General features: G+C 42.6%; 2 protein-coding genes across 2 annotated transcripts; one reads left to right on the top strand and one right to left on the bottom strand.

Annotated features, from left to right (window-relative positions):
- The first annotated feature begins 42707 nt into the window (after positions 1-42707).
- cat (catalase) lies at positions 42708-84194 on the top strand. The gene is made up of 13 exons (XM_078415090.1): positions 42708-42891; positions 45722-45893; positions 52220-52330; positions 53954-54084; positions 56373-56477; positions 57646-57771; positions 64262-64453; positions 65391-65543; positions 72681-72819; positions 75854-75981; positions 78774-78881; positions 80450-80536; positions 83216-84194. The coding sequence occupies exons 1-13, from the start codon at positions 42826-42828 to the stop codon at positions 83282-83284; spliced, it is 1587 nt and encodes a 528-aa protein (XP_078271216.1). The 5' UTR covers positions 42708-42825; the 3' UTR covers positions 83285-84194.
- Positions 84195-91651: 7457 nt separating this feature from the next.
- f2 (coagulation factor II (thrombin)) lies at positions 91652-141802 on the bottom strand. Its single transcript, XM_078415089.1, has 14 exons — positions 141646-141802; positions 135310-135470; positions 126969-126993; positions 125541-125600; positions 121593-121698; positions 115247-115383; positions 112693-112986; positions 108904-109035; positions 107170-107293; positions 105015-105182; positions 98028-98201; positions 95962-96140; positions 94362-94432; positions 91652-91958 (listed from the first exon to the last, which is right to left on the bottom strand). The coding sequence occupies exons 1-14, from the start codon at positions 141719-141721 to the stop codon at positions 91809-91811; spliced, it is 1857 nt and encodes a 618-aa protein (XP_078271215.1). The 5' UTR covers positions 141722-141802; the 3' UTR covers positions 91652-91808.
- Positions 141803-144179: the final 2377 nt, after the last annotated feature.

Genomic DNA, 144179 nt, shown 5'->3' with positions numbered 1-144179 from the left:
AGGGCCCTGTGCCTGGCACAGGTCCTGAGAACTCCCAGAGAGCAGCAGGAAGAAGAGCAAAGAAGAAATCACAGTCCAGGCTGAGAAAGGGCAGAGAATAAATATATTACAGGAAAGGGTATTAACAGATTGTGAATGAAGGTAAAACCAAGAACTGCAGAGATTATGATGAAGCCTAATGTTGAAATAAGTCACCTTAACCACTTTGCTCCTTATATATTTTTCCTCACTGGTTAGAGAGGAATATTGCTGATGACAACATTCCTAAGCGTGTCACCTGCAGGTTTTCTGCAAGGGTTTGCATGGCCCCTTACGCTCGACATAAACTTGAGAATTGAGCATCGTAATGAACAGTGCAGCCCAGTGTCTTCCACATCATCAACTGGGGACTTCAACCAGGAACTTTCGGTGAAACTACTATCAACACATCACCTTCAACACCAGAGGATCCAGCACACTTGATCACTATTATACCACAATTAGAAATACCTACCGCTCCATCCCTTGCCTGCACTTTTTTAAATCTGATGACCTGACTCTTTCTCCCGCAAACAGACAGACACTGTTGAGAGTGACATCAGTGAAGAGGACTATGGTCAGGGGAGGCAAATAAATGGTTACAGGACTGCTTCAAATCTGTGGATTGGGCCATGTTCAAGGATTTGTAAGTAGACCTAAATGAGTATGCCACAGTCACCATGGACCATTAAGAAATGTGTAGATGAGTGTGTACAGTGCATTCAGAAAGTATTCAGACCCCTTCAATTTTTCCACATTTTGCTACGTTACAGCCTTATTTTAAAATGGATTATATTCATTTTTTTAATCATCAATCGACGCACAATACCCCATAATAAAAAAGTGAAAACAGGCGTTTTAAATTTTTTGCAAAGTAATTAAAAAGAAATAACTGAAATATCACATTTACATAAGTATTCAGATCCCTTACTCAGTACTTTGTTGAGGCACCTTTGGCAGCGATTACAGCCTCAAGTCTTCTTGGGTATTACGCCACAAGTTTGGCACACCTGTATTTGGGTCATTTCTCCCATTCTTCTCTGCAGATCCTCTCAAGTTCTGTCAGGTTGGATGGGGAGTGTCGATGCACAGCGTCGAGACCTGTCTGGTCTCTCCAGAGATGTTTGATCGGGTTCAAGTCCGGACTCTGGCTGGACCACTCAAGAACATTCACATACTTGTCACAAAGCCACTCCTGCGTTGTCTTGGCTGTGTGCTTAGGGTCGTTGTCCTGTTGGAAGGTGAACCTCCGCCCCAGTCTGAGGTCCAGAACGCTCTGGAGCAGGTTTTCATCAAGGATCTCTCTGTTCTTTGCTCCATTCATCTTTCCTTCAATCCTGACTAGCCTCCCAGTTCCTGCCGCTGAAAAACATCCCCACAGCATGATGCTGCCACCACCATGCTTCACCGTAGGTATGGTATTGGTCAGGTGATGAGCAGTGCCGCTTGGCATTCAGACCAAAGAGTTCAATCTTGGTTTCATCAGACCAGAGAATCTTGTGTCTCATGGTCTGCGAGTCCTTTAGGTGCCTTTTGGCTAACTCCAAGCGGGCTGTCATGCGCCTTTTACTGAGGAGTGCTTCTGTCTGGCCTCTCTACCATAAAGGCCTGATTGGTGGAGTGCTGCAGATATACTTGTCCTTCTGGAAGGTTCTCCCATCTTCACAGAAGAACTCTGGAGCTCTGTCAGAGTGACCATCGGTTTCTTGGTCACTCCCTGACCAAGGCCCTTCTCCCCGATTGTTCAGTTTGGTCGGGCGGCCAGCTCTATGAAGAGTCCTGGTGGTTCTAAAGTTCTTCCATTTAAGAATGACGGAGGCCACTGTGCTCTTCGGGACCTGCAATGCTGCAGAAATTATTTTATACCCTTCCCCAGATCTGTGTCTCGACACAATCCTATCTCGGAGGTCTACGGACAATTCCTTCGTCTTCATGGCTTGGTATTTGCTCTGACATGCACTGTCAACAGTGTGCCTTTCCAAATCATGTACAATCAATTTAATTTACCACTGGTGGACTCCGATCAAGTTGGAGAAACATCTCAAGGATAATCAATGGAAACAGGATGAACATAAGCTCAATTTTGAGTGTCATAGCAAAGGGTCTGAATACTTATGTAAATGTGATATTTTAGTTATTTCTTTTTAATTTGCAAAAATTTCTAAACACCTGTTTTTGCTTTTTTATTATGGGGTATTGTGTGTAGATTGATGATTAAAAATAATAATTTAATCCATTTTAAAATAAGGCTGTAACATTGCAAAATGTGGAAAAAGTGAAGGAGTCTGAATACTTTCTGAATGCACTGTATACTCAAAGATATTCAAAGTCTTCAAACAGAGGCCCCAGGTGAACCAGAAGATTTGTGATCTGGGGAGGGGTTCATCTATGGAATTTAGGACTGGCCACCCAGAGTCATACTGGAACAGCAGATATGACCTCCTGAAGGCCACAGCAAGTAAGCTGGAGTCACGCACTGTTGTTTGACGGCTGTGACAGGGCTTGCAAACTCAGCTTGTACAAGGCAAAAACAAATAACATATGGGTCAGCTATGCATCACTTCCCAATGGCTTTCATGCATGCCTTGGAAGGGAGAACAATGACACAGCTTCACAAGCCAACAGAGCCCCCCAAGTCCCCGTCACCTCAATCTTTGAGGTTGACAACAGAGCATCCTTCAAGAGGCTGAAAGCATACAAAGTATTTTCTATGATAGGGGGATTTAAGAGTTTTCTCGATAGGCACATGGATACGCAGGGAATGGAGGGATGTGGATCAAGTGTAGACAGTGGAGATTAGTTTAACTCCGCCCCATATTCACCACAGACATTGTGGGCTGAGGGACCCATTCCTGACCTTGACTGTTATATGTTCTATGTTCATCCAACCGCAGCAAGTCAACAGAAGATACTATCTCATTAATTGCTCAACAGTGGAGAGATTTATCAGCTTCAAATTCCTGCCCATTAACTCCTCTGGTAACCTGTCTTGGGCCCTGCACATAAATGTCACCACAAAGGTGTGCCATCGATTCTACTTTCCCAGAAGCATAAGGAGATTTGTCATATACCCGAATACTCACTCAATAAGAAAAGTCTACAGATGCACCATAGGGAGTATCTTGACTGGTTGCATTATGACTTGGTACGTCAAATCCAATGGTCAGAAATGCAAGCGGAGGCAAAGAATGGTGGACTCAGCCCAGTATATAACTGCACAACCCTGGTGATCGATGATCAGCTTGGATTTGGTGGGCTGAAGGGCCTGTTTCCATGCTGTATCTTTCAATCAACTAAGCAAACCTTAATCCTGCCTTGGCTGAAGAATACCATGGACCACCTCTTACACTCCCCAAAGACTTTTCTAGTTGAGTTTTGCATTGATCTCTTGTTTCTTTCTCCAGTCGTTTTCTTTGTCGTTGAATTTATGTGTAATTTATGTATAATGAATGTTTTTGTGTGTTGTCTGGATTTCTGTGCCGATGATGATTTTCATTGTAGCTGTGCCTCACCACACTTGTGTACTTCACAATAAACTCGCCGATATTTATCTCATGCAAGTTCAGTATTATGGTTCACTGGTCTCCCAAGGAGCCTCTGGGAATATACTCTCTGCCTCATGACTCACTCATGTAGCCATGTTTAAACACTCTTGGGGAGCAAGAAGAATCCAGTTGGTGCTGGTGCATGTGCCTTTAAAGGCTGGTTGATGTGGTCTCAGCGACAAAGTTGTGAGAATTTCCAATTGGGGCTTTTGAGTGTTATTCACTCTGTCTGAAACAGCATAGATTGCACCAAAACAGTGTTGTTTGTTAAACGGATCTGTGGAAGCTTTACAGAGCTTTTCAAGGCAGCACCAGAACAGGCAACAACACTTTAAAGCCCAAACTGCTGCATACGTTTTTCTAGTGCTTATCAAATTTAATAGAAATTTTAGAGAGGTGACTGACGAGATAAATATAGAGAATGCAGAAGATGCAATGTTTAGGATTTTCAATAAGGATCGTCTCAAGAGACTTGTTGGAAACGTTCAGATGCAGATGTCTCTTTTTCAGAAGATTGTATATTACACTTGTGCATCATCACATGGCGATTAGAGAAAGATGCTTCATTCAGCAACAGGCTCTGCGTTACACCGGGTGGCACGGTAGCGCAGCGGTAGAGTTGCTGCTTTACAGCGAATGCAGCGCCGGAGACTCAGGTTCGATCCTGACTACGGGTGCTGCACTGTAAGGAGTTTGTACGTTCTCCCCGTGACCTGCGTGGGTTTTCTCCGAGATCTTCGGTTTCCTCCCACACTCCAAAGACGTACAGGTATGTAGGTTAATTGGCTGGGTAAATGTAAAAATTGTCCCTAGTGGGTGTAGGATAGTGTTAATGTACGGGGATCACTGGGCGGCACGGACTTGGAGGGCCGAAAAGGCCTGTTTCCGGCTGTATGTATATGATATGATATGATATGATATGATACACCCATGGATGACGGATAGAAAATTGGTTGACAGACAGAAAGCAAAGAGTGGGGATAAATGGGTCCCTTTCAGAATGGCAGGCAGTGACTAGTGGGGTACCGCAAGGCTCGGTGCTGGGACCGCAGCTATTTACAATATACATCAATGACTTGGATGAAGGGATTAAAAGTACCATTAGCAAATTTGCAGATGATACAAAGCTGGGTGGTAGTGTGAACTGTGAGGAAGATGCTATGAGGTTACAGGGAGACTTGGACAGGTTGTGTGCATGGGCGGATGCATGGCAGATGAAGTTTAATGTGGATAAGTGTGAGGTTATCCACTTGGGTGGTAAGAATAGGAAGGCAGATTATTATCTGAATGAAGTCAAGTTAGGAAGGGGGGACGTACAACGAGATCTGGGTGTCCTAGTGCATCAGTCACTGAAAGGAAGCATGCAAGTTCAGCAGGCAGTGAAGAAAGCCAATGGAATGTTGGCCTTCATAACAAGAGGAGTTGAGTATAGGAGCAAAGAGGTCCTTCTGCAGTTGTACAGGGCCCTAGTGAGACCGCACCTGGAGTACTGTGTGCAGTTTTGGTCTGAGGAAGGATATTCTTGCTATTGAGGGCGTGCAGCGTAGGTTTACTAGGTTAATTCCCGGAATGGCGGGACTGTCATATGTTGAAAGAATGGAGCGACTAGGCTTGTATACACTGGAATTTAGAAGGATGAGAGGGGATCTTATTTAAACATATAAGATTATTAAGGGATTGGACACGCTAGAGGCAGGAAACATGTTCCCAATGGTGGGGGAGTCCAGAACCAGGAGCCACAGTTTAAGAATAAGGGGTAGGCCATTTAGAACGGAGATGAGGAAAAACTTTTTCATTCAGAGAGTTGTAAATCTGTGGAATTCTCTGCCTCAGAAGGCAGTGGAGGCCAGTTCTCTGAATGTATTCAAGAGAGAGCTAGATAGAGCTCTTAAGGATAGCGGAGTCAGGGGGTATGGGGAGAAGGCAGGGACGGGGTACTGAATGAGAATGATCAGCCATGATCACATTGAATGGTGGTGCTGGCTCGAAGGGCCGAATGGCCTACTCCTGCATCTATTGTCTATTGTCTATTGATTACAAAACAAACACTTGCAGTTGGAAAAAAGATCCCCAGATGTTTTATGCAAAGGCAATGGGTTCCATAAGCATGAATATAGTTACTACCTTGGATGAGTAGAAGATGGGGTGGGGAGGGGAAATACATAAGTGGTAAATATATAATCATGTTATATTTTCCTCATATGCGTAGCTGGAAACATCAGTGAAAGAAGCATATTTAATGTTTTTTTCTTTTCAATTACTGGATCATTCATAGTTGTGGATGTTACTGGGAAGACCATAATTTATTGTCCATTTCTGACTGGAGGTAGTTAACAATCAAGGGGAGGTAGCTAACAATCAAGCAGATTGGTGAATCTAGAATTCACACATAAGCTCGACCATGTCAGGACAGCAGATTATATAGACAATAGACAATAGACAATAGGTGCAGGAGTAGGCCATTCAGCCCTTCGAGCCAGCACCGCCATTCAATGCGATCATGGCTGATCACTCTCAATCAGTACCCCGTTCCTGCCTTCTCCCCATACCCCCTCACTCCGCTATCCTTAAGAGCTCTATCCAGCTCTCTCTTGAAAGCATCCAATGAACTGGCCTCCACTGCCTTCTGAGGCAGAGAATTCCACACCTTCACCACCCTCTGACTGAAAAAGTTCTTCCTCATCTCCGTTCTAAATCGCCTACCCCTTATTCTTAAACTGTGGCCCCTTGTTCTGGACTCCCCCAACATTGGGAATATGTTATCTGCCTCTAATGTGTCCAATCCCCTAATTATCTTATATGTTTCAATAAGATCCCCCCTCATCCTTCTAAATTCCAGTGTATACAAGCCCAATCGCTCCAGCCTTTCAACATACGACAGTCCCGCCATTCCGGGAATTAACCTAGTGAACCTACGCTGCACGCCCTCCATAGCAAGAATATCCTTCCTCAAATTTGGAGACCAAAACTGCACACAGTACTCCAGGTGCGGTCTCACCAGGGCCCGGTACAACTGTAGAAGGACCTCTTTGCTCCTATACTCAACTCCTCTTGTTACGAAGGCCAACATTCCATTGGCTTTCTTCACTGCCTGCTGTACCTGCATGCTTCCTTTCATTGACTGATGCACTAGGACACCCAGATCTCGTTGAACTCCCCCTCCTCCTAACTTGACACCATTCAGATAATAATCTGCCTTTCTATTCTTACTTCCAAAGTGAATAACCTCACACTTATCTACATTAAACTGCATGTGCCATGTATCCGCCCACTCACACAACCTGTCCAAGTCACCCTGCAGCCTTATTGCATCTTCCTCACAATCCACACTACCCCCCAACTTAGTATCATCTGCAAATTTGCTAATGGTACTTTTAATCCCTTCGTCTAAGTCATTAATGTATATCGTAAATAGCTGGGGTCCCAGCACCGAACCTTGCGGTACCCCACTGGTCACTGCCTGCCATTCCGAAAGGGACCCATTTATCCCCACTCTTTGCTTTCTGTCTGTCAACCAATTTTCTATCCATGTCAGTACCCTACCCCCAATACCATGTGCCCTAATTTTGCCCACTAATCTCCTATGTGGGACCTTGTCGAAGGCTTTCTGAAAGTCGAGGTACACCACATCCACTGACTCTCCCTTGTCAATTTTCCTAGTTACATCCTCAAAAAATTCCAGTAGATTTGTCAAGCATGATTTCCCCTTCGTAAATCCATGCTGACTCGGAATGATCCCGTTACTGCTATCCAAATGCTCAGCAATTTCGTCTTTTATAATTGACTCCAGCATCTTCCCCACCACTGACGTCAGACTAACTGGTCTATAATTACCCGTTTTCTCTCTCCCTCCTTTCTTAAAAAGTGGGATAACATTTGCTATCCTCCAATCCACAGGAACTGATCCTGAATCTATAGAACATTGAAAAATGATCTCCAATGCTTCCACTATTTCTAGAGCAACCTCCTTAAGTACTCTGGGATGCAGACCATCAGGCCCTGGGGATTTATCAGCCTTCAGTCCCATCAGTCTACCCAAAACCATTTCCTGCCTAATGTGGATACTTTTACAGCAACCAGTAGTTTTTTGTCACGACTATTCACACTTTTTTCAATTCCAGATTTATTTAATAACCCGAATGTTCATTCTACAGCTGCCATGGTGGGATTTGAACTCATATTTCCAGGACAATGCTCCAAGTCTTTGGATACTATTTCAGTAATTTAATTATCTGCTGCTATAAACCTCATCTATGCCTTTTGTCGATCTGGACTTAGCTGGTTCAATTCTCCCATGCTCCATGGACTTCAGCATTTCCAGAGTATGCTGTCTGCATCTGTATCTACCCATTTCACCAAACTATCACCTTCGTCCTTGTCATGTCTTGATCTGGATCCACCCATCCTCTCCATTTCTCTGATACCTCAAGCAAGGTTTCACTCTTTTGCTGCCAGAAATGTTCACCCATTTTTCTCTGTGAAGAGGTTTAAAATATTCTTCTAGCTCAATGCCACTTGCTATTGCTGTTGCATCTTTCCCAACCCATCACTGTATCGCGCTCCTGAAGTGTGGTAACTATTGTAAGCATGTATAGAGCTACAATGAAAATACATTGTCCCGTATTGCATTGCTATGTCTTTCATCTTGGTTATAGGTTGACCACATCCATTTGAAAACCAGTACAAATTTCTTGTGTTTAAAAAATAGAATATTTATTCCCTTACAGTTAATTGTGGCACAATAGTCAGAGTTGCTGATGCAACGCTCCAATGGCCTGGGTTCAATTCTGACCTTGGGTGCTAGCTTTGTGGAGGTTCCCAGTGACCCCATGTCTTTCCAATGGGCACCACAGTTTCCTCTCACATCTCATAGATGTGCTGGTAGATTAATTGGGCACCCTATAATTACTGTAATGGAGGATAATCAGGGGGAATTGATGGGTATGAGAGAGGAAATAGGTTGCAGAGAAATAAAATGTTGGAAGGAATTGCTCTGAGAGCTGGCATGGACACGATGGACTGTATGGCACAGACTCGATGGATGAAGGAATTATAAAGAATTTTCTGTTTTGCTGAGATCTAGGTGAGGATTTATGTTTTCATATTTTGTTCAAAACATTGACAGTTTTTGAAGCATCACAACCAAGTAAGTAATGAACACAGGAGCTAAATTAGGTCATATAGCATCAGTTTCCTTAAAGTTTAAGCAACCAACATCCCAATTTTAAGCAACCAAATGCCAATTCAAAAGTTAAAAGAGTTTTTTTTTACAGCACCAACACACTACTTGGTAGATTGGACAGCACGATAGGATATAGACAGCACGATATGGTCAAGAAAGCACGTCAACACCTCTACTTCCTCATGACACTATGGAAATTCGGTATGTCCCCAATGACTTACCAATTTCTACAGATGCATCACAGAAAGCATTCTATCCTGATGTATCACTGCTTGGTATGCCAACTGCTCTACCCAAGATTGCAAGAAACTGCAGAGTTGATCAAGCAACCCAGTCCATCAAGCAAATCAGCCTCCCCATCGATTCCATCTGCATTCCACGCTGCCTCTAGGAAAGAAGTCAACATTATGAAGGACTGCTCAGACTCCAGTCATTCCCCTTCTCCCCTTTCCCATCGGGTAGTAGATATAAAAGCTTGAAATCATGTGTCAAGAACTGCTTCTTCCCTGCTGTTATCAAACTCAAGAAATGACTTCTCATATGCTAAGGACCTGTACCCAATTTTACAATCTACCTTGTTGTGGCCATTGCATTATTTTTTAATCTGCACTTTTTCTGTGGCTGTTAACTATATTCTGCATGGTATTTATTTTCTCTGATGTACTCATATATTGTACAATCTGCCAGGATAGTGTGCAATATAAAGTTTTTCACTGCATCTCGGTACATGTGATATTAATAAACTAATGTCAATAGCACACTCACTGGATGTCAGGCTGACAAATCAGCCCTTGGCATTGCCGCTAATAGAATGTGTTAAACACACGCAAGAAGCCTGGGGTTTTACAATTATTTGATGCTTGCAATAAATGGAGGAGATAAAATTAAAAACAGGATCCAATAGAAAATAAGCAGAAGGCTACAAGCAAGCAACTTCTTGCATTGTACAAGGAATAACTTCCATTGGAGACAGGCCAAATATCTATCAAGATGAGGTTAATTGGAGCTCTGAGAATATGAACTGTCACCGGGCCATGTCTGGTGTCCCAGGAATAAAATCTCATTGCATCAATTATTATCATTCTAAGGGCAGACCTCAAGAGCATACGGCATATTTTCCTTATTCCAGATCTTGCAGATCAAGGCTGAAACTATTTGGGACTAATCTGCAGATAGCATTAAGAAGGGGGCTATCGAATCGGGTCATCTGGTCTTTATTTCAGACGACCAAGTGGATCCGTTGGGCCCAAACCATTCCTGCATTGGTGCAGCACCCTCTTCTCCCCCATTCCCCCCTCCCCTCTCCCCCCTCCCCCCTCCCCCCTCCCTCCTCCCCCTCCCTCATCCTCTCCCACCTCCCCCCTCTCCCTCTCCCCCTCCCTCCCTCCCCCCCTCCCCCTAGGGTTGCCTCTCCTGGATTGGTGCAGCACCCTCTTCTTCCCCACTCCCTCCTCCCTCACTACCCCTTCCCTCTCCCCCCCACTCCCCCCTCCCCTTTCTCCCCATCTCCTCCCCCCTCCTCCCCCTCCATTGTCAGAGTGAGGCTAAATGCAAATTGGTGGAACAGCATCTGATATTTCGTTTGGGCAGCTTACAGCCCAGTGGAATGAATATTGATTCCTCTAACATCAGGTCGTCCCGGCATTCCCTCTATCTCTATCCCTCCCCCACCCAAGTCGCACCAGCTTCTAGTTTTCACCCAACAAACAGCCAACAATGGCCTGTTTCTTTTATCATCATTACTTTTTTGCATATCTTTCATTCATTGTTCTTTATCTCCCTACATCATCGTCCATATCTCTCGTTTCCCTTATCCCTAATCAGTCTGAAGAAGGGTCTCGACCCAAAACATCACCCATTCCTTCTCTCCAGAGATGCTGCCTGTTCCCCTGAGTTACTCCAGCTTTTCATGTCTATTCTCAGTGATAGGGTCCCATAATTCAGTAAAACCCCAATAATCTATGTTCCAGTTGTTCAGAAATCCTGTTGAGGCATTTGATGGGATCCTGTGTTTCCCATTATCCTCACCAACTTTGGTTTCTCCCTCTTCCTTTAAACTTATCTGAACCTGTTTCCCTTTAAACCCACTGGGTTCTGTTTCCTACACTCCCTTTAAACCAAGTGGATTCTGTTTTTTCTGCTCCTTTTAAATGACGGTTGTCAGTTTCACATTTTCATTTAAACTCATTGGTTGCACACTAAAATGTATTGTAATACTGTAACGTGTGTAAAAAAAGAAATATAACTGTGTTGGCGCATCAGTAGGTGTAACATCCAACAGTCTGGAAAATTGCGCTTCAGAAAATTGTAATATGGACAGTTTACTAGGAATGCAAATGTCCCTCATTGCAAGAATCACGTGAACAACTCTAGGTTCCACTCTATCAACTCTCGCTATTGTGATATCTTGAGCTCAGACACAGAATAACAAGTTAACTCACTGCTGACTGGAATATGACTGCACAGCTGTACTGTGGTTTATTCAATCATTTACAATCCTCCAACCAAAGGTGGCGCTATTACAACTCCTTCCACTCTAATAAAAAAAAAAAATCCTGGTGGATATTTTGTTTTTGAATATAACCAACGGTATGAAATTATTACAATCTTGTCTGATAGTTTACTTTTATATAACCTGAATAAAATGAGGGCATCATGCATATATGTTGCATATACAATGATATGTGCATTTCAGGAAATAACTTCACAAATTTAACCTAACCACCGGGTTTCTCCTTCTTTCTGGATATCTTCCCTGACCAAAAGTTTCTGACTGTTTAGAACCACTTGGATTCATTTTGAATCGAGTCAAGCCTTCCTTTTGACCTACATTCATAGATTCCAGTCCATCAGTCAATTTTGTTTGACTGTCAACCCCACTTGAACCTCCATTTTCTGGCTGATTCACTCTCACAAACTCCTGGTTCATTTGGTACCTGTACATGAGTGGTAACCCAATTATCTGACTCGTCTAATTGGTCTGATTTCAACCCTGCCTGTGCTTGCATAGGCATGACATGGTCAATGTGTACTTTTCTCACCTTTCCACTTCCAAACACAGACCAAGTATGTCTGTGGTCCGCACTTTTTCACTACTCTTCCAGGTAACCACTTCACCCACTTGTGATGAAGGTTTTTCACCTTTACCTTCTGATTCAACTCAACACTCCTTTCCTTTACTCTACTTCTGTCATGATATGCTTTTTGTTTCTCCTGTTTCTCTTCTACTGTTTGAGCCAAGTTTAGTTTCAACAGTGAAAACCTTGTTCTGGGTCTTCTTTTCAAGACAATTCAGCTGGTGTTTGACCAGTAGTGGTGTGAGGTGTATTTCGGTATATAATCAGAAAGTTAGCCAGTTTGTGAAACAAAGACAACTGTCTTTTCTTTGGATTTGGATCCAGCAGTTGTTTGACTAATGTATGCTTCACAATTTGCACTGTGCGTTCTGCTGCTCCATTAGACGCGGGATGGTATGGAGCTACTCTAATGTGTTTTACAGCATTCCCTTTCATGAATTGTGCAAACTCTTGTGAACAGAATTGTGGTCCGTTATCAGACACAATTTCCTCTGGAAATCCATAGGACGCAAACAACCCTCGCAAAATGTCTATCGTTTTGCTGGATGTCGTTTTTTTCATCGAAAACACCTCAACCCACGGAGTGACTATCAATCACAATGAACAATTGTTGTCCATCTAACTCTGCAAGGTCAATGTGTAATATTTGCCACACTCTAACCGGCCATTTCCATGGCTGTAGCGGTACTGTGGGTGGATTCTTTCCAACTGCTTGACATGTGCTACACTCTTTCACCATTTGTTCTATGTCCTTATCTAGACCAGGCCACCATAGATAGTTTCTAGCTAGACTCTTTGTTAGACACATTCCCAAATGCTGATCATGAAGATCTTCTAGCAATTTTACTCCATATTTTTCAGGTATTACAACTCTCGCTCCCCACATGACACAACCTTGGTCTACTGAGAGTTCGTTCCTACGTACAAAGAATGGTTTCGGTTCTGCCTCTGACTTCGGCAATTTGTTTGGCCATCCATTTGTAATATATTCTTGCACTCTTGACAAAAATCTGTCAGTGCGAGTAGCCTTCCGAATGTCCCTTGATGTGATAGGTAACTCATCTACATGAGAGAAGTAAAACAAGTCCTCTCTGTTTGGGGTAATCTCCGATTCCAAAGGTAATCTATGCATGGCATCAGCATTTCTGTGCTCTGCTGCCTTACGATACTGAATATCATACTGGTATGCAGACAATATCAATGCCCTTTGCATTCTGGCTGCTGCCAGAGTTGGTATGTGTGCTTTTGGATTTAGGATCACTGTCAACGGCTGGTGATCTGTCTCGATTACAAACCTTCTACCATACAAGTATTTGTGAAACCTCCTAACGGCAAAAATCAATGCAAGAGCCTCTCGCTCTATTGGCGCATAATTTCTCTCACTGGCATTGAGTGTTCTAGACGCAAATGCTATTGGCCTTTCCTCTCCATTTTCTAACACATGAGAGATCACAGCACCAACACCGTATGGTGAAGCATCACATGCTAACTTCATCGGCTTATTGACATCGTAATGAACAAGCATTGAACTCTCTGCCAACTGAGCTTTACATGACTTGAAAGCTTGATCACATTTACGTGTCCACTTCTATGGTACATCTTTTCTCATAAGCTCATTCAAGGGATGTAAACAGGTGGACAGATTTGGCACAAACTTGTCATAATAATGCACTAATCCTAAAAAGGATCGGATCTCAGATATGTTTCTGGGAGTGGGCGCATTTTTGATCGCATCAACTTTACCCTTGGTGGGGTGTAGACCATCCTTATCTATCTTATGACCCAAGTACTCTACCGAGTTCTGAAAGAACTCACATTTCTGTGCCTTCACTCTTACACTGTGTGTTTCAAGTCGTTTGAGTACCACTTCCAACCTTTCATCATGTGTCTGCCTGTCAGGGGCTGAGATGAGGATGTCATCCAAGTAACACACCACACCTTCAATTCCCTCTAGAATTTGTGTCATTACCCCTTGGAAAAACCCCTGGGGCTGATGATATATCAAATGGAAGCCTAATGAACGGAAACAATCCCAAATGCGTGTTAATAGTTAGCTTGGATTTAGTTAGTTTGCAAGTAGGTATTTGTGAAGTCCATTTTTGTGAAGACGGCCACCTGTGAGGGTGCTAAACAAATCCTCTGCCGTTGGTAGGGTATCGGGTCTGCTATCTTCAAGTACCTGGTTTACGGTCAACTTGTAATCCCCACAAAGTCTAACACTACCATCAGGTTTAGGTACAACTACAATGGGTGTTGCCCATTCACTACTTTCTACCTTACTGATAATGTTCTCAGCTTCAAGTCTTTTCAGTTCTTTCTCGACCTTGTCCTTAAGAGCATACAGCACAACCCGTGGTTTGCAATGCACTGGTGTCACATCCTGCTTCACGCGTACTTTTGCCTTGTACCCCTTGATTGGCTCTCCCTGGTCGCTAAACACCTTTGGATGTTGCTTGATTACGTCCTCCGGACACTTTAATTCTTCACGAACGAGGATTATCTCGTTCCAGTTGAGCTTCAAGATCTGCAGCCAATTCCGACCTAGCAACGCAGGTTTATCTCCCTTTACAACTACGAGGGGCAACTCCGCCTGTTGTTCCTTATACCTAACTGGTACATGTACGCATCCTAACACTGGAATCTTCTCTCCAGAGTAACCACGTGGCTTGATTCGCTTTGCTTCCAAAGGAATTTAACTTAGCTTCTCCCGATACACAAATTCTGGAATCACGCTCACAGATGTTCCTGTGTCGACTTCCATGCTAACATGAGCTCCATTCAACTGGACTTGCACGGACACATTCTTTGTCTTCCGGTTTACTAGCTCATTGCTGCAGATGGTGTATATATCGAGAAGCTCTTCCTCTGCCTGCAGTTGATCCACAGAATGCAGCTTACTTGTTGTTGAACCTTTTTTCTGCTTAGCCTTTCGACAAGCCTACGCTAGGTGTCCCATCTTGTGACACGAGTAACACTCTGCCTTGAAGAACGGACAAGACTGTGCTAGATGTGAGCCCAAACAGCGATAGCATAACTTTGCAGTCGTCTTGCTACCTTTCCATGGATAACGATTCTCTGACGTCTTTGCCGACTTATTCGTCTTTAGTTTGCTGGACTGCAGCTTGTTCAACTCTTCCGCTGGTTGTCTAGAAGTTGTCCTGACTTCTCTAGAACCCCTTTCTGTCATATCCATTGACAAAGCAGTTTTACAAGCTGTTTCAAAAGCCAGGTCATACACCGTCATCAGCTTACTTCAGATCCGCTCACTTCTCAGTCCACACACGAAACGGTCTCTTAACGCCCGGTCTTGGAAATTTCCAAAATTACAATGAATTGATAACCTCTTGAGTGTCACGATAAAATTACTAATATCCTCCTCTGAAAGTTGGCATCTCGTTCCAAAATGATAGCTTTCAGCTATTTCTAAGGGCTTAGGGTCATAATGTTCTGTTAACCTCTTCAGAATATCCTTCAAAGGCGTGTCCTTTGGTTTAGCTGGAGCTAATAAATTATTTACTGTATCATAAACATCGGGACCCATTTCAGTGAAAAAAATTGCTCTTTTCCTAGTTTGAGTTGCTTCATTCAACCGTCTTGATTCTGTATCAGAAGCTTCTACTTCAGTGATGTTATTTGCAGCAAAAAACATCTCTAAACGTTCGATGTACGCACTGAACGTTTTCCGGCTTTGCTGGAACTCACCCAATCTTCCAATATATCCACTGGGCAACGCCATTTTAGATATATATATATTTTTTTTTAACAGTCTCACAGAATTCAATTTTGTGACCCGATTTCCAGCTTTCCTTGACACCAAAAGTTATACAACCTTCTCTGTGCCTCTGTAGAATTCCTTATCTACACAAAACAAGTAAAGCTGGGGAATCGACGATCCCACTCTCATTGCCAATTTGTGATATCTTGAGCTCAGACACAGAATAACAAGTTAACTCACTGCTGACCGGAACATGACACTGCACAGCTGTACTGTGGTTTATTCTGAAGAAGGGTCTCGACCCGAAACGTCACCCATTCCTGCCTGACCTGCTGAGTTACTCCAGCATTTTGTGAAATAAATACCGTGGTTTATTCAATTATTTACAATCCTCCAACCAAAGGCGGCGCTATTACAGCTATCACACCCTCCAACAATTCCAGCAAATTTATTAAACATGGTTTACCTTTCATAAAGCTATGTTGACTAGATTTAATTACACAGTGCACCCCTGCTTTCCAAAAGGATTGTGTACCCTGTAAACACTCTGCATTGTGATTGTCTGCAATGTGAACCACTGACAAATTGATTAAACTTGTTTCTTTTGTATATTATGTTTAGTTTTTTTTTTCTCACATAAATCCCATAAAAGCAATTTTTATTCCGTATGTCAAATCTTTTGGGTTGTGAATTGTGAATTCCATAACAATGAATTTCCATTACCTGAATTGCCATAACAGATAATTGAGGGCTTGGGGAAAGGAGAAATAACAAATTAAGGCACGTAAGTTTCCCTAAACTGGGTGAATGAAGATCATTCTATTTATTCCTCTCACCCGAGCCTCAAATGTTACTTCAGCTGTGAAGACCGTGTTTATTATTTGAATAACGCATATTGTAAAGTTCAGTTTGGGGTCTTTTTTAGCAAGCAACAGCTGTTCTGGTTGCCATTGGCAACCAGTGCTTTCTATTTTCATGTGATTCACCTCACACTGAAGGATTTACAGTTGAAATCCAACAACCTTTTCCTGGAGTGAATGTTAACAGTTGATTACTGGGAAATACAGTCTATACATGATGATATATTACTCTTTAATTTCTTATGTCATTGTTCATAGACAAGCATTTAATGAATGTGAAGACCAAACTGGATCACAAGGAACCAGCTTTCTCAGAGTTTTTGTTGCCAATGTATACCAATTTCAATCAAGAATTAAGCTTTTGTGTTTTTATCACTATCTCACTACTTGACAGGATAGGCAGCATAATAGGGTGTGGTCGAGATACCACCTAGGTTTAAGGCAGGCCTAAAGACCGGGCCTAGGCGTGGTAAATGACGCCATGTTTTAAATGCACACAGGTAGTCTGGGCTTAGCAGCGGAAGTCTGGGCTTTAGAGGCAGGAATCTCCAAAACCTGGACTATTTAATGGTATTGGTGGCACAATTGGATGCAGAATTGATTGGTGATGGATAGCATATCTTGATCTATGGGAAGGCAGGATCATCTTCCAAAAGCATTGTAAGCGTCTGCGTCACTGGCAGCATGAAAATAATACAGATCCCTGCGGTGTTCAGTAACTTGACTGGAGGTATCAGCCACTGTGACATGGGATCTTTTGTGACATTGAGAATAAAGGGAGTCCATGTTTGATGGAGTTATTACACCCCTATAGGCGATGTCCTGGCATTCCTTACATTAGACTCATTGAGTCGTATAGCATGGAAACAGGTTCTTCAACCTAACTTGCCCACACCAGCCAACTTGTCCCAGCTACACTAATCCCACCTGCCTGCATTTGGCCCATATCCCTCTGAACCTGTCCTATTCGTGTACCTGTCAAATTGTTTCTTAAATGTTGCGATAGTCCCTGCCTCAACTATCTCCTCTGACAGATCATTCCATATGCCCACCATCCTTTGTGTGAAAAAGTTGCCCCTCAGATTCCTATTAAATCTTTTCCCCTTCACCTTAAACTATGTCCTCTGCTCCACAATTCCCCTACTCTGAGCAAGATACTCTGTGCGTCTACCCAATCTATTTCTCTCATAATTTTATACACCTCTATAAGATCACCCCTCATCCTCCTGCACTCCAAGGAATAGAGTCCCAGCCTACTCAACCTCTCCCTATAGCTCAGACCCTCGAGTCCTGGCAACGTCCTCGTAAACCTTCTCTGTACCCTTTCCAGCTTGACAACATCTTTCCCATAACATGGTGCCCAGAATTGAACACAATACCATACAAGCAGGTTCACCAACGTCTGAAGAAGGGTCTCGACCCGAAACGTCACCCATTCCTTCTCTCCCGAGATGCTGCCTGACCTGCTGAGTTACTCCAGCATTTTGTGAATAAATCGATTTGTACCAGCATCTGCAGTTATTTTCTTATATCACCAACATCTTATATAATTGCAACATGACCTCCCAACTTCTATACTCAAAACCCTGACAGATGCTGGCCAATGTGCCAAAAGCCTTTTTGACCATCCTATTTACCTGCAACTCCACGTTCAAGGAACTATGCACCTGTACTCCTTGATCCGTCCACTCTATAACACTCCCCAGAGGCCGACCATTCATTGTGTAGGTCCTGCCCATGTAGACTTCCCAAAATGCAACACCTCACACTTCTCTGTATTAAATTCCATCAACCATTTATCAGCCCACCTGAGCCACCAATCAGAATTCTGCTGCAATTTTTCACAACCATCTTCACTATCTGCAATACCACCCACTTTTGTATCATCTGCATATTTGCTAATCTTGCCACGTACGATTTCATCGAAATCATTAATATAGATGACAAACAATCACGGGCCCAGCACCGAACCCTGAACCTTTCAGAGCAGCCCATCATGTGGAACCTTGTATAGAATGCTTTCCTGAATTCCATGTGTGCAACATCTACAGCTCTGCCCTCATCAACCTTTTTGGTCACAAACTTTAAAATGTGCAAAATCATGCTGATGATCCCGAATCAGCTCTTGTCCATCTAAATGCCTGCATATCCTATCCCTCAGAATACTCTCTAGTAACTTTCTAACTACGGGTATTAAGCTGACTGGCCTATAATTGCAAATCTAACTAATGGTATTCAAGGTTGATAAGTTCCCTGGACCAGATAGCTTGCATTCTAATATCCTAAAAGAGGCGTCTACAGTGATTGTGGATGCAATAGTTAAAACCATCAAAAATCTTCAGATCTAGGGAAGTGCCAGAGGATTAGAAACCCGCTAGTGAAGCAACCCCTTCAAAAGTAGAGATGCATTAAAAGGTAAATATAGCCCAATTAACCTAACCTGTACTGTTGGAAAAAAGTTAGCGATAATTATAGAAAATTCTTAGCGGGCGAGATGGAGAAAATACTGCGAGGATGTTTCCTCTCATGGAAGAGTGCAGGAGCAGAAGAAATGGTCTCCGAATAAAAGGGTGTCCATTTAAGACTGACCAGAGGATGAACGTCTTTGTAACTCTGTGCCATTGAGGGCTGTGGTGGCAGAGTCTTCATGTATGCTTAAGACTGATATATATGGAGGGGCCAAATGGCCTAATCCTCTGGCTGTTTCTTGTGGTCTCGCAGATTGACTATGTGCACCCTAACCCTCGCCTGCTCCATTCTCGTTAAACGAGCCCCAATCCACACCTCCAGCCGATTCTCACCTGATTTCTGTGATAGCAGAAATATCATAATCCCATCAATACTCTCATATGTTCTAAACTCAGAGCAGTTTTGGAGAATCCCCATATCCTCAAACAGAAGAAGGGTAAGCATGTTTGGACCATTGGCCAACGAGAAGCTCCTGAAGAACAGAGTTCTCATGGACAGATAGCTGTCTCGGTACAGATCAGAATCCACAAAGAATCTGCAGGGACTTGATTTATGTGTGCAGACCTTGGACAACCTCCTTGAAATAGAAATTGTCCACCATTGCTTATGCCCTGTGGGTTGAGGCAGGTGCCTGAGGCACAACCTTAATGTCACAATCAACCAACAATCCATCAGTCTGAAGAAGGGTCTCAACCCAAAATGTCACCCATTCCTTCTCTCCAAAGATGCTGCCTGTCCCGCTGAGTTACTCCAGCATTTTGTGTCTACCATCCATCAACCCATGTATATCGGATATGTTCTTTCTCCCCCACACTTTATGGCAGGGTCAGCATTGGAGATAAGAGGAGGGCACAACTCTGATATTTAGTTTAGTTTAGTTGAGAGATACAGCATGGAAACAGGCCCTTCAGCCGACCGGGTCCACGCTGACCAGCGATCCCCGCACATTAACACTGTCCTGCACACACTCGGGACAATTTACACATTTGCAAGCCAATTAACATACAAACCTGTATGTCTTTGAAGTGTGGGAGGAAACCAAATCTGTCGGAGAAAATCCACGCGGTCACAGGGAGAACATACAAACTCCGTGCAGACAGCATCTGTAGTCGGGATCGAACCTGGGTCTCTGGCGCTGCAAGCGCTGTAAGACAGCAACTCGACCACTCTGCCAGATTCCAATGCTCCAGAGAAAACAATCCAACCTCTCCATATAACGTATATTTAATCCAGGCAGCATCCTGGTAAACCTCTTTGCCACCCTCTCCAAAGCCTCCTCATCCTTCCTGTAATGGGACATCCAGAACTGCACACACCACTCCAAATACAGCCTTAAAGCTTTATAACGTTGCATCATGACTTCCTAGCTCTTATACTCAATGCCCCTAGTCCTACTTTGTCTTATCCATAACTATCTTAAATTGCGCTGAATTATGATCACTACCACAAATACTCTCTCCCTTCACCTCCCTAACTTCATTCCAAAACTGAATCAGAATTGCCCCCTCCCCCTTACAATTTTCTCCTTCCCTTTCATTCCATGAAGGTGTTTTCAGGAATTCTGTGCCCTCTATACATTTTACACTAATTATCATCATTATTATTAGGATAATTTAAATCGTTACTTATATTGCCCTTTGTTTTTGCACTTTTCAGAAATTTGCTTGCTATTTGGAGTTTATTGTAGGATTGATTCCCAACAATATAACTGTACTTTCTTGATCTTTAATTTAATTCAATGCTTTATTTGATGAACCTTCCAATATATTTCTCGTGACTGCAATTATTTATTTAACTACTATTGTTTTTTAATTCCCCTCACCATCTCATCTGCAAATTTTCTAACTAGCAAAGTTCAGCATTCGCTCCTGTTTCAGTAACAGTTAAAATATTACACTTCTGCATGCCACCAGACCATCTACTTATTTTGAGGGTATTCCTCGCATTCAGCTTCCTTTTTTTTTGTCTGTTTTCCAACCTTTGTTTGAAACTTCAAATATCTCATGCTGGCCAGACCAGCGAATTGCAGTTTTGTACGCCACACAGTGGTTGCATTGGATAATTGCAGCCTCACAAGCTGCAAGTCAGGGATGTGCTCAAAGCCTCCTTGCAGAACCACATCCCCCACTGACTCCTGGGAATTTCTCTCCCTTGGGATTAATATTACCAACAATTTTCACGGACCAACCACACTTGAAGCTCGGTCCAAAAAGGCACACCAATGCCTCAGTTTCCTCAGGAGACTAAGGAAGTTTGGCATGTTTCCAACAACTCTTATCAACTTCTACAGATGCAATGGATTGTATAATAATTTGGTTGGGAACAGCTCTACCCAAGACCACAAGAGACTGCAGGGTTGTGGAGGTAGCCCAGTCTATCATGCAGATCAGCCTCCCCACCATCAACTCCATGTACACTTCATACTGCCTCAGCAAAGCAGCCAACATAATCAAGGACCTTTTTCACCCTGGTCATTCCCCCTCTCCCCTCTCCCATTGGGCAAAAGAGAAAAAGTTTGGAAGCACATACCGTCAGAGTCAGGAACAGTTTCTTCCCTACTGTTATCAGATTTCTGAACTCTCCACTTATAAATGATGATATAGTCTTATCTTCCAACCAACCTTACTGTAGACTTTGGATTATTTTCTCTGTAACTGTACTGCTACAATGCTGTAAAACTATATTTTGCACTCCGGTATTTTACTCTTTGCACTATCTGTTGTACTTGTATATGACGTGATTGAACTCATGCATAGTATGATTTGATTTGACAGGATAGCATGCAGATAAAAGCTTTTTGCTGTATCTATGAACACTTGACAATCATAGACTAATAACCATCACTACTCCAAGTGGAGAAGGAGAATTTGGGAAGGTATTGAGAACCTTCAGTCCATGCATCAGGAACTCTCAGGAGCTTGTAAAGTTGGCAGAAGGAGTGGACATCTCACAGATTATCCACCCATCCACTCTGTCAATTACAACTTGCCCTAGGTATAGAAAAGTCTGTGTTTTCTGCATTGGCCTCATCAGAACCTCAGAAACCACAAAACTGGAGTGGAAGCAAGTCACTCTTGATCCTGAGTGAGTGCTCAGGAAGAAGAAGAAAACATAATCTGTGAATGCTGCAAATCTGTAATTATTCAAAAAGGTTTCCTTCCTGAAATTCATAACTAGAATTACTCCAGTGAACACTTAAACTGAGGGAACCAAAAAGAAAATCAAGATATCACCATTCTTATACTAAAATAGTCCTAATAATCACATTTATGATCATTATTTTCCAATTCTGATCTCAGACTCCTAAATATACAATGAAGAAAATAAATGTTCAAGGACTGCACAACTTAAATTTCGACCACAGTATTTCAGATCAACATTAAGTTCTATGGTTTCAGAAAAATATACTATTACCCTGTCCTTTAGATCCTGTTTCTTCTTGTTCCTTGACCATCATCTTTGACTTTGCACAATCATCCTTGAAATCTCTCCTGCCTTATATTCTGTGATGCGTAGGAAAGAACTGCAGACACTGGTTTAAATCGGAGGAAGACACAAAATGCTGGAGTAACTCAGCGGGACAGGCAGCATCTCGGGAGAGAAGGAAGGAATCTTATATTCTGTGATTTATTTCACAAAATGATGTAGTAACGCAGCAGGTCAGGCAGTCTGAAGAAGGGTCTCGACCCAAAACATCACCCATTCCTTTCTCTTGAGATGCTGCCTGACCTGTTGAGTTACTCCAGCATTTTGTGAAATAAATACCTTCGATTTGTACCAGCATCTGCAGGTTTTTTTAAATATTCTGTGATACTTGGTTTGTTTGTTTTTACTCCCACCATGCCACCCTCCATACTCTCCAAGTTTTACTGCAATTGTCATTTGCTCTGTTCTGATTCAATATTATTAATCTGAAACATTTGCTCTTTCTCTCTCCACTGATACTGCCTCTTCTGCTTGTTATTTGCTGCATCTTTTAACTAAGGGGAGTAAGAGGCAATTGTGGCTGACAAGGAAAGTTAGGGATGGAATAAAACTAAAAGAAAAGATGTTGACATTGCAAAGAGTAGCGGGAAGCCAGAGGATTGGGCAACTTTCACAGGACAACAGAATGTAGCAAAAAGGGCAAAACGGGCTCAAAAGATGAAGTACAGAGGACAGAGGATCTCGTTAGACAGAAGAACTGAAAGAAATTTGCATTAGGCGAGAAATAGTATTGGGTAGACTGATGGGATTGAAGGCTGATAAATCCCCAGGGCCTGATGGTCTACATCCCAGGGTACTCAAGGAGGTGGCTCTAGAAATCGTGGATGCATTGGTGATCATTTTCCGATGTTTAATAGATTCAGGATCAGTCCCTGTGGATTGGAGGGTAGCTTGGAGAGAGAAAACGGGGAATTATAGACCAGTTAGCCTGACATCGTTGGTGGGGAAGATACTGGAGTCAATTATTAAAGAGGTAATAATGGCGCATTTGGATAGCAGTAAAAGGATTGGTCCAAGTCAGCATGGATTTATGAAGGGGAAATCCTGCTCGACTAATCTTCTGGAATTTTTTAAGGATGTGACAAGTAAAATGGATGAAGGAGAGCCAGTGGATGTAGTGTATCTAGACTTTCAGAAAGCCTTTAATAAGGGTCCACACGGGTGGTTGGTGAGCAAAATTAGAGCACATGGTATTGGGGGTGGGTATTGACATGGATAGAGAATTGGTTAGCAGACAGGAAGCAAAGAGTAGGTATAAACGGATCCTTTTTAGAATGGCAGGCAGTGGCAAGTGGAGTGCCGTAAGGCTCGGTGCTGGGGCCACAGCTATTTACAATATATATTAATGATTTGGATGATGGAATTAGAAGTAACACTGGCAAGTTTGCAGATGACACAAAGCTGGATGGCAGTGTGAACTGCGAAGAGGATGTTAGGAGGTTGCAGGGTGACTTGGACAGGTTGAGTGAGTGGGCAGATGCATTGCTAATGCAGTATAATGTAGATAAATGTAGATAAATGTGAGGTTATCCACTTTGGCGGTAAAATTATTATCTCAATGGTGTCAGGTTAAGTAACGAGACCTGGGTGTCCTTGTACACCAGTCATTGAACGTAAGCGTGCAGGTACAGCAGGCAGTGAAGAAAGCTAATGGCATGTTGGCTTTCATAACGAGAGGATTTGAGTAGAGGAGCAAAGAGCTCCTACTGCAGTTGGAAAGGGCCCTGGTGAGACCACATCTGGATAATTGTATGCCGTTTTGGTCTTCTAATTTGAGGAAGGACGTCCTTGCTATTGAGGCAGTGGGTTCACGAGGTTAATCCCTGGGATGGCGGGACTGTCATATGAGGAAAGATTGGAAAGACTGGGCTTGGATTCACTGGAGTTTAGAAGGATGAGAGGGGATCTTATAGAGACATATAAAACTATAAAAGGACTGGACAAGCTAGATGCAGGAAAAATATTCCCAATGTCGGGGGAGTCCAGAACCAGGGGCCACAGTCTAAGAATAAAGGGGAGGCCATTTAAAACTGAGGTGAGAAGAAACTTTTTCACCCAGAGAGTTGTGAATTTGTGGAATTCTCTGCCACAGAAGGCAGTGGAGGTCAATTCACTGGATGAATTTAAAAGAGTTTGATAGAGCTCGGGGGACTGGTGGGATCAAGGGATATGAGGAGACGGCAGGCAAGGTTACCGATTGTGGATGATCAGTCATGATCACAATGAATGGCGGTGCTGGCTCGAAGGGCCAAATGGCCTCCTCCTGCACCTATTTTCTATGTTTCTATGTTTCTAACCCCATCACACAGTAGCCAGGACGGGTGACTGCAGCGCCACATAGCGGCCAGAACGGGTAACTGCAGAGCCACTACAGGTGACTGCAGCACTGTCTAGTCGCAAGTCTAATGCACTCATTGCAGTGGCATATTAATAGCCAGAAAGATAACTGCATCTCCACACACTGACTAGGCTGCAAATTTACAGCACTACAAAATGATCAGTGACGATAATGGTAAGTGAATGGCAGAGTAGGCTCAGAGAGCTCAATTACCCATTTCTTACTTTGTTACATAGCTTCATTCACTCTAAATATAACTAAATGTCGTTCAGATACAGATATAAGATTCTTAAAGTATCTATTGATAACTACTTTTTTAGACACAAAAGGAAGTCATACAGCTATGACTCCATGTCAGCACTAAATGGAGCAGTCCCACTGGCCAACTTTATTTCTCTTTGACATATTCTCCCTCACATATCTATCAATTCTCATTTGATCCTTTTCACCACACTTTTCCCCCATTCATTGTAATTATAGTTATCAACCCTTTTGCAGTTACCTACACTAACGGGCAATTTACAGTAGCCAATTAATCTACCAGCACAATTTTGGGATGTGCAAGGAAACCAGAGCAACCAACATAAACCTGTGTGGTCATGTGGAAACGGTGTAAATTCCACACAGCGGCATGGGGAGCTATGAGGCAGCAGCCACAGTGGCACACTTTGTGGTACTTCTTGTTGGGCACTCAGCACATAACTAGTTCAGCCCATAGTGTCATCCACATTGGCAGTTTGGTAGAATGTCCCTTTGATATCTAAATTCCCCATTCACCACCAGTCTCAATCCTTTGTCACCAACATGCAGTTCTTCCTCCATCTAATGGCATAAACAATGGTGGAAGAGGTGCATGTTTATACCATCTGAAAGGATATTGAAATGTAAAGCGAAAAGGAACAAATCGGTAGGATGAGTGGGTAAAAGGACAGTCCCTGGAGCACCTGTTCAGCCTACGCTGCCTCAGTAGAGCAGGCAAAATAATAAAAGATCCATCCCACCCCGGCCACCGTCTGTTTGTTCATTTGCCCTCTGGTCGACGTTTCAGGTCGATCAAATCCCGAACAAACAGACTTAAGAACAGTTTTTATCCCAGGGCCATACGAGAACTGAACACTACCTTTGCACTAGGCAACACCGTTAAAAAATCTTGTACTTAATATAATTGTATTTAATTGTATTTATGTATTTATTTGTTTTTGCATTTATTGCATATATGTTTGTACGCACCGTCAGGATTGGCTATTTTTTAATTTCGTTGTACTCGTTGCAATGACAATAAATGAATATTATTATTATTATTATTATTATCTGTGGTGGTTTCTACCTACCATAGCCTCAGCAATGAACGTCAATAACATGGAGTGTGGTTGGAGCATGTAGATATGTCTTTCCCTCTGGGTTTAGTGCAGTCTGCTTCTGGTTGTGCACCATCAGAGTGAATGCCCTATGTTTATTAATCCTCCCCCTTTTTTTGAAATTAATTGTAAAATAATATTGGAAATGTAGTCAGAGCCTCCTCTTAGAGAGTTGTAGAGCGCAGAAACATGGTCTTCGGCCTATCAATTCCATGCCAACCATCAAGAACCCATTAATACTAATCCCATTTTATCATTTCCACATTTCTGACCTCTGGTACCTCTTTCTATCAATATCATTCAATTCTACATTCTTCTTCTTGTTTTATTGCTCAATCGCATTTACCCAATTTCCCTCATTCTCAATCCCACAATTTATCTACCTTACTATAGTCCTCAAAACGTCACGTTTTTCTCCCATATCCATCAATCCTATTCACCAACTTTCTCATCAAATCCCTCGATTCCATGTACCTTGTTACTAGATCCCTTGATTTATTTGCTCACCTTCTCTTCGCATGCCTTAAATCCAAAATATCTTTTTCCCCAAGGACCCATGATCACCACACTTTTCCCCCATTCATTGTAATTATGGTTATCAACCCTCTCACTGTTTCCTTCATTCTATTGACCACCTTATCAACATATGCCTCAATCCCACACCATATTTTTAGTGTATCCTTCAATTTTTTTATATCTCTCAATTACCATCAACCTTGCAACCACCCTTTCACCATAATGCTTAATCCATTTTAACCAATTTCTCACCATACCTCTCAATCATATAAATGCGCCATAATCTGTAATTCCATGTAACCGAACTTTTAACCATAGCTCCTAATCCCATTTATCCACTTTAAAAAAAATATAACTCTCACTCCTCATATCATTGCATTTTGTTTACCCCCCCCCCCCCTTCTCTACATATTTACCATTTCACCTTCAACTCCACATCTGAATTCTCACCATATCCTTCTATCCCATCTACCACTTCTTAACCATATCCTTCAATTTTGTTCTACTTTGCCACCATATCTCTGTCCCACAACCACCTTTTCACCATTCACCACATACCTATTTAGCCACCTCATCCCAGAGCTTTTATGTCCCATAAATATCCTACCATATTACATATATCACCACCCCTCCCCCACCCAAGTCTTTCATTCTCACCTAGCTACAGCTAACAATGACCTGTTTCCTTTATCAATGTTACTTTTTTGCATATCTTTCATTCATTTGTTCTATATTTCTCTACCTCATCGTCTACATCTCATTCCCCTTTCCCGTGACTCTTAGTCTGAAGAAGTTTCTCGACCCAAAACGTCACCCATTCCTTCTCTCCAGAGATGCTGCCTGTCCCGTTGAGTTACTCCAGCATTTTGTGTCTACCATGTTACACATTTGGACATTCTTAGGCTCCATTTGTATTATTAGTAAGATGGGACCAGTGAAGGGATGGGCTCATTTTATATACATCATTCATCTCGTCAAGGAACAGTTAATGATTTACACCCCTGAAGTGAAAAGGAAGGTAGGTTTCTTTATTAACATTGACAATGTGGTCATAAATTTTGAACTGGAGGTTAAGTATTACTACAAAATGACAACAGCCTGAGCGAAACAATCCATGGTTTGTGCTATGGTTATAATTACACCATGTCAGTTGGCATTAGTATTGTCACTGTATTGTCTCCCATGGCTTATCTATTGAATGCTCTTGCTCAAGAAACCATTGGAAACCAGCTATGAGGTTTCACTGGTATGTCCTGTATGAATATGAATCTAATTGATGCCTATTATTTATATTACATGTTATTGAGCAGTATTTTATCAATTTCCCTCAAGATATTCATTAGAAAGTTGTTGTTTTGCTAATTATCCAGGAAAATATTTGATTTAGTGAATATGCTTTTAAAAAGTCTGTGTTTGCTGCATATACATTAGCTTGTAATTGCACGTAATATTCTGTGTGAGCTGGTCAATTCTTGAACAAATGACTATTATTTATTCAATCGTAGACAAAGCACTCCATTTATAAAACAGTAAAATGTCGACCTTTATAAGATGTTAGACAACTAGTACATTTGAGATTTTAGGGATCTGAACCCAAACTTTCGCTATTTTTGCACACTCCAGAATGGACTTTCCTATTTTAGTGTGTACCATGATTATTGGTTTCTTTACATAGCCGTTTTAACCTTTCCTGTCTTTACATTAAGCTATGCATGCATGTGAAGGTTTAAGATATGTTTGAAGATCTGTGGGCAAAGGAATAGCAGATGGAATTTAGTACTGCAAGGTGGTGCATGTTAAACAAGGAAGGATGTAAATGGGAAATGGCAAGGCCCCAGGGAGTATTGTAGGAGAGAGAGAGAGAGAGAGAGAGAGAGAGAGAGAGAAGAGAGAGAGAGAGAGAGAGAGAGAGAGAGAGAGAGAGAGAGAGAGAGAGAGAGAGAGAGAGAGAGAGAGAGAGAGAGAGAGAGAGAGAGAGAGAGAGAGAGAGAGAGAGAGAGAGAGAGAGAGAGAGAGAGAGAGAGAGAGAGAGAGAGAGAGACACACACACATAGGGGTAAAACTACTCAATGGCAACACAGGTAGAAAGGGTGGTGAAGAAGTGTGTGGCACATGTGCTTCATGGATTGGGCAGGAGTTAGTGTGTTATGTGGTATAATATGCTGGTGAGACCATACCTCAAATATTGTGTGCATTTCTAGTTGCCATACTATAGAAAGGATATGATTAACCTGTTCAGTGCCACCCCCGAGTATACTCGGGTCATAGCCGATAATGAAAACAAAACCTTGGCAGTGAACAGGTTAAACTGCAGAGGGTGCAGAAGAGATTCACAAAAATGTTGCCAGGACTAGAAGGCTTGAGATACAAAGTGAGACTGGTTAGACTGGGACTGCTTTCCCTGGAGTTAAGGAGGTTGAGGGGACTAAATCCTGTGGACGTTATAAAATCACGAGGGGCTCAAATAAGATGGATGGTCATAGTCTTTTTCCAATGGTAGGGGAGGCCAGAACCAGACGGTATAAGTTTAAGATGAGAGACGAAAGATTTTAAAGTGATCTGAGGGGCAAGTTGGTACACACAAATGGTCCATTTGTGGGCAAGTGAAGAGGTACTGGTGATCTTGGGCCTATTCTGGCACCCCGGGCTTCTCCTGGTGGCCTAGTCTTGGCCTCGAAGATGAGGCTATGGTGATCTTGCCCCTGCTCAGTCCTGAACCTCGACAAGAGGCCGCTGGGTGTCTCAAGCTATTCCTGGGAGCTCAGGCTTGCCCTGTAATGTCTTCCATTACAAGGTACTGGTGATCTCAGGCTTGGCCTAGCAGCTCAATCATGCCTCAAGATGAGGTGCTGGGGGTCTCAGGCTTGTCCTGGTAGCTAAATCTTGGCTTCGAGTAGGAGCTGGTTATCTTGGGCTTGTCCTGGTAGCTCAGTCTTGCCTCAAGAGGAGGTGCTGGCAGTCTCACGCTTGTCCTGAGACGGAGGGAAGCACAGCAAGTATGGAGCCCACCCACTTTCTCTCTCTTTTTTCTCCTGGCTGGAACTGCCTTGGTTTTAAGGAGTAGGGTGGATGAGGTGCAGGTGAGTTAGCCTAATAACAGCTAAGTGGACGCAGCTGTTGCTTCTACGGCTGTTTCTTCAACTCAGTCCTGAACACTTTCCAGGGTGCCGGTGTTTTCCGGCAGGCAAGCGCTGTCCATGGTGCTGGTCCTCAGCACTTCCTGGCGTGTGAGCAGGGATCGGAGAGGCATTTAGGGAGGAGGTGTTGTCACAATACCTTTGGAGGGTCTCAAGGAAATGCAAGTAAATAGAATTGAGGAATATGGTGTAAGGTTGGCTAAATGAGGGACATGGCAAAAAAAAAGGAAATTAATTGTGAAATATGGTGTGTAAATGGATGGGCAATTGAGGATAACGGATGGGAGGCAGGTAAGCATACTCGATGAAAAAAAACACGTGTGGGAGTAACTTAGTGGGTCAGGCGGCATCTCTGGAGAAAATGGATAGGTGACATTTTGGATTGTGACCTTTCTTCAGACTGATTGTGCTGGGGGTGTTGCTGGAGGTTCCTTGTTGGAAGGGGAGAACATTAGGACCCAGGTGAGTGAGTCCACATGACGCAGTTGGAGCCTTCGGCTTTGAGACCCACCGGCCTGGACATGGGCCTGGAACCCTGCTGAATTAACGGCCCTGGTATACCGGCACCTGGGGGGGGGTGGGGGGTGGAAGGTGAGGATTAGTGGAGTCAGTGGTCCCAGCCCGCAAGAGGCCAAGCGCTCAGTCAGCCAAGGTCTACTGGATGGATAATCGTTTTAATTCCTCTACCCATTCCCATACTGACCTCTGTCTTGGACCTCTACCATTGCCAGAGTGAGACCACATGCAAACTAGAGGAGCAGCATCTCATATTCTGTTTGGATAGCTTACAAACCAATGTTATGAACACAAAATCCTCCAATTTTAGATAACTTCTAAACCCCCCTCCCTCTCTCTTCCACTTCTCTCTCTTTCCCCCCCATCTCCTCTCTGTCCCACCTGGACACATTTAATTCTCCCCTCCCCTTCCAGATACATTCCTTCCTCACAATTAGTAACTCCTCATTCACACCTTGCTCACTTTACCTCTTGTCATTTTACCTCTGGCCTTTATCCAACTATCTGCCTATCTAAACCCCCCACATCTGCTTACACCTATTATTTACCAGGCTACATCCTGCCCCTCCTCCCTTCTAGCTTTCTTCCTCATCCCAGGCTCACCGCAATCAGTCTGAACAAGGATCCCCATCCAAAACACCACCTATCCATGTTCTCCAGAGATGCTGCCTGACCCGCTGAGTTACTCTCACACTTTTGTATCTTTTTTTGTAAACCAGCGTCCACAGCTCTTTGTCTCGAAGTATAATTGATGGAGTGAAATGATGTATGAATAGAATGGGAGAGTTTGTGAAAGATGGGATATGTGATTGGGGGATATAGTAAGAATGTGTAGGAAAGAACTGCAGATGCTGGTTTAAATCGAAGGTAGACACAAAATGCTGGAGTAACTCAGCGGGACAGACAGCATCTCTAGAGAGAAGGAATGGGTGACGTTTCGGGTTGAGACCCCTCTTCAGATATAGTAAGAATATGGGAAAATGGAATTGAGCTATTTGGTGAAGAAGTGAATAAATCAGACTGAGGGAGATTGTGAAAGGGTGCTACAATTGATTAATGGATAGGGTGAGAAAGTGGGTAAATGGAACGGAGTAATATGATGTGATAGTGGTGTGGGATGTGAGAATGTGATGTTGGATGTGGGATTGAGGGAAATGGAGAGTAATTGAGTGAGTAGAATTGAGAAATATGATGAGAAGGATGATAAAGATGTTTGAGGGATTTGATGAAAAAGTAATGTGGGATTTATAGATATGGTGGGAAAAAGGATAAATGGGAATAAGGGTTATGGACAACTGAAACTTCCAAAAATTATTAGAGATCTACTAGTTCATTTTTACAATATTCCTAAAATGTTTTAAAAATGGACAAGCACATTAGGGAATCATAGGAAGCAAGCTCATCTACCTAGCCCACCATGCCAACTAGAATGGCTACCTGAGTTGGACTAATTTACCTGTGTTTGGCCGATATCCCTTTAAACCTTTACGATCCATGCATGTATCTAAATGTCTTTTAAACATTTTAATTATACCTATCTCTACAGCTTCCTCTGGCAGCTCATTCATATATGCAATACCTTTTGTGTGGAAAAAATAGCCCCTTGGGTCTCCTTTAAATCTATATACTCTCACCTTAAATCTATGCCCTCGAGTTGTCTCCCTTGAGCTGAGAAAAAGACTGTGACCATTCACATTATCTATGCTCCTTGTGATTTTATCTATTTCTACAAGGTCATCTCCAACCTCCTATGCTCCAGGGAAAAAAAGGCCCAACCTATTCATTTTTTTTCCAGTTCCGGTTACAACTTGTGAATCTTTCCTGCATCCTTGCCAGCCTAAGGACATCCTTCCTATGGCGGGGTAACCAGAACTGCATACACATGCGATCTCACCATTGACTTGTACAGTTGTAATGAAGTTGTAAAATTTCTTGAAAATTACTTTAAACATGTTGTGACACATTAAAAAAAATAACAGCATGTAATTTAACTCAATTAGTTCATATATTGTGGTTCGAACATGTCGGGCACATTAATTGTTAGTTAGTTTGTTAGATATAGCTCTTAGGGCTAACGGAATCAAGGGATATGAGGAGAAAGCAGGAACGGGGTACTGATTTTGGATGATCAGCAATGATCATATTGAATGGCAGTGCTGGCTGGAAGGGCCGAAAGGCCTTGTGGCACCTTCACGCCCATGTCGGTTTTGCATACAGCCTGTCACCGCTGGCGACTTGCCAGCAGCCTCACGAGAAGATCCAGCCACAAGAGCACAATAACAACTCCAAGGTCAAATGCACTAATTGGCCTTATCTGCACATGGATTATGATTGGGGAGAATGTAGGCAAAAGTGGCTTCTGGAATAAACGAGACACAAGGTGTCTGGCTCGGCTAAGTGACGTTTGTTCTTAGCTTTCTGTCGTGGGATTCCAGTCAATCCTCCAGCCTACTCCTGCACCTATTTTCTATGTTTCTAAGTTAGTCACGAACTTTCACTTTGTTGCTACACTTTGTACAACATCAGTGCTTTGACCATAAATCACTAACAACAAAGGACCGGCATGGTCAGGAGCAATTGAATGTAGAGGGGTGACAGTACTGAAATGGTTGCTGGGCATGTTTGAATACAGTTAATAGTCAACCACACTGTTATGTACATAAGACGAGATCATGTAAGGATAAAGATTTATTTCCTAGATGTACTTCAGTCATAACTGAAACAAAGTTGTCAGCAAAATTTCTGGGATATTATTCCCACTTCACTATAATCAGTTGTATTCTTCATGTATTTACTGTCGAAGCAAGACATTATCATAGTCTGTGACCATTTTGTCATCTACTTCCTGAAATCTTTAATCTACTTTTACAGAGATAAAGAATATTTAGTACAGAAAGAGGCAATTTCCTTTAATCAGGTCTGCAAATGCTCACTTCAACCTTCTCTGTATTTTATCTAACAAGCAGCATTATTCTTTATTTTTCTTTCACAAATGTGCTGACCTAATTTACCCCCAAATGCATCGGTATGATTCACTATAATTGCTTTCTGTGGTAATGAGTAGCAAGATATCATAACTCTCTCGATAAAAAGCTTTCTCCTGAATTTTATCTGATTCCTCGGTGACGTCCTTATAGTGACTACCTTATAATGTTCTTCATCACAAATGGAAGTGCTCTTCTGTCTTAATGCAATTAAAATTATTCATTATTTTGAAGACTTCTAATACACTATGCTTCAGTATTTCCGGTCCTAATCCACTATCCAGCAGCATTTTAATGTCAATTATTTCATGCTAATGTGTGACCTCCACAATTTTGCCATAAAAATGTAAAGTCTTACATTTAACTGTGCTGAAAATTATTGCCTAATTATATGCTCATTTTGTCATTTTACTGATACTTCTCGTAATTTGTACTTGTCAGAATCAACTCCTAATCTCAACAACCACCACCCAACTATCCCAATTTTGGTGAAAATTTGTTGTTTTGTTCATTCCAATTGCTTTTGGAGGTTTTATGCCTATCTTAACTATTTTAATTTTGCATCTGCAGAATATTCTATTTAGTTTTATGATCCATGATAACTCTTACCTTTTCTTCACTTTTCTTTATTTAAATTTGGAATGACTGTGATCGAATCATTTAAATTTTATTTTTCCGATGCCATATCTGCCTCCCTGATAAATATGTAAATAAATATCTATTTAATACCTCTATCACTTTCCCATTGTTTTCTATAAAATTGGGGAGGAAGGAGACTGAGAAGACCAGTGTCTCTGGAGGCTCAGGCTCGGGTGGCAGGAGGGGGATGCTGGGGGATGGGGATTGATGATCACAGGATAATGGTGGAAGCTGTAAAGATTAGGATAGGAAAGGTGTGCGTGCAAAAATCATGGCTAGTCAAGAAGAATTGAGGATTGAGAAGGTCGAAGGATTGAGGCCCAGGATTAAAAAGATTGCCTAAGAAATCAATGAACAAGTTTCGGGGCTACGATTAGGGAAGAGCCTGAATTTGGATAGGTGGTGAGCAGCTGGAGATCAAGTCCTCCATCAGGCATCCTGGTCCAGGGGTCAAAGATTCATATACAGCATGGAAATAGGAATTAGAAAGATTGGAGAAGCCTTAGATCGGTTAACAGTCTGCAGGATCAAATGGACCTTATGTACTTAAGGTGTACACAAGGATAACACGTTATCGAGCATCAGGTTGACATCCTGTAGTGACACGAAATGACCTGGACATGGACTTTCACTCCAAAAAAAAAGATTTTCAATTGCATAATGCTGTAAAAAAGTGTTATGTAAATGAATTTCTATGCAAAAATACCTAATTGGATGATAAATCATGTGGAGATTTTCAAATTAAAAGGCAAAAAGAAATACTACATTGAGAGATGTAAAAGAAGCATAAAAACAGTAACTTTTTTTATTATTTGGTTTATCTAAACTTCCAACATTAATTAAAATCTAAAGATATGAGATTTCATGGTTGTCAATTTTCAAAATCAGAAAGTTTCTGTTTATAACTTTGGTTCTGTTAAAAAGGTAGTTTTTGGCACATATATTAGATTATACAGCAGCGTCTCGCTATTCCATGTCTCACAAAAATATATTTTTATTGCACAACCTTTGGAAGAGGGGGGAATTTTGGACATAATCACACTGTTTTTATTGCGGTGGGGCCATTCCACTCCAAAAACTGATTTCTGATAGGCTGAAAACTGATTGCAAGGTACATACTTATTTGTTCTGCGATAAATAGTGATCTTTGCCCTGGAGGCTAGAAGGACAAATTCTTGCCAATCATGAGGCATTTTGCCAGTTGACTCTGGACAATTACTTTATGAAGAACAAGACCAAGTGGACCCGTTGGGCCCAAACCTCTCCTGCATTGGTGCAGCACCCTCTCCTCCCCCTCCCCTCTCCACCCCTCTTCCCCTTCCCCTCTCCCTTCCTCCTCCCCCCCTCCCTCCTCCCCTCCCTCCCTCCTCCCCCTCCCTCCTCCCCCCTCCCTCCCCCTCCTCTCATCCCCTCCTCTTCCCCTCCCCCGCTCCCTCCTCTTCCCCTCCCCCGCTCCCTCCTCCCCTCCCCTCCCCCCCCTCCCCTCTCCCTCCACCTCCCCCCTCCCTTACCCCCTTCCCTTCCCCCCTTCCCTCCCCCCACTCCATCCCTCTCAACCACCCTTATCCTCCCTCCTCCTCCTCCTTCCACCCCTCCCTCCCTCCCTCTCTAGGAGATAGATATAAACTTTAAAATGTGAATAACTTTAAAAATATAACACCGATTTCAATGAAATTTTTTGCCATTAGCAATAAAGGGATGACGGTGAGTAAAGTGGGCCTAAAATTGTCGCACTATCGTGTACCGTTTTGGCTGTAGTTCAGGAACAAACAAACAAATGAGAGTTTTAGTATATAGATGTATCAGCAAAGGTAAGTGAGAATATAGGCCCAGTCACCTTACCTCACTTCCGAGGAAACGGATATATTACTCACCAGCAAACGGATATATTACACTTCACTTCATCTAAATCATTGATATAGATAGTGAATGCCTAGGGTTCCCAGCACCCATCCTTGTGGCAACTAACTAATCCTCAAATCATACAAACTAAGCGGGGGAGCACAGCAAAGAAAAAGGGGTATGGGGAGTATTACTTAAAATGAGAGAATTCAAACTACCCAAACGGAACATGAGCTGTTGTTCCTCCAGTTTGTGTTTGGCCTCGCACAGGTAATGGAGTTTTGGATAAACAGTTTGTAGCTCCATTTTCTGTCTCCCTCCTTTCTTAAAGTGTTGAATTCCATGCAGAACAATGAACAAGTGACAGAAGGAATGACTAGACACAAAAAGATTGTTTAATTCATAACATGTCTAAGAACAGATATTTACTTGGACATTTTATAATTTAATTATTCCCTTTCTGACTTCTCATTCAGAGTTGTGTCATGATTACTAATCGCCCAACTGGTGGAAATGTAATGTAGAATAAGAACCTCAACTATCAGAAGGGGGGAGAGTGGGGGTGGGGGGGGGGGGAGAGGGGGAGAGTGGGGGTGGGGGGATGGGGCAGTGGGGGTGGGGGGGAACAATGGGGGTCGGGGGAAGGGGGACAGTAGGGGGCAGGAGAGAGTGGGGGTGGGTTGGAGGGGAGAGTGCGGGTGGAGGGAGGGAGGTGGGGGTCAGGAGAGGGGGGAATAGTGGTGGGGAGCGGGGAATGGGGGTGGAGGCAAGGCTGGGGTAGTGGGGGTGGGGGCAGGGGAGGGACAAGTGGGGGTGGGGTAGGGGGGATGGAGTGGGTCAGTCGGGGGAGGAGGGGGGGATAAGGGGGATTGACTGGGAGGGTTGAGGGTGCTATACCAATACAGGAGAGGCTTTGAGTCCAGGGCTCACTCAGTGACGACACCTCTCCCCTTCCCTCTTTCCCCTCTACGAGGAATGGGCCCAACGGGTCCACTTGGTCTAGTTATTATTATTATTATTATTGTCTAAACATTTCCAGCACTTTCTGTTTTCGTTTCAGATTTCCAATATCTGCAGCGTATTATTTTTGTAATTTTATTGAAGCATACATATAGCATTAACATAAAACTACAGGAAAAACAAAACATTTTTTGGATGTAATCCAATGAAAAACAAAATACTTTAAGAGGTTGAACTTGTTAATTCTTCAAGACTGAATCTTTATCTTTATAATACACTGCAAACGATCTCCGCATCATTGGCTGTTTGGGTAACAAAGATTTGCCCAAAATAATTCACAAATCATTACCCAAAAGCTTAGACATCGGATAAAATTTGCTCTCACTGAATTTATGTGGAAAAAGAATTAAATAATATTTCCCCCCACCCCCCACCCGACCTGTATTTCTGTATGCATTTACATATTATGCAGCTTTATGTTTTGGAATTCCTGATATGGACTATTTTTTAGGAAGGTAATTCTCGGTATCACGGAGGTCATCTTTATACGTTAATCAAAATATCACTTCTATCAGTATCTTTACATTAAAATTTAATTAAAACTGTCTAATTCTGGACTCAGACATTTGTGGATATATACAAATCTTTGAAAGAAGTTATTTCTCCTTTTATTTCAGATCAGAATGACCTACCCTTTATTTTGAGATGGGGAACCCCCCAGTTCTAGACTCAACATATAATGCGAAAACACTGTGAAGCCTCCATGTTGGTAATAAAAGTAGAAAAAATCGTGAGGGGATTGAAAAGCTTTGGTATTCAGCAGGAGCTGGGTGTTCTAGCACACTAATCTCAGTAATTTTAGCAGTATGTACAACAAGCAATTAGGAAGGCAAATGGTATTTATTATAGAATTATTTGAGCTCAAGAGTAAAGACGTCTCACTGCAATTATATAGGACGCTGAAGAGAATGCATCTGAAATATTGTACACAGGTCTGATAGCCTGCCTAAGGCAGGATATGCTTCACTAAATGAGGTGCCATAAAGATTCACCAGATTGATTACTGGAATGGGTTGATTCCATAAACGAGAAAGATTAAGCCGATCAAAGTGCTCGAGGAACTCAGTTGGGCAGGCAGCATCAATGGTGGTAAGAACTGGGAGCAGGTGCGGGCCATACAACCCTGCAAGCATGCTCTACCATTCAACAAATTCATAACTGAAGGTCTACTTTAACACTATATCAATGTTATATGACCCTATCCCTATAAATACCTTATATCCAAAATTCTAGAATCTCAGTTTTGAATGAAATCAATGACTGAGCTTTCACAGCCCTCCCAAGTTAGAGAATTTCAATGATTCACAAATCTTTGAAAGAAGATATATCTAATTTTATTTCAGGTTAGAATGGCTGACCCCTTATTTTGAGTTTGTGAACCCCCCATTTCTAGACTCATCAGCCAATGCAATATCCTGCCACATCTATCCTGTTGAGTTCTGTAAGAATTTAGTTTATTTCAAAGAGGTTACTCTTCATTCTCCCATGACTGGAGTTATAGACTACCAAATCTCAATCCACATGGGTATATCACTCCCAATTCTATGTGCTCAAATATTGTTCAACGATCTCCTGTGTGGAAAATCCAAATACTCATCTATTCAACAGGACACATCCTCAAAGAATTCCAATGAATGTTAAATTTGATTTCCTTTTCATAAATCAATACAAAGTCTGCACTCTTGATTTTGGCAGAAGTAGAGATGATCTCATTAATATTTTTTTATGGGGTTTGAAAGTCCAGATAGAAACATAAGTAATTTCAGTCATGTCCTCCATTGACTCCATATATCGATTCTCTTAATATCCCCAAACTTTCTGTCTTTTTTCAAGAGGAAGAAGGTATAGGAACATGAAAACTGTAACATCTGGGTTCAGAGGCAGCTCCTTCCCAATAACCACCAGGCTATTAAATACTACAACCTCCAAAAAAGCTCTGAACTACATGGACTTGAGGGCATACACTACTCGTACAAATGTGGGGAGCTATTCACTGCGAGAAATCCGCCGCTTGGACTTCGTTCCGCAGTTCCCCAGTGACGTCAGGCACATTCAAGGAAAAGCAAATCCGGTTGCCGACGCCCTATCAAGACTGGAGGTGGATGCTCTGAATGCGGCCACACTCATCGATTTTCATGCCATGGCTCGCACGCAGCATACTGATCCTGATCTTGTTCCATTACCACTGGACGTATGCAGCCCTAAAATTGGAAGATGTATCTATCGGTGGCACGAGAGAAACCATCATATGTGACACTTTCACTGGCAAACCAAGGCCATTTGTGCCGAGGACGATGCGTCACTTGTGAAGACCAGTTCACAAGATGGCAAGATGCTATCCCAGTCATCAACATTTCAGCAGAAACAATAGCCCGCGCTTTTGTTGACTGATGGATTTCGGTCCTTGGGGTCCCAAGTACGATCACAATTCGAATCTGCGCTGTTTCAAACATTAATCGACCTCTTGGGTACGAACCGGATTCGAATGACCCTGTATCATCCACAAGCGAATGGCCTGATTGAATGGTTCCATCACCAGATGAAAGCCACTCTGGCAGCCGGAGGAGACACGTCGAACTGGAGTGAACGGTTGCCTCTGGTTCTGCTTGGCATTCGTACAGCGGTGAAAGCAGACCCAGGATGTTCGTCGTCGGAAATGGTTTATGGCACAACTCTGAAGCTGCTCGGCGAATTTGTTGATTCAATCCCCACAGACAGATCCTATGATCCAAGCAGGTATGTTGATCGATTATGGCAAACTATGCAGCTTCTCAGGCCAACATCGACACGGCAAACACCTGCAATGGTCTACCTCCAACGCTGCACACGTATTTTGGTCCAACACAACGCCGTCCACCGACCTCTTCAGCAAGCATACGATGGCCCCTATCAAGTCATCCAATGCCTACCCAAAAGTTTTGTGATTTATCGGAACGGAAAAGCTGACACCGTATCCATCGACCGGTTAAAGCCAACATTCGTCGAGAATCAACTGACTACTTCACCCACCAAACCTACGAAGTCATAAGACCTCAACACTTCCTGCCACAGACCTCCACACTGCAGTACCAAACAAGATCAGGTCATAAAATCAACCCGCCAGACCGGTACGGTGCAGGACAAAGCCAGGCAGTCGCCACCTTGCATGACTCGGTGGCTGAGGGGGAAGCTGTGGCGCCTTCATGCCCACGTTGATTTTGTATACAGTCTGTCACCGCTGGCGACTTGCCAGCAGCCTCACGAGAAGGTCCAGCCACAAGAGCTTAATAACAACTCCAAGGTCAGACGCACAAATTGGCCTTATCTGCGCACGAGTTATGATTGGTGAGAATGTAGGTGAAAGGAGCTTCTGGAATAAGCGAGACACGAGGTGTCTGGCTCGGCTAAGTGTTGTTTGTTCTTTGCTTTCCGTCATGGTATTCAGTTGATCCAATATATATATATGTGTGTGTGTGTGTGTGTGTTTACCAAACTATTTTGTTCTTTATTATCGTTACTTTTTTGCATTTCTTTCATTCATTGTTCTTTATCTCTCCACATCACTGTCTATATCTTTTGTTTCCTTATCCCTAACCAGTCTGAAGGTTCTCGACCCAAAATGCCAGCCATTCCTTCTCTCCAGATGTTGCCTGTCCCGCTGAGTTACTCCAGCTTTTTGTCTATTTTGTTCTTTAGTAGGCAAAACCAACCGTTCGCTATGCCTCTCGCAGTGTAATCGGTTGTGGGGGAACAGTATGCGTGACTAAACCATTAAAATGCAGAATATATCTCATCTCTCAACGCACATTTTGTTATTTTTTATCTTGAAATGTTTTCCCCCTGCTTAATTTCTCTGAATTTATTATTTCTTACTGTTTCTGCCCATTTCCCTCCCATCCTTCCTCCCCAGCCCCCACTTTTGTGCAGTTTCCCTTGTATTACTCAAACACACACTCTGCACAAATTTAACATTATATATATATATGAATGTATGTGTGTGTGTGTTTGTGTGTGAGAGGCAAGAGAGAGATAAATAGATCTCAAAGTTCCTTCTCATGGATCAGAAGCAACTTTGATTTAAAGCAACGCTCTATTTCACTCTTCATCTTATTTTTCACATGATGTACATAAACCATAAAGGCGATTCGACCTTTATGGTTTATGTAAATGCATACATATATACACATATATATGGTTTCCTCCCACACTCCAAAGACGTACAGGTATGTAGGTTAATTGGCTGGGTAAATGTAAAAATTGTCCCTAGTGGGTGTAGGATAGTGTTAATGTACGGGGATCACTGGGCGGCACGGACTTGGAGGGCCGAAAAGGCCTGTTTCCGGCTGTATGTATATGATATGATATGATATATATATATATATATATATATACATATATATATATATATATATATATATATATACATATATATATATATATATATATATATATATATACATATATATATATATATATATATATATATATATATATATATATATACATATATATATATATATATATATATATATATATACATATATATATATATATATATATATACATATATATATCTTAGGCCCCCTCAGTCATGGCTGACCATGGGTGATGCATCCTAGTTGGCTGCTTGCGCCACACCTCGGCTAGAGCAGCGTCGCTTGTGGCTGAAGAGACCCATGCGGGAGTGACAGTCTCTGTATATATATATTTATATATATATACACACACATATATATCTCGTTTCTTTCTCGTGATGTCCTCTAATTATTTGTTTAGCAGTCTCTCTCTCTCTCTCTCTCTCTCTCTCTCTCTCTCTCTCTCTCTCTCTCTCTCTCTCTCTCTCTCTCTCTCTCTCTCTCTCTCTCTCTCTCTCTCTCTCTCTCTCTCTCTCTCTCTCTCTCTCTCTCTCTCTCTCTCTCTCTCTCTCTCTCTCTCTCTCTCTCTCTCTCTCTCTCTCTCTCTCTCTCTCTCTCTCTCTCTCATATAGTTCTCCCTATCATGATCACTGTTCTCTCACTAACATTTCATTAGAGCCTACCCATTCACCTTCACAATCAGTGACATCAAACTTATTTCCAGAAACCCTAATATTGTGAATAAATTAACTATGAACACATGTCAAGATATTTTTTTCATTCTATATTAGTGTAATAAAATGTAATGCATACATACCTACACTGATACAGAGGTGCTAGCTTTAGACATGAATAATGTACATCACTACCATAGTATAGTTTTGAATTTAACAAATAATTGAGGGGGTCGGTGCAATACAGTGCTAACCCTCACTTTTGTGAAAAATGAGTTACATGCATTAACACGATCTTTACCCACTACCCTATAACCTGTAAAAAATTAATATTTAAATTCAACCGATAAGTTGGTCAAATAACATAGGCACCTTCTTGTTTTTTTGTGATTTATCGATTTTTCAAATGTGAATATCTCATAACGACACATTTGTGGGTAAGCAGTATATTGCACCAACCCCCTTCAATTTTACTTCATTCAAAAATGAACTTCATAAACAAGGATAACACTTTTTATTTCTATCATTCATGGTAAGATTTACATAATTTTGTGTGCGAGATATACAGGGTTGCACTGTTTCGCATATCAGCTAACCAAATGAACAGATCAGGTCCTGATTTATGCCAGCTCTTCACCTCCTCCCCCCCCCCCCCCCCCCCTCTCAATCAGTAACATCCAAAGTTTAAAGATCACGAAGCAGCAACTCTTCAAGAAATAGTTATAAATGCCAACTATCAATTTATCCAAGAAGTTGAACAAAAATAATTGTTTGCAAACATTTTATATTCGAAGAAATCGCAGTTATAAACACTGCCCAGTCAGGCACACACAATCTGCCTACTAAAATGGCGCTGTAATTTACCCGTGCCCTACTACGGTTTTCAGAGTCGAGTGGTCTATCTTGGTCCCCTGGTATCTTCCGATTGAACCCCCTCGTCAGCGGCGGTGGGGGGGGGGGGGCGGCCCCAACGGTCGAGGGCGAGAGCCCGGTTTGAGCGGCTCCAATGGGAGTGGCGCGAGCTGGGCAGGAGGGCGGGGCGCGCCGGCGCCAGATGGGGACAAGGCAAGGGCACGACGCGAACTCAGTCAACCGTTGACGGGCGTCGAGGCAAAATGGAGGGACCTCGGGATGAAGCTGGCGAACAGCTGCAGGCTTGGAAGAACTCCCGTGCTGACCTGGTGAGTGTGGCCGGAGCTTCCAAGAAGGAGCCAGCCGGCAGACAGCCGAGAGGTTGCGATGATGGGGACGAGTGGAGGGCGAGGCGAGGGAAGAAAGGGACCGTGCGATTTAAATCACTTTCGCTTCTCGGCTATTCTCACGCGATTTTTTGTTTTGATTCGGATGGTAATCATATTTCTTCAACGTAGTGAGGAAGAGCCGGAGTTGAAGGTGTTTGTTTTCCGGAGTAAACTGAGGAGAACATGAGAAATGGGTTAAGCAGTCGACTATATTGGCCTCTTGAGCTAGCCAACAAAACCCTAGTTAACTTATCTTCCTGCACTGTCCGGCATAGTCCTTCATTCCATTTTAACCCCTAACCCCCCCCCCCCCCCCCAAACATTTTTTTAAAAAAATGTTTGATCCCTTTGGGGGAATTCCAAAAAATCACCAATGCAATTTGCCTCGTTCAGTCCCAAAAAGCCTATCTCTTTAAAAGTGTCTGCGGAAAAACATTCTCCTTGCCCCATTAAGCCATCTAATTGTTTCGTATATTTCAATATAGTCCATCACAAGCTTGTCATTTCCTTCCAGTCAGTCCATCTTCAGGAAGGCTTGATGTATTGTCAAGAATGCCTGGCACCAAGGCTATCCCCTTCTCTTCTATTTTTTTGGGAGCAGATGCAGGAGCTTGAAAGTTTTGACATCCAGACTTGAGAACAGCTGCTTCCACACTGCTACCCATCTGTGGAGGTATTGCTGTGTACTCTAACTCTCACATTTGGTTACACTTTGTTGTGCTTTTTTCCCACTACAATCTTTGCACCATTCTGTTGCTATTGTTGCATCTGTCATTGGCATATCTTCTGTTTACTCTGAGTGTGTGAAAAAAAATGTTTGCTTCATGATATAAATGGCAATAGGCTTATCTGAATAAGGCCATAATTAGAAATGGGGTAATCCAGACCATCAAGCCTATTCTGCCATTCAATAGAACCATGGCTGGCAGTGAATCATTTTAAGTCAATTTTTCTGCCCCTTCTCTATGTTGTGATGCCCTTGTTGATTAGAAATTTATCTAAGCCTTGCATGTACAAAACTATACACTTGTTGCAAGAGTATCAGACATTTAACCCCTGATAGACAAAGTTCCTCCTCTCAGACCATGATCCAGGTATGGTCTCGCCAGGTCAAAGTATTTTAAAGCAACAGATTTGAAATTAAATGACTGGTGATTGCTTCATATGACTGACTTTCAGAATCATTGTCTTAAACTTTGGAAAATGGGCACATTTGGATTTGTGTGAGACATCAAGTGAGGATTTGCTGCAAGTAGTAAATGAATATGTTGTTCATTTTAATCACTTTATTACTAATAATTTGTCATTGGCCCTTAGAATAGTTAATTGACCTGTTTAATGTTCCATCAGTTAGTGCCGTATAGTTGGAGCAAGAGACTTGTTACTTCTCCTTCTTTAGTATTCTGGAGAGATGCAGCATAGAAATGGACCCTTTGCACTAACTCTGCATTAGTCCCATTTTATTTTGTGTGTGTGTGCATGTGGACCAATCATTTGTCATTTCACTAGTTCAAATTTGAGTATCTTTGCTCTCTCGATCAATAAATTTGGTTGGATTTGTATTTGAAGCTTGTGTACAGAAGAGCATAAATATTGGCATTTGATCAGCAGACATTCGTGCTCAAGGTCTGAATGTTAGATATCTTCCAACATGTTGACAAAGTCCAAATTGAAAGGGCACCAGTGAAAGCAATTTAGTATGCAAACCATAAAGATAATTCTAAGTAACAGTGCACACATTTTGAAGTGCAGTTTTAAGTAACACCTTTGGGACTGAGGTGTTTTTAAGAGAAAAAGTTGCTAAAGGCAATATTCAATATTCACCACAGGCTTTTGACCTCTCAATGGATTTGGGCCACAAAGTTATGACACGTCAAGTTTAAGAGCAAAAGTTAAGGGAACGGTTGAGTTGATGTGGAGAAAAAACAACAATTTAGGTTGTAAAGATTAAGTCTTAGTTATATTTTTACAAAGAAGACCTGTTTGGAATTGATAGTGTTGTAAAGTTTTATCCTTTGTACAGACCTACTTCCATTCCTTTCCAGGCTCTTCTGTAGTTAATGTTGGAGCTAGCCTTAAAGAATGAGCCATTATTCGAGCAAGTTAAGATCATAATGGAGAGGGTAATTCTAATATCTTTATGAGCATATTTTGGATCAAATTTAATACATGGAAGGAAGTGAGTTCATTAATTTGAAAACTAACGCAATGCTTTCAAGAGTTGCCAAATAGAACATCCTGTGAATGATAAAGACACAAAAGCTGGGAGCCCTGAGATACATGGGTTACTAAAATGATATGGGTGGTAAAACATTAATGGAAATGCGCCATCGTCTTTGTGAAAGGATGAGAGCACAGGGCAAAAGATGTAACCTACAGAGACTGGTCTCTGAGGAAGATACTATGCATGTGTGCTGAAAGCATTGGGAGATTGAATGTAGTTTAGGAAGGGGAATTAATTACAAAAGATTTGATCAAAAAATTAATTGATCAAAAGATTTTTGAAATTCTGCTTACATTTGGTGGCTGCATATTCCAAGTGCTTGTTTTGCGCCAACTAAGAACCTGAAACTAAAAAGGTAAGGTGATGTAGATTTCCAATTACTTATGGCTGAAGTAAGATGCCAAATGTTCAAAATGTATGTAAATATTGACTCTGCAAGTAGAGATAATGGCCTGAACAGGTATGCTTTTCTCCATTAAACCATTGATGGTTGAATTTCTGGTATGTCATGTTTCTTCAAGATTTGCAACGTTCATTTTTTTCTAGAATATAGATACTTTGACCACTGGAGCAGGCCATCCTATTGGGGACAAGTTAAACATCCTTACTGCAGGACCAAGAGGGCCACAACTTATGCAAGATTCAGTGTTTATTGATGAAATGGCACACTTTGATCGGGAGAGGATCCCTGAGCGTGTTGTACATGCAAAGGGGGCAGGTGAGTTTATACTTGAGGTAAGAATATCTTGTTCATTTGTAAAATAGAACGGTAATTAATAAATGCTATTCCCAACCAAATTCCCCAAAACGTTGTTATTCCCTTGTAAACACATACTGTATGTTTATTGGAGGCTTGAGATCATGAGTGGTGGCATTAACCTGCTTTACATTTGCCTGGAATTTAGTTTGTCAGTTTTTTAATGTGCTAATCTTGGCTGAATCAAAGCACTATTCTGCAAGAGCTCATGCAGTGGATCATATCCATTCACGTTGCACGCTATTACTTTCTCTTAAATATCCTCTTCACCAAGGTGGTTAATTGTCACGGCATCTTAAATGATAGATCTAGAATCATAACATGTCGGTTTATAATCCCTTTTCCCTGAGTATGGTCTTCCAGCTTCATGGCATTGAGGAAAATGACTGACAAGGACAACTACATCTACGAAACTTGGATAACTATCACTGATTATGTAGACATCGACCGCCACACCATCACAATTCTTCAGGAAATGGGGTTTTGTCACTGTCATGGTTGTCGACATGACATAATTCCGTTGTAACTGCATTTTGGCAAAATGAATGTTCATAACAAAAGTATTAGGGGTCGGTGACTAATTGGTCCCATTGCTGAAAAAGCAACTGGTTCCACCTATTGTACATATTGGGAGAAGCTGACTATGGATCATCTCCTGAGATCCCTGCATCACCATACTCCAGAGTTTGACTCTAACTAGGTTCTGAAAGCAAATTACTTTATTACCTATTAAAATGAGAACTATGGTTTTCTTTTTAACCACATTCCTTAGAAAGGTTCAAGTTAAACTATATGCAGAATATTGGGAATAGACCACATCAAAAAAAGTTGGACTGGTGAGGCAATGAAGATTTACACTTTCTGAAGATAGCATTAGAAAGTAAAGCTAAACTAGATGTGTGTTCTATGTCTTTTTGTGTACTTGGTAATGTAGCTGATGTTTATTTGGGTCCCGCTTACTCAATTTAACTTTCCTAAATGGATTTTCAATTTAAAAATAAATAGTTGCCAAATAACTTTCGTTCAGTGGTATATTTGGCTTTGAGTTCCATTTCCACTGTGGCAACTTGTGAAATTAAAATGAGTAAATTAACTGTGGGGCGGCACTGGGAATAGAACTGCAATATATTGATTGCTAAAGCAAGCACATTGTTGTAAAAATATGTGTTGGTTTTTGAAGAGTGTAATCCAGCAATATAATTTAGTTGACGGCAAAACAATCCACTTTTATCATTGCAATTTTTGATGAGCAGTATATATAACTTTGTCAAAGCTGTTAATATCTTGGGGATAGGATTGGGGATGGGTAAAATCAAAGGGAATAATGAATCGAGTTCACATCACCTAGTTTCCATTTGCATTATTTTATCCAATTGAGTTAAAACATTCTAACTAATTCCACCCTGTGATGGTACTCTAATCTATCCATGCGTACAAAGGGAAAACCATTTGTATGTGGACCATAGTATAATTCTGAACCATTTATCTCCCCAAGTATAATGACCATTAGTTGTTGCTCGGAAGTATACAATGAAGTGGTTTTCAGATTTGTAAGATGTCAAATCTGTCCACCCCACTCCTAGCTTGAGGTGTAATCTCCCCCTATTTCCTCCTTCTAATTCTCCTGATCTCAATTCTGCGTCATTTCCCTGATCCTGATTTTTAAATCTCTTAATTTAAATGTTCCAAGCCTATAATTGATATCACTCCTTAAGCTTTCAGATTTCCTAAATGCTAAAACCAGAATTTTCAATTCTCACTGACTATTTGCTAATAATTTGTAGCAATTTTTTTCTAAAAATAAATTTTATTTAAAATAAATATATGCAAAACATAAACTGGTCAAAAAATGCTGACATTCTGTGTATATTTTCGATCGTTTCACACTAAGTAGTGTTCACACCTATATTTTAACGAAACACCCTTGGCTCTTGTGGCTCCCTGGTGTGATATCTCTTCCCTCTTTGAAGGATGCCCCCCCCATTAGACTCTGTTCCTCAATGTTCAGGAGTGGAAGAACCCTAGACTTTGCTCCTTCCCCCACAGAGCCTTGGCATTGGCTACACCAACCTTCAGTGTGACCCTCGGCACATGCTCCTGCAGTCTGGAATGGGCCAGTCAGCAACATACCCTGAAGGACATCTTGGTGTGTTGGGAGACCAAGTTTTGGCAGACCAAAGAGTGTCGTTCACTGAATTGCTGGTCTTCCAGAAGCACTTAATGTCTGTCTTAGAATGTGTATCTGGGAACAGCCTTGCAAATCAGAGTCCTCTGTTACGGAGCTGTCGAGGATGAACCGTGACAAGGACCCTTGCAAAATCTCCAGACCGTCAAAGGAAATCCGCACTCTGAAGAGGTGGATGCCGTCCCAAGGGCAGCGTGCTTACTACCCAAGGGTAGTAAGAATCCGACACAATTACCATATTTTTCCCAGTCATTGTGAAGAAGCTCTGCTTTCACAGACCCAATATTGCTTTATCTTGGCTATCCACTCCAGCAAATTCCAGTATTCCTCGGCACCTCCGAACCTGATCGCCAGCACCTTGAAGTAGCAAGACGTGATGGTGAAGGAAATGGAAGATCAGTCAAGTCAAGTCAATTTTATTTGTATAGCACATTTAAAAACAACCCACGTTGACCAAAGTGCTGTACATCAGTTCAGGTACTAAGAAACGAACATACAATGGCACACAAACATAACAGCATATACATAAACAGTTCACAGCGCCCCCTCAGAGGGCCTCAAATGCTAGGGAGTAGAAATAGGTTTTGAGCTTGGACTTAAAGGAGTCGATGGAGGGGCAGTTCTGATGGGGAGAGGGATGCTGTTCCACAGTCTCGGAGCTGCAACCTCAAAAGCGCGGTCACCCCTGAGCTTAAGCCTAGACCGCGGGATAGTGAGTAGCCCCAAATTGGCCGACCTGAGGGACCTGGAGATAGAGTGGTGGGTTAGAAGATTTTTGATATGGGGGGGGGGGCTTTGTATGTGAATAGGTGGAGCTTGAAGTTGACTCTGTACCGTACTGGGAGCCAGTGGAGAGAGGCCAGAATCGGGGTGATGTGGTCCCTTTTACGGGTACCCGTCAGGAGTCTCGCTGTGGCGTTTTGGACCAAATGCAGGCGGGACAGGGATGATTGGCTGATCCCAGTGTATAGGGAGTTGCAGTAGTCTAGGCGGGAGGAAATGAATGCGTGAATGATTTTTTCAATTTCATCAAATTGGAGGAATGGTTTGATTTTAGCTGTGGTACGAAGCTGGAAGAAGCTAGCTTTTATCACAGCATTGACTTGCTTGTCAGTCGGGCCAGTTGCAGAAGAACTTGGCCTTGCTCTTCCTCTGGCTCCTGATGCCAACTCAAAAGATGATGTTCAATCTATGAACCAACCGTGGATCGGAGCAAAAGAGGGTGATGTCCATATACATGATTTTGAACTGAGTGCCTCGCCTCACTGCCTGGCAATGTCACTGTTCTTAAGCTCTTGTCCTTCCTGATGGATTCAGCAAACGGTTCTATGCAGCACACAAACAAGATGGGAGAGCAGGCAGCCCTGCCTGACTCCAGACCTGATGGGGAAGGTATCTATTTATTATCATTGATTTGGGCTGCGCTACAAATATCAATATAGAATAGTTGGATTCAGTTCCCAGTTCTCCTAAGCCCATTTTAGAGAACATGTCCATCCTGTACATGTGCACTATATGTCAAAGGCCTTCTCCTGGTCCAAGATGACCAGGCAGGTGTCCACACCTCTGTCCTGCATGTAAGCAATGGTATCCCTAAGCAGCACCAGAGCTCATGGAGAATTTCCTACCAGGTATGGTTGGGTGCTTCCCACCTTTAAATTGGGGAGTCAGAGGGTAGTCCAACCTACATAATCCCTCTTTAACTCCTTGATGTTCTCTGGCATCAGCAGTTTGACGAAACTTCCACGCCCCCTGCTGGTCCTCCTGCTGTATGTTACAGGAAGCTCGAAGGCTGCAGTGGTCAGAGAAGAACACCAGCGCAACCTCTGTGTCTGACTGTAACAGCCTTCGATGTGAAGAGGAGGTCAATCTGGGAACGGGCTGAACTGCCTGGTCTCGACCAGGTGAATTGTGGCTGTGCTTGGCCTGCTGAGTTGCTGAAGGCACTGTAGAGCTTTACATCTTTGACCGTCTCCATCAGGAGCCTGGAGGTGATGGCCAGTGTGTCATCAGCACTGCCAGATTGAGGATGCAGTTGATGTCACCAGCTAGAACAACTGGCTGGGATGCTGCCAGCAACAATGAGAGCTGCTGGATGACGGCCAGCCGCGTGCTTTGCAGAGGCAAGGCGTACTTTGATCAGCTGGAGTGGAAAGTTAAGATGCATTACATCCACCACAAAGGGTTGCCCACACCCCCCACCACCTACCTGACTTCAGTGATCGAGCTCCCTCCCTACAGCAGATCCCCAGGCTGGAAGTGCGACGGTAATTGTTCCCCAACTATACCAACAGTCCGTGGGCCACCATTGCAACAAATATTGATAATTGTGGAGGTGTAGCAGTCTACACTCTTGTATAAAAGTAACATCTGCCTTGACATGGCAGGGAACTGCAAGGTGTTGATCAGAATCAGAATTACCTTTATTGTCATCCAAAAAACAAGTCTTTTGGACGCGATTTCGTCACCCACAGTCCAGCAGTAAGAGCAATAAAATAAGCAATTACAAAATCACAACCAACACAAAACAAACAAAAAAAAAGAGTCTCCTCCAGTCCCCATCTCACTGTGATGGAAGGCCAGAATGTAATTTCTCTTCCCCTGCTGTCTTCTCCTGTCTTCATCCATGACTTGGAACATCCATGACTACAGCTTAAAAGTACCATTAGCAAATTTACAGATGATACAAAGCTGGGTGGTAGTGTGAACTGTGAGGAAGATGCTATGAGGTTGCAGGGTGACTTGGACAGGTTGTGTGAGTGGGCAGATGCAGTTTAATGTGGATAAGTGTGAGGTTATCCACTTTGGTGGTAAGAATAGGAAGGCAGAGTATTATCTGAATGGTGTCAAGTTAGGAACGGGACGTACAACGAGATCTGGGTGTCCTTGTGCATCAGTCACTGAAAGGAAGCATGCAGGTACAGCAGGCAGTGAAGAAAGCCAATAGAATGTTGGCCTTCATAACAAGAGGAGTTGAGTATAGGAGCAAAGAGGTCCTTCTGCAGTTGTACAGGGCCCTAGTGAGACCGCACCTGGAATACTGTGTGCAGTTTTGGTCTCCAAATTTGAGGAAGGATATTCTTGCTATTGAGGGCGTGCAGCGTAGGTTTACTAGGTTAATTTCCGGAATGGCGGGACTATCATATGTTGAAAGACTGGAGCGACTAGGCTTGTATACACTGGAATTTAGAAGGATGAGAGGAGATCTTATCGAAACGTATAAGATTATTAAGGGGTTGGACACGTTAGAGGCAGGAAACATGTTCCCAATGTTGGGGGAGTCCAGAACAAGGGGCCACAGTTTAAGAATAAGGGGTAGGCCATTTAGAACTGAGATGAGGAAAAACTTTTTCAGTCAGAGAGTTGTGAATCTGTGGAATTCTCTGCCTCAGAAGGCAGTGGAGGCCAATTCTCTGAATGCATTCAAGAGAGCTAGATAGAGCTCTTAAGGATAGCGGAGTCAGGGGGTATGGGGAGAAGGCAGGAACGGGGTACTGATTGAGAATGATCAGCCATGATCACATTGAATGGTGGTGCTGGCTTGAAGGGCCGTACGGCCTCCTCCTGCACCTATTGTCTATTGTCAGGCTGTTGAAGTTGCCAGTGCTCTTTACACTATGCATGTTTAATGATGCCAGTTTTGCTTCCATTGTACTCTAGGATTTCATAATCCTTTATCCTGAGCCTTTATGCACATGTCTTTGGTGAACTGTAGCACAGTTTCTAGGCTCGGGTACTGGGTGCCATCTTTTTTGGGGAGAGGGGTCTCTCCTAGCAACGTTGGCGATGTTGCTGGGGGGAGATCCCCCCTTGATCTTCTCTCCTCGGGGAGCTTTGTGCCCTCCATCTCCTGGAGTTAGGTTTGCTGCTTCCGCTCTCCTGGAGGTGGAGGGATATGGATTTGTCCCTTTGTAAAGTACTTGTGAATGCATTGTCCATTCCAATGATGATCTTTCTTATCGGTTTTTAATTTGAATGCTACTCATCTTGACTGGATTTGATGAGGAATAATTTAACTTGTGACGCATTCAAAATGCGTCTGATTTTAAAATGTCTCAAACTGGAGATTATTGAACATTGCAAATCTTTTAATTTCTGTCAGGTGCGTTTGGTTTTTTTGAGGTGACCCATGACATTACAAAATACTGCAAGGCCAAAATATTTCAGCACGTGGGAAAAAGAACATCTGCATCCGTCCGCTTCTCGTCTGTTGGTAAGAGTTATTCTTTAGTTCATATGATGTTTTCAACCCCACCTGTAAGACCTGATGATCTGGTGTTGTATCTGTCTGTATGCACTTATTGTAATGGAGTGTGCATATCTGTATGTATGTGAACCTGGTCTCCAGTTGTCTTTGATCATCTTGGAATCGGGCCAAGACCTTGCTCTATCAAGGTTGTTCAGCAGCTGGTGCGCAACAGCCACCCCACGACAAAAGGTGTCTTCCGCTCCTCTGAATTGGAATGGAAGGAATTCATCCTCAACCATGAGTGGCAGCATGAGAGGAAAAAAAAATGTTTAGCTCATCTAGTTACCGTAGGATTATTACAACTATTGCTCAGTGGTTTAAAGACTGCATCCTCTTCTAGGTGTGGTTTAATTTTATCACATTAATATTCTCCCAAAATTTGAGATATTCTGCAAGCACGCAGTGAATCCAATATTTAATGGGTTGGAATCTAGAATCAATCAAAACACTAAAATTGATACAAATAATTGCTCCAAACCTTTCGGATCTTGAGGGTTTGGTAATAATGCTGGAGCCCAACAGATGTCTTATTTTATAAGACATCTTATAAATGACTTTATGACAATATGTCATATTGTTCAGTCACCTATTAAAAGTCACACAAGATTGTAATGATTTGGTTATACTTAATTTATAGTATTTGCCTTTTTGAGTTTCAATTTAAAAAATCAGCGGTTGATGCTTGATTTTTCAATATGTAGGTACAACATAATATTTTGAATGAACTGAATGCCTAAAATGTTTATTTAAATAGTTGCTCACAATCCTAAGGAATGCTCATGAGTAAAGCTCTGCTGACTAAATGTATGCTTATTTTCTACAAAATATTGAGGTGGTTTTCTTTCATTTTAACCTTCTTTGCTGAGGGAGTGAAATTTGATGCTGTAGCACATTGGTAAATGCTGTGCAGTATTAGGAGTTTAGCAATTATCAGGTCTTGCATACTTGCCTAGTCAACAGTTGATGTCTATTTAAATTGTTTTTCCTATTAGCAGAATCAGTTGAGCCACAAGTTTGGGCACTTGGGTAAATCCTATTAGTGTAAGGATAAACACCAGTTTTATCTACACATGTGATTTTTTTCCCCCCTTGCAGCTGGAATTTAATAAATCTAGTTACTTTCCTATTCCAGTTCACACTATATTTCATAAGCTCTACTGGCTTCAAAATATCATTGGCAGAGGTCTTAATTGGGTGTCATTTGTATGAATCTAATCATCTTCAATAACTGGTAATTGTTCCCAATTTTATATGCAAAATAAAACCATGAAGGAACTTTTCAGGTCAGTAGTAACTTTGTTTCTCCGCAGATCCTTCCTGACCTGAGTATTTTCAGCATTTTTGAATGTTCAGCTTCTGCAGTTTTGTTGCTTTTCCACCTTCATCTGATACATGAAGTTCACACATTTTGGGCCATGGTTTCCTTTCCTTTCGATCAGCATTTTATTTTGATGAAACTGGAAATGTAACATAATGATGACGGGTACACATTAGTTGCTTAGTGGGTGGTATTGCTTATCTAGCATATCTGTTGACATGTCACTGCTGCATTTTTTTAAAAACTGAATGAACCAATTTAAATTCTAGGGGGTGAATCCGGTTCTGCGGACACTGTTCGTGACCCTCGTGGATTTGCTTGCAAATTTTACACTGAGGATGGAATTTGGGATATGACTGGTAACAACACGCCTATATTCTTCATCCGGGATCCTTTCTTGGTTAGTAGCAACTGCTGATGAAAGTTAAATATCAAGAATCTTTGACTGTTTGAAAACTAAATTCACCATATTTAGCTTTGCTGTGAAGTTGTCAAGATGTCTAATTTTCCAAGAGTTTTGTGGCTGAATGTTCCATAAACATTTAGTTCTACAGCTACTGTACATGGGTACATCATTCTTGAATTGGGAATGCTACAGGATATGATTCACTTGCCTGAAACAAGGCATTCAACAAGGTTCTGTTTGTTAGGCTCCTCTGGAATGTTTGATCCCATGGGATCCAAGAAGAGATATCTGAATGGATAGAAAATTGGTTTCATGGAAGGAAGCAGAGGGTGATGGTGGAAGGTTGCTTTTTGGACTGGAGGCCTATGATTAATGGTGTGCCTTGGGGTTTGACATTGGGCCCAATACTGTTTGGCATTTATATCAATGATTTGGATGCAAACATACATGGCATGATTAGCAAGTTTGCAGATGACACTAAAGTGGGTGGTATTGTAGATGGTGGAGATGGTTGTCAAACATTGCAGTAAAATCTTGATCTGTTGGATAAATTGTTGATGGAATTTAATAGAGAAACATGAGGCATTAATTTTGGGAAGACCAACTTCGGCAGGACCTACACAGTTAAATGGTAGGGTTCTGGGGAGTGTAGGGTTCTAGGAGTGCAGGTACATAGTCATTTGAAAGTGGTGTCACAGACAGGGTGCTCAAAGACTTTTGGCACATTGGCCGTCATCAGTGTATTGAGTATGGAATTTAGGAGGTCATGTTGCCGTTATGTAAGATATTATTGAGGCCACGTTTAGAGTGTTGTGTTCATTTCTGGGCACTGTTGGAGGAAAGATTTCTTCAAGCTGGAAAAGGTGCAGAGAAGATTTACGAGGATGTTGCCAGGACTCGACAGTCAGAGCTATAGGGAGAAGTTAAGCAGGCTAGTACTCTATTCCTTGGAGTGCAGGAGGATGAGGGGTGATATTATAGAGATGTATAAAATCATGAAAGGAGTAGGCCAAATTTACAAGTATGTGGATGACACCACCATACTGGGCTGGATCTCGTATAATGACAATACTAAGTAGATTAAAGAAAGGGAGTTTAGTGCTATGGTATCAAGGCGGCAATCTTTCCTTCACAGTCAGCAAAGTGCAGGAGCTGGTCATCAACTTCAGGAAATGGGATAGAGTACGCACCACAGTTCCTATCGATGGTAATGAAGTGGGGATAGTTGAGAAATTTACGTTCCTAGGTATAAATATCACCAACAATTTGTCCTGATCCAATCACATTGGCGCTCTTCCAGGAAAGCACACCAACATAAGCGAGCAATATTTTTTATGCCTCCAATGATTCTTAGCAAATTCTATAAGTGCATCATTGATCACATCCCGTAGGCCAACATGTCTGCTTTGTCAAAAATGTGAGAAATTGCGCAGTCCATTACACAACCCGGCCTCTCATTCCACTTCCAAATTGACTCCATCTACATTTCACGCTCCCTTAGGAAAACGGCCAACATAACTGCATTAGTCGCACATTCCTCAGTCCACTTATCTCTTGTTGGGCAGAGATAGAAAAACTTGAAAGTGCGTACCATTGAATTCCACACAGCATCTTCTCCACATTATTGGATTTTAGAATGGACCTTTCATATGCTAGGGATGAATTCCTGATCTTCCAATCTACTTCCTTGTAGCCTTTGTATTACTTTCTCTGTTGCTTTTACAGTATATTCTGCATTGTTTATTTTCTCTTTTGCATCTCCTGATGTATTCATCTGGTACGATTAAGCTGCATAGACAATGTTTTTCAATGTATCTCTGTACGTGTAACAACAATAAACCAATTATCCTCAAGCTTTTGGTATTAACTTTGCATTGAAGCTATGGAAAATTAATGAAAATATAATGTGTGAAGCCCTGAATATTTTGTTGCAAATTAGTTTATTGGAGCGCTCAAAAATATTGACTGCATCTCTAGATTTTTGGTGACATAGTTTCATATTTTTTTAAAGATTACAAAATTATGGCAGCATCCTTTTAGTCCTGTTGCAAAATAATGTAGCTTTTCTTGGGTTAATACTTTAACTATTTCTTAAATCCCAAATAATGGGGCAGGTGGAAGAAATGGGTGAACTTAAAGTATTTTCTGAGAATTTACTTGCTAATTGGCATATTTCATTCAACTACAGACTTCAAAATCTGTAAGAGGGAAGTTGCAGAAATGTGGTAGAATCTTGTATAAATGTGTTTTTTTTAACACTGTATTTCCATCTTCCCTGTCAGTTTCCATCATTCATTCATACCCAGAAGAGGAATCCCCAAACTCATCTCAAGGATGCAGACATGACCTGGGACTTTTTCTCACTTCGTCCAGAGACGCTCCATCAGGTGAGTAACAACATTCTATTTCACAAGTTTTGTGTTTTAATTGTCTGTCATGTGTCCCGAAACGGAATAATGAAATCGTGACTTGCCGCAGCACAACAGATATATAAACATAGTACTTTGTAACCATCATAACAAAAAAGTTCAGTCTATATTGAATAAAAACAAACAATGATAATAAAACAAACAACAACAGTAAGAGTGAGTTGGCTAAGACGTGCTAACATGTAAATTACTGGATAGGCTTGGATAAAACCTTGAACTACGATAATTGATGTTATTGTTTTTTATCCAAAAGATTTATTATCAGTTGAGAGATGTTGCACACATTTTTCTTGTTTAATTATCTCAATAGCCTGTTTTATTTTAGAATTGCACTTTTAGGACAACATTCTCCTGAGGACATGTTACTAATCTCTATTTGATGTAGCAATGACCATTAAGTGATTCATTAAAGTAATTGTTATTTAGAATCTAAAAAGTAAATTCCATCAGTTTATAAATGTTTTGAGCACACGTAAAATTAAATGGAAAACTTAAAAATAAAAGAATCAATATGCTGCAGAATTAGGGATGATGTGATTCACTTCATATCACAACTGATTGTTAGTAATTCAAGGATTAGAAGATTGTAAGGAAATATTTTGAGACACTTTGAGAATGTGCAAAGCTGTAAATGAGGGACCTCTAATAATTTATTTTAAGCTGGCAAGAATGAATTAATAAATAGGAATCTTGTCAAGGGACTTGGAACCAAAATCTTGCGTTCGAAGGAGCAGGATTTGGGTGAAAGTTGAACATTTTGTGCAGAAATGTACAGAATAAAGCTGAGGTTGGATCTGCATTGTAACCCACATTGCAGTTAATTTTAACATATTTCAGATAAAAATGGCACTTAATGGTAGCTAACTGGTGGTTATCAAGTCGTAGTTGTCTTAATCAAATTTCTTGGATTATACTTCAATGTTGTCAAGATAATAATTGGTCTGATTTTATTTGTATTTGTAATAGGTTTAAGTTTAAATTTCCTGTGTTAGTCCTTTGCAATGTCCCCACTGTGCTCTTTGCAGAATCCTTTGTGTATATCAACTTGCTATAGAACTGCTTGCACAATGTACTGTGGCATATTCTGATTACCATTTTTTTAGATCCACATCTTTTATTGTCGTAGCTCACTTTTCTGTACAGTGACCGTGGAATTCCTGATGGACATCGTCATATGAATGGATATGGATCACACACATTCAAGCTGGTCAATGACAAGCAAGAAGCTGTATATTGCAAGTTCCATTTGAAGGTACAATGACATTTGTTATTGACATGTAAATTTAATTTCAAATGAAGAGTGAAAGCCCAATGACTTATTTTCTTAAGTAATCCAATTTAAATCTAAACATCAAACATAATAATGTTTGTAAAATTTTGAATTACATTTCTGTCTATAGAAGGCACAAAATGGGACTGTATTACTAACCTTTACGTCTTAACTCCACAGAACCAGGAATAGTTACAAATCAGTAAATTAGAATTGGAAGCAGGGTTAGAGTCATGGAGTGATAGTGTGGAAACAGGCCCTTCGGCCCAACTTGTCCACACCAGTCAACATGTCCCAGCTACACTCGTCCCACCTGCCTGCGTTCGGTCCATATCCCTCCAAACCTGTCTGATCCATGTACCTATCCAACTTAAATGTTGGGATAGTCCCTGCCTCAACTATCTCCTCTGGCAGCTTGTTCCATACACCCACCACCCAGCTTACTCAACCTCTCCCTATAGTTCAGACACTCTAGCCCTTGCAACGTCCTTGTAACTCTTATCTGTACCCTTTCCAGCTTAACAACATATTTCAATACTCTGACTGATGGCCAATGTGCCAAACGGCTTTTTGACCACCGTATCTACCTCCAACTCCACCTTCAAGGAACCATGCACCTGCACTCCTAGATCCCTCTGCTCTACAACACTCTCCAGAGCCCTACTGTGTAGGTCCTGCCCATGTTAGACTTCCCATAATGTAACATCTCACATTTCTCCATATTAAATTCCGTCAGCCATTCCTTAGTCCACCTGTCCAATCGATCAAAATCCTGCTGCAATTTTTCACAGCCATCTTCACTATCTGCAAAACCACCCACTTTTGTATCATCTGCAAACTTGCTAATCTTGCTGTATATGTTCTCATCCAAATCATTGATATAGATGACAAACAGAAATAGGTCCAGCACTGAACCCTGAGGTACACCACTAGTCACAGGCCTCCAGTCTGAGAAGCAACCTTCCACCATCACCCTCTGCTTCCTTCCATGAAGCCAATATTCTATCCATTCTGCTATCTCTCCTTGGATCCCATGCGATCTAACCTTCCAGAGCAGCTTACTATGTGGAACTTTGTTGAATGCTTTGCTGAAGTCCATATATACAACATCTACAACTCTGCCTTCATTGACCTTTTTGGTCACATCTTCAAAAACCTTTTAAGAAAGGAGGGAGAGAGAAAACGGGAAATTATAGACCAGTTAGTCTGACATCAGTGGTGGGGAAGATGCTGGAGTCAATTATAAAAGACGAAATTGTGGAGCATTTGGATAGCAGTAACAGGATCGTTCCGAGTCAGCATGGATTTACGAAGGGGAAATCATGCTTGACTAATCTTCTGGAATTTTTTGAGGATGTAACTAGAAAGATTGACAGGGGAGATGTGGTGTACCTCGACTTTCAGAAAGCCTTCGACAAGGTCCCACATAGGAGATTAGTGGGCAAAATTAGAGCACATGGTAGGGTACTGACATGGATAGAAAATTGGTTGGCAGACAGAAAGCAAAGAGTGGGGATAAATGGGTCCCTTTCAGAATGGCAGGCAGTGACTAGTGGGGTACCGCAAGGTTCGTTGCTGGGACTGCAGTTATTTACAATATACATTAATGACTTGGATGAAGGGATTAAAAGTACCATTAGCAAATTTGCAGATGATACAAAGCTGGGTGGTAGTGTGAGCTGTGAGGAAGATGCTATGAGGTTGCAGGGTGACTTGGACAGGTTGTGTGAGTGGGCGGATGCAGTTTAATGTGGATAAGTGTGAGGTTATCCACTTTGATGGTAAGAATAAGAAGGCAGATTATTATCTGAATGGTGTTAAGTTAGGAAAAGGGGACATACAACGAGATCTGGGTGTCCTAGTGCATCAGTCACTGAAAGGAAGCATGCAGGTTCAGCAGGCAGTGAAGAAAGCCAATGGAATGTTGGCCTTCATAACAAGAGGAGTTGAGTATAGGAGCAAAGAGGTCCTTCTGCAGTTGTATAGGGCCCTAGTGAGACCACACCTGGAGTACTGTGTGCAGTTTTGATCTCCAAATTTGAGGAAGGATATTCTTGCTATTGAGGGCGTGCAGCGTAGGTTCACTAGGTTAATTCCCGGAATGGCGGGACTGTCATATGTTGAAAGACTGGTGCGGCTTGGCTTGTATACACTGGAATTTAGAAGGATGAGAGGGGATCTTATCGAAACATATAAGATTATTAAGGGGTTGGACACGTTAGAGGCAGGAAACATGTTCCAAATGTTGGGGGAGTCCAGAACCAGGGGCCACAGTTTAAGAATATGGGGTCGGCCATTTAGAATGGAGATGAGGAAAAACTCTTTCAGTCAGAGAGTTGTAAATCTGTGGAATTCACTGCCTCAGAAGGCAGTGGAGGCCAAGAGAGAGCTAGATAGAGCTCTTAAGGATAGTGGAGTCAGGGGGTATGGGGAGAAGGCAGGAACGGGGTACTGATTGAGAATGATCAGCCATGATCACATTGAATGGTGGTGCTGGCTCGAAGGGCCGAATGGCCTACGCCTGCACCTATTGTCTATTGTCTAATCAGATTTGTGAGACACGTACAAACCTATGCTGACTATCCCTAATTAGCCTTTGTCTGTCTAAATGCCTATATATCCTATCCCTCAGAATAATCTAGTAACTTTCCAACTACAGATGTTAAGATCGCTGGCCTGTAGTTCCCAGCATTTTCCCTGCAGCCCTTCTTGAATAGAGGCCCAACATTTGTCACCTTTCCAGCACCTCTCCTGTTTTTAAAGACTACTAAATTTCAACCAGGGCTCCTGTAATTTCCTCTCTGGTTACCCACAATGTCCTTGGATATATCTGATCGGGCCCTGGTCAGATTTTATAGCCCATGTTCTGCTGGCAATTGTGTATCTTCCATTAATACATGACAAAACTGGATTTCTGCAGAGTAGTTTAACATGCAAACCCTGAATGCATTGTTAGTAATTTTAGTGGTCCTTCACCGTTGTCAATAAGGGAAATCAATAACTTGACAAATTTCAGAATTGTTCTCTTTTAAAAATGAGTTTTGAATCTCAAGTCTTCCTATTTGCACTTTTGTAACATCAGCTGACTCTGCCACTGCCTTGACTTGTCTGCTAATGAAACTCGTGTTTTGCTTTTGTTACCCATACCTCTCTGATCCAGTGTACTCCTGGCCTCTACTGAATATACCTATATTGTATGATTGCACAGCTGCAAATGGTAGATCTAGTAAAGTAAAGGATAATTTGGTGGCCAAAAGCTCATGTATCAGAGTAATGGAGGGATGAAGAATTTTATTTAAATATTTTTGTTTTACGGAGAAAGGTTGGTGAAATAATAAGCTGCATTGCAAACTAGAGTCAGAATTTAAAAATGTGTTGCTTGACCTAGAGCCAGCATGGGCAAGAGGACAGCAGTAAACACTTTGTACATATTAAGGCATTAGGTATATGCCATCACCTCCTACAAGGCAAAACCAGGAGGCAGCTCGAGCGACAGCGAAGCATCACTCCCCAACGAGCTTAATGCGTTCTACGCACGCTTTGATAGGGAGAACACTGATGTGCCTTCCCAAACCCCATACGCCCTGATGGTGTCACAGTCACAGAGGCCGATGTCAGAAGAACCTTCAATGGGGTGAACACTCGGAAAGAGCCTGGACCTGATGGTATACCCAGTTGAGTTCTCAAAGCCTGTACAGACCAACTGTCTGGCATTGTTGCAGACATATTCAGCCTCTCACTACTGAGGCCTGAGGTTCCCACCTGCTTTAAGAGGGCATCAATAATACCAAGAAGAGTAAAGTGACGTGCCTCATCGACTATCGACCAATGGCAATAACGTCTATGGTAACGAAGTGCTTTGAGAGGTTGGTTATGGTGAATATCAACTCCTACCTCGATAAGAACCTTGACCCACTATAGTTTGCCTACCGTCACAACAGAGGATGCAATCTTACTGGCTCTCCACTCCGCACTGGACCACTTGGACAATAAAAACACTTGCATCAGGCTGTTTATAGATTACAGCTCGGCTTTCAATACCATCGTCCCCTCCAAGCTGGTTACTATCATCCCCTCAATTTCCGGGGTTACGTCCGTGTGGTTTTGGAGAGAGACTACGTGCTGTTCACGGGCACCCTGGTGGATTTTCGGGACCGCTGGGCACTGCAGGGGGGTTGAATGCATCCTTGATGAGTAGTGTAAGATAGCTGTATAATGGTTTATTGTTTGTCTTGTGTTATGTTGGTGGGTTCTGTTTTGATTTTATTGTACTGTATATATTTTAATATTTGAATAAATATTTTTGATTAATAAAAATAAAGCTGGTTACCATCCCCTCCATTTCCGGGGTTCGTGCCCGGGTGGTTTTGGAGAGGGACTATGCGCTGCCACAGGCACCCTGGAGGATTTCCGGGACCGCTGGGCACCGTGGGGGGTTAAATGCATCCTTGACAAGAATTGTAACATAGTTGTATAGTAGTTTATTTAGTATTTTTGTTTGTCTTGTATTATGATGGTGAGTTCTTTTTGTTTTATTGTAAATATTAATTTTAATAATTAAATACATTTTTTGAGTTATAAAAAAAAGCTGGTTACCAAGCTCACGGAACTGGGTCTCTGCGCATCTCTCTGCAATTGGATCCTCGACTTCCTCATCCACAGTCTGTTCGAAATGGCAGAAATACTTAATCAACAGTCAGTACGGGAGCACCTCGAGGCTGCGTGCTCAGCCCCCTGCTCTACTCATGACTGTGTAGCCGGACATAGTGCAAACTCCATCAAGTTCGCTGACAACACCACCGTTGTTGGACGAATTACAGATGGTGATGAGTCAGATTATAGAAGCGAGATCGACCGATTGACCAAATGGTGCCAGCACAACAACCTGGCTCTCAATATCAGTAAAACCAATGAACTGATTGTGGGCTTTGGCAGAGGAAGGATGAGGACCTGTTTATATCAAGATGGTGGAGAGAGTCAAAGACTTAATTCCTGGGCGTGCATATTTCAGAGGACCTTTCCTGGACCAAGCACACTGATGCAATTCTAAATCAAGCACATCAACGCCTCTACTTCCTGAGAAAATTAAGGAGATTCAGTATGTCAAAGAGGATTCCCTTGAACTTCTGTAGGTTGTACAGTAGAGAGCATATTGACTGGTTGCATCATGCCTTGGTTTGGCAACTTGAACGTCCAGGAACGGAAAAGACTGCAAACATTTGTGAACACTGCCCAGTCCATCACCGGCTCTGACCTCCCCACCATCAAAGGGATTTATCGGAGTTGCTGCCTCAAAAAGGAAGCCAGCATCATCAGAGACCCACACCATCCTGGACATACTCATTTTACCTCTGCCATCGGGAATAAGGTACAGGAGCCTGAAAACTGTAACGTCCAGGTTCAGGAACAGCTTCTTCCCTACAGCCATCAGGCTATTAAACACTACAACCTCAAATAAGCTCTGAACTACGATAGACTTTATTATTATTATTGCACTGCTATTGTTTGTTTTTTGAGTGTGTGTGAATAAATAATATATATATATGTGTGTATATAGTAAATGTGTGTGTGTGTGTGTACTTGTGAGTATGTGTGTATATAATACTGAACTTTTTTCTTGTTTATCATATTGTTTACAGTACTATGTTTACATATTTGTTATGCTGTAGCAAGTAAGAATTTAATTGTTCTATCTGGGACATATGACAATAAAACACTCTTGACTTGTTTGTTGGGGTTGAGAATTAAGTTATTTGACTGCTTGGACTTGGAATTAATAAATTCCAACTTTAATACTATTTCCACCTTGCCAGCAAAGGCAAGCAGATGGAAGAAAACACTGTACACATGAAGGCAGAATGTTAGTTGACTTCAAAAGGTATTTTCGGTGCAGAGGCCAGAAGTGCATTGACACAGTCAAGTATGGGTAACAGGTGCATGTTTAATTGCAGATATAGTTTAAGATTGAGATGGAGTGGTGCTGCCACTCGATATTCTCCTTTCTGAAATAGCTGTTTAATTAGTTTGAGAAACCTTTGATAGTGGAATCCGAACTATGGCACTAAATGACTGAGCACATCTGGACAGGTTTATTGGCACAAAGGGCATGAAGGAGCCAAGTTAGCCATGGAGCCCTGATCTTTGTGAAGTACTAGCACAGGACCTCCATTGTTTGTGTCCAGCAAATCAAAGTTTGGCATGTGACTTTGCTGTAGCACTGAGTTCCTGAATAATTAAGCTGGTAGGTGGAGGTATGGTGTACCTGCATGTAGAGAACTGTTCATGATGTCATGTTGATTTTGGACAACTGCAGTTCCTAAATGGGGATGTCAAAGCAGCATAAAACACATTTTTTTTCATTCCGTTTTGAGCCAGGCACTTGCTACTTTGAATCAAATAAATGTTTTGAGGTTTCAAAATCCAGTGCAAATAACGCAGTTATTTGAATTCATTCATTTGTTTTTTTCCACAGACAAATCAAGGCATCAAAAATCTTTCTGTGGAAGCAGCTGGTTGTCTGGCTTCTGATGATCCCGACTATTCTATTCGAGACCTTTACAATGCCATAGCTACTGGGAATCCCCCATCATGGTCCATGTATATCCAAGTCATGAGCTTTCAAGAAGCAAGAGTGCATCGGTGGAATCCCTTTGATGTGACAAAGGTCAGTCTTGGATTTTGCAGATAGTATCTTCCCTATAATTTCATGTTGTTTAGCACTTCATGTGCAGCACCATATCAAAGGTCTTCTGAAAACCCAAGTAAACAACATCTACTGACTCTCCACTTGTCCAACCTGCTATTTACTTCCTCAAAGAATTCCACAGATTTGTCAGACAAGATCTCCCCTTCACAAACCTTGCTGACTTCAGCTAATCTTATCAAGTTTCTAAATATTCTGAAACCTCATCCTTAATGAGCTCTTAAAATCTTACCAACCACTGAATTTTGGGGCGGCACGGTAGCGCAGCGGTAGAGTTGCTGCTTTACAGCGAATGCAGCGCCGGAGACTCAGGTTCGATCCTGACTACAGGTGCTGCACTGTAAGGAGTTTGTACGTTCTCCCCGTGACCTGCGTGGGTTTTCTCCGAGATCTTCGGTTTCCTCCCACACTCCAAAGACGTACAGGTATGTAGGTTAATTGGCTGGGTAAATGTAAAAATTGTCCCTAGTGGGTGTAGGATAGTGTTAATGTACGGGGATCGCTGGGCGGCACGGACTTGGTGGGCCGAAAAAGGCCTGTTTCCGGCTGTATATATATGATGATATGATATGATGAAATCAGGCTGACTTATCCGCCTTCAGACTATCTGACTTCCCGATATTGACATATGTGTGGAATCTGAATGTGACTGAACAGTTTAGTAAATTAACAAAATGTCCTTGATGTAGCTTTTTGATCTTTGGCGAATCGATAGGACACTTTTGCTTCAAAAGTATGGCAAATGTTTAAGTTGGAGCACAATGCTTTTGCTCAATCACACAGGAGCCTAATGGAAGGTTTGGAAGACGATTGAAGGCTTACTTTAGAAGAAATGGTCCTGCACTGGAATTACTGTTCAGTTTTCTTTCTATTAAATGTATCTTCTGATTTGTTGCAGACTTGGCCTCACAAGGAGTTCCCACTAATCCCTGTGGGGCAGCTTGTCCTCAACAAGAACCCTGTCAACTATTTTGCAGATGTGGAACAAATAGCCTTTGATCCCAGTAACATGCCCCCAGGCATTGAACCTAGTCCTGACAAGATGCTTCAGGTATGCTGAAAAATCTCTCTCTGGTTCTTGTTGCCCCACTACTTGAAGGAAGTGGAGACTTTAGAGAGAGTGCAGAACAGATTTACAAGGGCACAGTCTTGATTAGAAGATATCAGCTCTAGGGATAGAATGAACAAACTTGGATTGTTTTCTTTGGAGCATCAGAAGTGAAGGGGAGACCTGATAGAAGTTGATAAAAAGGAAATCATACATATATGGTAGGCAGTTGGTACTTTTTTTCCATGGGGTGGAAATTTCAAAGACATAGCGGTAGAGTTGCTGCCTTACAGTGAATGCAGCGCCAGAGACCCAGGTTCGATCCCGACTACGGGTTCTGTCTGTACGGAGTTTGTACATTTTCCCTGTGACCTGCGTGGGTTTTCTGAGATCTTTGGTTTCGTCCCACACTCAAGACGTACAGGTTTGTAGGTTAATTGGCTTGGTAAATGTAAAAATTGTCCCTAGTGGGTGTAGGATTGTGTTAACGTGCAGGGATCGCTGGTCGGCACAGACCCGGTGGACTGAAGGGGCTGTTTCTACGCTGTATCTCTAAACTAAACTAAAGGGAATAGCTTTAAGGTAAGAGGAGCAAAGATTAAAAGAGTTGTGTGGCGCCATTTTTTTTGGTGATGGGCACCTGGAATGTGCTGCCAGGATACGACTTGGAAACAGGTAAAATACTGATGTTTGAGGCTTTTGTGTAGATGCAAAAGTAGGGAAGGATACAGAGCATGTGCAGGCAAAAGGGATTAATTTAAGTAGGCATTATGTTCAGCACAGACATCGTGGGCCTGTGGACATGTTCTTTTGTAAGATCGCTGCAACGGTGAAACTTTATTTACCCTCAACTAATCCTGGATTGGAGAAAACCTGAGTCCCAAAAGCCAGGTCACTGGAAAAGCTGGTGAGAATACCCAAGACTTGGCTTTCAATCATTTTGTTGCCTTAGTACATGTGTACAGTTCAGCTGTTGATGCACTGTTGATTAACTGTAGACCTCAACCTAAATTGTAAGCTTGCCATCATGACAACTAGTGAAATGGAATTCAATGTATAGAAACATTGTCTACAGAAAAGGGTTTCTGAACCTGAGGAACGTGAACCCTATACTGTTTGGTCTACACCTCACTAGTATCCTATCCTGCGGTTGATGTTTAACGATCAGGAAATATCTAGGAGTGGGAAATTAATGCTCTTCGAGATTTCAGATCCCTTTAAATTGGCCAGTGCTGCATCGATATTTTGCACAATATAGTGAAGATTTTGTATTTTACTTGCTCTCTACCATATGCACACTTGCAGTGGATATCAAAACGTCTGGACGAAAGGACTTATTTCAGTGGCCTGCTTTCTAGATAGCATGGTGGGTGAATGTTACACCTTGTGAAGTACTATTGGACAAATGGGAATTTGGCATTGATTTGGATGAGGGAAACTATTTAGCCCAACTTGGCTCACTGATCCTAATTAAAATGTTTGTTTTTAATCCTTTGATATTAATACCTTTTCATTTTTCAGAACACCTTTGTGAATTCCAGTTGCTTGCATGTTAAGTATTCTTGTGACTGACTGGCAACTTGTTTTTTAAACCAGATCTTTATATTGTCACTTGGCCTTGTTGAATCTTTGACTGAAAAGCTACTTAGGCCTCCTAGATTTAGGTTTTGGGTTTCTGCAAAAACAGCATTTAAACAATAATAGAACAAGTGTAATGTGGGAAACGCAGATAATTATTCATAGTTACATTTTGCTGTTCCAAAGTTAATTTTCAAACATTCTGCTCACTTGTGTTCTTAGTTTTGTTTTTTCTAGTGGAGATGAAGTCTCAGAACTATGGGGGAAATGACCTGAATTGAAAGTTGCTGAAATATAAAAGTCTTGTGAACCAGTGATTTAAAAATAAAAGTACTATTTATTAGATGAATTTTGATTTTTTGAGGGGAATCTTGGGACTTCCCTGATACAGGTAATTGACTGGGCAAGTTTCATTAGAAAGATTTAGAACTTCATTCCTCTGACAGCCCTCTCAAACAACTATTCTGAGCTTAAAATTTTCAAACTTAAGGTACAATTGTCATTCAGCTTTATTTTCTAAAACAACTTTCAAAGTTAGGGTTGGTGGTGAGAATGAAAGCTGATTTTGGGGCTCCTCCTTAATTCTATCTCCTGTATTGTTTATCGCTGACCCAATACTTTTAGATTACTGGCTGTATCCTTATCCTTGTTTGCTTCATCTTTTTAGTAAGTTCAAAACCGTCCTTTTAGGAGATGTCAATACTAGGCACCACCCAGAGCAATTCATCAGACGCTTAATTTTAGTATTATTGCCACAACCCTTCCACGAGACGTCTTGAAATAGTTCTGAATAAAATGAAATCATCAATACACTTGGTGTAATGCTTTTAATCAAAAATTGGTGGTTTGTTTTTAAATGGTCAGTGATTCCATTTTTCATCCCAGTCCACCCCTGTTCCAGAGCCAGCTGTGAAATCTAAGATTAGAAGCAACAAAAGTGTGGAACATTTTCCCATGCTTTGTAGTTAGGTAGTGTTTCTCCATTGACTTGCTGGCCAGACATCACACATTGAGGATGCTTGCTTCTAAAAATGCATTGTATCTTTCAGATATCAGAATTGCTTTTTTGACCGTTTAAACTGCAAACCACAAAATAACAGTATTTGTGGCATAGTTCCAGGTTCATTGTCTTTTGCCAAACAAAGTTAGAGATTGTAGAGTTGCGTTGCCCTAACAGCTGCGGCTTGCCTGCAGTCCGTTTGTCTTTTGTTGTTTTTTGTCTTAATTGTAGTGTTTAGATGTGATGTGGTGTTTTTTGTGGTTGTGTGTTATGTGGGGGGGGGGGGGGGGAGAAATGTAAAATTGTTTCTTCCGAACGGAGACCCGACCTTTGTTTTCTGCGTCGTGTCTCCATTCCCGCTGCAGCCTACCATAGGCCAAACACCTGGAGCTGGCGGCCTCCAGCTGGGACCACCTGGGCTCTGGTTCGCAGAGCCGCATACTTACCATCTGCGGAGCTGGCTGCCTTCGGAGGCTGTGGTGGCGCTGCGGGAGATGCTGCGACTCGTCTCCGGAGTGTTCTTCGGCCGTGGGCCGCATGGATATCGGAAACTCGCAGGCCCTGCCTGGGTGGGGGCCGACATCGGGAGCTCCAGCAGCGGCAGAGTCTTCGCCCGCCCCGAATCACGGGGCTTGGGTCGGCCCGCCGCGGACCTTTCACCGTCCGCGCGGAGGCCGCGGGATTTTCTCTGCCATCCGGGGGCTTCAATGTCGGGAGCCCCGACCACACTGGGACTTTTTTATGAAGTAGTTTCTGTATATTTATTATTTCAGGCCTATCCTTGTATGTTAGCAGTGAAACAGTTCAAGTCGCACAGGAAGCAGATTGTGTTAATAAACATAGCACAAAAAGTAAGGAAATTTGTGTTTGGTAGATTATTTCTTTGTTGTAACAATGCTTCTTGGCAATAAATCTTATACCGTTGGAAAGCCTGTTTATTTCCCTTTCAAATGGTGCCACATTTGTAAGGAACATGCATTTGTGGGATGAGCAGCAGAGCTGAGTATATGGGTTGCGCCCATGAAATATTTGCCAAATCTCTGCCAATGCCAAACAGCTTATTCTGCTGTTGCTAGTGACTCTTGTTTTGCGTTTCTGGTACCCCCAGGTGCTGACAATCAGGTGCCTGATTGGCACCTGATTGGCAGCATCTGTGAGCATGGGCCCTGCTACAGTGGTCAGTAGGTGTCTGCTCCAAGAATCGGCATGCCACGTTTGACTGATCTGGATAGGGCCCGTGCGATAGGGCAACTTCAAGCTGGTGTTCCGCAAAACCAAGTTGCGGCATTATTTGGAGTGAGCCCTAGTACCATCTCCAAAGTGAAGGCCAAGTTCCATATAACGGGGGGTGTCAGAGACAGGCCGCGAAGTGGGCGTCCCAAGAAGACGACACCCGAAGAAGACCGTTTCCTCACCCTGTCAGCACTTAGGAACCGTAGGCTGTCTTCTACAGATTTGCAGTCAAGGTTTGCAGGACGATATGGCCGACGGCTCTCTGCCCAGACAATTCGGAACAGACTGCACGCAGCCGATCTCCGGTCTCATAGGGCTGCCAGGAGGCCTGCCATGACTGCCCTTCACCATCAGGCCCGTTTGCGCTGGTGTCGGCAACACGTGCACTGGGACCTGAACATGTGGAGGAACGTTATGTTCAGCGATGAGTCCAGATTCTGCCTACGGCAGTTGGATCATAGGGTCAAAGTGTGGAGAAGACGCGGAGAACGCTATGCTGATTGCTGCACCGATAGAGTAACATCTTTTGGTGGAGGCAGTGTGATGGTGTGGGGCGGCATCTCCCTCACTGGAAAAACGAGGCTTGTCATCATTGGAGGCAATCTCAATGCAGAGAGATATCGAGATGAGATTCTGCAACCAGTGGCAATCCCATATCTCCACAGTCTGGGACCGAACTCTATCCTCCAAGATGACAATGCTCGCCCCCACAGAGCAGGGTTTCTCAGAGACTACCTCCAGAATTTGGGAGTGGAGAGGATGGAATGGCCTGCCAGCAGTCCTGACCTCAACCCCATTGAACACTTGTGGGATCAGCTTGGGCGTGCTGTTCGTGACAGAGTGACCAACACAACCACGTTGGCTGACTTGCGACAAATGCTGGTTGAAGAATGGGATGCCATCCCACAACAGTGTGTGACCAGGCTGGTGACCAGCATGAAGAGGAGGTGCCAGGCTGTTGTGGCTGTGTATGGTTCTTCCACATGCTACTGAGGCTCCTGTTTATTAAATGAATAAATTGTTAAATTGCCAATATGTCTTGTTCTTCAGACTTCAATCATCCAATCCACCAAACAACACCGAACAAGAGTCAATGGCAGAATAAGCTGTTTGGCATTGGCAGAGAAGATTTGGCAGATTTTTCATGGGCGCAACCCACATACTCAGCTCTGCTGCTCATCCCACAAATGCATGTTCCTTACAAATGTGGCACCATTTAAAAGGGAAATAAACAGGCTTTCCAACGGTATAAGATTTATTGCCAAGAAGCATTGTTACAACAAAGAAATAATCTACCAAACACAAATTTCCTTACTTTTTGTGCTATGTTTAGTTGAAAACATCTGGTCATGTCACTTTTCTCCATGTACAGCATATCCTAAATTAGATAGTCATTGGGGAATGAGATGAATTTAGATCCAAAAGGTACAAGTAATTTGAGATTGTTTGTCTTTACATAGGCAAGACTGTGCAGTTTATTGGCAGGAAGGAGCTTTGGGGAACAAAGTAGAAAGAAAGGCATAGTTCTCACTGCCTGCTGGTCTCATGTTTTTAGTTGTGCATCCTTTCTGGCTAATGTAGGTGTTAATGTGATAACGTGGTGAATAGTCATGTTGAGCTGGCTACATCTCTGTCAGGGAATTTTCCCCTTGTCAATATGCCTTTTGATTATAGTTTATACAGTCCATTCCGAAAGTATTCGACCCCTTCACATTCCACATTTTGTTTCGTTACAGCCTTATTTTAAAATGAATTAAATTCTTTTTTTTTAATCATAAATCTATACACAATACACCAGAATGAAGAAGCAAAAACAGATGTTTAGATATTTTTGCAAAGTAATTAAAAAGAAATAACTGAAATATCACATTTACATAAGTATTCAGACCCTTTGCTATGACCCTCAAAATTGAACTTGGGTTAATCCTGTTTCCATTGATTATCCTTTGTGTTTCTACAACTTGATTGGAGTCCACCAGTGGTAAATTAAATTGAATTGATTGGACATGATTTGGAAAGGCACACACCTGTTTGTATATGCTCCCATAGTTAAGTGTATGTCAGAGCAAAAACCAAGCCATGAAGACGAAGGAATTGTCCGTAGACCTCAGACAGGATTGTGTCAAGACACAGATTTGGGGAAGGGTATAAAACAATTTCTGCAGCATTGCATGTCCCGAAGAGCACAGTGGCCTCCGTCAATCTTAAATGGAAGAACTTTGGAACCACCAGGACTATTCATAGAGCTGGCCGCCCGGCCAAACTGAGCAATCGGGGAAGAAGGGCCTTGGTCAGGGAGGTGATCAAGAACCCGATGGTCATTCTGACAGAGCTCCAGAGTTCCTCTGTGAAGAAGGGAGAACCTTCCAGAAGGACAACTATATCTGCAGCATTCCACCAATCAGGCCTTTATGGTAGAGTGGCCAGACGGAAGCCACTCCTCAGTAAAAGGCACATGACAGCCTGCTTGGAATTTGCCAAGAGGCACCTCAGACCATGAGAAACAAGATTCTCTGGTCTGATGAAACCAAGATTGAACTCTTTGTCCTGAATGCCAAGCTTCACGTCTGGAGGAAACCAGGCACCGCTCATCACCTGGCCAATATCATCCCTACGGTGAAGCATGGTGGTGGCATCATGCTATGGGGATGTTTTTCAGCGGCAGGAACTGGGAGACTAGTCAGGATCGAGGGAAAGAATAACGGAGCAAAGTACAGATGATGAAAACTTGCTCCAAAGCATTCTGGACCTCAGACTGGGGTGGAGGTTCACCTTCCAACAGGACAACGAGCCAAGACAACGCAGGAGTGGCTTCGTGACAAGTCTGTGAATGTCCTTGACTGGCCGAGCCGGAGCCCGGACTTGAACCCGATCGAACATCTCTGGAGGGACCTGAAAATGCATCGACGCTCCCCATCCAACCTGATAGAACTTGAGAGATCTGCAGAGAAGAATGGGAGAAATTACCCAAATACAGGTGTGCCAAGCTTGTAGCGTCAGACCCAAGAAGATTTGAGGCTGTAATCGCTGCCAAAGGTGCCTCAACAAAGTACCGAGTAAAGGGTCTGAATACTTATGTAAATGTGATATTTCAGTTATTTCTTTTTAATTACTTTGCAAAGATTTCTAAACACCTGTTTTTGCTTTTTTATTATGGGGTATTGTGTGCAGATTAATGATAATAAAAATGAATGTAATCAATTTTAAAATAAGGCTGTAACGTAGCAAACTGTTGGAAAAAGTGAAGGGGTCTAAATACTTTCTGAATGCACTGTAAGGATCTAATTTAATGCAACAACTTACTGTGATCTTTTCCCAATCTTGCATAGGGTCGCTTGTTTTCTTACCCTGATACTCATAGGCACCGCCTGGGTGCCAATTATCTTCAGCTGCCTGTGAACTGCCCATTTAAGTGTCGGGTCGCTAACTATCAAAGGGATGGACCAATGTGCTCAACTGATAACCAGGGTAAGTACTTGTATCGTCCTCTTGCTGCTTGGATTTTGTTTTGTAAAGTAGTCCAAAAGATGATATTAGGCTGGGCAGCACAGTGGTGCAGCGGTGGAGTTGCTGTCTTGCAGCGCCACAGAACCGGATTCAATCCTGACTACAGGAGCTGTCTGTATAGAGTTTGTATGTTCTTCATGTGACTGCGTGGGTTTTCTCTGGGTGCTACGGTTTCCTCCCACACTCCAAAGACGTCCAAGTTTGTAGGTTAATTGGCTTTTGTAAAATTGTAACTTGTTCCTTATGTGCAGGATATTGCTATTGTCGACGTGGATTCAGTGATCCGGAGAGCCTGTTTGTACACTGTATCTCAAGTCTAAAGTGACAACACTAATTGTAAAGCATGTCTTTAACCAACTGTCATTGGAGTATAGAACATTTTGAAGAGATTATGGTAGAGTTATACAGTGAGGATTTTTAATAAAATTAACCAGATTTGTTTCATTGTTACGAGAACTGGGCTGCAGGAACAGTGGTCTCTGGTTCGAATCCAGGTTTCTGATCTGCTGGACCAAAGTTCAAATTCCATTAAATTTAAATGTTAATTTTTTTTTAAATTACCACAAACCATTTAGATTACTGCATAGGAGTGTGTAGGAAGGAGCTGCAGATGCTGGTTTAAACCGAAGATAGACACAAAATGCTGGAGTAACTCAGCGGGACATTCCCGGCAGCATCTCTGGAGAGAAGGAATGAAACATGGAAAAATAGGTGCAGGAGTCGGCCCTTCGAACTGCCATTCAATATGATCATGGCTGATCATCCAAAATCAGTACCCCGTTCCTGCTTTTTTCCCGTATCCCTTGATTCCATTAGCCCCAAGAGCTAAATCTAACTCTCTTGAAAACATCCAGTGAATTAGCCTCTACTGCCTTCTGTGGCAGAGAATTCCAGAGATTCACAACTCATCCTCATCTCAGCCTTAAATGGCCTACCCCTTTTTTTAAACTGTGACCCCTGGTTCTGGACTCCCCCAACGGGGAACATTTTTCCTCCATCTAGCTTGCCCAATCCCTTAAGAATTTTATGTTTCTATAAGATCCCCTCTCATCTAAATTCCAGTGAATACAAGCCCAGCCGACCCATCCTTTCATCATATGTCAGTCCCATCATCCCGGGAATTAACCTGGTGAACCTACGCTGCACTCCCTCAATAGTAATAATGTTATTCCTCAAATTAGGAGACCAAAACTGCACACAATACTCCAGGTGTGGTCTCACCAGGACCCTGTACAAATGCTGTACAAATCCTTGCTCCTAAACCCAAATCCTCGCAATGAAGGCCAACATACCATTAGCTTTCTTCACTGCCTGCATACTTAATTTCAGTGACTGATGTACAAGGCCACCCAGGTCTCGATGCACCTCCCCCTTTCCTAATCTGACACCATTCGGCTGGTAATCTGTCTTCCTGTTCTTGCCACCAAAGTGGATAATCTCACATTTATCCACATTATACTGCATCTGCCCACTCGCCCAACCTATTCAAGTCACCCCAACATCCTCCTCACAGCTCACACTGACACCGACACCCAGCTTTGTGTCATCCACAAACTTGGAATGGGTGATGTTTTGGATCGAGACCCTTCTTCAGACTGGTTAGGGATAAGGGAAATGAGAGATATAGACAATGATGTAGTGAGATAAAAAACAATGAATGAAAGATATGCAAAAAAAGTAACGATGATAAAGGAAACAGGCCATTTGTTGGGTGAAAACGAGAAGCTAGTGCAACTTGGGTGGGGGAGGGATAGAGACAGGGAATGTCGGGTTAGCTGAAGTTAGAGAAATCGATTTTCATACCACCGGGCTGTAAGCTGCCCAAGTGAAATATGAGAGGCTGTTCCTCCAATTTGCATTTAGCCTCTGTATAAACTGCAGAGTTTACTGCATAAACATCTTTGTTAACATCCATTATGTGAGAAACTCTGCATCCAAAAATGGTCTGGCCTGGTAATGACTGGCCAAATGTGGTTGACTCGTCAGGACACACTAACTGCCAATAAACTAAAGCCGAACATTAATCCCTAAACTGAAGCGTTGCTAAGGATATTTTCAAAGATCCGTTACAAAATAAAAAATGTTGAATCACAAATAATTCTGTTTCTTTGTGAAATCTTATCAAACTACTTTTTTTTTTGTTGCAACATTCAGCTATGTTAGACATTATGTATACATTTTCTTTAATTTTGTTATGCAGGAAGTGGGGGAGGGTAGTGAAGAGCCTTAACCTTCAGTATTTAAACAAACTGCAGTTTTGTAAACATGTTTTAGTTGTTTATCTATCTCTCTGGGCAGAGTACAAAGCCCAAAGGGCAAGATGTAATTACATAATTATGGTATAAACATCACATGATGACTTGCAGGATAAGAGTTCCATTTTCAGGTCAGTCCTGTGATTTTATTGTGCTCAACTTAACTTTTCCGCTACACCTATTGAACCCCCAACCTGTTACTTGACAAAGTGAACAGCTATATGTTGTCTTAACAGTTTTGATTTTAAATTGTAAGAAATGTTGCTTTGGATAGTGAATAGCTTTCAAACCACATGAAACAAGTGGCTTTGATACTTTCCTATTGATGGCCATGTTTACATTTCCCAGCAGACATCTTTTGGATTGTGTCAAAATGAGAATACAGATTCTTTCTGTTTTCTTCCCTGTCAACCTCTCTGCCAGAGACACAGGGAAAAGTTTTTGCTCTCCTACCACAGCTGTTTGAGCCAGGGCTGGTCTTCTTCCTCTTTAAGCAGTGACTGGTTTGGAATTGGCACCTTTGTTTTCCTGGGTAGGTGTGATGGTGAACTCAAGTGAGCAGTCATGAGAACCTCTCCTGCTTGTTCATGAGCAAAATAGTGCTTTCTTGAAGAAAATTGGAATAATAGACAATAGGTGCAGGAGTAGGCTATTCGTCCCTTCGAGCCAGCACCACCATTCAATGTGATCTTGAATAATGTACTTGTATATAAATAAATGTATTCTGCTCTCCTTTGCAGGTGGAGCTCCAAATTATTACCCAAATAGTTTTAGTGCCCCTGAAATTCAGCCTCTGGCCATTGAGCACTCTCTGGCTGTAACAAATGATATTGCTCGATACAGCACAAATGAGGATGATTTTTGCCAAGTGAGTACAATAGAATTAGACTTTTGTGGTCAGGGCTTTTTCTTAGTGCCACTTTTCACACAGCAGAAATATACCTCTTGAGCCAACTGGGCATTATGCATTGTGCTGATCATAATTTGGTGAAACACAGTTTCTGGTCACAGATTCTATACACGCTTGCTATATTAAGTAGTCATATTGCGCAGTAACGGGCCTTTTGGCCAAAATCATCCATGCTAACCAAGATGTCCCACTTGCCTGTATTTTACCAATATCCTTCTGAACCTTTCCTATCCATGTACTTATTCAAATGTCTTTTAAATGCTGTTGTATGCGCCCCAACTACATCCTGTGGCAGCTTGTTCCATATTCCCACCAGCACCTAGGAAAAAATACCCCCTCGGGTTTCATTTAAATCTTTCCTCTGTCAAAGTCAAACCATTCAATAAGACTCGTGGATGACTTGATTAACCATCAGCAGTGAATATATTTTACTTGCACAAGGAGAGAGTGTCACAGTCAAAAGCTGTGATCAGAACTCTAAAATTAAGGCGGTTCAGCAGAGCATTTATACATCAAAAAGATAATTACTAAAGTACAAGAGTGAGATAGATTGATATGTTAATTACTGGATCTATACTTTTCCATTATACTAAAGTTATGGACTTCTTGGCTCCATTCACAGAGTACAAAGGTAAGCTACTTAATGTTAACAATTGATACTAGATTGTGACTTCTCTGTTCCGAATGCAACAAGATACAAAGATAACGTCAATGAAGGTGTTAATGGCGAGTCTGCAAGAACCAGGGCGTAGTGGGGATAGGCATTCAATCTGGCGTCTTCGGGATTTCGCGCGCAACGGAACACGAAGGTGAGGGAAAGATGTGTTAATGGTATGTGCGCTAGGGCCAGGGAGTAGTAGAGATAGTGATGGATATTGGAACTCTCAGTAGAATCCAAGAGAAGCAGCAGACAGCAAAGTGTTGGAAATGGTCTTGTGACGTGGAAGGCGCTCGCTGGTGACTTTATTACATGTATTTAATAAATAAAGCACCTTCAACAGTTTTGGGACTTCCACACCCCCCTTGGCTTAAACTTATGCCTGTAGTTCTTAATTCCCCTGCGAAGACTCTGTGCATTCTGTGTTAGTATCCCACTTTCACATTCACTCCCTACACACATGGGGCAATTTTAGAGGCCAATTAGCTGACAAACCAGCACGGTTTTGAGATGTGGAAGGAAACCAATGGACTAGGAGGAAACCAAAACAATCACAGGGAGAATGTGCAAATGGGGAGACAGACAGCACTTGAGATCAGGATTGATCCAAGGTCTGTGATGCTGCAGCTCGACCACTGTGCATTCATTGCCCATTCACCTTATCCATTCCTACTCAAGATTTTATAGAGTTCTAAGATCACACCTCAGCCTCCTGCACTCCAAGGAATATGTCCCAATAACAGATGTACTAGGGGATAGAGGACCTAGGATGACGGAGGAACTGAACGAAATTCACATTAGTCAGAAAATGGTGTTGGTAGATTGATGGGACTGCAGGCTGATAAATCCCCAGGGCCTGATGTTCTGCATCCCAGGATACTCCAGGAGGTGGCTCTAGAAATCGTGGACGCATTGGTGATAATTTTCCAATGTTCTATAGATTCTGGATCAGTTCATGTGGATTGAAGGGTAGATAATGTTATCTGGCTTTTTAAGAAAGGGAGAGAGAAAGCAGGGAATGACAGACCAGTTAGCCTGACATCAATGGCGGGGAAGATGCTGGAGTCGATTATTAAAGATGTAATAGCAGCGTATTTGGATAGCAGTAACAGGATTGGTCCAAGTCAGCATGGATTTACGAAGGGGAAATCATGCTTGACAAATATTCTGGAATCCGAGGATGTAACAAGTAAAATGGACAAGGGAGAGCCAGTGGATGTAGTATATCTGGACTTTCAGAAAGCCTTTGATAAAGTCCTACACAGGAGATAAGTGGGCAAAATTAGAGCACATGGTATTGGGGGTAGGGTATTAACATGGTTAGAAAATTGGTTGCAGACAGGAAACAAAGAGTCGGGATTAACGGGTCCTTTTCAGAATGGCAGGCAGTGACTAGTGGGGTGCCGCAAGGCTTGGGACCACAGCTATTTACAACATGCATTAATGATTTAGACGAAGAAATTAAAAGTAACAGCAGATTTGCAGATGACCCAAAGCTGGGTAGCAGTGTGAACTGTGAAGAGGATGCAGAGTGACTTTGAGCATAGACTTTTTAGCATTTCTGATGCTGCATTGCAGTATAGACTCTCATTTTCAGGTTTTTTTAAATCGGGGCCCATTGTGGGGTTGCATGTACAGCTTTAAGTACTCAAGTCCTTGAGACAGTCAAACCTGCCAGGAGATTCATTTAATATGTAGACAATGGAAAAACTCAAGATAATGTCTGTAACCTTAAATGTTCCATGTGGGTTCAGTAGCCATTTGCCACTGGCAATAATTTAATAGCTGCCAGAACTGATCCAGACAACGGTGCATAAATTCATTGTCAGTTAAGTGTTAATTTTGTGATGTTTGTTTTGCTTTCAGAACCTAGTACTAGGCATGTGGGTCCATCCTTATCAAACTTTAAGTACATTTCAGTTTGAAATAAATGGTGATCATACATATTTAAGTTTAGTACCTTAGGCTAATGAGGTCTTTTCTTTAGTACCTTAGGCTAATGAGGTCTTTTCTAATTCCATGATGTTCCAACAGAACTGGAAGTTGTTTGTTTGGGCACCTTTTTGATTGAGTTTTTATTTGTCTGGATTAGGTAACGGGATTTTATGTGAATGTACTAAATGCAGACGAGCGCCGGAGACTGTGTGAGAATGTTGCAGGGCATCTCAAGGATGCTCAGCTTTTCATTCAGAGAAGAATGGTGAGTTGAAGACTGAACAAGATGTTTTCTCAAGCTTTTCTTTGCTAATGTCACTTGTCAGAGAAATCCATACTTTAAATTCCTTAAGCATATTGAAAGTCTTGCTGGGTTATTGGTATATTCTGGGTTTCTTGCTCCATTGGTAATTTACCTAGGTCAGAAATCCTGGGCTCTTAAGTTTTTCTAAGAGGAAATTTAAATTAAAAGCAAATACAAAATACATTCTCTCCATTTTTTCTTCTGGCCTCTTCAGGGATCATTTACTAAAGGAGCTAAAGTGTAATTTTATACATTGATAGGCTGCCTTCACACAAAGTAAAATTGGACACTCGTTATTCAGGCAAAATGCTAGGAGTAATGTACTTTCACCATTGCAAGAAAAAGAACTTCATGTTACAACAAACATCATGTAGCACTGCCACCATTGGGGGAAGACGTGTGGGACAAAGTATTGATAGACTCTTAATTAAAATGGCCTGATGCTAAGATGGTAGAAGCAAAAGGTTTATAATTTTGCAGTATACTAATGTTGTTATCAAAATATGCTGTTATCATATCTGCTATGCTGTTATCATAAGATGCTACACTAATGGTGTTCTCATGGACATCGATCCGTCTTCTAATTTACATTCCTAGTCTTCAGTGATCACCTATAGGAAACTTGTTTTTAAAATAATTTGTCGTTAAGTTCTTAAATCTAATTTCTTTTTGTGGACTGCCATAATCTATGAAGAAACGGAGTAGAAATACTTTCAAAAATAAAAGCAAAGCTGGAAAATCCCGAGTCAGGCAACATCTGCGGGAAGAGAAACAATTAAGTTACAGGTTTCAGGCCATTCAGATTATTAAAGTTGGCATTTCAGTTTAAATGTTGAATTAAATGAAGATGAACATGGCTGTTAAAATAATTGCAAGAACTCAGCCTTTTCACAGAAAACCTAGCTCTGTCCTTCCCCCAACCTTAATGTTTTTATTTTTATGTCCAAAATTCCATCTGACAGGCTGCTAGCCTTGCAGTGATAAATATTATTTCTGGTCCAATTTCCAGAAGTGATGCTCTAATGTGCAGATGAATCAAATGGAAATTTATCAGGTCTGATTATCATAGTTCTTTTTTAAAAGTATGCAGTCTATGTGAGCTGAAGCCTGAAGTCCCACACCACCAGGTTCAGGAACTCTACTTTCCTACAATCATCAGGTTTTTGAACTGACTTGCACAGCCCTAATCCTACCCCTGCTACAATACTGCAGGCCACCTCTTGCACCACCATGGAGTTGATTCTAATTATTTTTGCACTAATATCTTGTTTTGCAGATTGTTTCTTTACACTGCCTTGTACAATTTATAGTATGTATTTTGTCTGTTTACTTGTCTTGATGCCATTGCAATCAAGTTTTATTATACCTGTACCTCACTATACCTGTGCAAATGACAAACTCTCCTCAACTTGATCTCTGTGCAAAGTCTTTAGCATAAAGAACTTTGAAGAGAAATTTAATGCAATTGGATGATCCTTTATGGAATGCTAATGCTACAGTATTTCTGATTATAGATGTTATCTTTGTAGGTGGATCTGTTGACAAAAGTGCATGTTGATTTTGGTGCACAAGTTTCCTCTTTGCTGGAGAAGCACAATGCTGCAAATCATCAGAAGGTACTTAATGTATTCTAATCTTTACATTTTAGAGATACAGCGTGGAAACATGCCCTTCGGCCCATCAAGTCAGCACCGACTAGTGATTCCTGCACACTAACACTAACCTACACATACTAGGGGCAATTTACAATTCTACCAAGTGTAGGAGGACCCACGCAGGTAAAGGGGAGAACATACAGATGGCACCCGTAGTCAGGATTGAACCCTGGTCTCTGGAGCTGTAAGGCAGCAACTCTACGGCTGTGCCACCGTGTTCTCTCTTGAAACTTGTTCATGATCAATTACAATTACCTAATCTGAGCATTAGCACAAAATTGGTATTAGTTTATCAAGGAAAATATTAAGGAAATTTCTTTGAGTATTAGAACATGGAGCAGAGCGGCACAAGAATAGGCGCATTGGCCCATAATGTCTGTGCCAAGTATGCCAAGACAAACTCTTGTCTGCCTGCATATATCCATATTTCCCTCCCTCCCCAATTCCCTGCATATGCCTATCCAAGAGTCTCTTAGGTGCCACTATCATATCTGCCGCAGCCACCACCCCTGGGATTCCTAACACTCACCACTGTCTGTTTTTGAAAAAAAAACTTGCCCCTCGCCTCCTTTTAAGCTTTGACCCTCCCATCCTAAAACTATTCCCTTTGGTATTTGATTTCTCCCTTGCTGAGAAAAAGGTTTTGTCTCTCCTATCAATGCCTCTCATAACTTTATAAACCTATCGGGTCTCCCTGCAACCATCTGCATTCCAGATAAAACAATTCATCTCTGTCCAGCCTATCCCTGTAGCTAATACCTACTCATCCAGGCAACATTGAATTCACCGATTTAGGTAATCTACCAACCTCACTCTTTGTGCCCCACCTGGATTTGTACCCAATTGTCTCCTTCCACCTACATTCCTTTTTTGGCTTCACAGTTCTCAACTCTTCTATCCTTAATCTCTATCTTTGGCCTTTGACAAGCCAACTACCTATCAAAAACATCCATCTGTGTCCATCTATCACTTACGAGGCAGTGTCCTACCTCTCCTCTCCAGTTTTGTCCGTCTCCCCCCCCCCCCCCCCCCCCCCAACACATTTGGTCTGAAGAAGGGTGCTAACCTGAAAACATCATGTTCTTCAGAGTTGCTGTCTAACCTACAGAGTTACTCCAACACTTTATTTTTCCATCTATTTTTTCAACATCCTTTGCACCCTTTCAAAAGCCTCCGCATGCTTCCTGTAATGGGCGACCAGAACTGCATGCAATACTCCGAATGCAGCCTAACCACAATCCTATGGATATTGAGTGACTTCTGAAGTGGAATTGATCTTGTTTTCAGCATCCTTGCATTGATGCTCTTTGATCAGAATCAGAATTACCTTTATTGTCATCCAAAAAAACAAGTCTTTTGGACGAGATTTCGTCACCCACAGTCCAACAGTAAGAGCAATAAAATAAGCAATTACACAACCACAAACCAACACAAAACAAAAAAAAAGAAACATCCATCACAGTGAGTCACAGTGACCTTCAATGTCTGATGGTTATAGATGTCACCACCCCTTCTACTGCAATTTGTTCTTTGCAATTATAACCCAGCAAGACAATGCCCAACTAGGTCTAAATATACACAGTGGCCATTTTTGTCAGATTCTTTAGAGAAACATGTTAGATATTGCCAATGGTGATCCAAGTAAATATGAGCCAGAAACTGAAAATTTCCCATGATGATCTTAAAATCTTGCCAAAAATTGTTTTAATGCTTGGATCTGAAATTGACCTTGGTGAAATAGGATTCCATAAATGATGTATGAAAAGGCATGGTAGAATTGTGATGTGGCCTCATTAACTTCCATCTCCAACAATAATGTAGTCGTAACTCTTTGTACTTTTCTATATGACAGAATGAGTAACTAGATGAAGTGGCATTTGGCTTGTCGCCTGTTCTTGTAGAAACTCTTTCTTCTATCTACTGGTTAATGGGCTCTGGAATATGTACTGCCTTTCCAACAAATGTCTTTCTAAAACCCATCAGGTTGTACTTCTAAGCTGTATTCTGGAAGGCTGTAGAATTTTTAACCATCAGTTTCTAGAAAATAAATGTGATTGCAGGGGAATGGAAGTTGTTGTAAAGTGTTTATTGGTCGCACATTGGCTTTACTCGTTCCAACATTGACCAATAAATTGACACAACCCATACTATCTTGGACAACATAAACAGTAAAATTCTTAGGATATCAGGAAATTGAAGCTTTACAAGTTGTTTAATGTAAAATTAAGTACAAGGATGGCATTATGACTACGCTAATAGACAAGCCAGATACAGATACTAGTCCAGATAGAGATTTAAAGTTGTGATAGCTGGTACATTTAAATTCACTCACTTGGGCAGATTCGGGGATTTAGAGGCTAGTATCATTAAACCACGAGATTGTCATAAAACAAATTCATCATTGTCTTTGAGGCAAGCAAATTTACTATCCTTACACAATCTGGCCAATGTGTGATTCTAGACTTGACTCTCATCTTGCTTCTGAAACATCCTAAGAAGCCACTCAATTTGAGGGGAATTGATATTGAGTATGCTTTTCCAGCGCCCATATTCTGGGAATGAAGAAGTTAAAAGTGGTGTCATCAAATGGTTTGTTTGTACTTATGAATGATTCCTAACATTAGATATATTCTTTTGCAGACAGTGATCAAAACATATTCTCGTCATGCATCTGATTGCGGTGCAACTTCTGAGAAGTCTAATCTGTGATAAGTTGAATTGAATGTGCATTGCCACTTTTTTCTGCATTCTTCTTGATACAAAAACGTCCAGACCAAAATTAACTGCAATTATTAACTGATTATACTGATTAGCTCTGAAGTTCAAATCTCTTCATAACTGAAGAATTTTCCTCAATTGTTTGTTTGAGAAAAAAATCTCTGATGGCTGCTTGTATTTGAAACCAATCTTATATGTTCCCTTCTTTCCTGCTCTACGGTTTTCCCCATTTGCATTTGCAAGAACAGTTCCTTACCGGCCTCCTATTTAAGTTGTACGGTTCTAAAGATGAAACTTGTCATAAACTCAAAATTTAGTTAAATGCTGCCTTGCTGATTTGGGGTATGGTGATGTTAAAGTTTCATAACAAGCAGTTGTCATTGAACTGGCTCTTCTATAATTCTACTAAATGCCTACAGTAATTATTGAAGATTGTTCTCCTTTAATGTTAACATTTATACTTTGCACCTACGTTAAGATTTCTAAGTCTAACTCTAATGCCTAGCTTCTGTGCCTTTGTTCTTGCATTGACATCCACAAGTCGTCATGCTGCACAAATGCAGCACTTTAAGTCATTAGACAATAATGATTTTAATAACATGGAAAGTGGGCTATTGGAGAAAGGAAGTTCAAATTGAGCACCTAATCTTTTTTGCTCATATTATCATAAATACTTAAACTGAACTCTCACTGACAGATTGAGTTTCAAGTCTTGTGTGAATGACTTAAGTACAACCATTTATTCCACTTGCACTCATTTTTTTTGATGTAACATCTTTACTGACTTTAATTTTCCTTTAGTTTCACAATGCTCATTTGAGATTTCAATTTGATCTTTTGTGTTACATGTTCTTGACTAATTTGAATTTGATTCCTTTTGACGTGTTCATGTTTAATTTCCAATTAAAGTGATCAATGCTGAATTTGTTTTCTTTTGAGTGTTTTGCACATGGTTTTCCACAGATGCCTCTGCATCTGTATTCCATTACATTATGTATTTTCAGATAACAGGATTTTAATTTGTTTTACCTAGTGCTAATATAATACCATATCTGATAGCAGTCACCACACTTCCCATATGTAATGTTAAAGATGTTAATTATTTTTAAAGCTGTTTTCTTGGCATGGTCATCAAATTGCTCTTCCAAAAAATTGATGACTAGCTAACTGTGAAAATAGTTCCATCTTGCCCCATCTGAAATGTAAATTGACCGACAAAGTAGTAATCAGTTTCCAGCAAAAACTACAATCGATTGAATGCTTCTTCATGAATTTGACACTTAAAGCAACCTCTTCAATGAGAAACTTGGTGTAGTATTTTAGTGTTTTGGATAAATCAAATGAGGCACATGGTGAAATAATCCTATTTTACTTACATGAAAGAAATATTGGCCTGAATACTCCCTTTCTCAAATAGTATTAGGGTAACTTTTTAATGTAGCTGAGACTTTGGAAAGTTCATCATTGAAGTTCATTACATGATGAAATATGGAATTCCATCCATCCCCAAGATCCGACAGAAATGCTTCAACAATTGGCAGCGCAGTGGCGTCATGATAGATTTGCTGTCTCTTGGTGCCAGAGACATGGGTTTGATCCAGATCCAGGTGTTGTCTGTGTGGAGATTGCACATTCCCCCTGTGGCTGTGTTTTTTCTCCGGGTGCTCCAGTTCTCTCCCACATAAAAAGATGTGAGGGCTTGTAGGTTATTTGGCCTTCGTAAATTTCATCGACTTGGGAGTAGACGAGTAAGTGGGATGATATAGAAGTAATGTGAATGGGTGATTAATGATCGGTGATTTGTGGTTCTATGTTGTCTCTCTAAACTAAATTGATTAAACATTGCCATCAAGCTATTCAAAAACTTAAATTTTACATTTTGTAGAATTAATATAATTCAAATTTAACAATTCTTAAAAAAACCTTAAATCTTTGCAACCATTTCCTTTCTATTGAAATGAATTTATGAAACATGCATCTGCTTCATGCCCGGAGTTCCATGTTTGTACGTGGTTATTTATGTAAGAGTCTTGAATATCCTAAGAAGAGGGAAGTACTGGCGATTCTATTTGGAAATCCCAAAATGTCTTGTACTGAGAATGGAAAACCAATGTGCCAAATGGTCCATCTGGGATTCTGGTATTTCAAGCTTTAATGGTGTAGGAAGTCAAGGACAAAGACTTGCTTTTACTTAGTGCCTTTCATAGTCCATGGATGTTGCATGTGCACATCAGATGCTTTTGAAATGTGGGTTCCCTTGTACACAGGACCTTGCTTGTTTATGGCAAACTCTCATAATTGGCAATATGCCAACAATTGCTGATTAGTAATTATCGAAATGGTGATTGAAAGAAATTGAAAAGGACATCTTCAGAGGAATATCACAGATATTTTGTGATCATCTAAGAAAATATGCATGAGTTCTTTTATTTGCTGAAGGAAAGATGACCTAAAGGAGTTTAATAGGCTTGATGTGGCCTGCAAATCCTGCCCCACCTCCTTCTCCCCACCCTAGTACTGTTCCTGTGTAAGCATTTGGCTTTTGTATTGTCATTGACTGTCACTGTCTGAAAGACTTCTCGATTGTCTCTCATAGATGTCATTTGACCATTGTCAACGCAGTTTCTAAATCTGTTTCCCTGTAATTTATATTTTTGTTCTCTTTTGTCACCCACCCTTGTGATTGGCAATTTACATTGCACATCTTTGAGATGTGGGAGAAAACTGGAACACAGGAAACCCAGTTAGAGAACATATAAACTCTGCACAGTATCTTTTGGTCAAGACTGAATCCAGCTCCCTAGTTGTGCAGTAACAACAATATCCACTGTTTAGTTTATTATCACATGTACCGAGCTACAGTGAAAAGCTTTTGCTGCACGTTGACCAGTGAGCAGAAGGACTACACATGATTACAATCGAGCCATCCACAGTGCACAGATACAAGATAATGGGAATAATGTTTGGTGCAAGGTAAAGTCCGATCAAAGACAGTCCAAGGGTCACCAATGAGCGTTTCTCAGCCAGGAATCCCCGTAACCTTAGGGTTCCGCGAGAGGTCGCTAGGAGTTCCGAGCCGTCGAGCTGAAACTTTAATAAATGCGCTCTCTCCCCCACCCCCACCGGGACGACCGGCACCCTGTCCCGGCGTGCCCCACGCCTGACCTTCCTCCTGTGGTCCATTGCGGCGACAGAGGGTCAAACAAGGTGGCTGCCGAGCTGCCGCTGCAGGAGAGGTTTCCACCCAACGTGTCCACGGCTCACTGGCTGACGCAATGGCTGCCAAGGTGAGTGGCTCCCTCTCCCCTTTCCTCTCCCCCTCACCTGAGCACAGCCCTGGGGGACAATCCCCAGCCGCCAATGGGTGCACGGATCGTCAGTTGGGGGAGGGTTGCCGGGCCCGCAGGAGAGGCTTGCACCCAACGGGGATTGCCGCGCCTGCAGGAGAGGTTTGCACGGAGGGTTTCGTTTTATTTGTTTAAGTGTTATTTATCAAGTTAATAAAGATATATAATTTTTATGTAGGGGTTTCCTGAGACATGAAAATTATTTCAAGGGTTCCGCAAGGGTAAAAAGGTTGAGAAAAGCTGAGGTTGAAAGTAGTTCAGGACTGCTCTCTGGTTGTTGTGAGGATGGTTCAGTTGCCTGATAACAGCTGGGAAGAAACTGGTGCATGCCTTTCAAAAAATTCAAATAAGGAGCATTTCATTTTAAATTTACTGTAACTAAAGCAAAAATGAGCTGCATTCACCTCATTTAGGTGGCACAAACTGCTGTGAAAAATACATCTGGCCCTGTGGCATGGCATTCGTCTGCAATGTCAGACAAGTCCTGTGAGGAGGGTTTTCTACGAAGCTCTGATGTGAGTACAGTATGATTCAGTGCCATCTGAAAGATGGCTTCAATGACCACAGTATCTAGTACTGCCCTGAAATGTGTAGATTTTCATGCTTTAATCTTAGCCATTGAATCCACAGACAATTGCATCCAACAAAACTTCAAAGACAGGCAATCTAAAGCTCATGGTTACATTTGCAAACTAAACAAAATTATTTAACTAAGCCACCACCAGTCAAGACTCATTCTCCAGTGTTAATGTAATTGCAGTATGAGTGAGTTGTGAGTAAATTTTCATGTGTATGGAATATTTGGATCTCTGGATGGAGGGGTGAGGTTAAAGGATTTGTTGCAGTTTTTGCTCTTTCAATAACGCAGAGGGACGCAGCAAGGTTATCAAGCTTCATTGAGTATTCAGGTTCCTTGATTGAAAAGGATGGGCTAAAACGTCAAAAACCCAATGTTCCAAGCAAACCAAAAACAAGAGTCATGAGTATAGAAGTTGGGAGGTCATGTTGCAGTTATAAAATATTGGTGAGGCCACATTTAGAGAATTGTGTTCAGTTCTGGGCACCATTTCCAGGAAAGATGCTGTCAAGCTGGAAAGGGAGTAGAGAAGATTTAAGATGTTGACTGGACTCGAGGGCCTGATCTATATGGAGAGGTTGAGCAAGTTAGGACTCTATTCGATGGAGCGCAGGAGGATGAGAGGTGATCATATAGGGGTGAACAAAAACATGAGAGGAATAGATCAGTTAGACGCACAGAATCTCTTGCCCAGTGGAAGGGAATTGAGAACTAGAGGACATTGGTTTAAGGTATGTCTGAGGGTCTGAGAAAGATTTAATAGGAAACTGAGCAGTAACTTTTTTACCCAAAGGTTGGTGGGTGTAAGGAACAAGCTGCCGGAGGAGGCAGGTACTTTCACAACATTTGTGAAACATTTAAACAGGTATATGGAAAGATACGGATATGGGCTAAATGCAGGCAGGTGGGACTAGAGTAGATGGGACATGTTGGTCGGTGTGGGCATATTGGGCCGAAGGACCTGTTTCCGTGCTCTATGACTGACTCTAAATAGAATGGAGATGATCAAGGACCTTATCAATGTCAGTGGAGTGGAATCCTTGTCAGAGAAAAATGGAAGATGAAGCTCTAATATCAAAAAGACTTTACTCCTAAGAGTGCAGGAAGCTGTGGAGTGATCTTATAGATGTGTATAAAATCATGAGGGGAATAGTTAGAATGAATGCAGTCTTGTTCCTAAAGTAGGGGAACGGAAAACTAATGGCATAGGTTTAAGATGAGAAGGGCAACCTTTTCAGAGGGTGGTACATGTATGGAATTCCCAGCTGTTATCAGGCAACTTAACCATCATATCGACAACTAGAGAGCAGTCCTGAGCTACTGTCTACTTCACTTGAGACCCTCGGACTACCTCTAATCGGACTTTACTGGACCTTATCTTGCACTAAATGTTTTTCCCTTTATTGCGTATCTGTACACTGTGGATGGCTTGATTGTAAACATGTATAGGAAAGAACTTCAGATGCTGGTTTAAATTGAAGAAAGACACACGATGCTGGAGTAACTCAGCGGGACAGGCAACATCTCTGGAGAGAAGGAATGGGTGACGTTTCGGGTCTAGACCCTTCTTCAGACTGATGTCAGGGGAGTACAGAGGTAAAAATGTAGTCGGAGATACATGTAAACATGTATAGTCTTTCAGCTGATTGGTTAGCATGCAACATAAGCTTTTCACTGTACCTTGGTACACATGACAAACTAAACAAAACAAAATCTGAGTAGGAGAAGAACTTTAAGGGTAAGAATGGAATTAGCCTGGGAAAGCGGTATTAGTGAGAATAAGAGCAGCATAGACGTGTCCTGGGTAAACATCCAAGGCTATGAAAAAGGGAGGAGAGGTGGGACTGAAATAATGTTCTACATAAACACTCAATTAGATAAACATAGCAATGATCTATTTGTGTTCTTGCACCAGGAATGGAGCTGGGAATTTGTTCAATGCAAGAACGTGTTCAGTCAGGTGGGAGAAGGGAGACCTGGGAGACCATAAGAAGTGAAGTGAAACTACATGTCCATGGTAAAATGCTGATTTTTAGAAGCAGGAAGAAGTCACTATTAAAATGTTGAGAGTTGTAGATGTAGGAAAGAGCAGACTGGACAACAAGAGGTATATATAAGAAAATAACTGCAGATGCTGGTACAAATCAATTTATTCACAAAATGCTGGAGTAACTCAGCAGGTCAGGCAGCATCTCGGGAGAGAAGGAATGGGTGACGTTTCGGGTCGAGACCCTTCTTCAGACAGGTATATGTTGGGGTCAAACAATAACAAGCCAGTAAGAAAAGAACAGGCTGAAACTAAGGTAGTCATTTGCCTATCTTGGGAATGTGACAGACGGATATCTTGGAAAATGATGGGATTGGAGGCTGGGGATGGAAAATCATACAGAAGAGGATATCTGTAAATGTGAATCTTTGGAATCCTCTAATAAATTGCTTCAGTTTTTTTTAATGATTCCATTTTGTGTACCTTTAAGGCTAGGACCAATGGATTTTGGGGGATAGGAATAGGGTGGGCAAGTAAATGTGGAAGTTCAGCCATTTTCTTATTTCATATACTTCAGGGAAATATCAGATACAAATTATTTCTGCTGCAAATTATTTTGGAGACATCACTTCCAAAGATACATCTGGTGAAGTTGTATAATGCCACTACAGTTTGAGAAACTTGGGACTATTTTGTGTGTAAAGTATGTTTATTTTTTATGACCCAGCATATCTACACTAAATGAGAATTTTCAATGCACTGCATACGATCTTTATAGACAATAGACAGGTGCAGGAGTAGGCCATTCGGCCCTTCGAGCCAGCACAACAATTCAATGTGATCATGGCTGATCATTCTCAATCAGTACCCCGTTCCTGCCTTCTCCCCATACCCCCTGACTCCGCTATCCTTAAGAGTTCTATCTAGCTCTCTCTTGAATGCATTCAGAGAACTGGCCTCCACTGCCTTCTGAGGCAGAGAATTCCACAGATTTACAACTCTGACTGAAAAAGTTTTTCCTCATCTCCGTTCTAAATGGCCTACCCCTTATTCTTAAACTGTGGCCCCCGGTTCTGGACTCCCCCAACATTGGGAACATGTTTCCTGCCTCTAACATGTCCAACCCCTTAATAATATTATATGTTTCGATAAGATCCCCTCTCATCCTTCTAAATTCCAGTGTATACAAGCCTAGTCGCTCCAGTCTTTCAACATATGACAGTCCCGCCATTCCGGGAATTAACCTAGTAAACCTACATTGCACGCCCTCAATAGCAAAAATATCCTTCCTCAAATTTGGAGACCAAAACTGCACACAGTACTCCAGGTGCGGTCTTACTCGGGCCCTATACAACTGCAGAAGGACCTCTTTGCTCCTCTACTCAACTCCACTTGTTATGAAGGCCAACATTCCATTGGCTTTCTTCACTGCCTGCTGTACCTGCATGCTTCCTTTCAGTGACTGATGCACTAGGACACCCAGATCTCGTTGTACGTCCCCTTTTCCTAACTTGACACCATTCAGATAATAATCTGCCTTCCTATTCTTACCACCAAAGTGGATAACCTCACACTTATCCACATTAAACTGCATCTGCCATGCATCCGCCCACTCACAAAACCTGTCCAAGTCACCCTGCAACCTCATAGCATCTTCCTCACAGTTCACACTACCACCCAGCTTTGTATCATCTGCAAATGTGCTAATGGTACTTTTAATCCCTTCATCCAAGTCATTAATGGGTATTGTAAATAGCTGCGGTCCCAGCACCGAGCCTTGCGGTACCCCACTAGTCACTGCCTGCCATTCTGAAAGGGACCCATTTATCCTCGCTCTTTGCTTTCTGTCTGCCAACCAATTTTCTATCCATGTCAGTACCCTACCCCCAATACCATGTGCTCTAATTTTGCCCACTAATCTCCTATGTGGGACCTTGTTGAAGGCTTTCTGAAAGTCGAGGTACACCACATCCACCGGCTCTCCCCTGTCAATTTTCCTAGTTACATCCTCAGAATTCCAGAAGATTAGTCAAGCATGATTTCCCCTTCGTAAATCCATGCTGACTCGGAACGATCCTATTACTACTATCCAAATGCTCTGCAATTTTGTCTTCTATAATTGACTCCAGCATCTTCCCCACCACTGATGTCAGACTAACTGGTCTATAATTTCCCGTTTTCTCTCCCTCCTTTCTTAAAAAGTGGGACAACATTAGCTACCCTCCAATCCACAGGAACTGAACCTGAATCTATAGAACATCTATAGATTACTGGATGAAACCCTTGGTTTTATTCGCACTGAAGAATGACATAAACTTGAAGCAATTAAGTGTTGTAAATAATGGGTTTTAAAGGCAAGAATCATCGAATCAGTGAGAGGGGTAGAAAATGACTGCGAACAGAAGCAAAATAAAAGGGAAAATTGATGGGAAGAAGACAACAACAATGTTATTTGTTATTAATTGGTTTTATTTTGTACACATCAAAAACTAATTCCATTGACTAATTCCATTGAATAATTCATTTTAAAAAAACAATTTGGGTCTTGATTTTCCCGCGAAAATCTAAGAATAGCCTTACTATCAAAGTAGAACATTGCAATCTTTAATGGGAAGCGGCATAGTTTATCAGAGTCCTCTGTAACCATTTCTTTAACCTGAATACATGAGTGTAAAATCCATATTTCCCTGCTCTGTCACATCCTTCTCCCCAAGAAACTATTCCCATCAGGTACCACCGATTATCTTCGGGATTCTATATCATGGACAAAAAGAATAATCTTTAATGTACATCAGAGAGATGGGAACTATTACTGCATAATCTAGATACATATGAAGATAACAATATTTATCTGGTAGTTTCCAGTGGACTGGAGTGTAGCTAATGTTACTCCACTTTTTAAGAAATGAGGGAGAGAGAAAATGGTGAATTATAGACCAGTTAGCCTGACATCAGGAGTGGGGAAGATGCTCGAATCTATTATTAAATATGTAATAGCAGCGTATTTGGAAAGCAGTGACAGGATCGGTCAAAGTCAGCATGGATTTATGAAGGGGAAATCATGCTTGACTAATCTTCTGGAATTTTTTGAGGATGTAACAAGTAGACTGGATAAGGGAGAGACAGTGGATGTGGTGTATCTGAACTTTCAAAAAGCCTTTGACACGGTCCCACATAAGAGATTAGTGTGCAAAATTAGAGCGCATGCTATTAAGGGTAGCATATTGACATGGACAGAGAACTGGTTGGCAGACAGGAAGCAAAGAGTAGGAATTAACAGGTCCTTTTCAGAATGGCAGGCAGACTACGGGATGCCGTAAGGCTCGGTGTTGGGACCCCAGTTATTTACAATATATATTATTGATTTAGATGAGGGAATTAAATGTAATATCTCCAGGTTTGCGGATGACGCAAAGCTGGGTAGCAGTGTGAGCTGCCAGGAGGATGCTATGAGGCTGCAGGGTGACTTGGATAGGTTGAGTGAGGTGGCAGGTGCAGTATATAATGTGGATAAATGTGAGCTTATCCACTTTGATAGCAAGAACAGGAAGGCAGATTATTATCTGAATGGTTAGAAAAAAGGGAGGTGTAACGAGACCTGTGTGTGCTTGTACATCAGTCACTGAAAATAAGCATGCAGGTACAGCAGGCAATGAAGAAAGCTAATGGCATGTTGGCCTTCATTGCGAGAGGATTTGGGTTTAGGAGCAAGAATGGCCTACTCCTGCAGTTGTACAGGTCGCTGGTGAGACCGCACTTGGAGTATTGTGTGCAATTTTGGTCTCCTAATTTGAGGAAGGATATTCTTGCTACTGAGGGAGTGCAACGTCGGTTCAGGGGGTTAATTCCCGGGATGGCGGGACTGACATATGATGAAAGAATGGGTTGACTGGGCTTGCATTCACTGGAATTTAGAAGGATGAGAGGGGATCTTATAGAAACATATAATATCCTTAAAGGATTGGACAGGCTAGATGCAGGAAAGGTTGTTCACAATGTTGGGGGAGTCCAGAACCAGGGATCACAGTTTCAGAATAAGGGGTAGGCCATTTAGGACTCAGATGAGGAAAAACCTTTTCACCCAGAGTTGTGAATCTGAGGCCAATTCACTGGTGTTTTCAAGAGAGAGTTAGAATTGGCTCTTAGGGCTAAAGGTATCGAGGGATATGGGGAAAAAGCAGGAATGGGGTACTGCTTTTAGATGATCAGCCATGATCATATTGAATGGTGGTGCTGGCTCGAAGGGCCGAATGGCCTACTCCTGCACCTATTTTTCTATGTTTTTATCAAACCTGAGTGCAAAGGGGAAGGTCAATTCTGGCGAGTGAAAGGAAACAGATCAAATATATACCATCAGGTGAAGGAAAGATCAACGTCGACCCAAACGTGTGATGATAAAGAATAATGGCAATCTAGGATGGAATATCACCCCTGGGAAATGGGGAAAAGAGTGACAACCAAGCTGGCAGGTAAAAGGAAATGGTAATATCAAACATAAAAAGCAAAGGGAATTTGACCCCTTTGGCTTATCTCAGATGAATCTTCTGTGCTTGAGCATAAGTATTACTCCAAGTTCATTGAATCAACACTACAGAATGAAGACAGAGGAGTAATATCAACTACAGACTGTGACATGAAAGGAAAGGAACAACCATATTTCAGATTATGTTTCATCAAGGCCCCATGTAATTACTATAAGATGCCTCTACTCTTGCACTCAAATCCTTTTGCATTAAAATCCATTTATCTTCCTAATTGCTTGATGTTGTTTTAGGTTAACTTTCTCTGATTTTTGTATGACATTCATATCATTCTGAACACCAACCTTTTAATCTTTAGCTTTTAAAAAAACAAATTTTATCCATTGGCTCCACTAAAGGGAATGAACTCATATTATGTTCCATTTGCCCATTCACTTAGCATTAGCATCTTGCTCACAGCCGACATTGGCAAGGGACTTTAAACTTAAAAGTACACATGTGGTACAGGGAAAAATGGGAACAGGTGAAATATTATTTTGGGTAAATATGAATTGACGGAGTGAGGGAGAAGGTTAAAAGAATACAGATGGATGCAAAAGGATTTGGTCAAGATATATTTCCATACTTCCAAGAGCACTTTATAAAACAAAGAATTATAAAAATATTAAACATTTACCTTCATTACAAAAGGACCACCACTGTCCCCCTCACAAGCATCTCCATGTTCCTTCTCTTCTTCACTAAAACCTACAGAGAACAAAAAATAGATTATTTTATATTTTAAAAAGGTGATGTTGTGGTGATCGAACAGCCCTTAGGTATTGTGTACTCTTCATCATTCTACCATAGCTCTGTGTTCCTGCCTCACACCCATCTCAACCATTATGCTCATCACATCCTTAATGAAGTGAATGTAAAGGACACATTCCAATCCGTCATATTGCCTCCATAGGAACATTTTAATTGTCTTCTTTGTGTACACTGTTATTCCCACCTTCACTTTCCCTTCATTTTTTGTCCAACCATCCAATTTCTCTGCTTCCCCTTTTTCAGTCTATCCATTTTTCATTATCACCACAGTTTTCTTCACCTTCTTTTGCTGCTTCCCAGTACCCTGCCTTTTTGAATAATTTACTCAACCACCTCCTCACCATTTCCATTTTCACTTTTCATCTTCACTCTAACTCCCCCTCCCACTCCCAGTCTGACCTTTCTGTCATGAGCCTCCTCCAGTGTCATAGTGAGGCCCATCGCAAATTGGAGGAACATCACCTCATATTTCGCTTGGGCAGCTTACAGCCCAGTGGTATGAACATTGACTTCTCTAACTTTAGATAGCTCCTCTGTCCCTTTCTTCCCCTCCCCCTTCCCAGTTCTCCCACTGTCTTCCTGTCTCCACCTATATCCTTTCTTTGACCCGCCTCCCCTGACATCAGTCTGAAGAAGGGTCTCAACCAGAAACGTCACCCATTCCTTCTCTCCCGAGATGCTGCCTGACCCGCTGAGTTACTCCAGCATTTTGTGATACCTTCACTCTACCTTATCACTATCCTTCTCCCATCTTCAATATCATCTTCATTCTTAATCGTACATCCTCGTCACTCACTATCTACTAATAATAATTTACATTGTAGTAACGTGTACATTTTAGAGATACCGTGTACATTTTGAGGTAGGAAAGGAATGTTTTAAAGGAAGGAATAATGATGGGTATGGAAATATATTTTAATTCGATTTTTCTTGCTTTCTATTAAAACAAGAAAAAAATGTTAGCTTGTTTAAAAAAAAAAAGCAGTCGCCAAAAAATTACTTATTAACTGTGCTCCAGATTAGGAGTAAGAGACTGGAAGTAGATGTGATCCTTTGGGTAATAGTTTCATCAACTGACCTCGGGATTATACTGTGATTGGGTCAACTCTTGCCTGACTGCTCTCTACAGTCAATCGATGAAAAAAATCCCATCCCTGTTAATTTTCTGCCCTATATAGAGGGGTTTATTCCCTTTCTCCTTCCTCCACACCTTACACCTTTGATGTTGGTTGAGGGTTGCCCCAATGTTGAGATACAAATTCAGCTATTGACTTATGGTTCAGGAGTGTCTCCAAGCGGCTTTGTTTTCGATTTAGCAGTTAGGATTTTGTTGGCCTTTCAAGATAGATGGAAGGAACATGAAACCTAGTTTATGAAATAGAGAGATAATGCAGGGCGTGCTTGAAATTAGAGAAAGCACGTTCATACCGCTGGGTTGTAGGCTGCCCAAGTTTATTATTACTCACCAGCACAGAACATGTTGTGTGTCACTTTAATGCTGGTAGAATCCTTGCAGATTTGATGTTCGACGACAGGAAGCTGAATCTGCTGTAGCACCAGAGGGCTCAGGGAACCTGTATTCACAAAGGATTCAGCCAGATTTCCCCAACCTGTGACCCGACCTTTGTGCTGAGTGCGTAGCAAACTGGAAACAATGGAGAAAAAAAAAGAGACCACTCCTTTGTGATTGAAAATAACCCAGGAATTACATTTATACTCTCTGCCTTGACCAACAGTCCATTTGCTTTGCTTTCTCTTTGGGAAGCATTACATGTAGACTAAGCTGACAATCTGATCCATTCCCATCACAAACATACATTTTTCAGTTCGATCTCCTCTCTTCATTACATTTGCATCTCACTGGAACTTCTGGAGATTTCTGGGATAAATAAGCAAAGCCTTGGGAAGATTGATGTGGGATAATCTACAATGCAGAACTTCCAACCGCTTGTCCCATTAATTCTCCATTTCACTTCCATTCCAACTCAGTCTTCATCTCCAATGAGGCCCATAAAAAAGGTTTAAGGGAAAGCAGCTCATCTTCCTTCCAGGTACCCGCTATATCCTTGCCGGTGAATTCAACAATTTCAGATAACCAGATTTTTCTGTTTGTGTACTGGCCAGTTCTGATGGATATTCATTATTCACATTCTTTCTTTTTCTGCAGATACTACACGAACTGACGAGTATTGATTAGGATGGGTGTCACAGATTATGGGGAGAAGGCAGGAGAATGGGGTTAGGAGGGAGAGATAGATCAGCCGTGATTGGATGGCGGAGTAGACTTGATGGGCCGAATGGCCTAAATTCTACTCCTATTTCTTATGAGTACTTCCTGCATTTTCTTTTATTTAAGATTCCAAGTAACTGCTCTGCATCTCACCCTTCCAGCTTGTTTTAGTTTACTCTCTCTATTGCCCTCGTTCATCTTCTATTTACACTCCTTCAGATAGGTCAGCTAAAATTGAGAGATATTCATATCCTTTTCCCAAATAACACCAAAAGCAATTACGAAAATGGACAAACTTAATCTCCAAGCACCACGTACACCCTACCTGTTCTCCCAATCCCTTACCCACTTTGTAACTTTAAAACTTGCTTGGGTTCTGAATAGCCATCTCATTTGCTATATGTACTGTCATTCTGCCATTATAGTATAATGTGGTATTTTGAGTAGAAAAGGCAGAAATTAGATATTTTCTTCAAAATCACCAGACTGTTTGCCACTTAGGCATTAATTAATCGTCCTGTCTCCAATTAATCAGGTATGCATAAATAAAAGGAAATACAAGTTCTTTAATCATATGGGATTTATCCAGTCCTTTGGATTTCTTGAAAACTACAGCAACATCAGCAACATCCAGTTATCAATGCTACGATTATTGGTCGCACTAATAATTAGTCTGTGATGACAGTAAAAATGGGAGCCACAATTCAGAAACCACATATGGTCAAATATGCTAAAAAGATTTAAGCAGTTAAATCCTATTCTTACCATCTTTAGATTTTAGATTTAGATTTAGAGATACAGCGCGGAAACAGGCCCTTCGGCCCACCGAGTCCGCGCCGCCCAGTGATCCCCGCACATTAACACTATCCTACACACACTAGGGACAATTTTTACATATTACCCAGTCAATTAACCTACATACCTGTACGTCTTTGGAGTGTGGGAGGAAACCGAAGATCTCGGAGAAAACACACGCAGGTCACGGGGAGAACGTACAAACTCCGTACAGACGGCGCCCGTAGTCAGGATCGAACCTGAGTCTCCGGCGCTGCATTCGCTGTAAGGCGGCAACTCTACCGCTGCTCCACCGTGCCGCCCGTCTTCACTGAGCTCCCACACGTTCAATAATATCACTCATTTTAACAAGAAACTACAATATTCCCATCATCACCTGAATCTTTGAAAACATGTCATGGCATTTTATTACCTCTTGCTTTAAAGTTTTATTTAGCCGCCAAAAAGCTTTTATATCTGTGCATGCATGTAAAAAGGTAACTAAATCAATTTACACTGAATACAAACCTTGCAGCAACTTCCTTGGATGGTAGACAGATGGGTGCAATATAATTAGTGAAATTAATAGGTTTCGACAAATGTAACAAAGCAATGTCACGATTAAGGTTCTTCTTCCAGTCATATTTTGAATGCACAATGATTTTGTCAATCTTCACAATTCTCTCTCTGCCTCTCTCATACCTGCAGGGTGGAGGAGTCAGAAACAACAAATGTTAATGACAGAGTGCAAGAAATAGTGGGGAAAAAAGTAATAAAAATTAAGAAATAATGATCAGTGCTTAAAAAAAGGCAGCCCTTTGGCAGTGACATTCCTGGTCCAAAGCGCCTTGCATTCACAACCCATTACACACAAAGAGGCATAATGTGCTGATAATTGCCCCATTAACCCATCTGGACTCGCACACTGACAAATATTCCTTTTGTTCTTTCTACACCTCTCTTCTGAAAACTAGCCCATTTTGCTTTCTTCTCCAGTTCCAACAAATGGCCCCAGATTTAAGACATTGACTCTTTTATAAATGCTGCCTGGGTATTTGCAGTATTTTCTGTTTTTATTTCAGATTTCCAACATTTGCAGTTTCTATTTTTGTTTTCTTTCTTGGTTCACTTTTACACTCATTGCCTTTCCTTAACAAATGCCTTTAGTTTCCACCTAGAGTCACAACTGTGAACTAACATGGATAAGACCAAATCTGAGAAACAGCATCTATATACTAAAACTCTCGTTTGTTTGTTCCTGTACTACAGCCAAAACGGTACAGGATAGCGCGACAATTTTAGGCCCACCTTACTCACCGTCGTCCCTTTGGTGCTAATGGGTTTCATTGAAATTGGTGTTACATTTTTTAAGTTATTCGCCTTTTAAAGTTTAAATCTATCTCCTAGGGGGGGAGGGGTGGAGGGAGGGAGGGAGGGAGGGGGGGAGGGAGGGAGGGAGGGGAGGGAGGGAGGATAAGGGGTGTTGAGGGGGATGGAGTGGGGGGAGGGGAGGGGGAGGAGAGGAGGAGGGGAGAAGAGGGTGCTGCACCAATGCAGGAGAGATTTGGGCCAATGGGTCCACTTGGTCTAGTCACTTTTAAAATGTTGTTGTCTAAGTTCTGGCGGAACATATAAGGTGAATAGGATGTTAGATGCTTTGGCTGAAATTAGATGTGATAATAACTTGTTAAAGCTTCAGTAGAGCTGGGAAGGATAATGGGAAAAGGGTTGGTAGTTGGGTGTAGTTTGACTGGATAAAATATCAAAATAATATCTTAAGTTTCTAGGTGGATGATAATGGGTACCTATTTTGGACTGCTAATTGCTAGGAAGGCAACATGTTGTGCAGATGATAGACATAAAGAGTTGGAGTAACTCAATGCGTCAGGCAGCATCTTTGGAGAAATAGGATGGGTAACATTACGGGGAGGAACCTTCTTCCTGTCCTGACCCAAAACGTCACCTATCCTTTTTCTCCAGAGATGCTGCCTGGCCCCCTGAGTTACTCCAGAACTTGGTTAATAAGTTGATAAGTTATAGGAACAGAATTAGGCCATTCAGCCCATCAAATCTACTCTGCCAAGTTGTCAAGGGTTAGGGGGAGAAGGCAGGAGAATGGGGTTGAGAGGGAAAGACAGATCATGGCTGATCTGTCTTTCCCTCTCAACTTCATTCGCCTGCCTTCTCCCCATAATAGACAATAGACAATAGGTGCAGGATAGGCCATTCAGCCCTTCGAGCCAGCACCGCCATTCAATGCGATCATGGCTGATCACTCTCAATCAGTACCCCGTTCCTGCCTTCTCCCCATACCCCCTCACTCCGCTATCCTTAAGAGCTCTATAATCCTTGACACCTTTACAAATCAAGAATCTGTCAATCTCTGCCTTAAAAATATCTATTGACTTGGCCTCCACAGCCGTCTATAGAGCCCAAGTCTTTGGTACAAACCAGCAAAAATCTGCAGCTCTTTGTTTCTACTATATGTTATGGAGACGTCCTGGCAGAAAGGACTGCAGCTGTTTTAATAATCAATTGTCAAAGTTAACTGTACTATGTATGTGCTTTCCTGGTAACTAAATTTTGTCTTGTTACTGTGAGACCCAGGAAGGATGAGGAGCAGCAGAGACTATTTTAAAAGTGTTTATCAGGTTAAGGAGCTATTTGTTTTGTTACTGTGAGGCCTGGGCATCAATAAAAGAGAGGCAAGATCTAGTGGAGCAACCATTTTGAGTATTACTGCGGTCGAAGGCAGAGCATAGGCTGTGGTGAAACTTGTGCTTTGGGGATGAGAAAGCAGAATCAATATAAGGCAAAGCAGAATTTTTCACTTTAATTCATTTGTTAAAAGTTTCAGTGATGGCAGTCAGGAAGTGGTGTCCTCTTCCTGTGAGATGTGGGAAATCAGGGAGAAGTCAAGTGTTTCTGATAACAATATAGGAAGTGTGTCCAACCGCAGTTCCATTAAGACCGCATGGATCAGTTCAAGTGGCAGCTGGACAGATAGAGGAACATAAATTCAGGGAGATGGTCACACCATAGATACAACCAGATGGCTGACTGCCAGGTGAAGCTGGTAAGTAATGCAGAACTCTTGTGTGGCAATCTCCTCTCAAATAAGTATATAATCTTTGATACTATTGAAGGTAGACACAAAATGCTGGAGTAACTCAGCAGGTCAGGCAGCATTTCAGGAGAGAAGGAATGGGTGACGTTTCGGGTCAGTCTGAAGAAGGGTCTCGACCCGAAATGTCACCCATTCCTTCTCTCCTGAGATGCTGCCTGACCCGCTGAGTTACTCCAGCATTCTGTGTCTACCTTCAATTTGAACCAGCATCTACAGTTATTTTCCTACACATTTTGTACGTAAATAACTGCAGATGCTGGTACAAATCGAAGATATCACAAAATGCTGGAGTAACTCAGCAGGTCAGGCAGCATCGCAGGAGAGAAGGAATGGATGATGTTTTGGGTCGACCCTTCTTCAGACAGGACTTTTCGGGTCGAGACCCTTCTTCAGTCTGAAGAAGGGTCTCGACCCGAAATGTCACCCATTCCTTCTCTCCTGAGATGCTGCCTAACCTGCTGAGTTACTCCAGCATTTTGTGATACCTTCCTAGACATTTTAATACTATTGAGGTGGATGGACTCACAGAGGCCAATAGTAGCCACAGATAGAATAGTCGCACATCTAGCTCTGTTGAACAGTGGGACATGGCTCAGTCTCAGCAAGCCATATTGATCGGGGGATATGGTTAGACAGGCGTGTCCTTGGCCGCAAGCCAGTCTCCAGGATGCTGTATGGCTCCCTGATTCCAGGATCACAATGTCTCTGAGTGGTCAAATGAGAGAGTGAACAGCCAGAGGGAGGGATCCATGTTGATACTAATGAAGAAGGATGAGGTCCCACAAACTTAATTTAGGGAGTTAGGAAGTACTGTAAGTTAAAAAGCAGGACATAGGGTTGTAATCTCAAGATTGTTCCCTGTGCCATGTGCTTGCGATAGAACAGTTAAGCAAGTAGCTATGAAGCTGGTGCAGAAGGTAGAGCTTAAGGTACAAGGGTCTCATCCAGGACAGTTGGGAATTGTACACAAAGGGCAGTTTATCCTGGTAGACTGTCTGCTAGTGCTAATCAGGTTTTATCATGGCAGATAGTTTGGAACCAGAGTAGAGGGCAGCAAGTGGAGGGATTGAGGAACAGTAGAGGTAAGGACAAGTAAGTTTGAAAGAAAGGAGACAAGCCCAGGTTAATGAGCACATTGGGGCTGATGAGTCAAAGTGTATTTATTTCAATCCATGGAGTTTTACAGATAAATAATTTAGGGTCTAGATTAGTTCTTGGAACTATAATGGTGTCGCTATGAAAAAGACTTGTTTGAGAGAAAGGCAGGAATGGCAGCTCAATGCTGGGATTCAAAATGCTTGAGAAGTAAGGTTTACCAGTGATGGTGAAGGTGGCAAAAAGAAAGAGATTTTAAAAAGCTAGGGTGTTGCACTACTGATCAGGGAGAATGTGAAAGCGGCCCTCAGAGAGGAGATGCTGGAGGACTCACCCAGTGAAGCATTATGAGTAGAGCTCGGGAACAAGAAAGGTGCCGTCACAGATATAAAGGCAGATTATAGACAGATGTAAAAATATCAGGGTTGTTGTAGCAAGTCGAGTAGTGCGGTAGGTGACTTTAATTTCCCCAATATTGACTGGGACTTCCTTGGTAGCAGAGGCTTAGATGGGACAGAATTAATTGAGCGCATACATGAGTGTTCCTCAACACAGTGTATAGATAGTCCAACCATGCAGGGGGTGCATTCTAGACTAATTAGCATGGCTCAGGGGATTATTGTTTCAGTGGGAGACCATTTTGGGTAAACTGATCATATCTTGGTAAGTTTTCAGATGGTTATGTAAGGCTAAGAATGGACTTTGGGGAGGAAAGTGCAAAAGCTGTGAAAGGCTAAGTAGGCCAACAGAAGTAGGCCAAAGCTGGAGAGAGCAAATTTGGAGGAGTTCTTATTGGTAAGAACACATCCGACATATAGGTGTAGTTTAAAAGGCCACCTGGTCAAAATTCAGGACCAGCATGTTCCTGAGAGGAAGAAAGGTAAGGATAGCAAGGTTAGGGAACCCTGGGTGACCTTGTGACTTTGCAAATTTAGTAACAATGAGAAAGGAAGCGGAAATAAGTAAGGTTTCGGAAGCTGAGGATGGACAGGGGTTTTGAGGAATATACAGGAATCAGGAGAGAACTTAAAAAAATGAAGGCTATACCTGAACAGAATCTGCTAACAGATTAATTATTTTAACATGCAAAAACATGAACCTCATTCAATATTCTAACAAAAAATTCAAAGTAAGTTAAACCATTACAAAAGGCCTCAATTGTGTGGTGGTTCGTGAACTATGGCTGAGATGGATTATGGACAGTTGATAAATGTGCATGCATGAACACTGGGGTTAGAGATTGTTACAATCTTGATAATGTTCCAGGTATAAAATGGGTTCAAGCAAATTGTTATTGCAAGACGACTTGCACTCAAGCATTGGCCTCGTGACTAGGCTCCAATGCTTAGGTGTTTCTGCTTGGGTTCGATTATCAATATGTCCAGGAGGGGCCAAAGCTCACTGAAGAATCCTTCAAAACATTGGGTATTTTAAGGTAGAGGTTGATACATTCTTGATTAGTAAAGGCGTGAAAGGTTATGAGGTGCTGCAATGTTCCGGTTACCCAGATCAACTTGTGCCTCAACCAGTAGTCAATGTGAATGCGGGAAGTTGCAGAGCAAGGAGGGGAAAAGACTGGGAGCTTCATGGCTGTTCTGGAACCAGCCTTTCCCATCTTCCCTTTCCCATCTTCCTTTTCCCATCTTCCCTTTCCCATCTTCCCCTTCCCATCTTCCCCTTCCCATCTTCCCCTTCCATTTCCCATCTTCCCCTTCCCATCTTCCTTTCCCCTTCCAATCGGCTTCCCACTTGCAATTCCTCAGCAGTCACCTTCACCATCACTGGTAAACCTTACTTCCACTTCTATCACCTCACAATATTTCAGTGATCCATTTTACTGCCAATAGACAGTAGGTGCAGGAGTAGGCCATTCGGCCCTTCGGCCCTTCGAGCCAGCACCGCCATTCAATGTGATCATGGCCAAAAAGGATCATGCCAATCCATTCAGAGTAATGAGAAAGAAAGATTTGCCTTTATGTTGTAATTGTCATAATGTCAGGAGATCCCAACACATTTCACGGTCAATAGGTGTAGTCACTCAGTGGGAAACTACAGTAAAACTCCTCTCTCCTCCAACTTTAGACAGAGAGTGGTGAATCTGTGGAGTTCATTGCTACAGATGACTGGAGGTCAAATAAATCAGCCATGATTGAATGGTGGAGTAGACTCAATGGGCAGAATTGCCTAATTCTGCTCCTATGTTTTATGCCTTAACTCCAATAATGGGACTTCAGTGGTGTTGGAATTAACAGATTTTTTTATTATTGGGCCTTACACCAACTAACGATCAAACACTCCTTTACTCCACTTAGTTTGCACGTTAGACAGTACAGACATGGCACGTCTTACATAAGGGTTACGTTCCGTGAACCCTCGCATTCGTCAGATTTTACGTAAGTCAGAATCACCTTCTAACTACGTAGAAATAAAGAACTGCAGATTCAGGTTAATACACAAAATGACACAAAATACTGGAGTAACTCAGCAGGTTAGACAGCATCCTAAAGAACATGGATAGGGGATGTTTCAGGTCGGGACTCTTCTTCACACTGAATCAGTCTGCTGAGTTACTCCAGCACTTTGTGTCATTTCACCTTAAAACTAGATGCCAATGACACTGGTCTCCGCCAGCGAGCTCTACTTCACCAGCTGGTGCACGGTTGATGCAGCTGTTGATGCTGTCCACCGCCTCCCTTGTTCCCGCTTGCCTTCCCAGTGTCGCACTAGCAGTGGCCGAAACTAGAAGAGCAGTGAGCCCAGGCGAGGTTTTTATAACTATGAAGTGGATGGTAAGTCCTCGCCATCCTCCCATTGCAATAACACAAATCATTCACGAAACGGGATCAGCTATTGTGAATTGTTCACGTAAGTGCAAATTTAGGTAACTCGAGTGTTAAGTAAGTTGGGGAGTGCTTGTCGTATAATAATATATCCAACGAACCTTGTGAGTTTGAAATGAGAGGGATACTTGCATGCATTGCAGACCCTGGATCCAGCTGCAAACCTGGATGGTATTCCAGACTGAAGTGTGAGCTTGAGGCTGGACTATCAGGATCTCTGAACCATCAGATGCTAGCTTATCAAAGTTCTACTGTAAACTGTAACTAATGTTTTCACACAGCAAGGTTCTGTAAATATCAAGCTGATCATGACCAGATCATCTATGCTTGTACTAGTGATAGGTGTATTACTATGAACTAGAACAATAAGAAGAGCTGATCTCCTCATAGCATGGAGCCTTGTTTGTTCACATAATTAAAGATGAGTTTGAACTTTGTTGTTTTGGAACTTACGCAGCTCGAACATGCTTTCCAAGACGGACAACTAGATCTGTGGGTGAGTAGTTCTTATTCCATGGTGGATAGAGGATGCAATGTGCAGCAGTAATAACCCACTGGTCACTCAATAGACTTCCTCCACAAAGCAGTTGCTGAGGACTTTTTTGGAAGAGCATCACTTGCCTGTGAAAACATTAAAAAGAAAATCTGAGCCGAACAACTGCCGCAAGATTATTACTTAAAATTGTCTGAGAGCAAATTCTTTCATTTGGTCCAGAAATGCAGTGGATGGCTTTATGTGAAAATATGGATCAAAATAGTTAGCATGAGTCAGATTATTCATTGGGTCTTTGTTATTGTCAGGTCAGATCTGATGTAAATGGAAAGAGGAAGAACTTGTATTGACATCGCATTTAATTATGCTGAGCATATCCTCGGGGTTCTGAAAAGAGCTTGAGCTGTGTTGGAAAGTCAAACAGCTAGATCCTGTGTTTGATCCCATGTTTGATCCCTGGGTGTGTACTAAGTTACCCCATTAATATTTAGGAAAATAACTGCAGATGCTGGTACAAATCGAAGGTATCACAAAATGCTGGAGTAACTCAGCGGGTCAGGCAGCATCTCTGGAGAGAAAGAATGGGTGATGTTTCGGGTCGAGACCCTTCTTCAGACTGAAACATATAAGATAATTAGGGGATTGGACACATTAGAGGCAGGAAACATGTTCCCAATGTTGGGGGAGTCCAGAACAAGGGGCCACAGTTTAAGAATAAGGGGTAGGCCATTTAGAACGGAGATGAGGAAGAACTTTTTCAGTCAGAGAGTGGTGAAGGTGTGGAATTCTCTGCCTCAGAAGGCAGTGGAGGCCAGTTCGTTGGATGCTTTCAAGAGAGAGCTGGATAGAGCTCTTAAGGATAGCGGAGTGAGGGGGTATGGGGAGAAGGCAGGAACGGGGTACTGATTGAGAGTGATCAGCCATGATCGCATTGAATGGCGGTGCTGGCTCGAAGGGCTGAATGGCCTACTCCTGCACCTATTGTCTATTGTCTATTGTCTATTGACCCGAAACGTCACCCATTCCTTCTCTCCAGAGATGCTGCCTGACTCACTGAGTTACTCCAGCATTTTGTGATACCATTAATATTTAGTCTCAGCCTCTTAAAGGAGTGAGGAGAAATATCAGTCGTTCCACTTCTGATGGTGAACCAGATACTCCCAACTGGAGGAAGCAGATAAGACAATGTGAGGTCTGGCCAGGGCTAAGTATTCCCTGCCAGCTCTCATTCCCGGGCTGGCTCACACAGAATGGCCATGGGAATACCTAGAGAGCCCACTGAGCAGTACTCCAGGGTAACGTAGTCAGGGATTGAAATACTATTCAACGGTGACCTGATCAAATCCTGACCAACATTTCATTCTGTTTACTCTGCACAGAAGCAGCTGTGAAGTAACAGAAACATTGTTCTATGTAGCTTAGCACTGGCCTTTCAGCCCCACACCCTTGCCAACCATTAATCACCCCTTTAAATGAATTCCATTTTATTTTCCCAACATTCCCATCAACGCCCGCTGAATTTTCCCACTGAGCTGCTATACTCTAGACTCTAAATTAACTCTCCAACTCACCACATTTTTTGATATGCGAGTGAAAAATGGAGCATGCAGAGAAAAATGATAACGTGTAAACTCCACTTGGACAGCACCTGAGGTCAGGATTGAATACAGACCGATGGAGCTGTGAAGCAGCAGCAGCAACAAGCAGTACGCCATTGTGGAATGAATCCACAAGGCGACAAAACCAGTCTTTCACCCTCCCAATGTCTCACCCTGTCTCATTCCCCACTAATATTCCTGTCACCTCCCCACATCCCCATCAATTCTACCACCACCTGCAATAGAGGCAATTTAAAGAGGTCAATTAACCTCCTAACCTGATCTGGAAGGGAAGCAGATCACCTCTGGGGAAACCTACCTTGTCACAGAAAGAACCTGCAATCTCTGTCCAGGCAGCACAGTAGGCCAGGATTGAACCCAGGCCACTGGGGTTGCGAGGCAGAAGCTCTACCATTTGCAGCACCATGCTTCTGAAGATTATGCTCCCCCACCCCCGTAAAGAAAGTGTATAATTGACCAGGTGTAAATGGTAGCATTAATGGGATGCTTCACTCACCAAGGTGCACTTCCCACTTCAGCATCCTCTCCATTCACAATCCGGCTTTTCATCGATTCCATCAATGACCTTTCCTCTGAATCCTTTATGTTCCGGCGCTCAAACAATGGCCTCAGCCCACAATCTGTGGTCAATGAAAATAGTTGAGTTTGACTGCGTCTACAGGTCCAAATTGTAACTCGCCTTTGTACCAGATGTTAGAACATGTCTGCCAGAATAATGCTAAATCCTTCATTGCCAGTTTCTTAACAAGGTATCTTGATCTCTCTTTGAGCTATCTTGGAGTGGAAGTCCTTGTGTCGAGAAGGGAGTTAATCCACAGGTCCAAGATAGAATTAGATAGTGGAGGTTTCGGTGGATTGAACAACAGGTGGGAGCTAGTGTAAGAAAATAACTGCAGATGCTGGTACAAATTGAAGGTATTTATTCACAAAATGCTGGAGTAACTCAGCAGGTCAGGCAGCATCTCAGGAGAGAAGGAATGGGCGACGTTTCGGGTCGAGACCCTTCTTCAATCTGAAGAAGGGTCTCGACCCGAAACGTCGCCCATTCCTTCTCTCCTGAGATGCTGCCTGACCTGCTGAGTTACTCCAACATTTTGTGAATAAACAGGTGAGAGCTAACCCATCGTCCCTAATGTGTAGCAGGTCGAAGGGTAATTTAATTAGAGAGTCAACATACTCAGGGTATATTAAGCAGAGAGTAGGTTACACAGAGGGAGAATGTTAACCTATCTGTTACTCTGATACTCATCAGGCTAAACATAGTTTATTTAGAGTGTGCAAGTTGACACATCGCCCTTGGGGGATATTAGCTAGTGGGACGGAGTTAAACCACCAGTTGAAGGATAGATTAGGCACTGTGGTTGGGGCTAAATCATTCCTCTGAAGGTAGATTAAATTGAGAGTGTGTGTTTGCCTGCCAGACCAAAGGTAGTTTAACCAATTTCAACAATGGATTAATATAGTCTAAAGATAGATTAAGCAGTGAGTTGTATTTAATTCACCAGTTTAAATCCAAAAATATAAGGAGGGGAAGAGTGAATTAAAAAGGGATTGGAGTTAACTTGCAGGTCTAAGAGTAGATAAACAAAAGGTGGATGTTAACTTAGCTGGGTGAGGGTGGATGGAGTGAACGCAGCACTCAAAGGATAGTGTTGAACTAGTTGCATAATGGTGGAAGTTAAACTGTACAATAAGGGTAGATTAGGTGGAGAGTGGGTGGGTTGGGTGGACTGTATCTAACAAATAGACAAAGGCTAGATTATGTAGTCCGAAGAAGGATTTTGACCCAAAACGTCGTCTATTCATTTTCCTCCAAAGCTGCTGCCTGATCTGCCGGATTCCTCCAGCACTTTGGTTTTTTGCCAGATTAACTATCTGACTGGATGCAGTGCATATTCTAATATCCAAATAAATCTGCAGTGAATTAGTTTCTTTAACTTGCTGATCATGGCCTGTAGATGAGGTGCCAGGGATCAGTGGCTTTTCCAGTTTGTGACCAATTCCACAATTATATATATTTTTTTAAAGTCTGAAAAATTTAGGCACTCCATTCTGCAGCAGTCTCAGAGGTGCTGAGGGTGATTCCAAGGCTTATTACACCATTATTCCGGCACTTAGTCAACCCAAGAGTAACCCAGGCAAATCTAATTGGAATAATTTTACTGATTCTAATCAAAAGTAGATTAATTCTTCATTCAAACAACAATATTAAAAATTCATCTGAACTTACCACACTCTCCTTTACCAAAATATTTTGGACTGAATGAGGGCTGAAACTCAGTCTTCATTGTTCGACCAGCAAATGTATCCTGAGCCTCTATCTGTTCCAGGGTTGGTTTTTCAAATGGATTCCAGAGATCATCTTATGGATGGAAAGAAACATTGTTAAATACGCACTACCTGCCTGATTCAGAAAGTGTCAATGGATCAGAACCTGGAAGGGAGAGCTCCTTATGGGCGGCACAGTGGCGCAGCGGTAGAGTTGCTACCTTACAGCCCTTACTGCGCGGTTCTGACTGCGGGTGCTGTCTGTACAGAGTTTGTACATTCTCCCCAGGACCACGTGGGTTTTCTCTGAGAACTTCGGTTTCCTCCATACTCCAAAGACGTGCAGGTTTGTAGGGTTTTTTTTAGATGTAGAGATACAGCGCGGAAACAGGCCCTTCGGCCCACCGAGTCCGCGCCACCCAGCAATCCCCGCACATTAACACTATCCTACACACATTAGGGATAATTTTTACATTTACCCAGTCAATTAACCTACATACCTGTACGTCTTTGGAGTGTGGGAGGAAACCCAAAGATCTCGGAGAAAACCCACGCAGGTCACAGGGAGAACGTACAAACTCCGTACAGACGGCGCCCGTAGTCAGGATCGAACCTGAGTCTCCGGCGCTGCATTCGCTGTAAGGCAGCAACTCTACCGCTGCGCCACCGTGCCGCCGTTGGCTTGGTAGAAATGTAAATTGTCCCTAGTGTGTGTAGGGTAGTGTTAATGTGCAGACTCGATGGTCCGAAGGGCCTGTTTCTGCGCTGTATCTCTAAACTCTTGTAGTATTATTCTAGCTAAGAGAAAGACCTGAAAGTTAGCAAAAAGAAATAGGCCAAATTATGTGGATGCATGGGGCAAGGCAGATGGGAGATGGTTGTGAATCTTTGTAATTCTTCATTTGTATGATCAAATAAAAACTGAATGGTAAGTATTTTAGTTGGGAAAGGAAGGAGCAATCAACTTATTCTGATCATACGGAGGAGGCTATTGACACATGTAACCAGCGTGAGGAATGTGTAACTCATGTGTAACACGTAACTCATTTACATGTACAATGTAAATTAGTTCCCAATGTTAAGTACACTTCTCTCCGCTTTATTACTCTGGAGATACTATTGCTCATTGTTCCAAAAGAAATAGCAGCAGAAACAGTCACAGAGCTGTGCAGCATGGAAATAGGCCTTTTGGTCTAGTTCGACCTTGCCGAGCTAGTTGTCCAACTGAGGTAATCTCACTTGCCTGTGCCTGGTCACTATCCCTCCAAATCTTTCTTTTATCAATGTAGCTTTCAAAACAGACTTGAAGCTTGGTGCAGCCAATGCCAAGGCCCTGTGGGGGAGGACCACAGTCTAGGGTCCTTCTGCTGCTGGACATGGGGGGCAGGGTGGGGTGGAGAGAGACGCCCCTCCAAATAAGGGATACTGTGTAAATGTCTGTAAATGTAAGTAAATGTCTGTACATTTGGAAGTGAATGCCTGTATCGAATGTGTAACCTCCAGAAATGTCGGATGGGTTTGTTAAAAAAGATGTTCTGAAGCAAATATTTATTACTTGAATAAAGTATTTTTTGATATTAAAATTTTTAAAAAACCACAAAAAAACGGACTTTTAAATGTTGTAATTGTACCAACCTTTACCAGTTCCCCAGGCAGCTTGTTCTGTAAAGACACCAGTTTCCAGGTGGAAAAAGTTGCCTCTCGGGTCCCTTTTAAATCTTTTCTTTCTCACCTTATACCTATGTGCTCTAGTTTTAGACTACCCCACCCTGAGGAAAAGACTGTGTGTGTTCACATTATCTATGCCCACCTAACCCATTATTTGTAGATCTGTTGGACCAGGTTGCCAAGCATTCACGGTTCTCTGGTAGAGAAAATTCCAAATAATTCTTTGGGATTCTCCATGGGGATCAGGTAGAATGGTTACCTTGGGGTGGAGAATCAGCTGATATGATCAATGATAGAGAAGGCTCAAGGATAACTTAGACAGCTGGGTTATTTCCAGAGATTCACCACTATCTCCAAGATTTCAAAGAATTATTGATCCTTTGATAAAGCATAGAATACAGCACAAGAGCCACAATATCTGTGCCGAATATGATGCCTGTACACGATCCATATCCCTCTATACCCTGTACGTCCACATACCTATCTAAAATCCTTTTCATCGCCACTATCGTATCTGGCCCCACCACCACCCGTGGCAGTGCGTTCCAGGTTCCACCACTCTCTTTTAAAAAAAAACATGCCCCGCACATCTCCAATAAACCTTACATCTCTCACCTGATTGCTCTGCCCTCTGGTGTTGGATATTTTCATCCTGGGAAAAAGATTCCGACTGTCTACCCTATCTATGCCTCTCATCATTTTATATACTTCTATCAAGTCTCCTCTTGTCCTGCAACGTTACAGAAAAAAAAAATCCGAGTCTATCCAACCTCTCCCTGTAGCTGAAATACTCCACCTCTGCCCCCCTCTCCAAACCCTGCACATCCTTCCTGTGGACCAGACTGCACGCAAATGCAGCCTAACCAAAACCCTGTAGAGTTACCTCATGACTTTGTGACTCTTATATTCAATGTCCCTAACAATGAAGGCAAGCAGAACATGTGTCTTCTTTACCACCCTATCTACTCATGCTACCACCTTCAGTAAGCTGTGAACGTGAACGCCAAGATGCTAATGCACATAAATGCTATTAAGGGTCTTGCCATTAACTCTCCTTACATTCAATCCCTTGAGGTGCACATGTCACATTTGCTCAGATTAAACTCCATCTACCATTTCTCCACCCATTTCTGCAGCAGATTCATATCTCACTGTTTCTTCTGATGGCATTCCTCACTGTCTGTAACTCCTCCAATTTTGGTTTCATCAGCAAACTTACTCACCAACTCATCCACATTTAAGTCTAGGTCATTTATATGTAGTTCCTTGTATTCTCTCTACTTCCTTTCTTAAATGAAGGAACAACATTGGCCACACTCCAGTCCTCTGGGACCTCGTCTGTGGCTAGAGAAGAAACTAAGATCCTCGTCAAGGTTCTGCATCAATAAGATCCTCTTCAAAGTTCCCTTGTCCTCATCAATAACCTGGGATAGATCCCATCTGGCCCTGAGGATTTGTCCACCTTAATGTTCTTCAAGAGCCTCAGCACTACCTCCTTAATCTCAAACTGCACTGGCATATTTGTATTCACTATGATCTCGCTATCCTCCAAGTGTTTCTCCTTGGTGAATATAGATGCAAAGTACCTCACCAACAAACATCCTCCAACTCCAAGGATAGACTCCCTCCTTGATCTTTGAATGGAGCGCAAGAGGACGAGGGGTGATCTTATAGAGGTATGCAAAATCATGAGAGGAATAGATCAGGTAGACGCATAGAATTTCTTACCCTCAGTATGGGAATCAAGAACCTGAGGACATAGGTTTAAAGTGAAGGGGGAAAGATTTAATAGGAACCTGAGGGACAACTTTTCCACGCAAAGGGTGGTGGGTATGGAATGAGCTACCAGAGGAAGTAGTTGAGGCAGGTACTATCGCAACATTTAAGAAACATTTAGACAGGTACATGGATAGGACAGGTTTAGAGAGATATGGGCCAAACGCAGGCAGGTGGGACTAGTGTAGATGGAACCTGTTGGCCAGTGTGGGCAAGTTGGGCCGAAGGGCCTGTTTCCACGCTGTAAGACTCTATGACTTATTTGTGGTCAATGCTAGCTCTCCAGGTAGATTATTAGCCAATTTACCACAATAGTTGAGTTCACAGTATTCTGTGTTTGTCATTGGGTCGGTAGTGTGACACCAGACACCATCTCCATCCTGGTCTGGATTCCTGCAGTAGTTTTCTTCCAGGATTGCTGTGGGAAAATTCTGCATGGTAAAATTGTGGCTGTGAGGAAATTGTGAGCTCCAAGCTTGGCAAACTTTTCCACTTTTCGTTACATTCAATGTTCCTTGGTAGTAAAATCCTTGATTTGGAACACAAGGAGTAGATGGCTTTTGTTCTGGTGGTTGAACTGGCAATGGCGGCAACGTTTCACCTGAAATTAACAAAAAATGTGTCAGATTCAACTGAACATTCCTAGTCTTGACTTGGGTGCATCTCGTGACGCATCGAGTGGAGATGCAAGCTCAGGGTCCAATCCTGAGTGGAGTCTATGGAGTTTGCACATCCCCTCTGTGACTACCTGGTTTTACTTGGGTTCCCCCACATCCCAAATATGTGCTGGTTGTGAGATTAATTTTCTGCTGTAAATTGTCCCATGTGTGTAGATAGGTGGCAAAATGGGGAAGGGTGGTGGTGGGGATGTTGGGCTGGATTGATGCGAATGTGTGGACAATTAAGTTGGTTTGCATTGGGTTCGTGTGAAAGTGGGAGGTTGATTGTCAGCATGGACTCGGTGAGCCAAAGGACAATTTAGACTTTAGAGATACAGAGCGGAAATAGGCCCTTCAGCCCACCGAATCTACGCCGACCAGCGATCACCCCGTACCCTTTATCATGTATCTGTATACTGTGGATGGCTCAATTGTAATCATGTGCAGTCTTTACACTGACTGGTTAACCCGCAACCAAAGCTTTTCACTGTACCTTGGTGCACGTGACAATAAACGAAACTAGACACTAACACTATCCTACACTCTAGGGACAATTTTACAATGTTACCAAAGCCAGTTAAACTACAGACCTGTATGTCTTTGGAGTGTGGGAGGAAACCGGAGTACCCCAAGAAAACCCACACGGTCACGGGGAGAACGTACAAACTCCATACAGACAGCACCCACAGTCAGGATTGACCCGGGTCTCTGGTGCTGTTAGACAGCAACTCTACTGTGTGGTTCAAGAGGAAATTGAAAGCTACTGTAAACCAAATCTTCTCCACACTAGGGCTTTGATGTGTCTAAATGTCTTGTGCATAAAAATCTTCAGTTTGCTGATTCAATCTTAAAAAGCCAGTGATGCCGAGTGAACAAGTAGCTTAAAAAGATGTAACACAGACAAAACAGATCACTTCACTACCTGCTCTCTCACATGCAGTAGAAGGACTCCCCGTGGGGATTCAGTGCAGAGTAAATTGCTGATTCCGTTCCTTTAAATCAACAGCATTATCAGTCAAGGAGTTACCAGACTGGGGAGGTCCCAGGTCGGTTCTCTGCTACCCGATCTCAGTCGTGACAGCATAGGGCAAAACTCAGCATCTTTGGGATCGGACACGGATGGGCAAAGAACAAGTTGTCCAGGATCCCCACGCTTAATTACCCTTTAGACGCCCTTTTCAAACCACTCTCATCTGAATGTATGGGTGGGGACAGGATTAAGTCTGTCTGTAACCAAATTCCACCATCCCAATATTTTATAATCCAATCGCTTAATGTCTCAACAAAAAAGAATTTGGACAAGGTACTGGCCTCTTTAGTAAAGAACTGGACCAAGTGGACCCGTTGGGCCCAAACCTTTCCTGCATTGGTGCAGCACCCTCTCCTTCCCCCCTCCCCCTCTTCCCCACACCCCTCTCTTTCACCCCACTCCCCTTCCCCTCCCCCCTCCTCCCTTCTCCTCCCCCCCACTCCATCCCCCTCAACCCCCCTTATCCTCCTCCCCCTCCCTCCCTCCCTCCCTCCCTCCCTCCCTAGGAGATAGATTTAAACTTTAAAATGTGAATAACTTTAAAAATATAACACCAATTTCAATGAAACGATCCATTAGCACCAAAGGGACGACGGTGAGTAAGGTGGGCTTAAAATTGTCACGCTATTGTGTGCCGTTTTGGCTGTAGTTCAGGAACAAACAAACAAACAAGAGTTTTAGTATATAGATGGGTGTGGGGAATAAGAGAGACGATTGTTCAAATTAAATAAAATAAATATATTGAAAAACAAGCAGAAATGCTAATGGTCATATGCTCTTATATAAGGCAATATTTGTTGGAAATTGAATTAACTGGTCTCTTCTAGATGGTGCTATTTCTTGTGTAATCTCTGCTAATCCCTCTAGTCGTGTTCCTGCTCTCCTGAAGAATTGGGACATGACATTGTTTCCCATTGCAAATATGATAGAGTAACTCTCCTTCTCCGTTTCATATTTTTACAAACCTGTGTTGAAGTCTCTCTGTTATTGAATGAATGAATAAGTTTGTTGGCCAAGTATGCATATACAAGGAATGTGCCTTGGTGCACATAAATAATTAAATATTAAATAAGTTAAAATATACAGATAAGCCACAAAATAAGCATCTCTTAAAAACTCTGCATTTATAAATCTGGGATAATAAAAGCTGAAAAATATAAAGTGGAACACACCGCATCGAGGAATGTAACAGGCTTCTATTTTAACTGATGGGTCTTTAGTGTAGCACCACGGTCCTCTTAAGCTGTCATTTGGATTCCGGCAGTAGTTATTAATGAGGTCAGATTCGTTGTGCGTCATTGGAGTATATCTGAAAGTACAGACATCAGTGATTGATTAGTAGTGAGAAGAAATAAGTGATTGGTTGCTTGCAATCCAGTCATAGCTCCTGAACAGGAGGCACGCCCAGTTCCATGCCGTTTACCGCTGCTGCTCCGATCTCTCCAGCATCTCCTTCATGAACACCGCAAGATCTCTAGGCTCTCACTCGAGGATGAGTAGGTTCTGCGGCCACGATGGAATCGTAGTTCAGGATTTGATCCACGCACCTTATTTGAATACTTCCAACATTCATTTGTACAGATTTTTCTTAAATGTATTTTTATTAACTCTCAGGGCTTTCTTTCCCTGTCCAACTTCTCCATTCACAAAGCTCAGTCATGCGCACGGTTCTCTCTCGCGTACCATTTGTTCTCGACACAATGTTCAATCTACTTCTGCATTGTGGGTTCAGTGTGTTGTACAGAGTAATATTGAAACTACACCCTCAAACAACATTACACCTCACAAAACTACTTTGTATGAAATATATACTTCCCTTTCCCATGGCATTACTTCCCACGCCAATGAGAACAATGCACTAGCTCTCCTTCCAATAATATGGATTTTCACCCGCTCATTATATCTTTTAACTTGATACGTGGGCAGGAGCATCGTTTGGGATGTTCTGTCCATTCGCAAAGGAGTGGCTGATGCCTTGCAAATAATGCTAGTTTTTGCACTTCGTGCAGCTTTCTTCGAGGATGATAATTCTTCGTTCCACAGTGTTACAGTTTTCCCCCAACTTTTCTCTCACCTTCTCCTCGTTGTTGCGGCCCAGATTCCATGCCTTCTGTCCTGAATCTGGGCCGACTGTCAGCGAGATGACTGGGGCTACACACAACATTGCTGATGTCGTTCAGCTTAGTTACACATGCTACCTCCCAAGAGATCCCCAGAGAGACTGCTCAAGAGACAGCCTGTCCAGGACTCGATTGTCATGAAACAAAGTCCAACCCAGCAGTCTTTTATACTAAATCAATAGCCAACAACTTGTTGTGCAGAGCCTTGATATCATTCAGAGGAAGCAGAAAGCTGGAGATACCTGCCTGACCACCCAGATGGCAAATGATGATCGGAAGAGAAAGGCAAAATAGAAAGGAAGGTGGGAGTAGGATGAAGAAAGCAGGGAGAAAGGATCTAACAGCTCTTGTTATGTGTTCGATCCAGATCGCTGGTGCAATCTATGTGGGGTTTTCACTGCTCTAAGCAGCATCCCACAGGTGTTCTGCTTCCTCCCACAACCCCACAGTATGCTGGTAATTGGTTCTGTAAATTAACCGCCTAGTGGAAGGAAATGGGAAAAGAATCAAAAGGGAGTTGATGAGAATGTGAGAGACAATAAATTGCAGGTATCCAGGGAAATAAAGAGAGGGGTAAGGGGATTGATGGGTCATTATAGTGGGAGTGAACTTGATGGGTGAATAGCCTCCTCCTGTGCTCTAATGAGTAGCTAGTAGAATAATAATAAATAAAAGGCTGCAGTCTGGATTGATGTCCCATACTTCTTTAGTTCATTCACGTCAACCTGGGTGTCCTGCAATATAACCTTTGGAACAGCACAAGAACAGGCCCAATGGCCCACAATGTCTGTACTGAACATAATGCCAAGACTGTCTTTATCTCCAGGCACATAATCCATATCCCTCCATATCAATGTGCCTTTCCAAAGGTCTCTTAAATGCCTCTATCGTACCTGTCTCAACCACCAACCCTGGCAGTTTATTCCAGGTCTCGCCTCCCTCTGTGTGAAAAGGTTGCCCCTTACATTTCCCTTAAACTTTGCCACTCTCACATTAAAGTTACGCCTGGGAAAAAGGTTCTGACTATCCTATGTATGCCTCTCGTAATTCTATATATTTAGACAATAGACAATAGACAATAGGTGCAGCAGTAGGCCATTCAGCCCTTCGAGCCAGCACCGCCATTCAATGCGATCATGGCTGATCACTCGCAATCAGTACCCCGTTCCTGCCTTCTCCCCATACCCCCTCACTCCGCTATCCTTAAGAGCTCTATCCAGCTCTCTCTTGAAAGCATCCAACGAACTGGCCTCCACTGCCTTCTGAGGCAGAGAATTCCACACCTTCACCACTCTCTGACTGAAAAAGTTCTTCCTCATCTCCGTTCTAAATGGCCTACCCCTTATTCTTAAACTGTGGCCCCTTGTTCTGGATTCCCCCAACATTGGGAACATGTTTCCTGCCTCTAATGTGTCCAATCCCCTAATTATCTTATATGTTTCAATAAGATCCCCCCTCATCCTTCTAAATTCCAGTGTAAACAAGCCCAATCGCTCCAGCCTTTCAACATACGACAGTCCCGCCATTCCGGGAATTAACCTAGTGAACCTACGCTGCACGCCCTCCATAGCAAGAATATCCTTCCTCAAATTTGGAGACCAAAACTGCACACAGTACTCCAGGTGCGGTCTCACCAGGGCCCGGTACAACTGTAGAAGGACCTCTTTGCTCCTATACTCAACTCCTCTTGTTATGAAGGCCAACATTCCATTGGCTTTCTTCACTGCCTGCTGTACCTGCATGCTTCCTTTCATTGACTGATGCACTAGGACACCCAGATCTCGTTGAACTCCCCCTCCTCCTAACTTGACACCATTCAGATAATAATCTGCCTTTCTATTCTTACTTCCAAAGTGAATGACCTCACACTTATCTACATTAAACTGCATCTGCCATGTATCCGCCCACTCACACAACCTGTCCAAGTCACCCTGCAGCCTTATTGCATCTTCCTCACAATTCACACTACCCCCCAGCTTAGTATCATCTGCAAATTTGCTAATGGTACTTTTAATCCCTTCGTCTAAGTCATTAATGTATATCGTAAATAGCTGGGGTCCCAGCACCGAACCTTGCGGTACCCCACTGGTCACTGCCTGCCATTCCGAAAGGGACCCATTTATCCCCACTCTTTGCTTTCTGTCTGTCAACCAATTTTCTATCCATGTCAGTACCCTACCCCCAATACCATGTGCCCTAATTTTGCCCACTAATCTTCTATGTGGGACCTTGTCGAAGGCTTTCTGAAAGTCGAGGTATACCACATCCACTGACTCTCCCCTGTCAATTTTCCTAGTTACATCCTCAAAAAATTCCAGTAGATTTGTCAAGCATGATTTCCCCTTCGTAAATCCATGCTGACTCAGAATGATCCTGTTACTGCTATCCAAATGCTCAGCAATTTCGTCTTTTATAATTGACTCCAGCATCTTCCCCACCACTGATGTCAGACTAACTGGTCTATAATTACCCGTTTTCTCTCTCCCTCCTTTCTTAAAAAGTGGGATAATATTTGCTATCCTCCAATCCACAGGAACTGATCCTGAATCTATAGAACATTGAAAAATGATCTCCAATGCTTCCACTATTTCTAGAGCCACCTCCTTAAGTACCCTGGGATGCAGACCATCAGGCCCTGGGGATTTATCAGCCTTCAGTCCCATCAGTCTACCCAAAACCATTTCCTGCCTAATGTGGATTTCCTTCAGTTCCTCCATCACCCTAGGTTCTCCGGCCCCTAGAACATTTGGGAGATTGTGTGTATCTTCCTCAGTGAAGACAGATCCAAAGTAACGGTTTAACTCGTCTGCCATGTCTTTGTTCCCCATAATAAATTCCCCCTGCTTCTGTCTTCAAGGGACCCACATTTGCCTTGACTATTTTTTTCCTCTTCACGTACCTAAAAAAACTTTTGCGATCCTCCTTTATATTATTGGCTAGTTTACCCTCGTACCTCATCTTTTCTCCCCGTATTGCCTTTTTAGTTAACTTTTGTTGCTCTTTAAAAGAGTCCCAATCCTCTGTCTTCCCACTCTTCTTTGCTATGTTATACTTCCTCTCCTTAATTTTTATGCTGTCCCTGACTTCCCTTGTCAGCCACAGGTGTCTCTTACTCCCCTTAGAGTCTTTCCACCTCTTTGGAATAAATTGATCCTGCAACCTCTGCATTATTCCCAGGAATACCTGCCATTGCTGTTCTACCGTCTTCGCTGCTAGGGCCTCCTTCCAGTCAATTTTGGCCAGCTCCTGCCTCATGCCTCTGTAATCCCCTTTGCTATACTGTAATACTGACACTTCCGATTTTCCCTTCTGCCTTTCCATTTGCAGAGTAAAACTTATCATGTTGTGATCACTGCCTCCTAATGGCTCTTTTACCTCTAGTCCCCTTATCAGATCAGGATCATTACACAACACTAAATCCAGAATTGCCTTCTCCCTGGTAGGCTCCAGTACAAGCTGTTCTAAGAATCCATCTCAAAGGCACTCTACAAACTCTCTTTCCTGGGGTCCATTTCCAACCTGATTTTCCCAGTCTACCTGCATGTTGAAATCTCCCATAACCACCGTAGCATTACATTTTTGACACGCCAATTTTATCTCCTGATTCAACTTGCACCCTATGTCGAGGCTACTGTTTGGGGGCCTATAGATAACTCCCATTAGGGTCTTTTTACCCTTACAATTTCTCATTTCTATCCATACTGATTCAACATCTCCTGATTCTATGTCACCCCTTGCAAGGGAATGAATATCATTCCTTACCATCAGAGCAACCCCACCCCCTCTGCCCACCTGTCTGTCTTTTCTATACGTTGTGTACCCCTGAATATTCAGTTCCCAGCCCTGGTCCTCTTGTAGCCATGTCTCAGTGATCCCTACAACATCATACTTGCCCATGACTAACTGAGCCTCAAGCTCATCCACTTTATTTTTTATACTACGCGCATTTAAGTACAACACTTTAACTTCTGTATTTACCTCCCCTCTCACATCGGTCACAATTGGCCCTGCCCTTAATTTCTTTTCCCCTCTAGAACTTCTGTTTCCATTCTTCCGAGAGTCTTTTGCAATATCTCCTGTATTCCCTTTTTTTACCTCATCTTCATATTCACAATTTGTTAACCCCTCCCCCCCACTACTTAGTTTAAAGCCACAGGTGTCACACTAGCAAACCTGCCTGCCGGAATGTTTGTCCCCTCTGCTGTTAAGATGTAACCCGTCCCTTTTGTACAAGTCACCCCTAGCCCAGAAGAGATCCCAGTGGTCCAGAAATCTAAATCCCTGCTCTCTGCACCAGCCCCTCAGCCATAAATTCATACCCTCTATCTCTCTGTTCCTGGCCTCACCAGCACGAGGTACCGGTAGCAGTCCAGAGATAACCACCTTCGACGTCCTACTTCTCAGTGTTTTTCCCAACTCTCTAAACTCCCGCTGTAGCACCTCCTTCCTCTTCCGCCCGACGTCATTCGTGCCCACGTGCACAACGACTTCAGGTTGATCGCCTTCCCTCACTAGGATTTTCTGAAGCCGGTCCGTGATGTGTTGAACCCTGGCACCAGGGAGGCAACAGACCATCCTCAAGTCCCTCCTGCTGCCACAGAATCTTCTGTCCGTCCTTGCAATTACTCTGCAACCAGGCGAAGCTGTCTCAGTCACTTACTCTGGGTTATGTGGATAATTTCTTGACCAGCTCTGACACTCCTGGCCGGACGGCACCCGTAGTCAGGATCGAACCTGAGTCTCCGGCGCTGCATTGGCTGTAAGGCAGCAACTCTACCGCTGTGCCACCGTGCCGCACCTTTACAATTACCATTTCTTTACCATTCCATTTATTTGTCTGGCCACCTTCAGGGAGTTATAGACTTGGACCCCACGATCCCTCTGTACATCAATGCTGCTGAAGGTCATGCCATTAACTGTATATTTACCCCTTACACTATGATCACCCAAAGTGCAAAAAAACTCACACTAGAAAATTGGATAGAGAACTGGCTTCCTGGAAGGAAGCAGAGGATGTTGGTGGAAGGTTGTTTTTCAGACTAGCGATCTGTGACTAGTGGCGTGACTCAGGGATCATGCTGGGCCCATCGCTGTTTGTAGTTTATATCAATGATTTGGATTAGAATGTACAATACATGATTTAAAATCCACGGCTATCTCATGAGAAAGGATGAATTGATAATCTTTGGAGCAAAAAATTGCAGATGCCAAAAATCTGAAATAACAACAGAAAATGGCAGAAGCATTCAGCAGATGAGAAAGTTCCAGTCCAGAAAGAATTAACTGCTTTTCATTATATCTGTGGGAAAAAAAGTGAATTAACACCATCAGGCTGAAACAAAGCATGCGAGAACTTGCAATTACTCTGCAACCAGGCGAAGCTGTCTCAGTCACTTACTCTGGTTTATGTGGATAATTTCTTGACCAGCTCTGACACTCCTGGCCGGATACCGTTATTGAAACATTGCCCCTATAATTAGAGCCAATTTCTTGATAACATTGTGCTGAAAAGGAAGCAAAAAAAAACAACAATTTTATCAAATGTTGTTTCTTTTTAACAGAGCCAATTTGTATGAATAGCTTTTGTTCTGGGGAGCAGAAGATCCAAGAGTTCAGCTTGGCTGGCCAGGGTTATCGGTGCCTTAACCAGGATGCGCCTTATTGCAGCATTGTGGGCTTCTCAATGATGTGTCTTTTGTTTAGTTTAGAGATACAGCACCGAAACAGGCCCTTCAGTCTACTGAGACCAGCGTTTCCTATACGCGAGCATTATCCTACACACTAGGGACCATTTACAATCTTTACCAAAGCCAAGATGTATGTCTTTACCAAAGCCAAACGTGTATGTCTTTAGAGTGTGGGAGGAAACTGGAGCACCAGGGAGAAACCCACACGGTCACGGGAAGAATGTACAAACTCCGTACAGACAGCACCCGTAATTAGGATCAAACCCGAGTCTCTGGCGCTGCAAGGCAGCAACTCTACCGCTACGCCACCTTCTCGCCCCAATGAATTATTGCCAATGGCTTATTTTCAGAAATCCTTTGACTCCCTCTTCACTTTCATCTGTGGCCTGTGAGAGGTTGTTGCTGTGCATAATCTCAGGATGTGGGCTATCTTTTTAGAGCTGAATCTCCTGTCCTTCTCCTCGGTAATAGTAGCAAAGAAGGTTTCTATTAATAAGTGGGTTTCCAGAATTTATCTTATTAAAAATAAAACTAATAATTCATTCATGATTTTAGGATTGCTTTCATTGAGGATGACCATAAAGAGGAGTACTGAAAATATGATAGATCAACTGGAAAAAAATATTTATGGTGACGATGTTGAAGATGAACAACATACTGGAAAACCTTCATATTTTTTTGTAGATGTCACCAGAATTGTGGCATTGTGAACAGTGGGGAAGTTTACAGAGACTATGTTTATAAAAGGAAATGGATTAACTTGGGAAGTAAGCCAAGGAATAGCAGTTGGAACTTAACAAATGAGACAAGTTTGGGGTGGCACGGTGGCACAGCTGTAGAGTTGCCATCTTGCAGCACCAGAGGCCAAGGGTTCGATCCTGACTACAGGTGCTGTCTGTATGGAGTGTTGGGTGTACCTTTTGGCTTGTCAAACTAGGGCAGGACTTACACAGCGAATGGTCGGGCCTTGGAGAGTGTTGTGAAGCAAAGAGATTTTGGGGCACAGATATACAGTACCCTGAAAGTGGCTTAAAAGGATATCAACAATACCAACGCTCAAAAGAGTCATGTGATATGTATCAATAACGACCGACTGGTGGGACTAACATTTGTGGTGATGAAGTGCTTTAGGAGGTTGGATATGGTGCATATCAACTCCTACCTCAGAGAGAACTTGGACCCATTACTATTTGCCTACTGCCTCAATAGATCAATAGAGGATGCGATCTCCCTGGCTCTCCACTCTGCAATGGACCACTTGGACACTAAAATGCTGTTGTTCATAGACTACATCTCTGCATTCAACACCATCCAGCTCAGGGAACTGGGACTTTGCGAATCTCTCTGTAACTGGATTCTCAATACCCTCATCAACAGAACACGAATGGTGCAAATTGGCAAGACTTCCTCCATGATAACCATCAGTACAGGAGCACTTTACAGCCATGTGTTCAGCCCTCTGCTCAACTCGCTCTGTACCCATGACCGTGAAACCGGACTCAGTTCCAACTCCATCTTTAAATCCACTGACTACACCACCATTGTTGGATGAATTACAGATAATGATGAATTACAGATAATCAGAGGAAGGGAGATCAATCGTCTGAATGAATGGTGCTAGAACAACAACTTTGCTCTCAGCATCAGTAAAAACAGGGAACTGATTGTTGACTTTGGAAAAGGAAGGCCAACGATCCACAAACCTGTCTTCATCGAAGGAGAGAGTCAACAACTTCAAGTTCCTGGGCGCGCATATCACTGAAGATCTGCCCTGCACTCAGCACACTGACGCAATGAAAAAGAAAGCCCATCAACGCCTCCATTTCCACAGACGCTTGAGAAGATTTGGCATGTCGATGAATGCTCTCTTGAGCTTCTACAGGTGTACGGTAGAGAGCATATTAACTGGTTGCATCACAGCCTGGTTCGGCAACTCGAATGCCCAGGAGCGAACCTCTCCTTCGATGAAGACGGATGGATCCACTTTGTGGATCCTTGGCCTTACTCTTCTAAAGTCAACAATCAGTGCCTTGGTTTTACTGATGCTGAGACAAAGTTGTTGTGCTAGCACCATTCAATCAGATGATTGATCTCCCCCCTATACAAAATAGTAGTGAATGCTGCCCAGTCATCACAGGTACTGACTTCCCCACCATGGAAGGGATCTATGGGAGGCACTGCCTCAAAAGGGCAACCATCATCATCAAATAGACACACTCTCATTTCATTCCTGCCATCAGGAAGTGGGATAGGAGCCTAAAAACTGTAACATCCAGGTTTAGGAACAACTTCTTCCCAACAACTATCTGGCTATTGAAACTAGGAACTCCAATCTATGAACTGCTCTGATTGCAATAGGGACTTGGGCTTTGTTTTTGTTTTTATGCTTTTTTATTATTTTTACTTTATTGAACTTTTTGTTGTTTATTATGGAATCTACTGAGTGCTATGTTTACATACCTCTTGTGCTGCTGCAAGTGAGAACTTCATTGTTCCATATTGGGGAAATAGGACAATAACAACACTCGATATCATGAATGGTTATAGATAAGGTCGAGCAGTCGAGAACTAGATGCATAGTTTTAAGGTGAGAATGAAGAGATTTAAAAGAGACCTGAAGAGTAATTTCTTCCCACAGAGGTGGGATTAATTTGTGGTGGGATTAATCCCCAATTAATTTGTATACATTGTGTATGCAAGCAAAGAATTTCACTGTGCCTAGTCACATGTGACAATAAAGTATTCCTATTCCAGAAGTTGGTGCGTGTATGGAACAAGCTGCCAGGCGAAGCTGTGGAAGTGGATGCAATGGTGATGTTTAAAAGACAGGTGTATGGATTGAAAAGGTATAAGGACCAAACACAGGCAAATGGGACTACCGAGTTGTAAAACCTGGTTGGCTTGAGTTGAGCAGGAGGTCCTGTTTCCCTGCTGCAGACTCATGACTACATTTCCTGGGTTCTGTATTTACTTAAAAGTTGTTCATCTCCAGCATCCTTCAATTCAAATTAAAAGTCATCGGCTTGAAACCACAGCTCTGCCTCTCTCTCCACACAGATGCCACTTAATATTTTGTGCTGCTATTTACAATTCTCACCACCTGTTTCGTATTTTGCCTAACTGATAAACAATTACAACTAAAGTCTTCTCAAAGTAGATGGAGTACAGATGCTGTAGAAGGGTGGCAAGGTGGTGCTGTAGGGCGGCAAGTTTGCACAGTGGTACAGTTGTTGCCTTACAGCGCCGGAGACTTGGGTTCGATCCCAACTACGGGTGCTGTCTGTAGGGAATTTGTACGTTCTCCCCGTGACCACGTGGGTTTTCTCCGAGATCTTCGGTTTCCTCCGACACTCCAAAGCCATACAGGTTTGGAGGCTAGTTGGCTTGGTATAAGTGTAAATTGTCCTTAATGTGTGTAGAATAGTGTTAATGTGTGGGGATCGCTGGTCGGTGCAGACTCAGTGGGCTGAAGGGCTTCTTTCCGTGCTGAATCTCTAAATTAAACTAAACTAAACTGTTGAATTAAGACAGAGGATAGAATAATAACAGCAGGAGAATTACAGCAGTTTTAAGATTATTGTTTTTCCTATCATAATTTGAGTAATCCCAAATCCTGTGCTAAACAAGTAAATGAGCAAAGGGTAGAGGTAAATATTTACCAGCCATGCATTCTTTCAGGTATGCTGGAGGGGAATTGCCTGTTTTTTCTCCATTGCAATCTGAAAATAAAGTATACCATAATGTTATAATGCAATTATCGGATATGTAGCAGCAAATATCAGAAAAGGTATACTAGAAATGGGGGAATTTGACTCAACCCATTTGGAGAAATACTCCAACGAATATGGATTCAAATGCATTGCGACTGTTTGTACAGTAGAAAAAGACACGAGACCATTTGGGTTAAAGTTAAAACCAATGGTTCATTTGTACATTTGTCCTGAGCCACCTCCATTGCCATAGTGAGGCCACATGCAAACTGTAGGAACAGCACCTCGTATTCACTCAGGTATCTTACAAACTAATGGCACCAACATTGAATTCTCCACTTTTAAGTAATACCATCCTCATCCCCCTCTCGTTTTCCTCTGCTCTGCCACTCCAATTCTGACCCATTGCAACCCGTCCCCTTTCACCTATGTAATGAATGCAACGTTTGTATTCGTCATCAGTATGTATATGCGGGCACCCTCTGGAGGCCAGGCTTTTCATTAAAATAGAGTTGGACTACTCACAGATCTTATGGGTGTCGGACGACTCTTTATTGTGCTAGTCACAGTGGAGCAGTACACATACATTACAACATACATTCCTCCCTCTGGCTTCACTCTTCGTCCCTTCTTACCCTTTTGTCTCCTTCTTGTCTTTGTCCACTCATCTGTCAATCTAACCCCATTCACTCTGCCTTCCTTTTTACCACGATCAGTCTGATGAAGGTGCCCGACCTATCCAGTCCCTCCACAGATGCTGCCTGACTCGCTGAGTCTTCCAGCACTTTGTGTTTTGCTTCATTTGTATTCATTAGTGATATCTGTCTCACATGCGTCACACTTACAGTTTTAATCTTTCCGGAAATTTCTAGTAAATTACTTGTTCGTATTCAATTGTTAACTGAAAAAAAATGCCCTATCATTTAGCCTGCAACTAGGAAGGGCAATTGTCTTGTACAATAAACATTCTCTTTGACGCCAATGTCTGCATTTGAGAATAATATTTTTTTAAGTTCTATCCGAATCCATGATGTCACTGTTCAAGGATTTAACAAAGCCAAAACTGCTGGATCTGTTATTATCAATCAGAGCAACTGAGAGGAACAGCAAGGGAAAGGTGACACCTAATATCAGCCAACTGATCAATGGGGAGGGAGGGACATCATGGATTCGGATAGAACGTTAAAAAATATTATTCTGGACAATCTGTTTTAGAACGTAGACGTAGAACAGTGCATCCACTCACCCTCTGTGTAAAGAACGTGCCCCACATATCTCCTTTAAACCTGCCCCTCTCACCTTAAACATGCCGACTACTATTTGATTCTACCACTCTGGAAAAAAAAGGTATGTAAGAGGTAGAAAAAAGTTTCTTACCATTATAACCTTTCCAAAATTCAGTCTGAGAAAGAGGAAGAAAACTGTTAGAACACTGATTGCTGCAAAAGGGAAAGGCATAATAAGGCAGTTACAAATACATATTGATGTTTGAGCTAACTTTTCTTCTGCTCCTTGAGATTCCCTGGTACATCAAGCATTCCTTCAGTGGAGGGAAGGACTCCTGTTCTCCGCAAACTTGGCTCCTATTAGGAATTTATCAGCAGAAATGTTCATACATGAATCTATGCCTTTCTGCAGATGGCATTCAATGTTCCCTGTATCCATGCACGATGGGGGTGGTAGTGGGGGTGGGGGTGGTGGTGGGGGTGGGGGTGGTAGTGGGGGTGGGGGTGGTAGTGGGGTTGGGGGTGGGGGTGGTGGTGGGGGTGGGGGTGGTGGTGGGGGTGGGGGTGGGGGTGGTAGTGGGGGTGGGGGTGGTAGTGGGGTGGGGTGGGGGTGGTGGTGGGGGTGGGGGTGGTAGTGGGGTTGGGGGTGGGGGTGGTGGTGGGGGTGGGGGTGGTAGTGGGGGTGGTGGTGGGGTGGTAGTGGGGGTGGGTGGTAGTGGGGTTGGGGGTGGTGGTGGGGGTGGTAGTGGGGTTGGGGGTGGTAGTGGGGGTGGGGGTGGTAGTGGGGTTGGGGGTGGGGGTGGGGGTGGGGGTGGGGGTGGGGGTGGGGGTGGGGGTGGGGATGGGGGTGGGGGAGGGGTGGGGGTGGTAGTGGGGGTGGGGGTGGTGGTGGGGATGGTGGTGGTGGTGGGGGTGGGGGTGGGGGTGGGGGTGGGGGTGGGGGTGGTGGTGGGGGTGGGGGTGGTGGCGACGGTGGTGGTGGTGGGGGAGTGGGTGAGGGTAGGGGTGGTGGTGGGAGTGGTGGTTGGGGTGGGGGTGGGGGCGGCGGCGGTGGTGGTGGTGTAGGTGGGGATGGTTGCGATGGCGGAGGAGTGGAGGGGGCGGCACAAGTCGAGGTGGTGTCGACAGCCCAACCAGACAGTAGGTCAGTCCGCTAAAACCAAAATCTGTTATAAAGAGGTCAGTAAAAATGAGGGTTTACTGTACTACCATGTTGGTGTTGAGGATAAGAACCAAATCAGACAGACCCTACTACATTCTCTCAGACATCTAGTCAGGTGAACTGATCAGAATATTTGTTTACAAGCAACGTTCCATCACAAATCCTGGGAAAAAACTGACACCCCCAAACCCCCACCCCCACCCCCACCCCCATCCCCACCACCACCCCCACCATCACCACCACCATCACCACCCCCACCATCACCACCCCCACCATCACCACCACCATCACCACCCCCACCCCCACCATCACCACCCCCACCATCACCACCACCATCACCACCCCCACCATCACCACCCCCCACCCCCACCATCACCACCCCCACCCCCACCATCACCACCCCCACCCCCACCATCACCACCCCCACCCCCACCATCACCACCCCCACGATCACCACCCCCAGCCCCACCATCACCACCCCCACCACCACCATCACCACCCCCACCCCCACCATCACCACCACCACCATCACCACCCCCACCATCACCATCACCACCATCACCACCACCATCACCACCACCACCATAACCACCACCATCACCACCACCCCCACCCCCACCATCACCACCCCCACCATCACCACCCCCACCCCCACCCCCACCATCACCACCACCATCACCCCCCATCTCTGACTGGTATTTATGAACCAAACGCATTTTTACAATAATCTAGTAGTTTTGACGATAGCTAGCTTTGCTTTATTTCGGGACTCCAGATTTATTAAGTTACTTAAATTCTCCAGGTACTACGGTGGGATTTGTACTATTGTGCCGAGATCAATGTCCCAGAATTCTGTCTACTCGTCCAATAACCTACCTAATTTACTAGCATGCCCATGGGATGAAAATAACGTTATTCAGGCAGAGTGTTGCAAGTCTTTGGGTTTTTCTGCTTCAGAGAGCTGTGTTATTGAGCATAATCAAAGTTGAGATCAATATATTTTTTGAACACAAACAGAATGAAAGGTTTTGAAGAATTGGCAGGGCAGTGAATGACGCAAAGATTCAGCTAGGATCTCATCAAATGGTTGAGGGCCAATATGACTTACTCCTGCTTTAATTTCTTCAATTATTAACTGTGTGGTTTATTAATCTCAGGGCCAATATCATCGCAGAGCCAATATTTTGAGCGTCTGGCAATGCTTAAAGCTGGCCTGTGCAGGTTAAAAGCAGCCATCTTAAAGCCTGCCTGCACCTCAAATGGGGATGTGTAATAGCTCTAGCAAATGGGGGCACACTTCTGGATTTCATCTGGTTTGGGAGACATCGAAGAGTGGCCCATCAAGGGAGATCGAGGGCTCCAAGGTTGTGTGATGCAACAGTGGGGGTTCTCATGAAGGAGCTGCAAGTTCAAAGAATTGTTCATTGTTCTTTATCCAGTGGGGAGACAAAAGCACATTCATAAGGGCGTGGAAGGGCTGGGCTGTGGAGATCCCAGCCAGGAATCAAACCCACACACACGGACACAGAGCACAACAAAATCAGTTACTTAAGCAGCACAGTCATAGACTGCTGCTTTCAAATACCACTTTCAAATCTTAATCCTAATCTTCGCCCTCACCCTAACTGATCCCAGCCTCCTAAACCAGTCTCTCCAAATTACTAAGCATGACTGCTCCTTCAACAACATCTTTTAATCAAACTGTCAGGGATTATTGGGAGAAGGCAGGAGAATGAGGTTGAGAGGGAAAGGTAGATCAGCCATGATTGAATGGTAGGGTAGACTTGATGGGCCAAAAGGCCTAATTCTGCTTCTATAATTTATGAATTTATAAATTTATATTTAATCTGAGCACCTTGTTATAACCATTTGTCTGGGTGCATAAACAGAAATATAGGATTAACGAAAAAAGCTTATATGCCAGGTCAACATACCGGTTAGCAGTGGGGCTAATAATCTCAGATGAATAGAAGAACAAACGCAAGAGGGGACAACTGCCCTGCCACCTACAAACCGATGCCCGAACCCAGCTGCAGCAATAGCCTCGTACTGTAACGATGCACCACACCACCGTTCATCCACCACAATCTCCATTAACGGTGAATATTATTCATGAGGTGAGATTTGTTGCCAGGTGGACACAACAATAGAATCACCCAACAATATAGGCACAGGTCCTGTTTGCCATGTGCACCCCTCAACACGTCTCACCTCATGGCTAATACGCACTGTTAATGGACCACAATCTCATTCAAACACACGCATGGCAGCCGCAAACAGACTGTAATCCCTCTTGCAGGTTAAGATCAGGCAGCATTACAGGCAGCAGGAGCTAAACATTGGGGGAAAAGCAGGGCAGCTCGGAGGAGAATGCACAATGTTTGGAGTGGCCTTTGTTACATCTAGAATACAAGGAAGTGGACACAGGAGTAGGCCACCAGGCTCCTCAAGCCTGTCCTACCATTCAATATGATCAGGCTGATCTATCTGGCCTCATCTCCTCCTGTGCCAGTTCCCCATGACGCTCAATTCTTCAGAATGTCACTAGTTTACCTATCTCCACATTAAATATATCTAATAATCTGGCCTTCACCACCCTCAGAGACCGAAAACTTCAGAGGTTCACTACCCTCTAAGAGAAGAAGTTTCTATTTACCTCAATGTTAAATGACTGGCCCCTTATTTGGTAGTTATGTCCTCGTGTTTAATGACTCTCCACTACTGAAAATTATCTCAACACCTTCTTAGGATCTCATATGTTTGAATAAAGTCACCCTCATTCTTCTTTTGAACTCTATTGAATACAGACCCAAACTTTCCAGCCTCTCTTGATCGGGCAAACCTCCCATGCTAGGAATTAGCCTGATGAAACTCTTTAGGACTGCCTCCAATTTTAATATTCTTTTGTAGGCGACCAAAACTGTGCACAATATTCCAGGCGTGGCCTGGAACAAACATCTCTATTCTCAAATTCCAATTCCTTTGCATTAAATGTCAAAATGTCATTTTCCCTTTTAACTGAACCTATCTGCAAACATTTAGTGATTCATGCACTAGAACACCCAGTTCCCTCTAAACCTCAGTGACTGAGCCAAGCCCAGATTATGACTGTATCCTCATATCTAACATTCATTATCCCCGTATTTAGAGACCACCCAAAAGTCAGCAGGAATTAGACGATCAGATGTACAGGGAGATTGCAGATAGCTATAAGGATAATGCAGTTGTATTAGTGGTAGATTTCAACTTCCCTAATATTGACTGGGTCTCACATAAGGCGAAGGGCTTGGATGGAATGGAAGGTGTTAAATATAACCCTTAATCAATATACAGAGGGGTGTCCAGAGAGGGTGCAATGCTGGACCTCCTCTTGGGGAATGAGGTAGGGGAGCATTTTGGGAGTGGGGAGCATGATTCTATTAGTTTTAAAGTAGTTATGGGGAAGTATAGGACAGGTCCACAAGTTAAGGTCCTAAATTGGGGAGGGTTGATTTTGGAAGCATTAAGAGGGATCCTGCAGAGGTCGAATGGTTGAGTCTATTTGTAGGTCAGGGAATGGCTGGCAAGTGGGAGGCTTTCAAAAGTGAGTTAGCAAGAGTACAGGGACAGTTTGTTCAAGTTAAGGTGAAGGGCAAAGCTGGAAAGTTTAGGGAACCCTGGTACTTGAGTGATGTTGGAAATTGTGGCAGGATTATACAGTAAATGATGGAGACCCTGGATAGTGTTGTGGAACAGAGAGATCTAGGAGTACAGATGCATGGTTCCCTGAAAGTGGTGGTTGAAGTGAACAGAATGGTGAAGAAAGGGCTTGCACGCTTGCTTCATTGGGAGGGGTGTTGAGTATAAACATTTGGACAGTCAAAATGCAAATGTCATTGGTAAGACCATACTTGGGGTATTGTGCGCAGTTCTGGCCACTGAACTATAGGAAGGATGTCATTAAGTTGGAAAGGGCGCAGAAAAGATTCCTGGACGTGGGCTTGTGTTATACGGAGAGGTTGGATGGGCTGGGACTATTTTCTTTGGAGCATCGGAGGGTGAGGGATGATCTGATTGAAGTATACAAAATCATGAGGGGCATGGATAAAGTGAACATTCACAATCTTTATCTCAAGTATTCTAAGACTAGAGGGAGTTCATGAGAATGAGAGGGGATCTTGTTGAAACATATAATTTTTTTCTGGGCCGCGACATGGCAGATGTCAAGACATTTCTACTCATTGGAACATCTTGAACAAAGCGGCATAGTTACGAGGTTAGTGACTGTTCATTTAATACTGATGTATGGAAGAACAGCTTCTCGCAGATGGTGTTGAATCTTTGGGATTCTCTGTTCTGGGCGGTTGTGGGGGCTGGATCGTCAGAGGTATTTAAAGAGGAGATAGATACATTTTTGAAATATCCAGCAATTGAATACAATGGAAAACTGGTACAGATGAATAAGGCGCTGCACGCAGCTAGAAGGCCCCCAACAGAGTGCCGCGCGCAGCTAGAAATTGGCCTACAGGGAAGTCCCTGAGATCGGGCCAAGGTCGGAGTCTCGAGGTCAGAGTCCCTGGAGGTCAGAGTTCTGGCAGAAGGAGTCCTGGCAGTCAGGCAGAGGTCGAAGTCCCTGGACGTTGGGCCGTGTTGGACGGGCCATGTCGCCGAGAACAAAGGGGGGCCAGGTGTGGGGCGGGGGTGCTAAGAACTAAGGGGGGCCTGGCGTGGGGGCCACCAAGAACAAAGAGGAACCGGGAGTGGAGGGGCCACCGACAACTAAGGGGGACTTGGTGTTTAGGGGGGGGGGGGTGCTGAAAACAAAGAGGGACCCGGCGGGGGGGAGGGACGAAGAAGGGACCAACATTACAACATTACTTAAAGAGTATTTTTGTAACTTTGTTGGCACCTTTGTGGTGACTCTTTTGTGTACTTTGTATGCAAAAACAAAAGAATCTCACTGTATCTAGGTACATGTGACAACAGAGTATCATCATGAGGCCCGGGATACAGCAGCCATGATCATATTGGATGGTGAGCAGGCCCGAGGTGCCAAGTGGTCCATTGCCAAATCTATTTTCTCATGTTCTTAACCAGACCAAGGAATGGTGCAAGAGCCAAAAGATAGTGAAGACAAATCGCTCCATAACCAGATCTGACACTCAGTCAGAGACATAGTGGACAACATGATTCCAATTTTAGCTTGAAGACCAGACTTGCTTATGATAATTTACCCAGAACAGGAATCCTCATTAATCTCTCATCTGCCCTGACTACATGCCAGGTGAGAGATTAATGCGGATTCCTGCTCCACAGTTACAGTCGTTGAGTCTGAGCTGATAACCTCAGAAAGTCACAGTGTTTGAGTTGGAAAGCTGGGGTTCACAACTTGTGCAGGCTGAGTTGTATTTGTTCCTTTACTATGATATTCCATTATGATAAATTCAAGTTGTTGTGTTTAAACTGCACAACTGTGTCTTGCATTATAAGAAAATAACTGCAGATGCTGGTACAAATCGAAGGTATTTATCATATCATATCATATCATATATATACAGCCGGAAACAGGCCTTTTCGGCCCTCCAAGTCCGTGCCGCCCAGCGATCCCCGTACATTAACACTATCCTACACCCACTAGGGATAATTTTTATTTATTTTTTTACATTTACCCAGCCAATTAATTCACAAAATGCTGGAATAACTCAGCAGGTCGGGCAGCATCTCGGGAGAGAAGGAATGGGTGACATTGGGTGAAGGAATGTCACCCATTCCTTCTCTCCCGAGATGCTGCCCGACCTGCTGAGTGTCTTGCATTAGTTCTGATGAAGGGCAATCTATTTTATTTCCAGCGCATACAGAATTGGCTTCATGGAAGGAAGCAGAGGATGGTGGTGGAGGTGTGTTTTTTACACTGGAGGCCAGTGACTAGTGGTGTACCTCAGAGATTGGTGCTGGGGCCTGGTGCTGTTTGTACAGCAGGCTCTTGATCAGCTGGGCAAGTGGGCTGAGGAATGACTAATGGAGCTAAATGCAGATAAGTGTGAGCTGTTGTATTTTGGAAAGTCAAACCTGGGCAGAACCTTCACAGTAAATAGTAGGGCCCTGGGGTGTGTTGTAGAGCAGAGAGGTCCAGGAATCCAGGTACATAGTTCCCTTAAAGTGGCATCACAGAGAGTTAGGGTGGTCAAGAAGGCCTTTGGTACATTGGCCTTCATCGGTCAGTGTATTGAGTATAGAAGTTAGCCGTTATGTTATAGTTGTACAAGATGTTGGTGAAGCCATGCTTGGAGAACTGTATTCAGTTTTGGTCACTCTGCTATAGGATGGATGTCATTACGCTGGAAAGTGTGCAGAGAAGATTTACGAGAATGTTTCCAGGATTTGAGGGGCGGTGCGAGAGGGAGAGAAATGGGCAAGCTCGGACTTTATTCCGTGGAGCACAGGAGGCTGAAGTGTGATCTTATAGAGATATATAAAATCATGAGAGGAATAGATCGGGTAGACGCACAGAGTCTCTTGCCCAGAGCAGCGGAATCAAGAGGTGTTTTAAATCAGAGGGCAAAAGATAGGGTGAATGCACAGAGTCTTTTAATAAGGGTAGGGGAATCAAAAACAAGAAGCCATATGTTCAAGGTGAGTGGAGCAAGATTTAATACAAACCTGGTGGGGTTACATTTTCACTCAGAAGGTAGTGGGTACATGGAACAACCTGCCAGAGGAGGTAGTTAAGGCAGATACGAGAACAGCATTTAAAAGACATGGACAGGTGTATGGATAGGAAAGGTTTAGAGGGATATGGGCCAAACACAGGACCAGCTTAGTCATCTTAGTTGACATGGATGAGTTGTGCCACTGGGCCTGTTTCCATTCTGTATGACTCTATGCATCGTCTCAGGAGCAACACTTAACTGTTTTCCCTGTATGTACACCAAGCAAGACATCAATGCTCCGTTAATGAAGAACTGCCTATTAAAGGTAATATTGCATAGAACACTTAAAATCACTACTTTGACAAGGTGTAAATTTAACCAATTCACATCTATGATCATGAAAGCAAATATAGATAGAGAAGGCAAGGTTCTGAATCTCTTGATTCTGCAGTAGCTCTCATCCACACATACTCAAGGGATGTTTTGAATGCTTATGAACATCTGCTCTCAGAATTCTTAGCAAATTGCTTTCCTCGGTTAATATTCGCACCATTTCCAGCTTCAACAATCATCTGGCAACTTGAATAATATTTAATTAATACTGGCATTTAAAAAGTCATTTAAAAATGTAATTGTTAGTGTCCTCACAGTACACTCAATAAACATTCTAAATAAAGGTCATTTCTGGTTTTGTCACTTACTGTTTGCTCATCATTCTCAAACACTTCACGAGCCTCCTCAAAGTCACAATATTCGGATATACATTCTCTTTCCAAATTTCCTGACCTTCTCTCTTCCAAGAAACTATTGGCTCGCCGGATTCGTTTCAACATGGAGAATGCATCCCGTGTCTTGAGGAACACTGGAGAGGGGAAGAATAACAATACACCAGGAGACGTGAAGAATGTGTCGAATACAGTAGGTAACAGGTTGTTGCTCAAACAAATGTCAGAATTCGTTCTCACTGCCCACACCATCAAGCTTACCGAGGACTGGAAAACTGGATGGGTGAACTCCCTTTAGAGTTTTAGACTTTGGAGAAACAGGCCCTTCGGCCCACTGAGTCCGGGACGACCAGCGATCGCCCCATACGCTAGCACCATCCTAAACACTATGGATCATTTACAATTTACAGAAGCCAATTAACCTACTAACGTGCACGTCTTTGGAGTGTTGGAGGAAACCAGAGTACCCGGAGAAAACCCACGCTGTCACAGGAAGAGTGTACGAACGCCGTGCAGACAGCACCTGTAGTCAGGATCAAAGCCAGGTCTCTGGCGCTGTAAGGCAACAACAACCGCTGCACCTCTTATAGTAACTCCTCTTACAGTAACGCACTTGGTTTTCAGGTGAGCGATGAGGAGCCAAACCCAAAATGTTGACAATTCCTCTCTTTCCCCCTAACTCCCCCCTCCCCCCACCCCACCACCTCCAAAAGTTTATTTTTTCCCCATTATTCAATCATTAAGATATAAAAGCATGTTCAGAAAAAAAACTATAAAGCCGTCAACCATGGACCTGTTGCTATCCAAAATGGAAGCCTGTCTATTGAAATATTTCGATATGCACATGGAATACTCCTCTTAACCTTTGTCTAGCCTAATCTGCTGGTAAGCATGTAGTATGTCAAGGGTTGCAAAGGTCTGTCTTCCGACAATCTGAGCGAACAAATCATCTACAATGTATCTGTCTATGTTGATTGTTAACAAATTATCTCCATAGCTCCTAATCAAGTCAAGTCAAGTCAATTTTGTTTGTATAGCACATTTAAAAACAACCCATGTTGACCAAAGTGCTGTACATCAGTACATAAGAAACGAACATACAATGGCACACAAACACACCAGCACATACATAAACAGTTCACAGCGCCCCCTCAGAGGACCTCAAACGCTAGGGAGTAGAAATAGGTTTTGAGCCTGGACTTAAAGGAGTCGATGGAGGGGGCAGTTCTGATGGTGCTATCCACAGTATCTTCACAAGAACAACTGGAGCAGCACATTGAGAAAACTTAACCAATTCTTGCTTCCTGTTGTTTATGCAGTTTTTCTACAGTTTTTCTTCACATGTCCAGTTTTCATCATTCTGCTATAGGAAGGATGCCATTAAACTGGAAAGAGTTTGGAGAACATTTACGAGGATGATGCCACTGCTCAAGGGCCTGAGATATAGGGAGAGGTTGGGCAGGCTAAGAATTTATTCCTTGGAGTGCAGAAGGCTGTGGGGTGATTTTTAGAGGTGTATAAAATCATAAGGGGAATAGGTAGGATGAAAATACAGAATCTTTTCCAAGGTAGGGACAGCAAAAACTAGACGACATAAGTTTAAGGTGAGGGAGGAAAGAGTTAATAGAACAACATTTCCACACAGAGGGTGGTTGATATAGGGAATGAGCTGCCAGAGGAAGTAGCTGAGGTATGTACAATAACAACACCTACAAGATATTTTGTCAGGTACAGGGATAGGATAGATTTTGAAGGGATATTGGCCAAATGCAGGCAAATGGGACTAGATTAGATCTCGGTCGGCATGGATGTATTCAGCCAAAGGGCCTATTTCTGTGTTGTCTGACTTTTTAAGTGTGAAGGGAGGTGAATGACTCCTTCAGCTTCAAAGCACCGTCAGGCTAAATTCCTATTCACACATCACCAATAATGCAGCACCAGTGTCAGTTTCCATTGCCATTCCCTTTCCTTCAATATGTGCTGCCTTCTGGAAAGATTCATTCTAACTACATGAATAGTCCAAACCACCTCCTTCACCACGCTCATACATGAGATACTCTTTACTCTCCTCCCAGTGGGCTTCACACTGCTTGATTACTGCAATTTTCCAGCGGCTGGCTTTGTATTTCAGGTAAACAACTGAGAATGTCCAATTACCTCAATTATGGCAGCAGAATCTTTACGCCTGCACTCATTAGCCCAAGTTTGCATGTTGTCACAAGGGTAACATCGCTCTTTTAGGTCAGCTGCCTATTCCGGAAGGTTCACTCCAGATAGGCCCCAGCTTATAAACATACTGAGTCTTCACTGGGTCACGTGGCAAACTCTACACTTTCTCCACTGCCTGTCTGAAATGCAATTTCTTTACACCAAGCAGACTATTTTGAATACCAAAATCATGGATTCCTCAACATGACGGCAGCACCGTGGTGCAGTTGGTGGAGCTGCTTCCCCATAGCTCTTGCAACCTAGTTTCAATTCAGACCGGATCTAGACTGCAGCTAGGTGGTGCAGTTAGGACGGCACAGTGGCATTGAGGTAGAGTTGCTGCCAGAGATCCGAGTTCGATCCTGACTATGGGTATTGTCAGTACAAAGTTTGCACGTTCTCCCTGTTTTTTCCCCATGGGTTTTCTCTGGGTGCTCCAGTTTCCTCCCACACTCCAAAAACGTGCAAGTTTGTAGGTTAACTGGCTTCTGTAAATTGTCCTTAGTGTGTAGGATAGAACTAGTGCATAGGTGATTGCTGGTCAGCGCAGACTCAGTGGGCAGAAGGGCCAGTTTCCACGCTGTATCTCTAAACTGAAAACCTCCAGAGCCGTCCATATAAGGTTTGTGTACTGTCCGAGCAACAGCATGGGTTGTGTCCAGGTGCTCAAGTTTCCTCCAAAATGCATAACATAGAGTAGGTAGGTCAATTGCTCATTATGTAGGTGAGTGGTGGGACTCAGGAGGTGGGGATGAGTTGAAGTGAACCCAAGGAGACTAAAAGGGATAATGATGTAAATGGGTGCTTAAATGGTTCGTGCGGACTCAGTGGGGTGAAGGGCTGTTTGTGTGCTGCAAGATACCATGAATCTATCTCCTCCAAATCTGTACCATAGTCACTGTGCACCAACGAATCACAGAACTGCAACAAGGCGAGCAGCATTTTCATTAGATCTGTTAAATTTGAAGAATGAGACTAGGGGTAGGCTCTTGTGCTTCCAAACTCAATAAATGTCTCTTATCTCCTGAAATTAAAACAGAAAATTCTAGAAATGTTCAGCTAGTCAGGCAGCATTTGTGGAGAGAGAAACAGAGCCAATATTTTGGGCCGAAAATCTTTCATCCCATTCTGGGTTGGCAGGAGCCAGCAAAAATTAACAATCGACCCATTGGTAGAAAAGTGTTCCGAATGACATCGATTAGCAAGAATCCCAATATTCTGACATCATCCACATGTTGAAATGTTTTCAAACTTCACTCCTGAAAAGCTCAGCCTTAATATTTGGATGATGCCTTAGATTCCATTATCAGTGGAAATAGATCTCCCTTTACCTTTTTAAATTCCTAGGAAAATAATCCTAATTTCCCTAATCATCTTCATAACTTGACCCTGGTGTTTCAGACATTATCCTGGTAAATTTACTCGGCACTCCCTCCAAGACCTGGACTCTATAACTGTGGAAAAGCTTCCAACTATTTATTAAAATTCTCTAGATATACAGGCCAACATTCAATGAGCTAATTTGATTGTTTTCATGAACCAGCCCGTATTTTTTTCATAAATGTGAGGACTCACAAGTCTGTTTGGATTGCCATGGCAGCTGTTACTCACTCTTTAGAAAGTATTCTGTTCTAACTTTTGAGGTAAAATGTGACTAAGCTCCCAGCCGCAAATGGCAGCATCCATTTGTCACTGTCTGGTCAGTATGTTAAATCAATTAACGTTTCTTTGTAAGTTAATGCTACATGGCCACCAGTCCTGATACGATCAACAATCTTAGATGCACAGCTTTTTATCATATCATCTACAAATTGGTCCATTTAAGATTTGTGTTAGGCAATGATAATAATGAATATGAAGCTGAGATAGTGGTGTGTAGGATGTGAGTAGACGTTTATCGAGCTGAATGTCCTCCTTTTGTTTTAGGATTAACTGTATACTCTTATAAGTACCTGGGTGTTTACCTGAACAATAAACTGGACTGGACTGATAACATTAATGCACTTTATAAGAAGGGCCAGAGCAGACTGCACTTGCTGAGGAGACTCAGGTCCTTTGGAGTGCAGGGGGCACTCCCGAGGACCTTCTTCTGCATTGTGGTGGCATCAGCCATTTTCTATGGAGTGGTCTGCTGGAGCAGCAGCATCTCAACTGCTGACAGGAAGAGACTTGATTAACTGATCAAGAAGGCAGTTCTTTCCTTGAATGCCCCCTCGACTCAGTGCAAACGGTGGGAGAGAGGAGGATGATGGCAAAGCTATCATCACTGCTGGACAACGACTCCCACCCCATGCAGGACACTGTCACTGCACTGAGTAGCTCCTTCAGTGACAGACATCTTCACCCCAAGTGCGTGAAGGAGAGATATCGACGGTCCTTCCTTCAAGATTCAAGATTCAAGCTGCTGTCAGACTGCATGACCAGCACTGCTCCCAGCAGACCAGTAAATAAAGATAATTATCTTTATTTTATTTATAATGAATGCTTATCTATTTTTGCTATCCACTTTGGTGCTGTAACCCTGCAAATTTTCCTGTTATGGGCCGAATAAAGGATTATTATTATCATTATTATTATTATTATTATTTGTGCCCAATTCTGTGAACTCCTTTCACTGCTGTTCATAAATGAAGCTGCTGGACAACATTGTTGGGGGCAAACTAGCATCCAACAGAGACACGAGAGACCGCAAATGCTGAACTCTTGAGCAAAACACAAACTGCTGGAGGAACTCAGCTGCCTGGCCCACCCAGCTGCCTGGCCCACCAGCTGCCTGGCCCACCAGCTGCCTGGCCCACCAGCTGCCTGGCCCACCAGCTGCCTGGCCCACCAGCTGCCTGGCCCACCAGCTGCCTGGCCCACTGAGTTCCTCCAGCAGTTTACTTTTTGCTTGCACCCATGGAGCAGCAAGCCTGACCATAGCCAATCAGCACAGAAACAGGCCCTTCAGCCCAGAGTCCGTGCTGACTGTCAACCACCCACTTTCACTGATCCCAAGTGCATCTCTATTTTTCTCTGCACATTCCCAACACCACTCCCCAGATTCTACACACTAGGGTGGTCAATTAACCAATCAACCTGCATGTGTTTGTGATGTGAAAGGAACAATCATCCCCAAGCCCATCCCACCATTCAGGTAAAGTGTGACTGATCTGCCCCCCAGCTCCATGGACCAATTCAGGAAAAATGTTCCCCATGTTGGGAGAGTCCAGAACCAGGGGGTCACAGTTTAAGAATAAGGGGTAAGCCATTTAGGACTGAGATAAGGACATGTTTTTACACCCAGAGAGTTGTGAATCTGGAATTCTCTGCCACAGAAGGCAGTGGAGGCCAATTCACTGGATGTTTTCAAGAGAGAGCTAGATTTAGCTCTTAGGGCTAAAGGAATCAAGGGATATGGGGAAAAAGCAGGAATGGGGTACTGATTTTAGATGATCAGCCATGATCATATTGAATGGTGGTGCTGGCTCGACGGGCTGGGTGGCCTACTCCTGCACCTATTTTTCCATGTTTCTATGTTTCCATACCCTTTGATATCCTAATCTCATGAGTCAAGTGACCCTCTACCTCCACTATCTTTTGGGGAACACCAGGCAGTTATTGCTGGATTTCTGTCCTAAAAGGCCATGTATAATCCTCTTGATCTGGAGTCCCTCTCTGTTCATTTTATCAAAATCCCTAACCATTGCGATCAACTTAATTACATCACCATTCAACCTTCCAGACTTATTGGAATACAATCAATATCATCTGATCTTTCTGCATAATTTAACTCTAACTCTTAAAGCCTTGGTACATTTTGGTAGATTTGCTCTATGGCCTTCCAATCACAACATTTCCTTTCTGATGTACAATGCCTTAGCAGAAAGCTATATTCCTGATGGCTATTCCATGAAAACTCTGTCCAATTAAAGTATAACTTTCTCCCCTTATTATTCCATATTTTCTTTGGACATCGATCTTTTTCTTCTCATCCCTCCCCTAAGTTAACTCCATTGCAATTAAATTCTGCATTTGGACCTGATGATTTGAGTTAGTGACACGAGTCCCATTTAACATCTCGTAGAAATGTTAACTAGCATGAACAAACATCAACATACATACCTTTCTCAGACCGGCAAAACTGTACAAACGCAAGGATCAAAACCTGCAAAGCCAGAGAATCTCTGATCAGCCGCATGGTTAGCAACTGCTAGAAGTCTGTAGCTAGCTGAGAGGCTAGAAAAATATCCTGGTTAATAGTACACCAGATCAACAGAGGGCAGCTTGCAAAACAGAGGGGTCACATTACAGAAGCAAAGAAGATGCTCTGTAATTCTACAGTCCAGTCAAGGCCACATAATGTTCTGTTTAGCATTAAAGAAATTAGGGGGAGAAGGAAAGAAAGATTTGAATTTGTGTGGGCATCACAGGACAGACTTTTATACCACAAGGAATACTGCATTCAGTTTCATGCATTTCACATCAGGAAGGAAATGTTGAGTTTGGAAGGGTACAGTAGGCGCAGCTTGTAGAGCAGCTGCTTTGCATTGCCACAGAACCGAGTTCAATCCTGACCTCAGGTGCAGTTTGTACGGAGTTAGCACATTCTCCCTATGACCGCATGGGTTTCCTCTGGGTGCTCCTGTTTACATGCAGCGGGGTACGTTAATTGACCTCTGTAAATTGCCCCAAGTAGGAAGGTTAATGATAACATCTGAAGTAAATTGTTGAGAATGTGGGGAGAATAAAAAATGGGATTAATCTCAGATGGGTAAATGGATGTTTAAAGGTTGGTGGAAACTCAGCAGGCTGAAGGGCCTGGTTCCATTTTGTATCTTTCTGCGACTTTAGAACACTGCTAAACAATTGACCATAAGAGTATATAGAGTACTTCCCAAGTGTAGTCAGTGCTGTATTCTAGCATTAATGGCGGATAGCATACAGGAAGTTCCACAATTAGCAGTGAATTAGTAACAGTATGATCTGTTTTATTGAGGGATAATGTCAATTGAGAGATAAATTTCAGCAAAACTGCCAGGAAGAACTGTCTTCCTCATTTTTGAAAGAGACCACCGAATATTTTATTTTTACCTGAAAGGGCAAAGGGGGCATTAATGTCATCTCTAAAAGGCATTGGCTCACACAGCACTGAAATCACAAGGTATGATTGCTGCAAACAGTGAGGACACAGTGAGGACATAAAGAACACCAGGGAGATTACGAGCAAATCAAATGGGGGAAAAAATATCAATGTGTGTCACTATTAACAAGAGTCTGCAAGTATAAACTGAGAAAAGAAGAGATTGAACCAAGGACTAACCAAACATAACAACTGTATCCAATGGCAGAACTGAGTGCAGTTGTTTACAGTAAAGTACTGTGATACTGGTTCCTACAAAATTAAAAAATCTCATTAAGAGTATTAACACTTGGAGATAAACTAGCCCCCCCCCCCTCGAATATGTGAAAGAATAGACAAGGCTTTGACAAATCCCAAGAGCTCAACACTGCAGAAACCTATTGGGACATAAAAGGTGCAGGGATTAAATTTAAAAGCTAATCAGAAAGGCCAAGGGGATGCATGAAAGCATATCAATAAATACAATCCCTTAGATTAGCATCACAATCACGCTGGAATTCCTCATACTTTAGCTGTGACTCATTTGAATATAGTTTCACCTCATGGGATTAAGTTTCACCCAGTGGTTCAATGTTACTTTATTGTCGCATGTACCGAGGTACAGTGAAATTCTTTATTTTTGTATTGTTCAGTAAAATCTTACTATACATAAACCCAATCATACTCAAGTACAAGAGTGCAAGAGCAGTAGATCACACTGAGTCAGTACATAAGAGTCCCCACGGTTCCAGTGCCCCATTTGCAAACAAGTGAATGGAAATACAATTACAAAGGAAAGGGTAGATTCTGTTCGAGACCAAAATGGTAGCCTGTGAATGGAAACAGAAGACCCGTGAAGTTTTAAATGGGTGTCTGAGTCAGCCTCTACATAGGATGAGCATGACAGATACATTAAGAGGGAAGATATACACAAAGTGCTGGAGTAACTCAGCGGGTCGGCCAGCATCTCTGGAGAAAAAGGATGGGTGGTGCTTCAGGTCGGGACCCTTCTTCACGCTGTCCGAAATGTCATGCAGCCTTTTCCGCTAGAGATGCCTCCCTAACCCGCTGAGTTATTTCTGCACTTTGTGTCTATCATCAGTATATACCAGCATCTGCAGTTACTTTCTATACATTAATAGGAAAGTATGTGAAGTACTAGAAATGATAAAATGATAGAGGGAGAGGATGCATGAAGACATCTAGCTTATTAAAAAATGGATGCATTGCCAAGTCAGGATAAAATGTATCCCTGTTTCTTACAAAAAGTAGCAAAAGGTCTGTCATTTTTGTATCCTCCTTGGCTACTGACATGGTTTTGGGAAAAATGGAAGATGACAAAAATATGGACCATTTTGTTTCATAAAGGATAAATCTATAGACAAGCTAACATCAGTTAAATATCTTTAATGGGCAAGTTATTTGAAACAAAAATTGAAGGGACACCATAAATCAGCATTTGGAGAGGCATTGGTGCGTCAACCAATTTGCATGGATTTATTAAGGGAAGGATTTATCTAAAAATCTGAACTGAATT

Source organism: Rhinoraja longicauda, chromosome 18 (genome assembly GCF_053455715.1).
Source record: "Rhinoraja longicauda isolate Sanriku21f chromosome 18, sRhiLon1.1, whole genome shotgun sequence".
NCBI classification, from domain to species: domain Eukaryota; kingdom Metazoa; phylum Chordata; class Chondrichthyes; order Rajiformes; family Arhynchobatidae; genus Rhinoraja; species Rhinoraja longicauda.
Note: the sequence above shows the minus strand (reverse complement) of the source record. Positions and strands in the feature narration are given on the sequence as shown.

Coding starts and splice junctions, on each gene's coding strand:
- cat (XM_078415090.1), top strand. CDS start 42,826: ATGGAGGGACCTCGGGATGAAGCTGGCGAACAGCTGCAGGCTTGGAAG. Junction 72,820..75,853: donor GTGCTCAACTGATAACCAGG/GTAAGTACTTGT, acceptor TCTCCTTTGCAG/GTGGAGCTCCAAATTATTAC. Junction 78,882..80,449: donor TTTTCATTCAGAGAAGAATG/GTGAGTTGAAGA, acceptor TTATCTTTGTAG/GTGGATCTGTTGACAAAAGT.
- f2 (XM_078415089.1), bottom strand. CDS start 141,721: ATGCGGCTGATCAGAGATTCTCTGGCTTTGCAGGTTTTGATCCTTGCG. Junction 125,601..126,968: donor ATTTTGGAAAGGTTATAATG/GTAAGAAACTTT, acceptor CTTTATTTTCAG/ATTGCAATGGAGAAAAAACA. Junction 107,294..108,903: donor TTTTGGTAAAGGAGAGTGTG/GTAAGTTCAGAT, acceptor CATTGACCACAG/ATTGTGGGCTGAGGCCATTG.